A 115,615-nucleotide genomic window follows, 5' to 3' on the forward strand; every position below is an offset into this window, starting at 1 on the left:
AAGCCATAGAATAGGAGTAGCAAATATATCCAGAAAACATATGTACAGAATATATAAATAATTCATTTGAACTGATATTTTTTAAAGAAAGCAAACATGATAGAAAATGGGAAAAGTGTTGCATAAGCACTCATAAAGGAGGATATCCTCATGGACAATAAACATGAAAATTTCCAAACCATAAAGGGTGATAGAAAGCTATTATACTGCATAATGTTGAATATACTACTTATCCTGACTTGAGCATCACATATTGCACACAGGTATTGATATTCAACTCTATACCCCACAGATAAGCACAATCAACTATGTTTTGATTTTTTTTAAAGTTCCAAACCTTATTAATAATCAGGAAAATGCAAACTTAAAGTACAATGTGGTATCATTACATACCCATTAGAATTGGTAAAATTATAAAGGGTGCAAGCACTTTGGAATATTATCTTTGGCAGTAACTACTAAAGCTGAACATGTCCATACTGCAAGAATGTGCAGTTCCACTCTAGGATTATTGCAACAGAAAAGGATGTATGTTCACCAAAAGATTTGTACAAAAGTATGCGTAGCATCTTTATTTCACAATTGTCCCAAACTGGAAACAACCCAGATACATATCAACAGTAAAATGAATAAATAAAAGATAGTATACTCACACAAAGACATAGAAAATGGCAACAAGAATGAATTAAATGCACATGAAAACTTGGGTAAACCTCACAAATATAATATTCAGTAAAAGAAGATAGACCCAGAAAAATACATATCTTGTTACATATTTTTGTACTGGCTAAATAATTGATGATACTAGTAGCCTTAAAGTGGTTACTTCTGGGGGAGAATCAGGACTAGGAGGGAAATACAAGGGTCCATAAAATGTCCTAATAGTAGATCTGGGTGCTGGTTATGCAAGTGTTTACATTTTATAAAAACTTATTTGCTATACATTTATAATGCATGCATTTTTCTATTATGTATGTTATGTTTTTTAAAAGTGTATCTTTAAAAAACTCATATTTTCTGCTGTAAACTAAGTTAAGAAGTATAGAAGGAAAGAAAAACTCACTGTTATCAATACTACATTTTTTTATATACTAGCTCCACATATGGTAGCAAATACATCAACTATCATAAGTTCAAGTAATAACTTATTCTTTGCTAAGAGTTCTACACGAAGTGTCGCATTTAAAGCTTACAACTCTATGAGATGGATATTATGGTCATCTTCATAAGAAATTGAGACACAGGGCATAAAAGTCTCATTTTTTTAAGACCACACAAGTGAAGGAGTCACGATTTTAACCCAGTAAGTCCCCAAAGCAACACTGCATCATATATTTGTATAAATGTGCTCAAATGGCATATAAATAACAATGGGACACCATGGCAAAGGTCATATTTGCATTAACCTGGACCAAAATTACCTAGATAATTAAGGCAGGAGAGACTGAAGAAATGATTTTCTCTACAAACTCTAAACAACAAATTGAGATGAGTGGAAGATTGCTAGGTCAGTTACAACACAATTCACTCTTTTATCTGAAATATCAAGAACACCTGATATTTCAGCTGGCCTAGAGTCTAGAAATCCTTCATTGATAGAGAACTTGGCTACAGACTTTGTAATATGAATTTGTGGAAAGGCTGGCGATGTTTCTACTTATTTTTCTTACCCTTACATTATACAAAGCAAGAAACACATGCTCAGACCCTTTAACAGCCTCACCAGGTTACTATAGTTCCTCGAGCCTAAATATCCCATTGGTATTTTTTATAGAACAAAGTAAGAAATAACAGTAGTTCCAATCAATACAAATTCACGTCAAATGTAAATTCTGACTCTTTGAACTTTGGTGAATTTCTTTCAGGCAGTATAATCAATTTCAGAGATGTGAAGCCTGGCTCACATGATGGCCTTTCTGAGACTTATTTACCAAACATCAAGGCAGGTGCTTAACCACCAGGGCTTTGTTTAGCTCGGATCACTTCCCCATTCTGTTCTCACAGGAAGCTTGTCCACATCTTTCAAGGTCTGGCCAAAACACCACCGTTTCTGAAAAGCTTTTCCTCAACCTCATGCCCTAGAATTACTGCTCTCTTTACTTTTTGTTATGATCCAGGATTATCTTTTTGGAGAATTTTGTGTACATCTACCTCTCTAATAAATGTTAAGTAACTTAAGAACAGGAGCTATGTCTTTTTATCTTCTAATGTTTTAAAAAAACTTTAATTTTGAAATGATATAAATTCACAGGAAACTGCAAAAATAGTACAGAGTTCCCATGTACCCGTCACTCAGTTTCCCCCAAAGGTAATATCTTACATAACTATATTATACTCTCAAAACCAAGAAATCGACCTTGAACAACACACAGGCCTTATTCAGATTTCACCAGTTTTCATGCACTCATTTGTGTGTGTGTGTGTGTGTGTGTGTGTGTAGTTCAATGCAATTTCACCACATGTGTAGATTGTACAACTGCTGTCACAATTAAGTTATAGAACTGTCTATTACCATAAAATTTCCCTCATGCTATCCCTTTATAGTCAACAACCACCACCACCCCCAACTCTTCTTGAATCTGTCCCCTGACAACCACTAATCTGTTCTCCATCTCTGTAATGTCATATGAAAGGAATCGTGCAGTAACTATACTTTTGATACTGGCTTTCATCACTCAGCGTAATGTCCTTGAGATACATCCAAGTCGTTGAGCGTATCAAGTTTGTTCCTCTTCATTGCTGAATAGTATCCTATGGTATGGAAGCACCATGTTTGTGTAACCATTTACCCATTGATGGACATCTGGGCTGTTTTCAAGTTTTGGCTTTGTCCTTTGACTTGAAAATAGAAAACACTCAGTTTGAATTCATTAATTTGAATTAATTCCTATTCCCACCCAGAGCTGAATTTTCTGTGCTGACATTTCTCTGACATGTACACTGCCCCAAGGGAAAATGTCAGTTTCTCAAGTCAGAATTCCCAGTGACTTGACTACACAATCCTTTACTCATACCCTAACCTGATGTTTAGAGATTGCAAAACATTGATGTGGTTCTTATTACATTTTAGAGTTCTAATGTGATTTAGGTGCTTTGGGGTAGGGTGAGAACAGATTCATAACTTGATAGACTATGAAATACTTCCAGCCAGTGTCAAGGTGTGACAGGTCTTTAGCCCCATCGAAACCTCCATCAGCATCATCATATCTCCCACAGAGCCAACACAAATGAAAATAATAATAATAGTAATAATAATGATGTTGTGCAATCACTAAAAGTCTCATGTAACATATAAATAAAAGCACATGAAAATATTTTGACTGTCTTTATTATAGATACAAAAAGTAAATGCTATAAAAACTGTGTGCTCTAGGCGGAATGCAGCTTCAGGAAAGTCTCATAGTTCCCCTCCACTCCATTTCCAACCAGATTGTCCCTAAATTCCATCTATGGAGGAATTCTGGAGTCACACCTTTTTTTTTCTGTGTCTTGTTTGAAGTTTTAATTTGCGTGTGAATTGCTTTCCTATCCAAACCAGTTGACTGAGCTGAGAAAACTAATATATTTGGAATACTTTGTGCTCTTGATAAGTGTCACCATAATAGGCACTTTTTAAGAAATACCTTTCATAAAAAAAAAAAAAAAGAAAAGAAAAGAAATACCTTTCATGTCCTGCCACCCTACCCCCAACCTCAGATCCCTGGAAAGTATAGGTAATGAACACCTGGTCCCAGACTCTGCCAAAGCGTGACATCAACAGTGTGAAGAGAAAAAGCTCTGAACATCAAAAACAGAAGCCAACAAATCAGTATGGGGATGGAGCAAAGAAAGTCTACTGACCACATACTCAGTTAGACCTGTCATCTCTTTGCCGCATCTACTGTGAGAATGAGACCATTCTCAGCGATCAGACTGTCGACATTCCAGAAAATGTCAACCTCACTCTGAAGGGACGCACAGTTACAGTGAAGGGCCCCAGGGAACCCTGCAGAGGAACTTCAATCACATCAATGTAGAGCTCAGTCTCCTCGGAAGGAAAAAGAAGAGGCTCCAGGTTGACAAGTGGTGGGGAAATAGCAACTGGCTACTGTTCGCACTATCCGTGGTCACGTGCAGAACACGATCCAGGGCGTTATGCTGGGCTCCGGTTACAAGATGAGGTCTGTGTGTGCTCACTTCCCCATTAACGTCGTTATTCAGGAGAATGGGTCTCTTGTTGAAATCCAAAATTTCTTGGGTGAAAAACATCTGCAGGGTTCAAATGAGGCCAGTTGTTGCTTGCTCACTATCTCAAGCCCAGAAGGATGAGTAAATCCTTGAAGGAAAGGACATTGAACTTGTTTCAAATTCAGCTGCTTTGATCCAACAAGCCACAACAGTTAAAAACAAGGATATCAGAAAATTTCTGGATGGTGTCTATGTATCTGAAAAAAGAACAGTTTAGCAGGCTGACGAATAAGAGCTAATAGTTGTCCAGCTACAGAAACAAGCTACAAGATGATTCCCAAGACATGCTTGTAAATTTTAATGATAGAATAAAAGACCTATTTATTTGGGGGCGGGGGGGTAGACTTTTCACAAGTGTATGTGGAACCTGAGAATGTTTATATGTTATAATGAAATACTTATTCATATTATAAAAACACATGTGTATAATGAAAATGCATATATATAAGAATAATTTGGTATTCAGTAGTTTAAGTGGATTTTTTGGCATTGGTACAATACATATCTGTATTTACATAGTTACTTATAATTATCTAATTTATTTATTTATTAATTATTATTATTAGCATATTCATTATTACAAATTATGATTTTTCTTTATGCCCTTTACCCGACCTGTCCCTCCCCAAACCCCCTATTTATCTAATTTTAACTTCTCTTTCTACTTTTTTATATATCTCTTATGTTTCAAGTAGTTTTTTCAAGAAGGAAGATGTAGTGAATATTGTCTAAGCCTTTGTGTGTCTGAGAACATCTTTTTGTTGCCTAAACAAAAAGAGTTAAAATATCTTCCTACCACAAAGCACTGGAGACATTTTTCTATTGTCTTCTGGAGTTTAGCAGTACAACGAAGAGGCCTGAAGTCACCTTAGTTTTTATACATTTGCAGGTAACCTCTTGTGGTTTTTTTACAAATTATCACTTCTATGCTTAATTCTTATTACATATTATTGTGGTTTTGTTATGTTTCATCCCATAATTTAAAAAACTGAGCAAGCACATGTGTGCAAAGATACTCTCCCTTGATTTTAATTTTGCAGTGAGCCCTTTCAATCTACATTCATACATTTCTTTCAACTTAAATTTTCTTCTATCATGTATTTGAATACCGGTGTGTCTATTCCCTTGAATTAGTCCTATGTTTTAATCCAGCCAAAGAACCTTAATTATCAATATAATGTTTCCTCAATGTCTGTTATCTTCTCACATTGTTTTTTATGTTTGTCTTTTTCTCGGACTTACAGGGCTTGGTAATCAGGTTTTTTCTAAGGATTACTAATGTACTTCTATGCAATTCTGTTCTTTATAGCCTACAGTATTTTTAGCTATTTGTTTTTTTCTCTTTATTACAGTATTTCTTTATCTTGCCCATCTTTCTTTTTCCCCATGCCATTATATTTTTATTATTAAAATATCCAGGCCTACAAAACCATATATAAAATAACACAATGAACACCTGTATTTACCACCCAGGTTTGGAAATAAAACATGATAAATGAAATTTCTCTCTTTGCATCAATTTTGATATATTTTTCTGGGATATTGTTTATTTCATCTAAATTTATGTATTCTTCCTATGTATATATATAAAATCTAATTACACATATACATGCATATTATATACGTGGATGGATAAGTGTATATATATGTAAAATATTATGTATGAAAGCACCTTCCTTTTTACATTTTTCCTCTTTTTATTTCATACTGTATACTTTTTATTTCAGTACTTGTTTCCTGATATTTTCTTCTGGGTTTCACAAAAAATCTTTAAGCTCTATCACTATTTAGTTTATTTGATTTCAGGAAGTTTATTTTGTTTTACCTTGAGCAAGTTACTTTTTCTGGGCCTCATTTTCCTCATCTATAAAATGAAAGAGTTGGATTGTTTAATCTGATTTTTAACTCTAAATATTTATGAGTCTAGCTGTATACTGCTCTATCTAATACGTGGGTACATCAAAAAGTTCATGGAAAGATTTGTATTATCGTTTAATTCTATTTTTCCATGAAATTTTTAAGTACCCTCATACAGTAGCCACTAGCCACATGTGGGTATATAAATTGAAATTTTTTTATATACACTATATTGCTTTTATTAACAGAAAAAAAATACAGATAATTTTACTCAGACGTTTTATGTTAATTTTTTACACATGTATACATATATTTACAATTGACCTTTCTTTGTCAAGTGCATGTTTGCACAAAAATATATCCCATACACAATCAATCTTAGAGATCTCAGCCAAAATATTAATTATTTATGGTGACTTAAAAAAAATTTATTATTAGCATATTCATTTTTACAAATCATATTTCTTTATGCCCTTTGCCTGACCTATCACTTCCCAAACCCCCTCCCTCCCTCCCCCATCTCTAATATCCTTTGGTTTGTCTGCTCCTTCTGAAAGTTCAATGTACTGTTATGGTCTTTTCTTTCTTCCTTTCCTTCATTCCTTCCCTCTTCTCTCCCTCCCTCCCTCCTTCCTCCCCTCTGTTCCTTCCTTCCTAGCAGCCAGTTATGAGTGAGAACATGCAGTATTTCTATTTCTTTGTCTGGCTTATTTCATTTAACATAATTTTCTCCAGACTCATCCATGTTGCTGCAAATGGCAGAATTTCATTCTTTTTTATGACTGAGTAGTATTCCATTGTGTGTATATATACCACATTTTCTTTATCCAGTCATCCACTGATGGTCACTTAGGTTGGTTCCATATTTTGGCTATTGCAAATAGAGCTGCAATGAATATGGTAGTGCAGGTATCCCTTCAACATGATGATTTTCATTCCTTTGGATATAAACCCAGTAGTGGGATTGCTGGATCATATGGTAGCTCTATGTGTAGTTGTTTGAGAAACCTCCATATTGCTTTCCATAATGGCTGTGCTAATTTACAGTCCCATCAACAGTGTAGAAGAGTTCCCCTTTCCCTGCATCCTCACCAGCATTTGTTATTCTCAGTCTTTTTAATAATGACCAGTCTAACCGGGGTGAGATGGTATCTCAATGTGGTTTTGATGTGCATTTCTCTGATGGCTAGTGGTGCTGAGCATTTTTTCATGTACCTGTTGGCCATTTGTACGTCTTCCTTTTAATTAGTTCAAATCAAATCAAATAAAAAATTTAGCCCTCAGTCTAGCCACGTTTCAGGTGCTCAATAGCCACATGTGGCTAGTGGTTACTGCACACATATGAAATATTTGCATCATCACCAAAGTTCTATAGACAGCTCTGGATAAGCCCTAGGTAGGAGCTGCTGAGTGACAATTGGTAAACTCTAGCTGAAGAAGGATTTATTTAAAAAGAACTCAATTAGCTTAATTAGTTCCAATCTGGAAGATGAACTTTTTGGAAAAGAAAGTCTACTGAAATCAGCTTATTGCAGGGGAAGTTTACCAACGCTACAACCAGACATCACTTGAGGTGGTCTCAGGCAGGTAACTTAGCTTCTCTGAGACTCCATTTACACTTCTGTAAAAAAGGGAGTAAGAAAACCAGCCTCATAGCTTTAGCACTATTAGTATAAGAGCATACATGAAGTCCCAAGCATAGTTTCTGGCAAGTAGTTGATATTCAGGAAACCCTAATACTGAGGATGTCATCAGGGGGAAACCGAAAGCATTGGCAATGATGAGACTCCAAGAGGCTAAAAGCTTCTTGAGGAAGTTCCTGGTAAAGTCCCTGAAAAATTATCTTTGCCATGAAGAGTTCCTTGGTCCTCCCTGTTCTCAATCTGTTGCATCTTCTGCTTCAAGCTGAAAGGATCATCTCCCTGTCTGAACTCTGCAGCACTTGGTCATTCCTTTTCCTATGCATCTAGCCCTTTTCTACCTTGAATTGCCTTGATTTATGTTCTTCTGCCAGAGAGAAACCACACGAGTGCAGGGACTTGCCTTTACCTCTCAGCAAGCCTTGCAAGGAGATTTGCCCACAGCCGATTTCCAGTGAATGACTCCCAACAGATTTTCCACTGGAGATTTTCATTCCTGGTGAATGAGAAGGAAGGTATTTTTCCCTGTCCTGGTGATCCACAGTTTACTCATGTACCGAACCAACCAAAAGAGGCAGAAAGAAAACTGTGTCACATTCCTCAAGACAGGCCTTATGCAAAACTAAGTGAGGAGTTTTATTGTCTCAGGGTGTATATTTAAATCCTTAATCCATTTTGAGTTGATTTTAGTATACGGTGAGAGGTATGGATCTAGTTTCATTCTCCTGCATATCGATATCCAGTTATCCCAGCACCACTTGCTGAAGAGGCAGTCCCTTCCCCAGTGAATAGGCTTGGTGCCTTTGTCAAAGATCAGATGGCAGTAAGTGTGTGGGTTGATTTCTGGATTCTCTATTCTATTCCATTGGTCAGTGTGTCTGTTTTTATGCCAGTACCATACTGTTTTGGTTATTATAGCTTTGTAGTATAGCTTAAAGTCAGGTAGTGTTATGCCTCCAGCTTTATTTTTTTTGCTGAGCATTGCTTTGGCTATTCGTGGTCTTTTATTGTTCCATATAAATGTCTGAATAGTTTTTTCCATTTCTGAGAAAAATGTCTTTGGAATTTTGATGGGGATTGCATTGAATTTGTGTAAGAAAACATAGGAGAAACACTTCAGGAAATAGGACTGGGCACAGACTTCATGAATACGACCCCAAAAGCACGGGCAACCAAAGGAAAAATAAACAAATGGGATTATATCAAACTAAAAAGCTTCTGCACAGCAAAAGAAACAATTAAAAGAGTTAAAAGACAACCAACAGAGTGGGAGAAAATATTTGCAAAATATACATCTGACAAAGGATTAATATCCAGAATATATAAGGAACTCAAACAACTTTACAAGAAGAAAACAAGCAACCCAATTAAAAAATGGGCAAAAGAGCTAAGTAGGCATTTCTCTAAGGAAGATATACAAATGGCCAACAGACATATGAAAAAATGCTCAACATCACTCAGCATCCGGGAAATGCAAATCAAAACCACATTGAGATACCATCTAACCCCAGTTAGGATGGCTAAAATCCAAAAGACTATGAACGATAAATGCTGGCGAGGCTGCGGAGAAAAAGGAACTCTCATACATTGTTGGTGGGACTGCAAAATGGTGCAGCCTCTATGGAAAATGGTATGGAGGTTCCTCAAACAATTGCAAATAGATCTACCATACGACCCAGCCATCCCACTGTTGGGAATATACCCAGAGGAATGGAAATCATCAAGTCGAAGGTATACCTGTTCCCCAGTGTTCATCGCAGCACTCTTTACAATAGCCAAGAGTTGGAACCAGCCCAAATGCCCATCATCAGATGAGTGGATACGGAAAACGTGGTACATCTACACAATGGAATACTACTCAGCTATAAAAACGAATGAAATACTGCCATTTGCAACAACATGGATGGACCTTGAGAGAATTATATTAAGTGAAACAAGTCAGGCACAGAAAGAGAAATACCACATGTTCTCACTTATTGGAGGGAGCTAAAAATTAATATATAAATTCACACACACACATACACACACACACACACAAACCGGGGGGGGGGGGGGAAGAAGATATAACAACCACAATTATTTGAAGTTGATACAACAAGCAAACAGAAAGGACATTGTTGGGGGGAGGGGGGGAGGGAGAAGGGAGGGAGGTTTTGGTGATGGGGAGCAATAATCAGCTACAATGTATATCGACATAATAAAATTAAAAAAAAAAAAAGATATGTAAAAAAAAAAAAACAAAACTAAGTGAGGATCTTAATCATTCCTGAAGGATCTGATTCCTCCCTAATTTTAAGTAGGGCAGTATTCTCCTAAGGCGATATTTCCTGAACTTTAGTCATTCACATTCCTCATTCCCAATGTTTGCCATATCTGCATGCCACCTATAGTATTGTTTGTTCAAAAGTCTCAAAATCAATTCACCTATTTAACTTAAATACCTCTTTTAAACAAATTTTATTCAGCTCCTATAAATGGGGGAAAAAAGAAAGTATGTTTTGCCAAAACTTGAAGGTAACCATAACATAATAACAATGAAAAGCAGATAACTGATGATTAAGTATAGAGATGCCATGACTAGTCAGGGCACCTGAGCTTAAGAATAGGCTTCTTTTTGTTAAATGTGTGTGCATTCTATATGAAAGAGAGATTAGCAAGTGCGAGAAAGAGAAACAATGATATAAGCCAAAACTAGACTTTCTCCTGGATGCACTCAGAAGATTGAAAGAAATTTGATAGGGAGACTGTAGTAGGATGAATACTGGGCTCCTGATCATAGCCACATCCTCATCTCAGGAAGCTGTGACTGTTACATTCTAAGGCAAAAGGAGCTTTGCAGATGTGATTAAGTTGGGATCTTGAGGTGGGGAGATTATCCTCGATTATCTCAGTAGGCCCAATGCAATCACAAGGGTCTTTATAACAGACAGGCAAGAAGTTCAAAGTCCAATAAAGGAGATGTTAAAACAGAACCAGAGGATGGAGTGATGTGCTAGGAGCAAAGGAATGCAGGCAGTCTCCAGAAGCTGGAAAAGGCAAGGAAACAGATTCTCCCCTGAAGTCTCCAGAAGGAATACAGCCCTTCCAACACCTTGATCTTAGAATTACAACCTTCAGAATATAAGAGAACAAATGTATATGCTTCTAAGTGACGAAGTTTGTGGTAATTTGTTACAGCATCAGTAGAAAACTCCTACAGAGACTGTCACACCATGTGATTCCGTGTTATTTAATATCATGCCCATGTATCAGCTAAAACCTTCCATAACCCCAGTGGGGTTACACTGCCCAGTGAACTCCCCTAGGCAGACAGGGAAAATGGCGTCCACAGACTAAAGCAACTGCAGAAGAATTTAGGCCCCAGGCACTGAAGCTGGTTGCTAAGGTGATGGTTGATTACAGGGGAAGCTCAGCGTGGACAATGTCCTGTTTCCTCCACTACTTTTCCTCCTTTTATGCTGTAGCATCGGACCTGAGGAGACACCATTCCCGCATCAGCCCACCTTCAGCAAATGCTCTCCACATCGAGGTAGGTCATACCTATGGTTCTTTCTTCTAAATTTCACTACCTTTCTCAGACTAAAGTAGGCTGGGGAACATTTTCTTAAATTAAAAAAAAAAAAAAGAAAAAATGACTTCTTGTGTTTTTGCCTAACAGCAAAAATAAAATCTGTTTATTATAGACATTTTAGAAAATAGAAACTATAATAAAAATAAATAATGAATAACCAGTATTCTTACCACCCAGAGATGGTAAGTATTTTGACAGATTTCTCTCAGGTCCCATTTCTATTCATATCTGTGCATAACTTCAAAATTATTCAACAAATATCATTTAGTAGCCTTTATTTTTCCCATTAAAACATATTATGAACACTTTTGCATTACCTGCAATATACCTCTACAATATTTTTGTAATCACTAAATACTATTCTGTAGTAAGAATGAACTCAAATTTATGTAACCATTTTATACACATGGCTGTTTGTGCTACTTCTAATTTTTCATTTTTTTAATAAATATTTTTGTTCACCACAGATGGCTCCTAGAAATAAATTTCTGAATTAAGAATATTTAAATGTTTTAATATATTGCCAAATTTCCCATCAGAGAATTATAAAACTTTACATTGAAAAAATGAATATTTTTAAAGGGAATTAATTGCAAGTTTGAATGAATAAAAAAGTGGGAAATAAATGGTGACCTTTTTTGGAGGAAGAGAAAGACTTTTTATTTTGCATTTCAAATGATAAGCAAGAGAATGTGTTTGCTTTCCTCTTGACCATCTATTGAAGAAAGAGGGAAGAAAGAGATACTGTGGGAATAGAGTAATCTCTTAAAGGGAAAAAAAATAAGTGAGAAAATTTTTTTCTAGGGCCATTTAGATGAATTTGAAAACACTGCTAGTGTCAATGTTTTCAGGTTTCAGAAAGATGTAGTGAATGGACCATCCTCATGGCAAAATGTAGAAGGTCTTTTCAACATCTTTGCCTATTTCAAAAAAGTTTCATGGTACACAGTCAGCCAACAATAAATTTGATGATTTAATCAATACAGACAATCAAATTACATAGCCTTGAAGTAAATTTCTGCTTTGGCTGTGTATACAGATTGTTAGGTAGAGAACTTCCAAATCACTCAATTGCTAAGTATTGTCATGGCAAAACCCTCAGTGACCACAGCAGTCAAGGACTAGGCCAGGCAGCTTAAGCTAAGCCTTGCCTAGGAACTGTAACTACTACAGAGTGTGGTCTATTGTTGGGATCACCTGTCCAGGCCCCTTATATATTTTAGAAAAATGATATAGAAGATTTTCAAGTATCCAGCTTTATTTTCAATCTTTTTCACCCCAAGCCTTCAAATTGATATTCATCCTAATAATAATAATAATAAAATACTAATAACAACAATAAATAGCAACAACAAATTAAGTAGCTTTTATATGCCAGGTACTATGCTGTGCACCTCTCACAATTATTTTCTCAGGTTTTATAACACTGTCGCAAGGAAGATGTTGTTATTACCAACCTATGAGTAAGCAAACTGAAAAATCAGAAAATTGTCCAAGGGCCTATAGCTGGCAAGAGGCAGAGTTGGGATTTGAACCCAGGTCTGTTGGATTCCACTATTCTCTATTGTCTTTTCTAGGTGAGACTCTGCTAGGTGACCCTGGAGCTTTAGAATTCATTTAGTATTTCCAGGCCCCATAACCAAACCTATACATTCCTGTACTTATCCTTCTATTGGCCCTGGGAAAAATTTTTAAAGAAATCCAGTGATAGCTAGAGTCTTTTTGGATCCTGCCTTTATTAGGTATATTACAGGTTTGAAAGAGCAGAGGTGAGGAAACAACTTTTCTTCTATATCTTTAAGGGCATTGCTTTTAAAATTATTTATTTATGTATTTATGTATGTATGTATGTATGTATGTATGTATGTATGTATTTGGTGTGTATTAATGTGATTAAGAATAGGCTTCATTTTCTGTGTTAGAAAGACATGCCAGACAATCATATAAACACCCCCAGGCAGGAACCTTTGGGAAAAGGCTTCTTGGAATGATAAATGTCAACACAGTGACAGGGCAAGGTAGGCAACCTGCTGATACGTTCTGGAGACAGAGCTGAGAATGCCAAAACTTCAATCCAAAACCAGAATGCATAGAGAAAAGAGGCAATCTCTGAATACAGAGACACCTCCCACTTCATTCTTTCAAATGGTGAGAGCGGATGTTGCTAGGATGTCTCCTTGAAAGGTAGTGGAGTGAGAGAAAGGGCCTCACTTTCTCCTACTTCGCCTCTATTCTTTGTCTCTCTTCATTCCCTTCTGTCCCTTGCTTGCCTTAGCCTCCATCGTGCTGAAGCTAATTTTAAATATTTGGGCAAGTTGTTTCCCTCTTCTAGGTCTGAGCTTACTTATCTGTGAAATAAACTAGCTGATCTTCTAGGTCTTTGCCAGCCTCAACATGCAATAGTCCTATAATGTGATCACTTTATAAACAGGGCAGGTCTAAAGCAGAGCTGAGCAACCGTGCACGTCTGCCCCCACCAGCCAGGGAGATCACAGTGCCGGACGCTCAGAGTTTTGGGGTCTCTCCCATTGCCCAGTTCCCCTCTCTCTTCATAAGGATTTCTGGTGCTTCCTACTACTCTCTGATGACCCCAAACCCTAAATTTGGAAGCCACGCAAGCTTGACTCTCCTCCAGGTGCTCTTAGACAAAAATAATGCGCAGCCATTTCTCTACTGCCAACATCAAAATTTCCAAAATCACAAAGGGTGACAATATAAGTAGATATTTTCCAATGTTTTAAAAAGGACCTAGATATAATATCAGAAGAAAGTGGGGATTATAGATACCATCTCACCCAGTGATTTTGAAATGTTTTCAGAAGTAAAAAGTCTCCAAACAAAAAATATTACACAGGTTTCAGCATCCATAAAATAAATGAGTAGTAGATGACTGGTATATATCCATCCTACAAAATTCAAATTTATGACCACACATTATAAAGTAAAGTGATAACAATGAAGCCACTTTGGTGATTCCCAGAATTAGAAATGGGTCACAAACAACAGCACTCTGGTTGTATCCACCTCAGCTTCCACTTTAAAGCTCCACTTTAACTATATGATATGATAAAATCTGCACAGGTAAGTGATTGAAGTCATAATTGTTTTTAAACAAAAGTTTTAATCAACTTCAATTCTCTTCAATTCTACAAAATAGTAGTTTCACTCTAAGGTTCTATCAAAAGTTAATACACCTGTGGTGACTGATGTTTTGCAATTTGATGGATAATATATACACCTGAGTTTACACGTGAAGCAAAATGCCTCCATGGGGGGCTTTAAGTAATTTACAGCAGTGTCCAGGTGACATCCTGCAGACCAAATCCATGTGATCTTATTCTCTAGGTTTTACTATATATGTCTGTTAGATGCAAGCTGGTTTTGATACTTAATTAATACTTAAATCCACTTTGAGATGAAAGAAAACAGAACCAACATAAACTATCATTAGTGGTCATAGGAATGAGTAATCTGCATGTGTCTTCAAACCCTGTAGTTTTTCCTTGTCCATTTTAAAGCTTCAAAGAGATCATGGTTATTATGAATCATCATTTTACTACATTTCTGATGCTCATAAATACAGGAAAATATTTAACCCTCAAACAACCCAGTCTTATTTCACTTTCTGGGACCGAATTCCTCTCTTGGGAACACGCCAAGCTGGGAGAATTTGCCTTGCAGTGATTAAAGCATCCCTCCCCGCAGGCAGGATGCCTGTGAATGTGTCACAGCAGTGGCCCCTAAACCTGGCTCACCCTAAGACTCAATTGGTTCACTTGATAAAAATACAAAGTCCTGGGCCCCAAACCTGGATTCTCTGCTTTGGTAAGTCTGGAGTGGGGCCTGCAATCATTGTCATAAATTGGGTGATTCTGATTATTCTGTGTCTGATTTTCTTGAATTTGAGAGACAAAGTCAGGGCTGAAACGTCAGTCCCACCTGGCCTGAAAACCAGTACTTTGAAAAGAACACATAACAGATACAATCTAGATAGGACAAATAAGTTCTAGTGGTGTACAGCAGTGCTAGGCATCTATAATTAACAATGATTTATCGTATGTTTTCAGCTGGCTAGAAGAGAGGAGCTCAAATGTCCACATCACAAAGAAATGATAAATTTTTGCCGTGGTAAATATGCTAATTACCCTGATTTGATCATCACACATTGTTTGCATGTATTGAAATATATCTCTGTATTGCATAAAAATGTACAACCAATACGTATCAATTAATTAATTAATTAATTTTAAAAAGAACACTCAATTACTATACGTATTTGAGGTCTAGAGGATTAAACAATCTGTTCTAGAGTTGATGAGAATAAAACACTGCAGTGTCATGGAAAATAGGGAGATTCTCATAGAATAAACAAACATTGCTCCCAATACAGACAATGAGAAAAGTTCACATTTGTTTTCACCTGGAAAACAGACAGCTACTAAATCAACACGGCAAGGTCATATGCAAACAACTTTTGGAAGATTTATCTGCAGACACCAAAAATCAATAATTTTAAATACCAATTTTTAAAAAGTTTGTACACTTTTTAAAAGTAGGCTGTTGATTTTTACTCAGACCTATATCCTTATACCGTGATGACTCCAAGATTTCTCAGTCTCAGCACAATTTACATGTTGGCCCAGATAATTCTTTGCTATGTGTCACCTCTCCTATGGTGACAGAGACGCAAAGGATTACTCAAAGCCCATTTTTTCTGAGCAGTGAGAATTCCCGAAGGGGTTAATTTCCAGGAACCCTCAGGAGAGAGGCATTCCTCCTCGGAAAATTAGCACGGAACTCTGGTCTTCTCTCCATATTTATTCTTTAGGCAGGCAAGTTACAGAAAAGGAACATAGGTGGTTATAAAAGAACAGTAAGATAATTGTCATGGCAACAATCATTAGGTTTGGCTGCACCAAGGACATCTGCCTTTGGAGCCAGCAATTTTGCTGTGTTACAATTCTTTATCTACAACAGAGACTTTAGCCTGGAGAAAGTTTTTTGTCTTTCACAAGCTTAACATTTCTATGTGTAATTTTTTTTTTTAATTTATTTTTTTTTAAATTTTATTTTGTCGATATACATTGTGGCTGATTATTGCTTCTATGTGTAATTTTTAAAAGTTAGGCTATACCTGAAACCACAGGGCTTTGGAAGCTAGGCCCTGTGAAATACATCTGCTTTATTAATGTTAATACATTCCATACTATGGGTGTCTGTCCTGTGTGTTTTAGAATGTTTAGCAGCATCTCTGGCCTCTACCACTAGATGCCAGTAGCACTCCCCTAGTAATGACAACCAAAAGTTTCTCCAGACATTGCCAAATGTTCCTTGGAAGGCAAAATCACTCTTCGTTGAGGAGTGATTGCTCTAGGAATATCATGTAATCTCTTTGAGGTTTCAGATTTCTTAATATAAGATGAGGGGCTACAAGTGGCCTTCATCGCAGTGAAATCAGAAACAAAACTATGTAATAAGTGATACTGGTGAAATTAAATACCTATTTAGAAAAAAATAATTCAGATTCAATGCCAACCCATGCTGAGAAATAAATTTCAAATGGTCTAGAATTCTAAATGAAAAAAATTGTTAAAATATTGAAAAAATATAAAGAATACATTTTAATAACTTTGGGGTAAAGAAGGCCTACCTAAGAAAAACAGAAAACCTAGAAGCCAAAAATAAAAGCTCAAAAGACTTAATAACATTTTGATACTCCTCTATGATAAAATAATAAGGGCAACTCAAGCAAAATTTTAAAAACCAAAAGAGAGAATATATTTGCAACATGTATAACAAACTAAAGATCAATATCCATAATAAAGAAAAAGCCCAAGAAAACATTAACATTTTTTAAAAAGGAGGGGCTGGCTGAGTAACTCAGTTGGTTAGAAGGTGGTGCTGATAACTCCAGGGTTCAGGATTTGGTTCCTATACAGGTCAGCCACAAAAAAAAAAAAAAAACAAGATAAAGGAAAAAAAAAATCAAACAACAAAAACATAGAAAATAGAAAACACATTAATAATTTGAAAAGACAACTCATAAAGGAAAATTAAATGGCCATAACACATTAAAAAATTACAATCTCATAACTGAAGAAGATGTAAACTAAACTGCAATGAGATATCATCTGTATCCCATCAGACTGGCAAAATGTAAAAGATACATGAAATGTAGAATGTATTATATAATTTCTAAATAAAAAGTTAAAGTGAGGAGGTCGAATTAAATGAGTTTTAAAGACTATGATTTCAGCTCAAACATGCTATGACTTAAGCCTGGTTTAGAAATAAATTTGAAAATTTAAGCCACCCATGCTGCATTCATACCCCAGATTTCTTTAAGAAGAAAAAAAAAGTGAGAGACATTACAATTCTTTAAGCGTCTACTACATGTTTCATTCCACTTTGTATAGATTTTTGCGCTGATCCTCACAGCATCTTATGTTCACATTAGATTAACTGGTGCTGAGGTTCTGAGAGGCTGAGTAATTACTGGCCCAGGAAGGGATGGGTCAGGATTCACACTTGAATCAGTCTGTAGGGAATATGATTGCTGATCTCTACCACGGATGTTTTATAGTATCCCAAGTTGGCGGAGAGGCTCTGGTTTGTAAGCTTTGGGGCAGAGAACAAGAGACCATGGTGAAGGATGACCACAGGTCTAGCAGCATGACCCTAATAATCTGCAGGAAATAAAATTGCTGAGATGTGTTGGGTGCTTATTCTGCACCAAGCTGTGCGTTCATATCTAAGTTAACGTTCACAGCACCCCTAGGAGGGAGGTACCTTCACTGTTCACACGTAAATGAGGACACGGGCTCAGTGAAGGTAGGAAAGTTTCCCAAATTCACAAAGATAGCGAGTAATGGAGCTATCTGTGTGCCTCCACAGCCTACTTTCTTAGTAACTACGTATATCAAACAGTGTCAAAATTATCTACTGCTAGCTATACTCTGGAAAGGAAGAACTATAATTTTAGCTGTTCAAGCAATTCCTAGGCCAATGCTAGAAGTCAGAGGTGAAGGTGTCTGCTTACTGTAACGTGGAATGGTGTGCAATATTTCAGCACTGAAGTGCAGTAGATGAAGAACCATCACGTTGACTGGTGTAGTTGAGATACTGATTGGAGTTGAGGTGAGAAGTATGCATGTGCAGGTATGTCTGATGAACCAGGAGGGCAGATAAAGCAAACGCCCATTGCCTGAAGAGTTTAGGGTCTCCTGTGAGATAATCCATGTTAAGAGAAGGAGCGGGTGTGAGTCTGACTGAGTACAAAAGTTCTGGTCATTTGATCAGAGAATGGTTCTAAAAAGAGCATTGATTCTGACTTATGGATTGATTCCATGGCACAGCCCCCACTGGACTCAAGGCTGTGGTTCATAAAACCTGAAAGTATTGTCTTAACCTGAGAGCCCTCTAATGTGTAACACAAACAGAAAAGAGAAATTCTCCCCCGCATTGCAAAAGAGCTCCATGAAATTTTGACATCTCAGATGTTCCAATGATTGCTCAGTGGCAGGAAGGGCAGACACATAGGGCATTTCTATCTTGTGTCTACCTGGAGACTGCAGACTCCTGGGGAAGAACGGAAGTGAGCACTAATGTCCAGCAGGAGACGGCCACTGCCCAGCTGATCCAGAGTAAACAGTGTACACCCAGCAAAACAGCAGCAATGTCCACAGGACTGAGCCTGCTTGTGAACAATGTGAGACACCAGACAGGTCTCCTTGGGAGACATTTCAGAGCCTCTAAAAATCCTGATTCAATTGAGGACTTAGAGTCAGAATATTACTGTTAATGTGACCCAATTTGTGTCCATAGTTTGTGAGATCTCATTTACAAACAGCAAGAAATAACTCTCGTATTAGGAAATAAATGCATGCAAGAGCAGAAAGTTGCAGAAAGGCAACATACCTAACAGAGGGTCATCTGGGAGATCGTTAAGTAGAGGTGAAGTATAAAGCCTCACTTTGGAACTGAAACTTCGTAATTTGAATCAGGCTGATGAGGAAGTGTAACTTAACTGCCTGGATGAATAACAAGAACTCCTTCTTGAACAGAGCATTCTCAGATACAGACTCAGAAGGCTAAGTTCAGGTTTAAAACAGAAGGCAAGGCAGTAGTGTGGACCAGGCAGAGGGTGCCAAACCATTCAATGGGGCCAATGGTTGGCATCCTTCTAGTACCATCCCACCTCCACAATAATATGCACTAAATGACTGTTTCATTACACCCAAAGACAATCAGGATATTTTACCAAAGAAGCCAGCACAGCAATGGAATTATTTACAGGTGCAGCTATTCCTAACACAATGGCCAAAATGCTTTAAGTCCTTATTCCAAAATAGCTTATTTCTAGTTTCCCAAATTACCTGGAAAAACAAATTACCAAGTTCTTATAACCAGAAAAGTTGCTTGGTGAGTGTGGAAGTAAAGAAAGGGATGTGAAAGCCTGGTGGGTACTGTGCCAACTCGTGGGGCAGCCTGAGGATTCACCCTGCTTGGCAGGGAATCTCCTCTGGCAAAGGCACTGCTTGGGTTCCCCCGATTCAGTCCTGCAACTCTACTGTTCTAATTTCTACCCAATTTCTGTTATATCTAAAATATCTTTAACTGTCATTAATGGCCTCATAAAATTATGAAAACAAAATTGATTTTAATTTACTTTAGTTAAAAAGAAATATATGTGTACAATCAAGTGATCCCACTGCTGGGGTGTATATCCAAAGAAATGGAAATCATCATGTCGAAGGGATACCTGCATTCCCATGTTTATTGCAGTTCTATTTGCAGTAGCCAAGAGCTGGAACCAATCTAAATGTCTATCAAGGGATGACCGGATAAGGAAATATGGTATATGCGTACCATGGAATACTACTTTCTCCTAAAAAAGAATGAAATTCTGCCATTCACAGCAACATGGATGAACTTAGAAAAATTATGTTAAGTGACAGAAGCCAGGCCCAGAAAGAGAAATACTGCATGTCCTCCCTCATAAGTGGGAGCTAAAAAAATAAACAAATTTAAAAAAAGAAAGAAAGATACAGCAATTACAATAACTCATTGAATTTTCAAAAGGAGAGAACAGAACTGAGGCCACCAATACCCAGCAATATGGATGAATTTAGAGAAAATTACATTAAGTGAAATAAGCCAGGCACAGAAAGAGAAAAACCACATCTCCTCACTTGTAAGTGGGAGCTGAAATAAATAAATAAATAAATAAACAAATTTTAAAAAGAAATATACCACAATCACAATAATACGTTGAACTTTCAAAAGAAGAGAACAGAACCGAGTTTACCAGAGATGGGAAGGGGGAAGCAGAGGGAAAAGTGAAGAATTGGTAAAGGGCCATAAAAATTGATTACATTGTATAATGTTGAATATACTAATTATCCCAGTTTGAACATCACATATTGCACACAAGTATCAATATTCAATGCTGTACCGCACATATATATGTACAATCAACTATGTCCCAATAATAAATAAATAAATAAATTTATTAATTAATTTTTAAAAAAAGAACTGAGGCCACCAGATGTGGGAAGGGGGAAGGGGGGCTCATGTAATGTTAAATATACTAATTATCCTGATTTGAGCATCACATATAGCACACAGGCATTGATATTCAACACTGTACCCCACAGGTATGTACCATCAACTATGTTTCAATAAAAAATACTATATGTATGTACATTCCCTAGCATACTTTTTGAAGATAAGTTATGAAACTATACCAATAATATTAGAGTTCCAGACCCCACACTCATTGAGAATCACCAAGCTAAGGCAGGCCCAAACAACACAATTTAATGACTTAAATGGAATTAAAAGATTTAGTTGTCCATGAGATATATGTGGACGGTAAATTGGATTAACACTGTCTTTCACTCTACCGTCCTTTGTCTGAGTTCAAGGAGCCCAAAAGTTCTATAGAAGGGGTTCAAGGAGATCATGAGTTTCTTGAAAAGCTATGAAATTTTGTGTGGATATGCATATGTACATCTTCCTGAGGAATCTATAGTTTTCATCAGCTTCTCAAGAGATTATATAACTTAGAAGTGTTTAAGAACAGTTCTTAAGAAGTTTTTAAGTGTATGAACTTTGAACTTTAGTTTATACATTCTTAAATCAAATTAATGCAGGAAAAATATACACTTTCAGGCCATGTATACCACCAGGGTAATTTTTAAAAATATTTTTTTAATTTTCGAGAGGAATCATTTCTCATGTCCAAATAGAGTTATCTCAGATAGTTAGGCCTCATATCTAAAAAAGGAAGGCTAATTTTTTTTTTTTTTTTTTTTTTTCACGTCTTGGTTCAAGTAAAACGTAAAAGGGACTTACTAAGGCAATTTGATCTGATCTTTACAGGGTACCTTGTATAAGGGGTGGACGTTTCTTTTTGTTTTGTTTTGTTTTGTTTTGTTTTGGCAGCTGGCTGGTACAGGAACCAAAACAACATGGATGTTGGTGTTATCAGCACCACACTCTAACCAACTGAGCTAACTGGCCAGCCCTAGGGGGTGGACATTTCTGAGGTTCATCTTGACAAGTACTCTTTCCTCCTGCCTCTTTCCTCCAGGTTAGGTCATGTTTTGGTTCTTACAGTTTCAGGGTTTTTTTTGTTTTTTTTTTTCCTTACTCTTGTGTTACTGTTTTTGTTTTGCCCTGTTTTGTTTGGTTGGTTGGTTTTTTAACTGTTCCAGTTTTAACAGTTTTTATACAATAGTGTAAAATAGTGTTAATGTAGGTGAAGCTTCGTCCTTGATCAGGGAAGAGGACATTAAAATGTTACATTTTTTTTCCTGTGTGGTCATAATACTAACCAGTGAATTAAAATATGTGAATTTTAGTTCTGGCCTTGCCACCATGTAGCTAAGCAATGTTGGGCCAGTCATTTAATAATGTCTTCTTCACATTTCTGAAAAAGAAAGCTGAATGAGATTTTCTTTCTTTCTGGCTATATAAGATTTTAAAAGTCTAAACCGTCAACAGTGGGAGCCAAAGTTCTTTTCTGAAATCCCATTTTGCATGACATCAGAATGAGCTCCGTGGGGGCTGAGGGCATGGGGCTCTGCAGAGTGTTAGACAAGTACTCTCTCTGCTCTTCTGGTTGGGTCAAATCATTCCTTTCCAGCACTTATCAGGTCAGCAATGCTGGGGATGTTCAGATTGGTCCAGATAAGGACCACACACTCACCCCTTCACACTGAGCCAGCCAGCCTGGAGTGGATGAGTCTGAGTTGTGTGGGTAGATACATTCTCACAGACTAGTCTTTCCAGTTTCAGCTTTGGTTCCTTCACTCACCCCATCCCAGTATTATGAAACTCAGAGCGGCCGCTGTTAGCTCAGCTCTGAGGAGTTGATGTAGAAGTAAAGAAATATTGTACTAATTTTTTCTTCACTTCTAACACATTATTTACTTAATGTGACAGATAAATCTACCTTCCTGGACTGCTCAATTATTAGTAGGCTGAGGTCAATTGCTTCACATTCAGTTAAACTGGAACATTTATTTCCTGAAAGTAATGAGACGGCAATTCATTGTTTTAGTTATTTCAGGTGATTTTATTACTAAGACTCCATCTAATCCATCTCTCAGCAGTTAGCTAGTAATTACAACCCCAAATAAAAATTTTGTGTGTATCTAGCTAATGGAACTAGACAGAAATGGACCATACCTGGAAGATTAGTTTTCTCCCAATCAATATTCTCACTCATCACTAAAAATAGAAAATGTCCTTAAAAGTTTTAGTATTTTAAATAAAAGTATGTACCACTGCATTTAATCTTCAACCAAAGGACAATTATCATTGAAGCCCCAGAATGTGACTTAAAAATTAGCAACACTTTCGTAGATTCCATATCTTGCTACCTATCAAAGAAAGAGAAAAACTGCGGGTGGGGAAGGAAGCTTTCTATGACCCTTTTTACTTGTTGATGAAGAACATAGGTTTTATGGGCTGCAACACATGCACGAAATTCCAGGTTGCATCAAGGAAATTTCTACACACCTAGAAATTGGAGGATTGGCAACTACAAGTTGGGTAGGGAGGAGTGGGAGGAGTCAGGTGGCGTTGGGACATCCTAGGCAATGTTTCCAACCTACTTTATGTTCTTCCATTCCCATCAGCTAAGCTTGTTTAATTTGCTTCAGAATCTGGAAAAGAAATTACAGCTCTAAAATATATGAGGTTTTGAACTACAGATTTTTCTTCTGACTTTAGAATTAGCTGTCATATTGCCAAGAAAAAATAAATACAGATGTTGGACCATGTCAGAAATCTTGTCAAGAGAGTGGATTGTTTCACACAGAATGGAGATGTGGCTTCTGATTCTGGTGGTGTATTTGTTCCAAAGAAATGTGAATTCAGGACACATGCCAACTACAGCTGTGGACCCAGAAGCATTCATGAATATTGTAAGTTGGGATTTTCCATAATGTTTGGGGGGAAATGAAGTGCCTTACATGTTAACATTTGCAGCTGCATATTATCTGCCTTCTGTATTATATTTAAATATGGTGATGATTCTTGCTAGCAGAATGTAGTGAACAAAGTAGCATATTGTACTGGAAAGAATGCTAAACTGGGTGTCAGTAGACCTGGGGTCTCCTCAAACAAATTCAGTAAATTTAGGATAATGGCTTAATCCTTTGGGCTTCAAACACAATGTAACTTTCCTTTGAACTCTTAGGTTCATCCTGTGAGCAGAGAAATCATTGAAATATTTTGGGCCAAGCCCAGACACTTGATGATTTCTGTTTTGTATGGGCTTTTTCTTCTTTTTCAACTTTCTCCCATATTATAAAGGTATTGGCACGCACCTCTTGCTTTCAGGGCACCCACGTCTACTGGCATCCTGTACCATTCTTTTTTTTTTTTTTTTTTCTTTTTGTGACCGGCTGTACCGCGCTCAGCACTGGCCGTCCTTATGTAGGATCCGAACCCGCCGCGGGAGCGCTGGTGGGCTCCCAGCGCTGCACTCTCCCGAGTGCGCCACCGGTTCGGCCCCTGTACCATTCTTATCTGCTCTTTTTATCCTGTTTTAGACTGTTAACTCTGTTGAATGGTAATAAAAGGACCCTGAGTAAGTGCTAGAGAGAGCTTCCTATGAGAACATTCATGAATAGTTTTATGTCTCTTCAGGTCTCCCTGAGAATTTTTTTTTTTTTTTTTTTTTTTTTTGCCTTACTTTCAGATTCTAAGTTGGATTTTAATAATGGCCACCATATGGTAACACTCATCCTATAGCAGGCATTGTGATAAAAGATTCAGAGATCCATTTCACTTCGTCTTCATTCCCCATGCAGCAGATATGATCATACACATTTTTCAAATTAAGGAACTGAGATTAAAGAGGTTAAGCAAGTTAAACAGGGCCACACCCCTGGTACATGATAGAGCTACAATTTAAATTCAGGCCTGCCTAAACACAGAGCCTATAATTATAAACACTATGCAATTAACCCTCACAGGAAAGGAGGAGAGGCTTCCACCAGATGAATAAACTGATTGTGTGCAATGTCCATGCTTCATAGACTTTTCTAACACCTCACAGAAATATGAACTTTAACATGCGTACAGATTTAAGACCCTTTTTACAGAAGCCTCCTTGTATGGGTTCTAAAACTCTGACAGACCATAGAAATGTTCTGAATCTGCATGGTGCTAAATATCAGGTTTCTTTTGACCATTCCAGTGACTGTCTTTGATTATTTGTCCAGATAGTTAACACATTGGTGTAGACCCTTAGGAGCCATCTTTCTGGCCCTGAGAACGTCCCACGCAAATTCCTCTGGTTTAAGGGTGGAGAGAATTTCTCTAGCTGCAGATAGTCAATCTTCCTGGCCCCCACCCACTGGGCGTGCCCAGCACCTGTACGCTGTTGGAGTTTCAGGAGCCTGAAGACTAAAGCCCATTGAACTGGGTCCTGTAATTGAGCAGTTATACCTGGAAAGGCAAAGTAAAATAAGAAATTTAGGTGATTATTGGCACAAATTCAACAAAATAGAATAAAAGTAGCTGAGAGTCTAAATTGGCTTGATTCTGTTTATTGATGTTATGATCTATCCTACAACAGTCATGCACTGTATAATGATGTCACTCTAGATGGACCACATATACAATGGTGGTCCCATAAGATTATAATGGAGCTGAAAAAATTCCTATTGCCTAGTGACACGATAACCATGGTAAGGTCTTAGCTCAATACATTTCTCATGTGTTTGTGCTGATGCTGGTGCAAACAAACCTGCTTCACTGGCAGTCATATAAAATGATAGACTAGATATGTGGTAGACTACATCATCTAGGTTTGTGTAAATATGCTCTATGATGTTCACACAGCTACAAAGTCACCTAATAATGCATTTCTCAGAACATATCCCCATCATTAAGTGACATATGCCTGTAGTTTGGTATACCACAGGCTTTATTTACATATTTTTTAACAAGTGTTTATTGAGCACCTACTAGGCCCCTGATAGTGTGCTATGCACTAAGGACAGAGAGCGATGCAAGAATATCTGAAGCCCTGACTTCACGGAGCTTCCAATATAGCTGGAAAGACAGACACTCAGTTACTAATTACAAGAGTAATGACGTTTAAAAAAAAAAAAAAATGTAGGGGGAATCTAGGAACCTTTCCCAAACCAGGAAGCCTAGGAAACTTTTTCTGAAGAAAGGTTTCTTAGCCTGAGGCCTGAAAGATAAATAGGAGTGAGTTGAAAGGGTGGTGTCCAAGAGGTCAGCATGTGGGACAACTGGAGCAGCTAAGAACATGCCATATTCAAGGAGCTGAAAGTAGGCCATATTTAGTTTGCCCTTTAAACACTGATTTTTTTTTAAAAAGTATATATTCATTATAGAAAATTTGAAAAATGCAGAAAAGAACAGTAATTCCCAACATACCCTGCACCCAGAACTAACCACTAATAACTTTATCATCTGTCTCTATTTTTCTTCTAAATATATCTAAGAATTTTTCTGTTATCTAAAAACAAAGGGGGGATGTTGTGCATAACTTATTGTTTTCCTTTTTTTTTTTTTTTTAACTTAACAATATACAACATGAAGAATTTCCCAAGGTTTTAAATAACTGTCTACATCATCTCAACTTCCTGCATTACATTTCCTTTTGGGGGGTATATAATTGTTGCTTTGTCTCCCATGGATTTGTCACCCCTTTTCCCCTGGGTGACGGAGCTGCCAAAGATTATTCAAAGCCCATCTCTTCTGAGGAGTGAGAAGCCTCAAAAAGGGGTTAATCTCCCAGAACCCTCAAGAGAGAGGCATTTGGGAAATTAACCACAAATTGGGGTTATCTTCCTGCATTTATTCTCCAGCCCAGGAAGTTACAGGAAGAGACACAAGTGGGGTTACAGTTTCAACAATATAGGCGGGCAACTTTCAGTAAAAACAAGCCAGATGGCATTCCACAAGGCAATCAAGTGATCCACCAACAAAAGCTTGATCTTAGCAAGCATTCTCTTCTTACTACAGCAGCTTCCCAGTATCTTTACATATCAATCAGTAACATGTCTGTCTTTGAACCAGCAACGTTGCTGTGTTCCAACTCTTTATCTTACAACAGAGACTCAATAGCCTGGGGAAAATTTCCTGTTTTTTGTACGATCAATATTTGAAACTGCAAGGCTTTGGAAAACCAGGCCCTGTGAAGTACATATGCTTTATGCATACTCTATGTCTCCCCCCATTTTATTTATTTAAAAGAAAAAGCAAGAGCTATAGATCAGGTTTTCAGAGTTAAGACAAAAACATTTAAAGAAAAGTTGGTATCATTTAGCATGGCAAGTCCTTTTAATTTACTTCAGGTGAGGACTGATGATGTCATCATCTCAGAGTGGCTGCAGCAGCATCATTCCAGGTGCTGTGAATTGGGTATAATTACCAAGTGTTGAAACTCCAGAAAGGGATTCTGCTCCATATAATAGTTGATTCTAAGTCTCTATAAGAGAGTTTGTTAATGTTAAACTGTCCAGGACATTATTGCTTTCAGAGCATCTAGTCTTTTGTAAGTTTTTTGATCAATTACAAGTCTTTTGTTTAAGAACAGGATGTCTCATCCAAGTTACAAACACCCTCTTTAAGACCAGGAAAATTTAGAGAACTGCTTTTGTAGAGAAGACATTATTTCCCCCTTATGATCAAAGCATTCTTTATAAAAGCATTGATGATCAATATCTTGATTGAAAAGGTCTTACTTTTCTTTGTATAAATCCCACGCTGCTGGGAATTTCTTTCCCAGGTGGTGATTGAAAGAAGCATCTTGGCTCACTTTCTTTCAGTGATCTGTCCCATGTCGAGGGGAAAGATGAGCAGCAGGATGAAGCAGCAGTAAGGCCAAATTAAGGCAACATGAAAGACGGGTCAGCAACTTAGAAGTAAGACATGCTATCTTATATCCAAAGTTTTAAATTATATCCTGTTATAAAGAGAGTGAGTTAATTTTCATTGCATTTATAAAAATGGCCACATTGCCATAATAATCATAAGGATACTTAAAGTTATTAAATTTGGGGGGGAATCAAATAGGAAGAAAACAAATACTTTTATCTTTGTTTTAAATGATATTTTACCAAACTGCTGTTAGTTATAGATAGCTTAAGAGAGAGAGAGAGAGAGTTTTTTTACATTTGGAAAACAAAACATCAAGAGAACCAGTAGTGTTTCAAAATAAGGAAATTGTAAAAGCCCATAATTCTTTTTAATTAGTTCACTAATTAACTTTTGTTGTTTTGGCCTTTGTGAACAATTTCACAAACCCATCAATTTCTTCATTAGAATTTTGGAACTTTAGTTTAAAGCTATGAACTCAAAGTTTGTCAGGAAACTGTACTTATCAGAGTTCTTTCACGAAGTATTTGAAGACATACCATTTTAAAATTTTAATTAAACCAAGATTATGACTAGTAGCATTTATATCAAGACACAGATATTTAAGAACCTTATAAGATTTTGCAACACATATTCATAATGCCTTCAGTACTGACAATACTTTCCCATATAGTCTAATTTATTAAATAAGCCAATTAGTTTTGATACATTTTTTACATATCCTTTTAGAAGCTCCAGGGCCCTTGGAATTCCTCAAAGTTATTTAAAACCAAAAAGGTTGGGCTTTCAGTTTGGGAAAGCTTTGTCAAGTAACAAAATCTTAAAACACTTAGTTGAATAAAATCACAAACTATTACAAAAAGTAAAACCAAAGTGACAGAGGGATTCAAAGGCAGAGAGCACAAGAAATTATCATGAAATAAGTTTCTTAAACCAGTTATCTTAGGGATGAAGAAAACTTTTTACAATTTTGTATTAAGACCAGTTAAATGAAAAGACCTCTAGCAATCCTGTTTGATTAGTAAACCCAGGTAATGATGTGTGCTGATAAGAACATTTTTATACATTTAGATTAGTAAATAGGTGTCCATTTATCAGAGCACATTATACAAAGCCCAGTTTGAGTTTTAGCTATTTTTACCAAATACATATTTATGGTTTCCAGCCAAAAACTTGGTGTATTAGATCTATACCCTTATTAGTTAATGTTAATTAGGGCCTATGCGATATTGGGCATACATCTCTTTTAACTAGTCATTTTGGGTCCCAGGTTTCCATGTGGCATTTGGAGCCATGTGGAGCTAAAGACGGAGGGTAGTATTTACAAAGATAATGTCTAAAAGATATTGTTTCTCCCAGCATGGCAGGAGGCAGAGCTGAGATAACAAGGAGACATGTTGACCTACAAACAAATTTAGGTAAAAGGTTTAAGTCAAATTTTGAAAATATATTTATCAAAACTTTAGAAAATTTAAGTTACATGAACTTGAAAAGTATACTTATTTATTTAATGAGCATGCATTAATTATAAGCCAATTTGGTACCTTGCACATGACACAATTACACATATAGACATGAACATATAGACATAACATACAGCTTACACATGCATATATGCAGACATAAACAACAAGAACAAAAAAGGATCTTACAGGTTTTGTTCAATATGTAAAAAAGCTCACTAGTAAAAAGGACAGCCAGGTTTAGATTGTGTTTTTTTTGTTTTAAAGACTTATTGGCGAGGCCTCATCTAGCCTTTAAGAAAGCAAGATAACAAATTTACATTGTAAAGCAAAGTACGCAAGCCTTTTCAAGAAGATGCAGAGAAGATTTTCTTCCTTTTAAGAAAATAGCATAGAATTCTCCCATAGGATTTTGTGAAGAAATACATAGATGAGACTAGGAGAGAATTTAGAAGTCTGTTTAAGATGCCAGGAAATTTGAGACCATCTAGTTAAACAGGTAGATTTTAGGTTAGTTTTTGTTTCTCAAATGAGTTACTGAGCTTAAGGGCTGAGCTACTGAAAGCTATTTGACTGTTGAAGTTTTTTAATTTACCCCAGGTCAGTTTGTTGTCATTATTTTCATTACTGTTGGTCTGATTATTATTTTCATCCCTGGTGAGATGGATTGAGGTGTGATGGTGAAGTATTGAGATCTGGGGATCAGATTCAATTCCTCATCTGGTTTGGGGTTCCACATAAGGTTTAACAGCCTTAGCAGGAATCCATGGCAGGCCTGTGGGTGAGAGAACAGACACATACCCTCTCCCCCATGTTAACAATTTGGCAGATCTCAACCACTGTGGTCCTGTCAGCAGATGGCGGTATAAAAGCAAGGGTCTAGGTCTCTTTTTAGGAGGTATAAAGTGTCATTCTGTGGCCGTTAATTTTGGGGAGTTACAATTTTAAAAATTTAGTGTAAACAGAGCTTTAAAGACCTGTTCATGAGAAGCCAGTCCTATATCTATATTACCTCTCCTTTGTTTACTTATTTGAGATTTAGGAAGGCCATTAGCTCTTTCAACAATTGCCTGGCCAGTGGGGTTAAATGGGATTCCTGTGACATGTTCAATGTTCCAGTTGTCACAAAATACTTGAAAGACTTTGGAGGTGTATGCTCGTCCATTATCTGTCTTAATTTGATTTGGAATCCCCATGATGGCAAAGGCAGAAAGACAATGTTTTTTAACATGTTTAGCAGTTTCTCCTGTTTGGGAAGTGGCATGAATAAGACCAGAGTAAGTATCAACAGTAACATGTAAATATTTAAGAGTGACTTCCACTTGCCAAATTTCATTACCTGTTATTCCTCAAGGATTAACTCCTCCAGGGGAATTAGATTTAGAAAACCTCTGACAATCGGGAAAAGCACGAACAATATTTTGAGCTTGCCTGTAAGAGATCTGATGTATGTTAGCCAAAGCTTGGGCACCCTGATGAAAAAACTGATGAGAATCAATACCTTTCTGTAAAACATTATTATACATAACAAAGTGATCAGCCATATCATTTCCAATTGATAAAGGGCCATGAACACCAGAATGAGAATGTATGTGAGTTACATAGAAAGGGTGATGTCTTTTTTGAATAAGTTTTTGTAAATGTCCAAACATTTCAAATAAAAGAAAATCATTTCCCTCGTGGATAGATGCATCTTGAATTACCTGTAAGCCTCCCGCGATGTAGGCAGAGTCAGCTACTAAACTAAGTGGCTGATTGTAAAAATGTTGCAAAGCTGTAATGGCAGCTGCCAACCCAGCCCCCCAAGCAGACCCAGAATGGACAGCAACAAAATGCCTCCAGATTCCCTGTTCCTGCCATATTATAGATCCCCCTCCTGATCTGCCAGAACCACTGACAAACACAGCCAGTGCTTGAGGGAGGGGAATAGGGGATGATTATTCAAGGGCAGTGTAAAAATCAGTTTTAGAAAGACCAGGATTAATAACATCAGGATCACACCCAGCACACACTTGACAATGGTGCCCCCCCGCCCCCAGTAAGCAGCTGAATACATTGTTCCAATTCAGTATATAATACCCTTTTTTGTTGATGGAGTAAGAAAATCCATTCAATGACTCCTATTTGAGTAAGAAATTGGCAAAGCAAACCTGTGGGACTATGTGGGGTGTTTAAAATAATGAAATGAATGACTTGAGATTTAACAATACATGTTAATTATCTGGAATGTAAAAAGGATTCAATCTGTTTTAATTCTAATTCTGCTTCTTCAGATAAGTAAGGAGGGGAGGACAGATCAGGGTCTCCCTTTAGAGTATTAAACAAATGTTGTAACTGATAGGTAGGAATACCCATAGAAAGGTGGAGCAAGTTAATATGACCAAGTAATTTTTGTAAATCATTTAGTGTAAAAGGCTCCTGAATATGGAAAGATATATTTTATGGCCACGTATTTGTCTGAGTGATCAAAAACCCAAGATATTTCCAAGGCTCCTTTTTTAAAAAATTTTATCTGGAGCTATTTGTAAACCAGCATTTTTTTTTTTTTTTTTTTTGTCATTTTCATGACCAGCCGCCCAGTGAGCACACCAGCCTTCCCTATATAGGATCTGAACCCGCGGCGGGAGCGCTGCTGCACTCCCAGCACCACACTCTCCCGAGTGCGCCACTGGGTCGGCCCTAAACCAGCATTTTTAACTTGTTTAATTAAATGTAAATAAACTTGTGATATCAGTTCTGGATTGTCATGAGCATTGTCAATTTGTCTAGTTACAGCATCTTGAAGACAATTAATAAAATCTATATATAAGGCTCAGTGGGTGCCTGTAACAGTAGCAAAAGATTTAGTGGGAGCATTCCAGGGACTATGCAATGGCTCTAAATGTCCCATTTGTAGCTGTTGTTTAATAAATAAAGTAGCTTGATTTAATTTCTCCCCTTTAAGAGGCCACTGCTCCACCCAAACTGGAGGACCAGGGGTCCATTGTGATTTGACCAGTGGGAGTGTGGCTGTGGCCATCATGATCAATTTTGAAGGAGATGTCCCAATATAAATATCCCATTGAGCAGGGAGGTCTTGGCCCCATAGAGTTTGAGGGAGATCTGGAACATAAGGCATAATGGAGACAGTCTGTCCCTCGGGGCCAGTACACAACAAAGGATTTTTACTTTGATAAGGGACTTTGAACCCACCTAATCCAGTAAGTGTAACTGGTGAAGAAGTTACTTTCCATAATGGAGTCCAATCCTTTTTAGCAATTATGGTAACATCAGCCCCCGAATCTGTAATTAATTTTTATTCAACAGATAATGTCAACAGTGCCTGAGTCTTATCTAATCTTTGTATCCAAAATGCATCAGGGGAAGCAAGAGGGTGAAGTTTAGATTTGGCTTCAGGAATTTTGTCCCAAGCCTTTATGGCTGCTCTAGTTGTTTGATCAAGTAACATGTCCATGCTAATTTGAACCTCATTTCATAAGTTTTCAAGTGAAATAGCATGTAAGCCTTCCCAATATTCTTGTAGCTATACAGTATACTGAACAGGAGTTAAAACAGTTTTTCCAAGTATTTTCCAACGCCAAGGGGTCATATCATACCCATTAGCAATTGATTCTAAGTATCCCTTAGTAAAAGTACTATGTAAGCCATTTTCTGTTATGCTCTTTTTAAATCTTTCAAGCAAGGAGGATGGGAGGTTTTCAAGTCTCGACTGAGTCCCAGCTCTTACAACAGGAAAGACATGACAAGCATCAACTCCCATGTTATGTCCGTCCTTAAGACACGACTCCATCAAGGGAACAAATGAATTGTTTGCCTCCAAAGGTGGAGATGGGGGGAGAGGAGGAGGAGGAGGCAAGGATTGTTTTTCATCCTCTTTAATGGCATAAGCACATTTTTTCCTTTTGGTAAGGTTCTGAATAATTTTTACAGTAATTTGACAAAATTTCCAAACCACTATAATCAATAATAATTAGCTGGACGATGGTTAGTTACTTTATAACCTACTGCCTTAAGGAGACATAGAAGGACTGAACTATATTGAATTTTCCTCTTAGACAGTAAACTACCCATAATCACAAGAATAGATAGAGAGTTGAGAGAGTAAGAAAGCAAAACTTCTGGGCAAAGCCCTAGCTAGACACTACAGCAGGCATGCAATCACTTAATCAAAAGCCACCTCTGTGATCCCCTTTACCTGGGTGAGTCCCCCTTACCAGGATTTCCCTCTTCACGGGATGAGTAGAGGTCCTCTTCATTTTTTCAGGCGTCTTTTTTCTCTTCCCCCCTTTTGTTGGAGGCCCCCCTTTAGTTGGGGCCTCCCTTTTATTGGGATGTACTCTTTCCTTTCCTTGCCAAGACTTGGCAGGTCAGTCTCTGATCCATGGACCCAGAATTTCCTCACATGGGGCACCATTTGTTGCTTTGCCTCCCACAGTTTGTCACCCCTTTCCCCTGGGTGACAGAGCTGCCAAAGATTATTCAAAGCCCATCTCTTCTGAGGAGTGAGAAGCCTCAAAAAGGGGTTAATCTCCCAGAACCCTCAAGAGAGAGGCATTCCTTCCATTTGGGAAATTAACCATGAATTGGGGTTCTCTTCCTGCATTTATTCTCCAGCCCAGGAAGTTACAGGAAGAGACACAAGTGGGGTTACAGTTTCAACAATATAGGCGGGCAACTTTCAGTAGAAACAAGCCAGATGACATTCCACAAGGCAATCAAGTGATCCACCAACAAAAGCTTGATCTTAGCAAGCATTCTCTTCTTACTACAGCAGCTTTCCAGTATCTTTACATATCAATCAGTACCATGTCTGTCTTTGAGCCAGCAACCTTGCTGTGTTCCAACACTTTATCTTACAACAGAGACTCAATAGCCCAGGGAAAATTTCCTGTTTTTTTGTAAGATCAATATTTGAAACTGCAAGGCTTTGGAAAACCAGGCCCTGTGAAGTACATATGCTTTATGCATACTCTACATATACTGGTTTCAGGTTGGATTCTCTGGGGAGCAGACTTGGAGGCTGAATTCATGTGCAAGATGCTTATTAGGGAAAACCCCTGGGATCAACACCTGTGGAAAGGAAGGGCAAGAAGCAGTACTGGGCAAAGGGAGAAGCCACATTGTGATGCAGACTCCAAAACAGCCTCAGCCAACCTGTGGGGAGCTCAGGAGCTAGAGCAGCTCTTCAGAGTTGTCCCAAGTTTGGCTGAGATGATCAGGACTTTATACACCAAACAGGCACTGGATGTGGCAGGAAGGGCCATGATCTTGGAGGAAGTGGCTGTCTACAGCTGAGGCCATCCCTAAAGATGATGACAACCAAGGGCTGTCTGCTGACAGCACTCCCAACACATGGGACAAGTCCCTCATTGAAGAGAGATCTGGTGGAGCTTCTCAGTGTTCACTACAATATTCATTTAACCAGTGCCCCAGTATCTTACTTTACTGTTGTAGATAATAGTGGGACAAACATCCTTGTAGGTATGTTTTAAGGCAGATCTCTAATTTTTTCCTTAGTTTTCATTTTCAGGAACAGACAATGGGACTAAAAGTTAAATATTAAATACAATTATAGTTTGTCAAATTACAAAAAAAATTAAAAAGTTAGATACTAATGGTTTTAAAATACATATATTGATAAACTGCCTTCAAAATAGTTGTACAAATTTGCAAGCTCATAAGCCATACCTTACTTATCCTTTAGAATGCATTGGGCCTATATTTTTATGCCCACAGATTTATGTCCTACTACTATCTTGAGTAAACTCTCCTGCTGAGTATAATCTGGTGACCACCTGCCACCTGTACACAATGTTCACTGTGGTTGTAGCTCTTTCCCTTCTGGGATGTCCATGCCCCTATCCCTGCCTCGTTGGCTTTTTTGTGCAACTCATTTTCAATCCTCAAGTCCCAGTTCTCCTTCCTCTACAAGGCATTGCCAAACTAGCCCTGCTCTTGGTGCTGTACCTGCTCAGAATCCTTTGTTCCTTTCCTTACTCACATTCATTATCCTTCATTTGACATGTTACATATATACCCACATACGAAACAAAAACCCCAATTATCAGATGTCCTCCTTTCTCATATTTTATATACTTATCTTATTTCCCCAAATAGTCAACAACAGTGGTTCTTGAAGGATAGTCCCCAGACTAGCAGCAGCAGCCTCACCTGGGAACTTGTTAGACATGTCAGTTCTTTGGGGCCACCCCAGACTTGCTGAATCAGAGACTCTGAAAGTGGGGTTCAGGAATTTGCATTTTAACAAGCCTTCTATGTAATTCTGATGTGTGCTGAAGTTTGAGAACTACTAGTCTATAAATTTCTTAAGGTTAATTATACAATGGTACTACACACACACACATACACACACACACACACACACACACACACACACACACGCATACACACACAATCTGTCTATTCCATAAAATTTTCAGGGCTTTAATTACAGAAGAAGCGAATGCTCATTGAGTACCTACTATGTGTCAAGCATTATATTTGTATTATATGTGCATCATCTTTTACATTCCTTGCAACAATCCTATGGAATATGAACCACTGACATCCCTAATTTACAGATGAATAAACTGAGGAATAGGAACAGTTTAACTTAATTACCCAAAGTCATACAGCTAGTAAATGTATTAGTGTTAGAGCTTGGATTAAGTCTTGGGCTGGCCAGTTGGTTAGAGCTCAGTTGGTTACAGCATGGTGTTACAACACTAAGGTCAAGGGCTCGGATCCCCATGTGACCAGCCACCAAAAACAAAAACAACAACCAAAAAAAAAACCCCAAAAAGCTCAAGCATTGGGACCCCAGGAACTTTCTCTTAACAACTATGCTCCTTTGCCCTACATTCTGCACTGGGGATTTGGCACCTGGCATTCTGCTCTTGCTCTGTTTAGAGCAGTGCCTGATAGAAATAGCTTTCTCCTTCCCCAGGTGATGACGGAGGGTAAGAATAGGGAGGATGCTTAGAAGACCTTTGCACCTTCATGTTTTCCAAAGAGTTTCTACATGTAACAAGTGTACAGAGCAGGGATTCTTAACCAGGGGGTCCATATATAGGCAACAAAAAATCTGAAACGCCTGCAATTACATGCAAAAATGTGTTTGTGTGTCCGTGTGTATACCCATTTTTATATTTCTCCTCAAATTCACTGAGGGATCTTCAACCCAAAAATGTTAAGAATTACCACTCTGGAGTCTGCAGTTTTAGAACTGTAATTTAGAACTGGAAGAACCTTAGAGAATGCATGGCCCGGGATTCTCATAAGTTGTCCTGGAACAGGTGCCCCACTGGCTGCATTAGAGTCACCTGACCTCTGACCTGAAATGGGACCAAGAATCTGTATGTTGAAGTGCCCCGGATGATTCTGATGCACACACAGGTTTTGAAATCAGTGTCCTGGTCCAGTAGTTCTCAAACGTTTGAGTGCATCAGAGCTCCCTAAACAGCTTGTTGATACACAAATTGCTGGGCCCTGTCTTCAGAGTTCCTAATTCAGTGGGTTTGGTTGAAACCTGATAATTTGCATTCTAACTTTTGATGCTGATGCTTTTGGCCAGGGCCTATACTTTGAGAACCTTCATTCTAGCCCAGTCTACATATTAAAGAAAGTGAGAACTGGAAAGGGTTGGTTCATTTTTCTAAGGTAACATGATTAAGGAAAATCAAGGACTTTTTTGCATACATCTCACAACATTAAGAAATATACTCTTACTTATGGGTCATTGAGAATACAGTCATATTGAACTGAACAGAAAAGAAATTGTGTTTTTTCCATAGAGCGAAATCATTCGACATCAAGGCTATCCCTGTGAGGAGTACGAAGTCACAACCAAAGATGGGTATATCCTTACTGTTAACAGAATTCCTCAAGGCCTAATGCAACTTGAGAAGACAGGTATGGTTCACCCTATGTCACCCCGGCATGGCAGTCTCCCCTGTAGTCATGACTTTCTTGTGATTTGACTGTGTAGAAGAGAGTCTGGGTTCTTAGTACAGACTAGGGTCCATTGTTCAGGTCAAAGGATGGTGTCAGTTCCCCCATAAACTTCATCCCCACCACCCTACCCCATGCCACCATTGTCAGTTATCTCAAATAAACATACCATATTTGCTTTTCAAAAAGCATCCTCAAGAGAAGTCCATTTCTTGACCCCTTCTAGAATTTAACTCATTATTAAGCCTATATAGATATTCTAGAACATTCACTGATGATTCCTTGAACAGACCACACCAACCCCTGCTCTTGAAGAATGCAAACTCCAATATGGCACCCAATGCTCACCCCTGCACATGGTATTCCCCAACCAAAGAGCTCTTTAAATATTTAAGATGTTGCCTAGGTTTTCACTAGAAATTTTTTTTTTTTTTTTTTTTTTTTTTTTTTTGTCTTTTTCGTGACCAGCACTCAGCCAGTGAGCGCACTGGCCATTCCTATATGGGATCCGAACCCGCGGCCGGGAGCGTTGCTGCGCTCCCAGCGCAGCACTCTACCAAGTGCGCCACGGGCTCGGCCCTTCACTAGAAATTTTTAAGAACCAGGCTCTATATGCACATTTTTAATATTTGATATATATTTTGATAGCTTGTATTTCCATTTTTTGTGTAGGAGATTTTCAGCTATTTCTGTCTTTTAAAAAATTAATCTTCATTATTCAATAAAGTATGTCTATTGCCCACTTATATTTTGCTCTATCCCTTTTAATATTCTATGTCTATAGCAGCAACTACATTATCTGTCATGTATACAGATAATATAATTTCTTATGTTCTTTCTATATGCCAAGTACAATGCTAAGTGTTTTATTTGCATTACTCTCATTTAATTTCACAATAACCCTAAGAAACTACCACTCACAGAGGTTAAGTAACTCACCCAGAAAGTCTGTGTCAGTACCTGCTGGTGAGTTGCAAAACCTGCACTCAAATCAAGATAGGTCTGCCATTACAGCCTGTGTTTTAATTAGGACCAGAAAATATTGGGCAAATGCTATTGGGCTTTGGTTTACAAACGCGTTGGGGTTCTCTTTTATTTCAATTTGTGCTTCTGCAGCTTTCTAAAAACCAGCTTTTTTTTCTTTTTTTACACTAGCTTCCCAGCTGTGTCTTATCTTATATACATCCAGCATGCTCTCACTTCAGTGCCTGTGAACTTACAGCTCTCCTTCTGACCACGGTTTCATCAGATATCTATGCAGCTTGCCTTGACCCTTCTTTCAGGCCTAAGAGTCCTTCCATGACCACCCTGTTCTAAATAGCAACCCCCTGCTACCTATTGAGGGCTAGCCCCTTGCCCTGCTTGCTCTTCCTTGAAGCACTTACCACAACCTGATATGATAGATATTTGCTTCTCTATTGCCTGTCTTTCCCCAACCAGAGTGTAAGCTCAATGGGAACAGGAACTTCATCGATTTTGTTCAAGGCTATATCCAGTGGCTTAAAGAGTGCCAAGCACATTCTAAGAGCTAATAAATATTTGTAAAATGAATTAACAAATTTTTTATAAATAAATACTGGGGACACAGAAAGAACTTTCCACTAAGCTCCATGAATCCTGGGGGTAAGAAGGAGGCACTACTCTTCCAAGCAGTCGAGTGACTGCAGCAATCACTAAGCTGAAAGTTCACCTGCACCCTTTATTCACAGATAGAGTTTGTTTTCTCCCATCCTGTCTACTTAAGACTGTTCGCTCATTGCCCAGGCGTTTGGGGCTCAAACAATCAGCCTTTTGGTCCAGGCGGTGCAGAACACTCCCCTCTAGTGGCTTATGCTGTTCCTGCAGCCTCCATTCACCTCTTCAGGGAGGCGATCTCCCCCTGCAGAGGAAAAAAGATTTTCCATCTCTTCAAAAAGAGAGCCGACGAAATTCATACTGAAAACAACTGAAAAAGTTTACTGAAGCTTATAGCTTGTGATAAAATCCTTTTAATCTTCATTAAATAATTATAGTTGGCTTCAATATTTACATCGAGAGAGAAAACAGACCGGGCCATCCAATGTAACCCTCACACACTCTTGTGTCTGTAATTTAAATAGAAGCCCGTCATGTTTAATTGTGGTGTTTAATGGACATCCTTGCAGTTTAAGATGACACTTTTAAAATAAAATTCTCTCCTAATGACGGCTTGAGCCCTGCCACTCAATGGGAGAATCGGCAGAGCCTGTAGAATCTTATTTGGAATTGACATTCTCCACTGTAATTTAGTTCCTGTTTATTTTTAAATTTTCTTTCTGTTTCACTGGAAAGGAAAGGTGATGCTCAGTTTTAAACGTTAAAAGTGTACACAAGTTGATTTGTTACAATAAAACTAAATGTGTACACAAAGGGAAAATAAATAAATAAATAGAAAGCCCACGACTCTAGGGGACTTGTGAAATGATATAAGGAAGCCCGGCCTCTCACTAGGTCATCCACAAATACAAACTGTACTACTAAGTAGGGCCAAGCTGACCCCAGCCATGGGAAATGTCCTAAAGACTCCAAAGGAGAGTATCAATCACCTTGGTTTGATGACCCCGTGTTAACATAACTGAGGTCACCTCCCTGAGGGTTAAGAGGGTTGACTAAATGACCAGACATCACAGAAGACCTAAAATAACACTGAGGTCCTTTCTCCTGGCCCTGCACTGGCAGTCCTCAGTGACCTATGTGTTCTCTCCCCAGAGGGACAAAATGAGGAAAGTGAAAATCATGAAGACTGTGCAGATGCTGGGATGAGTTTGTTGTAGAAAGGCTTTTGCCATATAGGGAGACTGCGTACCGATTCCGTACCCCTTTATAACAATCATAACTAGAGCTATCCATCTGATAAGAGGTCAGGCAGCACACTGAATGCATAATGCACAGTGTCTCATTTAATCCCCCAAAACCCTGTGAGGTGGGAGATTGTATCCTCATTTTGCTAATGGGGACACTAAAGCTCAGAAAATCTCTTACCTCCGAGAGTCATAGCAATAACCACTACAGCAGCAGCAGTAAAGCTGCTCTTTACTAGGCTTCCTCTAAGCCGGGTACTGTGGTAATGGACATTGCATCCAGGAGCAGATTGAATTCTCACAAGTCCTATCAGGGGCATGGTGTTCTTCCTTCCTAGTAGTTCAGCATTTTATTAATCTTTCAGTAATATTTGCTAATGTCAAAAATGGTGTGTATACCTTAATTTATTTAACACATTAGAATTTATAAATCCCTTAATCTTTTTTTATCCCCTCATGGTATTTTGATAACTTTTTATTTTGATAAATTTCAAACTTACAGAAAAAGTTCTGGGAATAGTACAAGGAACTGCCATATGACTTCTACCCTGATTCACCTAGTGTTTATATTTTGTCTCCATTTATTTTATCACCGTCTCTCCATCTCTCCCACCCCGTACATGTATCATTATTTTTTCCAAAACCTCTGATAGCAGATTTGAGACATCCTGCCTATTTACCCTTAAATACTCCAGTGGGTATTTCCTAAGAACAAGGATAGTCTCTTCCATAACTACAATATATTTATCAAAAATAGGAAACTAACATAGTCCGTATTCAAATTTTCTCAATGATCCCAAAGTCCTTTATAGATGTTTTCCCTCCCCCTGGTCAATAATCAAATCCAGGATCATGTACCACATTTGGTTGTCAGGTCTGTCTCCTTTACAAACTGGACAGGTTTTCTGTCTTTTTTGACCTTGCCACTTCTGAAGAGTGTTGGAAAGGTAATTTAATTTGTTTTTTCTGATGTCTTCATGATTGCTTCTCAGCCTTTTGGCTAAGATCAAGTGTGAAGTTTCTTCCTGATGTGATTCAGGTTACACACTTCTGGCCGGAATAACACAGAAGTGAAGTTGTATCCTCGGTACATCATGTTATAAAGCACATGATGTTGGCTTGTTCTGATACTGGTGATGTTAACCTTGATGATTTTGTTAAGGGGGTCTCTGCCAGGTTTTTCTACTATAATGTTATCACTTTTTCCTTTGTAATGAATAAATAATTTGTGGGGAGGTACTTTCAGGATATATAAATATCCTGTTTGTCTTCCAACTTTCACCCACTAATTTTAGCATTCATTGATGATTTGAATCTATCTGTATCTATTAATTGGCATTATACTATAAACAAGAGATTATCCTTCTTCCTTAATTATTTGTTTTTTTATTTATTTATTGACATCTATATGGACTGTAGCATTCTTAATTTATTCAACGGGATAGAATTAATTCTATAATTATTTATTTTAGTGCTCAGATATTCCTGTATTTGAAAAGTGGGAGCTCCTTCAAGCTGGCTTGCCATTGTTTTTGACATGAAGGTCCATTACTCATTAGACCATTATACATATGCTACATATATCTTAGTCATTATACTATACTATTGCCTGGGCACTTCCAATATTTTCTGAGGAGCCCAGACAAGTCCAGTAGTAATAATTACACAAAACAAACAACAAAAGCCAAACTTCATAGATTCTTCCTTTGTGCCAGATATGCTGTCTTTTCCTTGTGCTCTATTTCATTTAATCATAACAAAAATCCCATTTTACTGATGAGGAAATCAAGACACAAAAAGATTAAATAATTGACTAAGATAATCAAGCTAGCAAGCAGCTGAATCAAGATTTGAATATAGATGTGTCTGACTTGGAAGCCCTTGCACTTAGTGGATAGCAGGAAAGGTAGAGAACATTTCACACAGTGGAAATTTTCTCCTTTTTGCAGGTTCCAGGCCTGTGGTGTTACTGCAGCATGGCCTGGTTGGAGATGCCAGCAACTGGATTTCCAACCTGCCCAACAATAGCCTGGGCTTCATTCTGGCAGATGCTGGTTTTGACGTGTGGATGGGAAACAGCAGGGGAAACACCTGGTCTCGGAAACACAAGAACCTCTCCATAGACCAAGATGAGTTCTGGGCTTTCAGGTATATGAAAATCTTGAGAATGGAGGTAGACGTGGATATCTTTCAGAGAACTGGGTAAAGGATTATGGCTTCTAATACTCGCTTAATTTTATTTTGGTTGGGTCTTCAATATCCTAACATAATATCCCCAAATTTTCTTAATTAACTAGTGATTCTTTGGGGGAAGTAGTGAGGAATATTGGATTCCTTAAGTAGAAGTTTGGGATGGGCTAATGGGGTAAGAATGGTGGTGGTGGCAGGTGACTGAGGTTGGAATGAGAGAAGTGTCAGTCCATTTCCTTAGAGGTGGGTGTCCTGGGACTAACTCTTCAGTGAGTGATGACAAGGGCTCGTACTCCAGAAGGAGACCAGGCAGCATTAGGGAAAAAAAAAAAATAAAGAGAGAGAGAGAGAAACTATCAAGCCTTAGGGACCATCAATTTGACTAACACATCTCTCATTCTCTTACAAAAGATTTTTAATGTTTTTATTTAAATTGCCTGTGAACTTTCAACCTGCTCTTTATACCCATCAAAAAAGGGTTCCTGCAGCCTCTTTAGTACTTTTCCTATAATGCATTTGCATGGCCTGTGCCATGCTGCTAACAGTGTAACAGGACACCTGCACTAGGAGGTGGATCACGTGTTCAGTGAATATTTGCTGAAGATGATTATCACTCGGTGATAACTCTATGCACAAAATGGTGGCTTGCTGACCGCCTGTGACCCAAGAGACACCGTACATCAGAGGCTTGAAACAAGTCTGTGCTGAGAGCTGTGAGGGACACAGTAACAATCTATTGGGGATGACAACTCAAGGGCTTGTTTGTCAACTCAGAGGGGAGGGGAGGGATTGTGTTTGTTTTCGATTGTAATTTTTCATATAACTTTGTCTTTTCCCCTTGTAGTTATGATGAGATGGCTAGGTTTGACCTTCCTGCAGTTATAAACTTTATTTTGCAGAAAACGGGCCAGGAAAAGATCTATTATGTCGGCTATTCACAGGGCACCACCATGGGTAGGTTCAAAGGAAAGCAGGTTTGTATACTCAGAAGAAACGTGAGCACATGGCACGAACTGTGCCTGGAATCGGTCACCTCGCAATTCTCTCAGATTTGACCTTATCTTCTTCAGTGACTCAAAGGGCCAAGGGAAAAAGGGACTGAATTGAAGGCGCCCTCTGGTATAGCAGAAACAGCGAGGACTTTGGAGTCAGTACTGTCTCTGCCACCCCTTAGATAAATATCCTTAAGAAAGTTATTTAACCCCCTGGTCTCAGTTTCTTCATCTATAAAATGGGAATAACTCCCTCTTAAAGGTGTTAGAGGTGTTTGTTTGGACTATTCAATATGATAAAGTATGCAAGTTCTGTGAAGACAGGGATTTAGTCTAACATACACCTATAAAAGCAGTTCCTGGCACACAGTACACACTCCATAAATGGGTTGAATGAATGGAGCCCTTAGTTCAGTGTCTGCCACATAGTAGGCAATGAATAAACAGTAAGCATTATCATCATACTATAAACAGATCTGATAGGGTTTTTACTCAAGTCTTTCTCTTTTCCTTCTAATGCCAGTGTTTGGAATTATGTGCTGGTGTCCTTTCACTTTTGATGAATTTGTGAGCCACCTTAACTCATGGCCCGCCCGTGCAGAGTACAGATCACTTACCTGTGGAGATGGGAGTGGAGACTGTGGCTGTCCTAGCCCAATATCAGAATAAAGCCAGTAGGAAAAGGGTGCTTGGCTTAGATTAGGAGAAAGGAAGATCATGAGAGGCACCATGTGTGCCATGAGGAGAGGCCCTCTGGGGCTGACAAGAGCTCTTTATTTTTGCCCTGAGGCCAAACCATAAGTTAAAGGCTAGTTAAGGGCAGTGTAGGAGACAAGTGATCAGTCACTTACCAGAAGAAATATTTATTCTTGGACCAGCACAGCTGTCTCTAGCTATCTCAACAGGATTTATACTCATTAGTATAGAAATATGAAGTTTTGTAAACAATTTAAAATTTTTTTGCCCCCTTTGGTGTCTGTGGTTTAATATCATTATTATATATCATCCCAGCCTTTATAATAGCGCTGATTGCCTCTTATGAACACCTAGTACCTACCAGCCTTTATACACAAGGGGTCTTCAGAAAGTTCATGGAAAGATTCGTATTATCTTTTAATTATGTTTTTCCATGAACTTTTGGAAGTCCTTTTATATACATCATTTTGCTTCATCCCTGCACAAGAATATGCAGTAAAGAATTGTATCGCTATTTGACAGATAAAAAAAAATTGTAGCTTAGTGAGAGAGCTTGACCACAGTTACATAGTAGGCCGCAAAGCCAGGACCTGTACCCATGTACTCACTGCACATGCCACATAACCACTAAACAATGAGTTCCGTAAATAGGAATTATACTCACACATTCCTCAGCTTCTAGAGTCTTATTGCCACCTCCAGAGTTATTGGGGATTCTTATGTCAAATCCTTCAAAAAACAGCCATAGATGATCTCTAAAACCTGTTGTCATCCTGAAAGCATTGTGAATTCAGGTCAACAGTAGGGAGACCTCAGCCAGCTTTTAGTTAACTCAAAAGATGCGTGTTGTTCCCTTGATTCCACAATACGCCACGGAGCCAGTCTTAAGCCATTTGGTTTCTGAGACCTCACTTCGGCCGTGGATACTGACTTGCCAGGTAATTTGATTCTGCAAAAGCTTACAGTGATGATGAAATGTTGCCGCCAAGCCATGAGTTCACCTTTTGCTAAACTCTTGATCTCCCAGACAGTAGCCAACTTAACTCTCCCTGAAATTCCTCTGGTGTAGGCTCTCTCTTCAAGATGTAAGGAAAATAAAGTACTTGCTCTGAGAAATTTCAAGGGAATAGAAGCAACTACTGGAAAGGGATGTCCAACATTTGTGTAGGTCCAACGTTTTCTAGGGAAGCCTGATATGTATTTAATTACTTAAATTTCTCCTGCAAATTACTCAGCCCTAGCAAACACACCTTAAGGAATGAGTCTGAGAGTCATGGCAAAGCAGATGGGTAGAGACTAAACTACATATGGCCCAGAGCCCCTGGTCACTGACTGGCACAGACTGATTTAACCAGGGTCTCATACCAAGTCCATGGCAGGAATGAGAATTAGAAACCAGATCACTAGACAACTTATCTACCAGTCTATGCTACAATTTGGCTTCCAGAAAAGTTAGGGATGAAGGAAAAGCAGCAAAACCCCTGCAATCCTTGATGCCCTTTGTTATAGAACATACTTATCAAACAAGGTGATTTCTCTCATTCTCAATTTCTACTCACAAGATTCTGGGAATTAAATGAGGTAAGAACCATAAAAGTCCCCAGTAAAATATCTAGCTTATAGTTTCCTCTCAATATATATTTTTTCTCAGTCAATATTATTGTATTTAATAGTTTAATTCAATGAGAACCTACTACTTGAAAGCAAATTCAAGGGTTGTTCAAAAAGTTAGTGAAAAAAATAGGATTAAAAGATAATACAAAGCTTTCCATAAGCTTTTTGCAGTGCCCTCGTATGCTAGGTGTCATAGGGAACACAGAGGAGAGGAGTTTTTGCTGTTCCCCCTTGACCCAGGGATCTTATAATTTTATGAGAGTTAAGACACAATCACACATAATTATTGAAATATCTTGATAAAAGTAAAATACACATTTTATGAGTTCTAGGATATTCATGATTCATGCTGACATATTTATTCTCTTGCAGGCTTTATTGCATTTTCTACCATGCCAGAGCTGGCTCAGAAAATCAAAATGTATTTTGCTTTAGCACCCATAGCCACTGTTAAATATGCAAAAAGCCCTGGGACCAAATTTTTGTTGCTGCCTGATATGATGATCAAGGTATGTGACTCCTCAGAAAATTCCATATGTACATAAAAGAGTCTTTCAACCCAGTTTCCTAAAATATATCCTTTTAAATTAGAGCCACTTCTTTTCTATCATGCAATGACTACTGTTTTTCTTACACGTTCACAGGGATTGTTTGGCAAAAAGGAATTTCTGTACCAGACCAGATTTCTCAGGCAATTTGTTATTTATCTTTGTGGCCAGGTGATTTTTGATCAGATTTGTAGCAATATCTTCTTACTTCTGGGAGGATTTAACACCAACAATATGAATATGGTAAGTGAGATGAGAGCCTCGTTATCTCCCAGTTCCCCAACACGAATCTGGGGGTTATAGTCTTACTCCTCAAGAGAGCACTAACCCAGTGAAGACTTAGAGAACGGATGCACTCCCAGGAATTCAGTCTCTCCAAATTGTAAGGAAGTGGGAGAAATATTTGAGCACGCAGCTGAGGCAAGGGCAGATATTAAATCACATTATTGCTAGATATTAAATCACATTTATAAATGGAAGAGGTCTGAAAGCAGCTTTACTACAGTGAATTAACATATGAAAAAAGTGATTAAAACCTGGTAGTCACCAGAGAGAACTGCCATGCGTCATCCACCTCTTCCCTCCACTTGAGTCCTTTTGGTTTGGAGGTTAAGTCCTCTGATAGAACATCTGGGAGTTTCAATCTGGCTTAGGCATACCTACCAGTTGGTGAATGCCACTGGGTAGGTTCCCCAAGAAGCATATTCTGAGATGGAAATTAATGTGCAGAGTGATTTGGGGTTCTGCTCTTGGAATAACAAGTGGAGAACAGAAGGAAACATGATTCAGTAGATGAAAAAGTCCAGCTGTGATGCAGTCCCAACAGGAGCCTCAGTTGATTCTACAGGGATTTGTGAAGATGGGATGACCTCTGAGAGTTGTCTCAAATTAGGAGAAGGGGGCTGGGTCTTTATACCCCCATATCAACCATTTATTTAATGCAGACAACACCAGTAACAGGGGAGACACTGGGCAAGGCCTCTGTCTGCAGCTGGGCAATCCTCAAAGCAGGCTGACACATAAAAAAGAATGAAATTCTGTCATTCACAGCAACATGGATGAGCTTGGAGAAAATTATGTTAAGTGAAATGTCAGGCACAGAAAGAACAACACTGCATGTTCTCACTCATATGTGGTAATTAAAAAAGAGAACAAAACAAACAAAAAAACAAATAAATAATAAGTTGAATCGTTAAAAGGAGAGAGAACTGTGCTTCTTAGAGGTAGGAAAGGGGAGAAGGGAGGATTGTGAGAGACTGGTAATGGACACAAAATTACAGCTAGATAGGAAAAATAAGTCTTATTTGTGTGCAGTCAACCCAGCAATCTATAATTAGCAATGATTTGCAGCATGTTACCAAATGACTAGAAGAGAGGAGACCAAATGTGTGCATCACAAAGAAATGATTAAGTTTTGCAGTGGTGACTATGCTAACTACCCTTAATAGATTGTCAAACGTTGTATACACGTATTGAAACATAACTCTGTACCCCATAATATGCACAATAAATGTGTTTCAATAAAATTTTTTTTTTTAAAAGAATTCTAAGGGACTACATTAGTCCTCCCTTATCCACAGTTCAACTTTCCTTGGTTTCAGTTACATGAGGTCAACCATGGTCTGAAAACATTAAATGGAAAATTCCAGAAATAAACAACTCATAAGTTTTAAATTGAAAAACTAACAAAGCAGGATGACAGTGGAGGACTGTCTGCCATCCGCACTCTCAGCAGCTGGGGGAATATGTCTTTAACTCCTGATAACTTCTTTTTTTAAAATCAATTCTTTGATCTATAGCTACCATTTGATAAGCACATATTATGTTCCAGGCTAATTTATTTCCTGAGATAAGCCTTTGAGACAAATGTTGTCAATATCTGCATTTTACAGATCAGTGTACTGCAATTTAGTGTATTAAACAACTTGCCCAAATTCACTTAAAAATTAAGCAGCAGAGGTAGGATTTGAAAACAGGCCCAATTCTAGAACTCTTATCCTAAATATCTCTGGAGTTATTTAAAAGAATAAATAAGAAATGGTCAATTCTCTAATAAGAACCTATACATAGGTACCTAGGAATACATTTAGTGACATTTTGTTTGTGTGCATGTATATATTACTGTTTCATAGATAATTGCTGATAATTGAACGATGCTCATGTTTCTTAGTCTGACACCCTGTAGATTTGGTCTTGACAAGATGCATATCTTATGAGTTTTTCCATGTTCCACAAACCACTCATGCTTTGTTACAGAGCCGAGCAAATGTATATGTTGCCCACAATCCTGCTGGAACATCTGTGCAAAATATTCTACACTGGAGCCAGGTAAGAATGTGAATTTATGGTCTTTCCTTAGGTTCCTTGCACATTTCGTCTAGAATAGTCAAAGGATGCCCTTTTGATACCACAGAAGTTATTTCACATTCATTCTGAGATAAAGTGAGAACTGGTCAATGCTGTTTCAACTGTGAATGTGATGTAGATCTTTAAACTTTTCAGGAGATGGGAAGGAAGAACTGGAGTGACCCAAGGACATCTTTAGTGGATTTTAAAAGTGTGCGTTAAGATGGCTTGAGAGAGACTGTTCTCTGTCTCTAGCCACCTCAACGATGTGGCTAGAGAAAATTATTTTTCCACATTCTCCTTTTAGGCTCCTTCGGCAGCATGGTCAAGTAGAAACAAAAAATGCTAAGGTGAGGGCCGAGCCCGTGGTGCACTTGGTAGAGTGCGGCGCTGGGAGCGCTGCGACGCTCCCGCCGCGGGTTCGGATCCTATATAGGACTGGCCGGTGCACTCACTCACTGGCTGAGTGCCGGTCACGAAAAAGGACAAAAAAAAAAAAAAAAAAAAAAAAATGATAAGGTGAGGCCTAATGGCCCAACCAAAGAGATCTTCACAGAAATTCTTTGTAGCTTAAACTTTACCTGTAATCATAGGAGGGAAAGTCATGTGTGTGTGTGTGTGTGTGAGAGAGAGAGAGAGAGAGATAGAGAGAGAGAATCATCAAAACCAAAGGAGAATTCTGAGTTTGATTAGATTTTGGTCACTATCTCCCAGGATCACTGCATTGCACAATTTTGGGGGTGCTTTCCCATTGCAGAGTACGGAGCTGTGCAGAACACCCATCCACACTAATTGCACTGGGAATATACTTCCTGGAGTTGATAATGTGGTAGCTAAACACTTCATAGTCCAACTTTCTCCCCAAAAGAGCCTCATTTTTGCTTTTCCACATTCCTGAGGATTACCCCAGAGCTGAAGGAGGAGCAGCTGAGCTTTTGTTCTCTGCTTCCCTCACAACTGCAGACTTGGTAGCATATTTCCACCACCCCACCTCCATCCCTGCACCCAGTGACACCTTTGAGTACCTAGTAAATTGCAAATTTTGATCTCCTTTTAGGCAGTGAATTCTGGGGAACTCCGGGCATTTGACTGGGGGAGCGAGACCAAAAATCTGGAGAAAGGCAATCAGGTAAGAAAATCAAATACCATCTGCTGAAAATATATACTTTGGAAATCTGTAAGAGGGAAGTTATATCAACACTCTATTCTAGAGATGGGAATAAAATATGAGAATTCAAGCAGAAAATAATAGTTTGAACTGTCTCTATGAACAAGGCACTGGGTTTCTCAGGGGCAAGATGGGGTAGACTTAGTGTGGGGAAGAGTGTAGTCTATGGTGGATACTACAAGGATGCTTTTAGGATTTAAAAAATAAATGTAGATGATAAAGGTCAGGTTGTTTCATGGCACAGTAGAAAGAACATTAATGGCACGTGTGGATTACTGCATAATTCTTGCCTCTGCACTGTAGACTTGTGTGATAGTGGGTAGGCTGCTTTGATCCTTCAAGGCCTCAATTTTTTATCTTTAAAATAAAAAGTATTGGACTAGATAATCCTCAAGAGTTCTCCCTAGTCACACTTTTAATAAATCTGTGATTTGCAAGTTAAAAATATGGGAAGAGAGGGGTGGCAATGTTATTACATTGCCCAAGATAATATGTAGCCAATTTTATGGAATAAAATTTTAAAAATAAAATTGTAAAGGATCAGAATTGGTTTGGTATGCTCTTTTGAGCATAAAATCTTCACTTAAGAATATTGGTTCATATGTGTGTGAATGTAAATATTTACCATACAAAGCTAGAGGGAGTGTATTAGACAGTCTTATCTTTCCTGAAGAGTTTCACATCACACTTAAAATCCACCACTGCACATCAATCTAGATATAAAATGCTAGGAAATTAAACAGACTGTGTAATGCCCCTGAATAGCAAACTCTCAATCACAGGTGTCAGCTACTTCTTTTTAGATCCTTCATTAAGTCCTAAAATATCTTTAAAGAAAGCATTGTTGCTTTGCCCCCCACGGATTTGTCACCCCTTGTCCCCTGGGTGACAGAGCCGCAAAGGATTACTCAAAGCCCATCTCTTCTGAGCAGTGAGAAGCCCTGAAGTGGTTAATCTCCCAGAACCCTCAAGAGAGAGGCATTCCTTCCATTTGGGAAATTAACCACGGATTAGGGTTCCCTTCCTGTATTTATTCTCCAGCCCAGGAAGTTACAGCAAGAGACATAGGTGGGTTTACAGTTTAACAACATAGGCTGGTAACTTTCAGTGAAACAAGCCAGATGACATTCCAGTAAGGCAATTAAGTGATCCACCAACAAAAGCTTGATCTCAGCAAACATTCTCTTCTTACAGCAATTTCCCAGTATCTTTACATATCAACCATTAACTTGTCTGTCTTTGACCCAGCAGCCTTGCTGTGTTACAACACTTTATCTTACAACAGAGACTTAATAGCCTGGGGAAAATTTCCTGTTTTTTGTAAGGTCAATATTTGAAACTGCAAGGCTTTGGAAAACCAGGCCCTGTGAAGTACATATGCTTTATACATCCTCTACAAGTATTCCAGTTCTAAGATAGTTTTAATTTATCAACATTTAATGGACTTAGTTGTACAGAAAGTGATGCATGCAGAGTAGGCACCAGAAAATGGTAACGGAAGGGAAAACAAACACAAAAAAGTGTCATAGAATCACAGCAACTTAGAGCTAGACATGCCATTTAGTTCAATCTGTTCACCTGCAAGATGAGAAAAAAAAAATTACTGGCACCATAAACTATTCTAACCTTTCATACCTAAATTAGGCTATAATTCCACATTCTTAGGGAGCCACAGAAATAAGGGCATTAAGGATTGGAGCCAAGGCATCATGGTGGGTTTTCTGAGTAAGAAATGAGCTTCATCATTCCTATGGAAAGTTCTGTGTACTGATTTATCTCAAGGACCCAGGCAGCAGGCTAATTAACCAGCGCTGCTTAAGTAAGAGAAGTTCCCAGGAATTAGGAATACTTCCATACCCTTTTCCGGGTGATTTGGATGAGAGGAGGCAGGCAATGAGGGTTGGAGCAGGTATTTAACTTTTGCCTCTCCTTGGTTCAAATCACCTGAGTGTCATAAGCCAATTCGTTTATTTCCTCATGTTTTTGGAGATACAGTCAAGCTAGGCCTGGCTCAAGGGCTGCCTGGGATGACATAAAGCCTCAATGAGGATCCAGAGCCTTCCAAGTAGGTTCCTCTGCCTTTGTAACATATTTCTAATTCTTGCCTCACGAAATGTTTGCAAAGTTATCTTTTCAAAGAACCGAGACATTCCTTTTTAAAGCAATTTATTTGCAAAATATTTAATAGGAAAGAAAAAATTATTTTACATCTAAAATACAAGGCAATTTATGTGTTTTCCCACTTGACCTAGTAAGTTACTACAGATATTATTCTCATTTCACAGATGAAGAAACCGAGGTTCATTAACGTGAAGTAATTTTACTTTAAAGTTGAGGCTGGAACAGAAACTCTTAATTCTGTATGGCTTAATGCTCATGCACCTTCCACCACAACACATGGCATTGCTCATTATGTTTATTTGAAATGTCAATTATGAGTTCGGAAGTCCAAATATTATCTAGAATTAAAAACTATTTCTTTTCTCCAGCCAACTCCTGTAAAGTACAATGTTAGAGACATGACAGTCCCTACAGCAATGTGGACAGGAGGTCAGGATTGGCTTTCAAATCCAGAAGACGTGAAAACCCTGCTCTCTGAAGTGACCAACCTCATCTACCATAAGAACATTCCTGAATGGGCTCATGTGGATTTCATCTGGGGTTTGGACGCCCCTCACCGTATGTACAATGAAATCATACATCTGATGAAGCAGGAAGAGACCAGCCTTTCCCAGGGAACGTGCAAGGTCACCTTGTGAAGCGTCTATGCTGACAAGTCTTAGGAACAACCTCATGGAAGGTGGGGCTTGGGTCTATGAGCAGGGGATTTAGGGAGGATTTCCAGAATAGGAAACCTACCATGTGGGTAGAAGGGAGCTGGAGAAGCAAGAACAGATATATGTTATACATTCCCCCAGATTTCCTGCATTTGGCACTAAAACTAACATATACATTTTTTTTTCAGTTAATTAAACTACACATTGGGTGAACACAGGTTTCACATGCTATTATATACTCTACCGTCTTGAAGTGTAGCTTTTACCCAACAGCCAGAAAGTATCTAGACATTCTCTAATCACTTAGGTAAACCTCCTTAAAGCATTTATTTTTTTTGTAAGCCGTATTTTCAGAATAAAGTAAAATGACAAATTAGGACAGATATTGAGATCTCAAATCTCTGGACTTTGACTTTCACAAAATAAGTGAGACATTTTCACCTTGTTGCCATAGAGACTAACACTACCTCAGGAAGCTGAGCTGCTTTAACAACAAAAATCAATGTACAGTGTGAATGAAATACATGCTAAACATTTTCAGGATAGGCCCGAGTTTTATGGCTGGATCTCAGAGAAGGCAATTTTGTAGGATATTTATGAGTTTTCTAATAAATGCATTATGCATTGCATAAAGCATGTACTATGTGTATTTTAGTATCTAGATTCTAGTCCAAGACTGTTTGAGAGTTTATAGCCTGTTGCTAGGAAACCTAATGGCTAGAAATTTCTGGCCCAGTTTTCTGTCTCTAAGAATTAAAAGCTAGGAAGAAAATTTTATAATGTCATGAGCATAATGAAACAAATTGTCACATATTTTATCCTTTGATATTGACAAAGTTATTGTGAGACAATCACTCCAACTCATTCACAAATCTAGATTTATTTCTTTAGAAAAGTATTCAATTTTCATAGTTTCAAAGATGACAGCTGTAAATTACATGACTACTATTTTGCAAAATTTACTCTGAAACCAAGTCAGTGGTATACTGGTGTGTGTCAAAGGTATATTGTTGAAGATACACAGCAATTTTTTTGGAGGGGGGGAGTTCCCTAAAGTCACCTGGTAACTCAGTTCAATGCTTAGACAATTTATTAAGAAATATTCGTCTATACCTACACACTACCACTTCACTCACAAAATATGTACCTTAAGGGCCTGTACATAGTTCAATAAATATCCCTGGATCTGGTTTTTATTAGACCTTAGTTCTGTTCAAGGATGGAGATCTTTCATTCTTAGACTGTATTTGTTACCACACATAGTCCACGTTTACAGCTATGCATGATTCAGTCTTGATTTGCAAAATTCAATCATTTAAGTGTATTTATTTCTACTCTCATTCACAAAGGAAGTGAGGTACATTTTTATATCAATAATCTCTCACTTAGAAATATAATCCAGATACTACTTCATCATATTTCTTGTGAAGAAGTCCTATATCATGGGCCAAGCCCGTGGCGCACTTGGTAGAGTGCTACGCTGACAGCGCGGCGACGCTCCCGCCGCGGGGCCGCGGGTTCGGATCCTATATAGGACTGACCGGTGCCGGTCACGAAAAAACGACAAAAAAAAAAAAAAAAAAAGAAGTCCTATATCAAAATAGGTTACAATATTTTTAATTGTATCAATAAAAATAAACAAAACTAACAACCTTAGTAGCCACCTTGTATTTACAGGAGGATCACAGAGATATTTTTGAACATTTTGATACATAGTTATATAATCTTCCTCAAAACCGAGAGGGCTTTTGTTTGTAAACTGACACCAAAACGTTTAGTGGCATGCTGGCATGCTGGTAAACTGATTCTCTGGCAAGGAATAAAAGCCCTGATTTACAGGATTTGCCCATTTCTGTGGTGTAAACACTCCTACCACTGACAACTGATAGATGTTTTCATCAAAAGAATATTTACATGTGAATATTTACATGTGAAACCCACATACCCCCTCACACCATTCTACATAAATGTACATACTGTGATTCCTCCTCTTAGTTCTCAAAGGGGCTGGAGAGGAACAGTTTGTTTCCTAGGGCATGACATATACGGGATACCCTCTTTATAAGAGTGACAGAATGGGGAAGAGAGAACACTATCTCAGGTAACTCTGATCCTCTTCCTCAGGGGAGAATGAATGTGAAGCATCACATTTTTTCCTAACTGAAGTGGAGATTCCAGCAACTTTAATGTTTCCCCTAGAAATACTATGCCCATGGTGAACTCCACTGAGTAAAAAATATTATAAATACAACGTGCTCTTTAAAACGTTAACCACAGCAATCACCCCAATAAAACAGTGACATCCAGACCGAGTGGCCCACAGAACAAGATGGAGATAGCATCCTGTCCTTTAACTTTGTCCATATCTCCATCTGCAAGGTCACAGGATTATGATGCTTTCCTTAGCATTAATTCAATCTGGAAAAATTTTAATCTCCGTGCGATATCCAGTGAGCTCTCACCACGCTGAGGAGAGAAAGAAATTACAGTTATTTATTTCCAATAGAGTCAATTATCAATGCAAAGGGTCTAGTAAATAGTTTAGATTGATTGATTCTCAAGTTTGGCAAGGAACTTAAATGTCATTCAGTCCTAACAGTAATAGAATAGTTTCATTCCTTAATGAGGACGGTTAGTTTTTACTGTTATTAACATCAGAGACAATTAATTTACTTCAAGCCTGAGTTATAAGATTATGCTGCTAGAAGGACCTCAGACCATGGTCCACAGAACCTTACCTTATTTTTTATTGTGGGGTCTGCATGGGCTTCCAAAAGCATAGGGATAAGAGACTGATTTTTCATTTCGCAGGCGTAATGTAATGCGGTGTAGCCATACTGAAACACAGAGAGTTAACATTGCAGCTTTCCAATGAGGCTCTCCACAGACCACAGCACACGGTTCATTTAGCAAGTACTTTTCACACTTTGTAACGGTACAACTGTACAAAACAGAAAGTCTGCAAACCAGCTATGGGCAACTATTTCTTGTACTTAGAAAGTTTTCTTCTTTGCTCCAATGTTTATATTAATATCCCATAAGCCATTAATATCTTCCTTTCTCATTCTCTGTTCCAAACTCAAAACTGAAACATGTAAAAAGCTGATGCCGAGTTATGCCAAGGCATTCATCTTTGTAAAATTCTGTATGCCTAGGCACTCATCACCTTGATCACGTTACCTTCTTTTCCCTTAAAGAGTCTCCATATGGATCTTTGTGCAAATATTATCCTTTGTGGTTTTTGATCAAAATCCCCACAGTCTGGAAAAAGCAGGTACCTCATGTAACTACAGTACACCTACAAGATCAGTGCAGTTCTACAAAGAAGTCTCCCATACTTAGTTTGTTATAGTTCAATTATAAAACAGTGAATCTACTTTTTTAGCACTAATTTAAAACATTAACTATGGGTCAAAAAACATTATAGCTGAAGCATTTGTGTCCAAAATTTTGTCTTTCAAAAAGTAGCCAAGCAACCACAGTTTTTTTTTTTTTTTTTTGTCTTTTTCGTGACCAGCACTCAGCCAGTGAGCGCACTGGCCGTTCCTATATGGGATCCGAACCCGCGGCGGGAGTGTTGCGGCGCTCCCAGCACAGCACTCTACCAAGTGCGCCACAGGCTTGGCCCAGCAACCACAGTTTTAATAAGTGAAGAAATAATATATATGACTATCAAAACTAACAAAATTAATTCTGGACCTTATTCACCAGGAACTCTTCTAAGATGACAGGAGACAATGCTGCAGTTACTTATTTTTATTAAGTGATGGCATGATAAATGGAAAATCTGGCTCTGAGTTTTTCCATGTGAAATAGAGTCTAGTTATCTAAATATATGAAACACTGCATTACTTAGAAAATGGATCATAATATTTAAGTGGTTTTTGAAAAATGTCTGGTGGAATAAATGGGTGTCTGTGTGTGTGTGTCCACAGGAATGTAATATCTTTATCTAGAGATATAGACTTAAATAGCTGAGAAAATATTCTAGAGAAATTTTGGTAACAGGTACAAATTTTAAATCTTTCGAATTTAAATGAAAAGACCAAAAACAAAAAAACAAACAAAAAACTTCAACAAACCTTTTACTTAATCTTTAATAACTTCATACTTAAAACATTTCAAAGGTATCTAAGGGAATAATGATGTACAGTAGTTGTCTATCCAAATGAATCTAAAAGTTCTATTTGAAATAAAAGGAAAATATACATTTCATAAACTGATTTTCTTGTGCTGTCTCTCTCTCTCTCTCTCAAACACACAGACACACACACACACAAATACCATCATTTAAACGTGACATCAATATAACCAAAACTAAAGTTATGTAAATAATAGAAACAGGGATGGGGACATTTTTTATATTATATAACAATGGTAATACACATAGACACAGATGTGCACAAATATAAAATAAGTTAGGCATCACAAACAGAATGTTAGTTTTTTGGAATCAAATGTCCACTTGCTTATTTTTTCAATAAGTAACTTGGGATCCAAAACTTTATTTAATTAACATAAGCAAATAAGACACCATACAAATAAATTTGACTCACTATGAGCTGAGCACTTACTGGAGAAAGATGAGCGCAAACGTGCAGGGGTAAAAGGTGAAAACAAAACTTAACACTTATAAACAAGAAGTAGTTAGCTGATGCTGCTTCTGTTGTTATAACTGCTCTAATCATCATTTGGATTTTGTCTTTGTCTATCTTTAGTTCATAGATGGGGCCTCTCTTATCAGTGGGTTGGGATCTTGGCTGCAGCAGCAGCAGGTTACATTCAGGGAGCATTTACAATGTGCTGAGCACTCACCTAAGTGCTTTGCATGAATCAACCCTATAAAGTAAATACAATCAATATCCCCATTTTACAGATGAGAAAACTGAGTCAGATAAATTTGTAACTTGATCAAACTCACATAAGTAAAAGCTCGCAAGCCCAGATTTACACGTGGGTGTTCTGATTTCAGCTTCTTAACTACAAAGGATAGAATTTTGTTATCAGAAGCTCTGTTTTCCTTAACTTCTCACCAACGCTAAAGCCAGTTCTCTTAAAAATGTTTTATAATCAATAAAGATTTTATTCTCATGAGTTTAGCAGAATATAAATTACCTCAAGTTCACCTGTCAGAAAATTTAAAAAAAGAGAAAGAGAAGAAAAAGAATATAAAGCTAAGTATAAAAGTATCTAGGAAAATAAAGCAAGCAACTTTATAGATGACAAATACACTACCTACAAATACCATTTTGAATATTTTTTTCAAAATGGCTAGAAATACAAACTTACACAGTCTGTAGCATTAACCTCCACGCCAGCCTCAAGTAGCATTCGTACGAGAACCTCATTCTGCTTTGTCTTTGATACCTATTAGAGAAGGCAAGTACAGGAGAGGTTTATTTACAAACATTTTCTCCAATCTATGTCTGAGACTATTTAATCAACTGCTTCATTTTAATCCTAATACCCCTATGCACTTATGCACCTTTCTTGAAATTTCCCCCAAGCTCCTCGCCCACCCCCACCTTCAATATCCATTAGTCAAAGCTGTGGTTCTCAGGGTGTGGTCCTGGAGTAGCAGCACCAGCACCTAGGAGATTGTCAGAAATGCACACTCTCAGGGCTTCACCCCACACCTACCAAATCCTACTGAGGTGGGGGGGTTCAGTACCTGTCTTTCCCCACCTGGCTTGGAACTTTGCAATAAGTTCTCATTGCTCTGAGGACAAAAGTAAACTCTTGAGCATGGCCTGCATATGTTTGGGCATCACGTATGGCTCTAGCCCTCTCACTCCACACCTACTAGCCTACCCTGGCCTTTGTTAAGTCTTTCATTTCCACCATGCTTCTTCCCACCAGAGAATCACTGCACAGGAAGTTCCTTCTGCCAAGAAGCATCCTCCCTTCCTTGGCTGGTAAACCTGTCTTTCATATCTCAGCCCAAGCCCCTCTTCCTCCAAGAGGCTTTCCTTGACCTACCTGGCCAGTAAAAATCCCTCTCTTCTAGGCTCTGAGAATACCAATCACCTCTCTGTATCACCTGCTTCATGTTAATTTTACATGTCTTTCTGTCTTCAAATTAATGACTGTCTCCCTATCATCTTCCAACTCTCACAAGGACAAGGACCATGCCCGTTTTGTTCATCACTGTGTCCCTAACACCTAGCACAGTGTCCAGCACATGGGAGGTCTACAATAAATATATGTCGAAGGACTGAACAAATGAATGACATGTACTAGGGCTCCTCAGAGATCCACTCTTCCCTTCTAGCCCCATGAGATTCTGACCCCGTGCCAGTTTACGTCTTCTCCCTACATCCCATCACCTGAGAAAGTGAAGACTTCCCCGCTCATGTGGCCATGGCCCTGGAGTTCAGCCCCTTCACATCTCGGAAGCTCCCTCCACTGTCTTCTTCCCTGTGCTTTCCTCCTGTGTCACTTCTAAACTGCCTTCCTCCCCCCTCCCCAGTAACTCAGTCCTCTCTGGCCCCTTCCCTTTAATTTTCTCTCCTGTCACGTATTCCTTAGACATCACAAATGTATCATTTCAGGCCGCATTAATGAATAGGGTATATGTGCAGTCAGAGCCGGGCTACTCATCACAGTTAGTATTTTTGCCTAGGCCTCTGGCTTCTGAACACTGGACCATCTTAGAAAGCAGAGTCGTATGTCAACAAATTCTGAATGAGCATTGCTAATCACAGCTGTGTTTGTTTGGTTTTTTCCTTCAGAATCTCTGCAAAGGCTTGTAAATGAATGACAGATTCTCCCTGCCCCCAAACTATATATATTCAAATACTGAGTGCTAAATACACAGGGAATTCTTCAAAACTCAAGGATATAAGCACGTTATGTTTATTAGTGAATTACAGTTTCTTCTCTGTCTCTCCCGAAAATGTAAACATCAAAATTAACATTATTGTACTTAATTATAGTCCATCTAATTCTGTAACATTTAAGTACCCAGGAAGATAGCATCTCTGACTGGCAGACTTTGTTGTTAATGGAGCTTATGTTAACAAGGATAACTAACGTCCATGGTCTATTAGCTACGATGAGGAGGGAGCTTGGTCACTCAGCTGGAGTAAATCATGCATCTGTTGAGTCATCTCTCAAAAGTGGACCTGGCCACAAGGGAAACCAGATAGAAAACAGTGAATGAGTCACTGCAGTCCTGTCACCCTATTTGAAACAAACAACCTCAAGCTTTGTCTTCCACACATAATGATATGACTGCATCCCTGTACCAGCAACATCTTCCCTTATTCAAGAAAATGACTGCCTGCCAAAGATTCATTCAAGCATGAATAAATCCATCAAGGTGAAAAATGGGCTTCCAATTCTCCATAAATTTCTTCTGAGTTTGTCAGCTTCGGGATGCAAATCTTTTGGAATCTGTTTTTTAACTCATCATGCGGAAGGGGTTCCTTAAAAATCAGAAACTCAGAAAGATCTGCAAAAAGTAAATTGCTGTTACAAAAAAAAAGAGAAAAAAAATAGTAGGAAGGGTTTTTTTTTTGTAATGTTCAGAATTTTTGTGCTTCCTTCTGATACTGTAATTTTTAGTTAAGATTAATTTATTTTTCTAAATAAACATTGCTTGGATGTTACCATTGTGTACTTTTGCTACCTTTCTTCTTGCTTTAATCATAGCATAGCATGTATGATGGAAATGTCATCTGTACAATATAAACAAAGAGTTTATTTTGTTGTTTCTTTACAACATCTCCCTGGCCTAGCAAAACTTAAGTCATGCCATCGATCTGATCACTGGCCCAGCAATACTTGATGAGTCACGCGTGCCATTGACCTCCTGCACACACTTGCCCCTTGCAGCAACAACTGTTGTACTCACCATGAGGAAATACCCGATAAGCAGGACAGGCATTAAGAGGATAATGAGTAGATAATCAAAGAAGGTAAATTTTTTCTTCACAGCATAATGCAAGCAGGTTCTCTCTTTCTAAAAATTAGGAAAAGGACTCTATAAATATTTTGTTCCAAATTTCACATTTTCAGATTGCCACATCAAAGTTTAGTTCATGCTTTACATTTTTATGGTACTCATGGCAGGTCTTTCTGTGGTGTATGCCTGATGAATAAACTCAGGTTTCCATTGACCAGAATATTGAACACAGTCCAGTCTGAAGAAAAAGCTGGGAAAGGGCCACTGAAAAGCAACAGAGGTGAAATGTACAATTTACAAATAGTTATTCCTTAATCATCTATGATCTGCAACTATCCATTTTGTGGTGCTAATTTTACATGTTTCTTCAAGCATATATGCAGTGCTAAAAGAATGCAATTTCATTTTCTTATAAATTACCCAGTTTCGAGTATTCTGTTATAAACGGAAAATGAATTAATACACATACTTACTTTTTTGTGGTGAAAACATTTAAAATCTACTCTTTTAGCTATTTTGAAATTACAATGATTATTTATTATAGTCACCATTTTGTGTAATGGATCATTAAAGATTATTCCTCCTACATGAAATGCTTCTCTCTTTTTTCAGATATCAAGATCATCTGATAAGTAATGAACCCAGTGAAGAGTAGATGAAAATAATACAATTTGTAAATGTTAGGTTTGGCTAATATTCTTGAAACTTCCTAGTTGTGTATGAATGGATAATAATGTCAAAGAAATTCCTGTTTTCTAGCTATTACCATAGCATAAAGTACTTATACATTACTTATACATTGGGTTTTGAAAGGCACAGCGTGCACATAAATTGTAAGATATCTGTCCCTGCTTAATTTAATAAGATCGAAATCCCTTTATGTTTCCAAGCATCATTATTCATCAGTGCTTGTTTATATGTAGTAGTTACAGTCTTTGCAGAAGTCACTACATCTTTTGGTAACTATAAAGCTTTTTCCAAAAATGCCTTCATCTTCTACTGAACATGTCAAACTACACCAATTGCTATACCTACTGACAGTGGTAGCCTTCTGTCTTTTGTCTTTCGTGTCAAACCCACATCAGTGCTTTGAGGAAATAAACTAGGTTTTAAAAAATCTGGCAAAAAAAAAAATTATTCTTCCTGTCTAACTGAAACTTTGTACCCTTTGATTGTCCCCTTTCCCCACATTTCAAGTTTTAACTTTTTATTTTTATAAATAATATTGCCTGAACATACTCGTCCATAGAGCTTTGTCAACATTTCTAAGTTTTTCTAAAAATAGAATTCCTGGCATAGAAGGTATTAATGCTTTTCACATTGTGCTGCCAAATTGTGCTCTAGTAAGATGATAATAATTGAAACTTCCTTCGTGATTAATAGTTGATTTTCTTTTTTAATCCTGGTCAATTTGACCAATCCAAAAAAAAGTATCTTTGTTTTAACATAATTTACTTTCAATAAAATCAATGTTTTCTACAAGCATGTGTTTCTGAATCACCAGCAAATGGTGATTTTTGCTTATTTGCTTTTAAGGACTTGATATTTAGTACTTCTGAAAATAATTTGTAAACAGATTTAAGAAATGAGAAAGCACTGATTCAAATTATTAAAGTACAAAGATTATTATTTGGGAAAGATAAAAAATATTAAACATTAAAACATTAGAAACATTTGAAAAGTAGAAAATGCAAACCAAAAACTTCTTCTGATAAAATGTCTATTGATCTAAAAAGATTTTAGTATTCACTAAAGTCTTTTCCATGATTTTTATGATACTGTAAAAGATCCCAGCAGGCTGGGTGAAATCCTCCTCTGCAAGGCAGAGATGAGGATGTTTCCTCAACCCTGCCCCTGCGCTATCAAACATCTCCCTTCCTAAGCGTCCTAATGAGCACATCGCTTGAAAGAGGACAGGACCCTACAGACAGCTGTCTTCAGGCACTACTGCTCACCAAAACTCTACAAACTGGTTCCTCAGCTGTGTACTAGGGAGACTCTGTCATACTCTACTAAGCTGCATATCCATTGGTTTCAACACAGACCTAACTTGCATGACCTGCTTAGTGGTGACAGTCAGCTTTGTACCCAATGAATATGCATAATCAATTTTAAAAAGAAAGAAGAATTATAGAGATTATTCTGTGAACACTTGACACATTATAGCTCTTTCTAGTGATTTATATCGATCAGTTTACCAGTCCCAAGGGCCCTGGTCTGTCTTGATGACCACTAAAAAAATAAATTAAATAAATAAATAAAAATAAACCCAATCAAACAAAAAATAGTAAGTACAACCAAGAAAGTCCAGTGTTAATCAATTTTCTGATTATGTATTGTTACTCCCAATGAGCTGGTCTTTAAATCATCTTGGAAGGGGCAAGGGGGGTCCTACAGGCTGTTTCTCTCACTGAATGAACATGAGTGGGTACAGGGCATTCATAGTTATTGCAAAAAATGACTTTTGATATTTCCTCAGTGCAATTTAAATGTTGGCTTTACCGCAATGCAGATGCTAGATGTTTAGAAGGGGTTCTCCAAGGATGTTCACAACAATACACACACATTCTGCTCTTCCTTGGTCCAAGACTCCAAGGCAGTTAATATTGCATCTTTAAATACATTCTTTATGCCTTTCTGTGCAAGTTTATGTAGCCTCTGGTTCATGAGCTTATTTGTCCTCGGCAAATTTCTCAAAGCATTCTTTCATTCCACAAGCACACTATAGGTTCTTCTGGATATCAGGACACTAACAAAGTAGATAAAAATGTAACTAGCAAAATAGCATCATGAAGACAATATTTCTTTTCCAAGAAATCTTTCCCATTATTGGTGTGATAGTGAGGACAAGGAGGGGAGACAGGGGAGCGGGATGGGGAGGAGTAAAAGAAAGGAAGAAGCTCTATCCAGCCAAATGAGTAAACCATTCACTTCCTCGTACAAAGATATACTTAATAACAAAATATGCCTGCTGATTGAACTGTTTTGTGTTTTTTGTGTGTTGGTTGGTTGGTTGGTTTTTTGCCTTCTAGCCTAACAAAATGTCCTTGATCTGTGTCCGTCTCTCTAAAGTAAGGCAAAAAAAAATTGTTATTAGGAGCTACAAGCAATTAAAAATAACCTTCACCACTTCCAGTGATTTTAGGAGAAAGGAATTATCATGGACAATTACACTCTCCACTAGTGTCATGGTCTCACCTGTTTTATGTGTGTGTGTGTGTGTGTTTTTAATTTTTATTTCTTTTTTTAAATTTATTTTTATTTTTTCTTTCTTTCTTTTCACTAGCCTACAGCACCTGGTATTCCCAGGTGGTCTCCCTTCTTAGTACTACCAGGCCCAAACACGATTAGCTTCTGAGATCAGATGAGGTCAGGCACATTCAGGGTGGTACGGCTGTAGACCTCACCTGGTTTTTGAGGTTGACATCAGCATTTCTTCTTAAAAGGAAGGAAACGATTCTCACATGTCCTCGCCTGCAAGCACAGATCAGGGGAGTGTCTCCGTTAAAGCCATCTTGAACATTGACATAGTTGTTGTCTTCTTTTGCCCACCGCCACACTTGACCAAAGTCATTCTGATAGGCTGCCTGGCAGATGGGCTGAGTAGAAAAAAACAAAAGCAGATTTTGAAATACAGTCATAACCCAGAGAAAGAAAAAATCATTACCCAATAACTTAAAATTTAAGTGTTTGCCAGTCACAATATACTGCTTTGCAGATTAGATTTTTGGTCTCAGTTATACCTTACCTTAAGTACAAAACAAGCATAAGCCCATGAAACCTCTTACATTTTCCTGAATTGCTTGATATACAGAAATGTTCATCGAATAGACGAATGAGTAAATAAATGAAATACTACAAACGACGTAGTAAGGAAACCACATTGTATTCACAGATAGATGGGTCTGTTAGAAAAGCAGGATGTTACTAAAGATAAAACAGGCACATAGGGAAGAGTTTAGGGCAGCACTAGCTGATGAAACAGGACCTGCACAGGCCCCCTGTACTCCAGGAACTCAGCACGGTGGAAAACACAGATTTTAGACCAATAATAAATCATATAATTAACTTCAGTTGATAGATGCAGTTAATAAGCAGCATGATAAAGAGCTTTGCAACACACAGGAGGAGTTTAATAGAAACACCTAAGCTAGGTGTTTCCCAGTGTCCCCCTCTGCTCCAGCCCTTCTAACTCTGTTCTTCAAATACCCCATGTTTCGTTCCTTCCATCTGGGCCTCTGCCCTGACTGCTGCCTTTGCATAGAACAAGCCCTCCATCCTTCGTCTGAATAACCTCTAACTCATCCTTCATGTCCTAACTTAATTTTCATTTTATCCGAGAAGTCTTTCCTGACTCCCAATATTTGGTATTTCTCCTTCACAGCAGCTGGTAGAACTGTAAGTCTTTCACTAATTATTTACAATCACGGGTTTCAGGCTAGCATGAATCAGGAGGGGTTTGAGCAGCTCTAAGATGGGGAAAGCACTGAAGTTCAGGCTATAGACTCCGTGACAGTGGAGGCTACATCCATTCGATTCACCACTGTATCCCCAGCATTCAACCCCTCACTGGGCACATGGTAGACAAACACTAGGTATATTTAGATTGATTTTAATTAGACAACGTGTTAAACAAACAAAAGAACATTTAAATGACACAAGAATGGTGCTCAATTTATGGGAGTTATTAGTATTGCTTATTAAGTCATTCCTTGATTTATTTTATTTTACTTTTTTTTTTTTGACCGGTAAGGGGATCGCAACCCTAGGCACGGTGTTGCCTGCACCACACTCAGCCAGTGAGTGCACTGGCCATCCCTATACAGGATCTGAACCCACAGCCTCGGCACTCCCGGTGCTGCACTCTCCCAAGTGAGCCACGGGGGCCGGCCCTCTTTGTCTCCTTTAAAAAAAAAAAAAAATTTCACCACAAACCAGTAAAAATTTAATCATGGAGCATTTGGGAATTGATGATCCACTGCAAAGAGCTTGAAAACAAGTGGCCTTAGAATTGTTTTTTTCTTTCTTCAAATTTTGAAATTACAACATTTAAAAAACTGCAATGTTACATGTGGTAATGTGGCTTTCCAGCTTCTCTATAAAAACTGAAATATTTGATAATACCAGGCCCTCATTCCCATAGGACACCAAATAACTGGTGCTTAGTGGCAGGTGGCTCCAATTCTCCACAGTCCCAACCACTCCCTATTACATTACACCTGACTCATTTCACTCATCTACGTTGCCTGCCTGAGTCCTGATCTCCAGGATAAAGACCCCTCTTGCTTGTGCTCTTTAAAATCTTTACTGGAAATTAACTAAAAAGAGGAAGAAGGCAGAGCGTCCTGAAAGACTCACATGGTGCTTTTGAGAGCGTTCTCAATCCCTCTTGATCAGTGTTACTTAAAATATTAACTTGATCTTATCTTTAGTCTTTCCTAGGCTTTCTATATTCTAAGCACAGGGTGTCTGTTTTTGAAAAGTAAAGAGTCTTCCCGGCTCAATTGAGATATACAAGTACTTTGGTGCAGGCACTGCACTAACAGCAGAAGATTCTATGCTGTTATGAACTCTGTTTCCACAAGGGGGCAGCTCAGCATTAGGAAAGCACTGACCGCAGGCAAGGGAAGCCAGCAGGAAAGTGCTGGTGGATAAGGCAGGAATAAAAAAGAGGAAGGGAGCTGTCCATGTGGGATGAGGAAAAGCTATTATGATTCCTTTTTAGCCTCTGAAGTTCCTAGAACTTGGAGGCACCCTCGGTGTAGAAGAAACACACTTGGGAAATTATCACGGCGACTCTGTCTCCTAATACTAATAACCTCAGTCCATCCTCAGTGCTGAAGTACTAGTTCAGATCACCATTCTCACCAGGACTACTGGAAAACTAGCCTTAACCGTCCTTTCTTCTCCCTGTGTCAACCTTCTGGCCTCCAATTCATCCTCCAAACACAACAGCTGGATGTCACTTCTCTGCTGAAAACCTTCCTTAGTGACCAGTTGGATTAGGATGCTGTCCTCAAGCTGACACACGTCATTCTTCAAATCTCACATATTCTGTCTTTCCAGCTTCATGTCTCACCACTCCCTTATCCACACCTTTGTTCCAAGTAAATAAAGGTATATGTGTTTGCTATGGTTTGAATGTGTCCCACCAAAGCTTATGTTTTGGAAACTTATCCCCAATGTAGCGTTGAGAGGTGGAGCCTAATGGGAGGTGTTTCAGTCACCAGGACACTGTTCTCGTGAATAGATTAATGCTGTTATTGCAGGAGTGGGTTTCTTATAAAAGGACAATGTCAGCCCCCTCTTGTTCTCTCTTGCCCTTTCTTTTCCTTTTGCCTTCCGCAATCGGATAATGCAGCAAGAAGGCCCTCACAGATGCCAGCCCCATCATCTTGGGCTTCGCAGCCTCTGAACTCTGAGCCAGTAAATTTCTGTTCATTATAAATGTCCCAGTCTGTGATACTCTGTTATAGCAGCACAAAGCAGACCAAGACAGTGTTGTTAACAGCCATCTCACCAACCAGACTATGAACTACATGAGGGCAGGTATTGTGTCTGTACTTCAGCGTTGTATCCCTAGCATCCAGCATAGTGCCTGGCACATGATATACATTTAATATGTATTTGGTGAGTATATAAGTGAACGAATGAATAAATTGTAAGATAAGCTAACATTTATTGAGTACCTCAGTTGTTTCACTTAACCCTCATAACAACCCTACATGGTAAGTAGTATTATTGTACCCATTTTGTGCAGATGAAACTAAGGGAGATTGTCTTCCTTGCCCAAAGTCACACAGCTCATAACTGGCAGGACTGGGAATCAAATTAAGTGGAATGACTGCAGAATGTATACATTCTGCCTCTAATTATTTCAGCCTAAAATATCAGCCTTCAAAGGATACCTGAACTCCCATGTTTATCGCAGGTCTATTTACAATAGCCAAGAGTTGGAACCAACCTGAATGTCCATCAGTGGATGACTGGATAAGGAAAATGTGGTATATATACACAACGGAATACTACTCTGCCATAAAAAATAATGAAATCCTGCCTTTTGCAGCAACATGAATGAATGTAGAGAAAATTATGTTAAGTGAAATAAACCAGGAACAGAAAAATACCACGTCTTCAATCATAAGTGGGAGCTAAATAAATAAATAATTTAAAAAGAAAGAAAGACACAACAATCACAATAATACATTGAACTTTCAAAAGGAAAGAACAGAACTGAGGTTACCAGAGGTGGGAAAGGGGGAGGAGGGGGATGCAGGAGGAATTCATTAAGGGCCAGAAAAAATGATAACACTGTATAATATTGAATATACTAATTTTCCTGATTTGAGCATCATAAATTGCAGCTCTGTACCTCACGGACATGTACAATCAATTATGTTTCAATTAAAAAATAAATATATCAGCCTTCAAAATGTCCTCTGGCCACCAGACTTTGCATTTGAGACTTGCACCTAACATTAAGCTACAGTCTACTACACTCAGGATTTTAATAAGTCCTCTTCTAGCACTGGCCTGCTGACACCTGGCTATACACCAGATTTTTTGAACAAACTGACCTAGAGTTGGCAATATCTGCCAAGAGGTAAGAAGTAGTGATTAGAGAGGCTGCAGAAACCAGAAAACGATATGACCCAAAAACAAGGAGGGAAAATTTCAAGAAGGAAAACAGGAAGATTGCTGGATTTGATAATTAATGACCATCCAGAAACCAATTTTCACGCAGTGATGGGGCAGAGGGCAGAATACAGGGAGCTGAGTACATTTCCTGGGATTTGTGGTAAGTTTGGCAGTGAAAGCTAGTGAGTACAGAGAAGGAAGCAGCGGGGTCCAGCCAATGCTCTGCACTTTCATAGGCAAAGCAGTGTTGCCAAGGGTTAGGAATACAGACTCCAAAGGCAGACTTGCTGTGTTCCAATCGCAACTCCACCACTTAACAGCTGTGTTGGACAACCTACCTAGACTCTATGCTGTTTTCTTCTCCATTTAATAATCACTCCTTTATTAGGTTACAAAAAGAATTAAATGTGATTGTGCAGATGAACACTTAGCTCACATTTGACTCATGAATTCTCAATGAATGTTAAAAACTCGTATAATTATTAAAACACAAGAAGCCAGTGGAGATGGACAGGGGTGGGTGGCTGATTTGGAGCAAAGACAAAAGTCAAGAAAGGAGAATAAAGGCTTGTGGATATCAAGGTCACTGAGGATGACTCCAAGGGACGGAAAGAAAGGCGAAAATGCTTCAGGATGGTGGAAATGCATCTTGGAGTATGAAGGACAGAAGGAAGAAGGCAGAGAAAGTCACAAGCAAAGATTTCAAGTGAGAAATTGAGCCACGGTCAAAAAGTGGCAATGGTGAGCAAGGAGTGGACTGAAGCAGCCACCACCATGAGAGGGACAAGGATGCCCGGCAAAGCCAGATTTCAGGGAAGACAGAGGAAGACTAGAGGAGACGAGGAGGTGGACAAGAAGGAATGTTTACCAACACTGTGTGTGAGCTCACATGGGCTAGCCTGTGAACAGTGCTCCCTGGAGCCGTGCTCCGTACAACCTAAGACCCAGGGATGACACAGCCCACAGATACACTTTTTTCTTCGACCTCATCTATCACTCTCCCCTTTGCTCACAACATGCCAGCTATTTCTGGAGCATTCCACATTCATTTCTGTCTTTGGGTCTTTGCAATTGCTTGTGAGCTACGTGGCTAGCTTTCTGCCAGGCCAGGTTAGGTATCAGCCCACTTGTCACCTCCTCAGGGAGGCCATTCCTGACCACTCAGTCTTCTGTGACCGTCTCCCAGCCCAGCACTCTCTATCAAATCATCTTGTTTTATCTTCTTCAATTGCACTTGCCATTATTGGAATTGGGTGTAGTGGTCCTCATTTCCTTGAGTGAGGTGTCCATGACTTTTGCTTGGTTCTCAAGCCCCTCTTTGTGAGCCAACTGTATATAAAGCACTGTTCTTCTGCATGCTGTGGCAACTCTGATCACACCATCTCCTCACTCCTACTTTTGGGCTACCTGCTTGCCATCCTTATGCCTTTCAGATGATGCTGTGTATCCTTCAAGGCCCAGCGCATAGTTCATCTCCAAGAAATCTCCTAATCTCTTCTACCTGCAGCAAGAAGTAGACAGTACCTCAAGTAGCTCACTGGTCTTTTTCCAGTGGGTTGAGCTAGTCTCCATAACTAGATTACAGCCCTCCTAAAGTTAGACCTCCATAGTAAGTACCTAGAACATCGATAAAGATCACTTGTTAATTGACAAGCTGATCCACTTGACCTGGCTGGGAAGTGTGGTTAGGAAAGGTTTAGAAGGCAATGTATCATGTGAGAAGCAGGTCAATATTTTAAATCAATGGTTCTCAACACAACTAAATATTAGGGCACTTTTAAAAACATGGCCCAGGCTCCACTACTGACCAATTAAATCAGAATCTGTAGGATTAGGTGGAGGCATTAGTGCTATTTAAAAGTTTCCCGGGTGACTCTGATTCACACTGAGGGTTGAGAATCTCTGCAAAGGTAAAAGAAATAAGCACCCATTATGGAAATGAGCTATAATGTAACATTGCAACTTTTAAACTCATATTAGGTAAGGAGCATTCAAAACTCTGGAAACTTGGAATATTGGGAAGAACCTTACATGCACTTTAGCCTTTTCACATGTCTGGCTTTAAAAATAGCCAAGAATTTAGTGCTAAAATCCCACCCTGTCCACTTTCCATCTTACTTTTCTAGGCACTAAATTTTAAGAAGTGTCTGTAGGTAGCAGATGACACACCCAGCATGTTGATGGTTAACTAAACTGTTCTGCATGTATTATTGAACAAGATCATGTCTTGCACTGCTCCAAGTGTATAAGAGCTATCACAGCTAGAAAAATACTTGGCATTATTTTGATAAAATAGAAATAGCCAAACCATCATGAATGTCTCTAAAGGCAAAGCTTCCCCAAACCACCCCCACTTTTCAGTGTTGTTTTCTCTCAAATGTAATGGGGTTTCCATAATTCCCAATCTAAGGAGAGATCATGTAGCACTTCTCCTGAGGTTCAGAGGAATTGATTTGTCACTTATTAGCCATCTCCACACTGAAGCTCCACTCATTTAAAATGTTCCATAGAAATGTCTGAGGAGGATTTGTGGTTTTTGAAGCAAAATGATCCAGGTAAAGAGCCTTGTGTATTCATGAAATGTTTTCTCAGAAAACAAAAGAAGATATTTGTTTTTCTCTTCAAATTAAGGAATCTCAGGGAACGATGAACATCTATTGGAATATATTTGATTTGCACAATTAATCCCAGACCTTTCTCTGTGATGGCTCACTCTTCATGTATTGTGATTTATAAATTTCTTAGTAAATTCCTTCTTTCAGACAAATAAAAAAGGAATAGGATTTTTTTTTTTAAGCTTATCTTATGCCCACTTAGCCTTTATGTGACATGAAGGACGTTCCCAGCAATGACTGGGTCAAGAGGGACAGTAGCAGTTCCTCATGAACAGCAGCAGAAGGTGAAACTGAGGCAGGGCACACATGTACCTGTGTTTTCTATTCTTTCTCCTATGTGGTCTGCTTGAGAGCACGATGTTCCCTTTACTGCCAGGAAGATAATGATGCCCAGTGGCTGCACGTCAGACTGTGGAACATCAGAAGTTCTGAGTTCACAGTGATGGAGACAGAAGAGAGCAGGAAAGCTGTCACCTCCAGTGATGTGGAGAAAGAGTGGGCTCTGGCTACTAGGAACTACCAAGTCAGAAACCCTGATATTCCGCTACTACCTCAGACCACTAAAAAGGCAAATGCAGAGAAAAGAGGAAGCTCTGATGTGCTCATTCACAGGTAACATCCACAAAAGGAGGGGAAATAAAGAAACAAAACCTTTGTGGTGTTCTCCAATTTCACTCATGTAACTACTCCCATCTGGCTACTTCAAGCTACCAAGGAGAGGTCACCGACTTAAGAGTTGGGCAACATCAGCTCTCACAAACCAGCGAGAACTGAGTCCAGCCGGCCCCAGCACACCTCCAGCAGGAACTGACACACATTCCCGTTAACGCAGATAAAAATGGAGACCAGGCTTGAAGAATCCTTGAGCAGACAAATCAGTGAAGCCTTACATGTGATTTTCACTTTGCTTGATTTGCAAACATAAGCAAAACTTAACTTGGGCTATTTCTTATAAATGTCTATATTAAAGAAAAATGAAAGAAGGCTAACCAGTCACAAGCCACCAACTAACTTCTGTAACTAGGGACTTGCCAGCAGGATAGACCAAACAAGGCAACTGATAACTGTAACCAATCAAATATTGTCTTTGCTTTGCCTGTGTGTTCACCCTGTAAAAAGCCTTTCCCTGCATTCCCTCCAAGGAGCCCCTGGTCCACTCCTGGTTTGGTGTTGCCCAATTCATGAATTGCTGTTTGGTCAAATAAACTCATTAAAATTTTATTGTGCCTCACTTTACCTTTTAATATCCCAAGACTTCCCTGCACTGTCTTCCCCAACCTAGTAGAAGGATGAGCTAGGGAAGGGCCCAGGACTCGAACTCTCAGAAGCCAATGTCTCCAAATATTCAGTAGACAAAAATATGTATTTTTGCATTAAATCTCTAAGTGTAAGTCTTCTTTGGGGAGAAACCAAAAATGACAGTAAGAAATTTAACAGTATTAATAGGTACTATATATTGAGCTGTTTATACATGCCAGCTGTAAAGCTAAGCACTTTAGCAATGTCTCATTTAACCCTGACAGCAACCTTGGAACAGGGATAGTATTACCCCATCTGGCAGATGAGAAAACTGAGGCTCAGAGTTCTTTTTAGCTAGTAAGTAACAGAACCAGAATTCACACTCTGGTCTGACTCCAGAACCAGTATTTTAACCCATTAAGCCTTATTCCACCCCTAGGCAACCCTATGTCATAGTAAACTCTACCTACAAAAGTTCCAAAATCTTCTATAGCCCTTGGTTGTTCTCTTCAATTCAATTCGACAGACTTTGAGTTCCCAATATTTGCTAGCTACTGTGCTAGGCTCTAGGGATACAGAAACGGAGTATATGATAGCACTTGTCATATTCTGCATCACATTACATAACAATCCCTCCCCAACATTTGGCAGACCTAACAAAATAACTAAAATCCCCTAAATGTCAAAGAATTTTGGTTAGAGGACCAGCATGTAAGTGAACCTATAAAAACAATAAATATTTTACATATTTAAAATAATGATATATGAGAAGAAAATACCGGTAATATTTTTACACATTATAAGGTAGTAATAATAGATACAGTGCTATGAACTTTCATTTACCAATCCTTGCTTACAAGAAGACGTATTATAGGTCTGTTCTGCTTTGTAGTTTCAATAATGTACTTGCAAATAGTTTGTACTGTTTGGGGCCACACACATACTGAGGAAAATTTTTTCCAGCTCTGGTCCTCATCCAAATGTATAATGACTTTCTCATTTTATGTCCCAGAAATTACCACTGCTTCCCAGGTGGAGGCTGGGCTTCAGGGGACTACAGCTCTGAGGCCACCGCTTCCTACCTTCAACTTCACCATCTTTTCCCAAGGCAGGCTTCTCTGTAAAACCTTCTGTTGCCTGCTATCCACTTTATCTCCTTCTCCTATAATCACCTCCTACCCTAATTTCTTGTTTTTTGAGCACTGTGTGTAGGAAAGAATTATTAATATATACAGAAATAGGAAGTCCTGAGGTTGCTAAACAGATGCCATCCCACCTTGTTTTAGGATATAATAGGATCCTGATGCCTGCAGACGGTCAACTGTTGGTGAAGCTGCAAAATCATTCCTTCATGGTGCTAAAACCGCCTTTAGATTCCTCATCACCCCTGATCTTAACCTTGCTGGAGAGAAACATTGCCTTTGCAGAAATGCTTGCTTGATTCTGAAGATTTGTGTGGTCTGATCATGCATCAAGGAAGTGAGAATGTTTTCCACTCTTCAAATATTTTATCTTAGTGGTACTAAGAAAAGGATATGGACATTGGTGACAGGATTAGTTAGATTATTTTGGTGTCACAAATAAGCTTTGCTTACTATTATGAAGTCTATTTAATCATTATGTCGAAAGGACACATGTACTCCGATGTTCATCGCAGCTCTATTTACAATAGCCAAAGTATGGAACCAACCTAAATGGATGACTGGATAAGGAAAATGTGTATATATACACTATGGAACACTACTCAGCCACAAAAAAGAATTAAACTCTGCCATTTGCAGCAACATGGATGAGCTTGGAGAAAATTATGGTAAGTGAAATAAGCCAGGCACAGAGGGAAAAATAATACATGTCCTCACTCATAAGTGGGAGCTAAGACAGAAAGAAGGAAGGAAAGAAAGACCACAGTGGTGTGTTGGACTTGCAAAGGGAGAGAACAGACCTAGGATTTCAGGGGGTGGGGATGGGGGGGGAGGGAGAAGAGAATTATGTATAATCAATAAAAATAAAATAAGATAATAAAAATAAACTTGACTGTAAAAGCAGGAAAGTTGAGCTGTTGTAAATTAGGAATCACCTATACTCAAGAATTTCCCACAAGGGTGTTTGTTTGGGAGAATTATTTGTGTCTGGTCAGGTAAATTCTCTGGAGAAAAACAAATATTCTATTTTGCACATTCTTGTTACTCTCACTGTTGGGAAAATAGAATAGTTTAATCAGGGCCCCTCACCTTGGGTCTGGTTGGGGGTGGTGCAGCGCATTCTTAGTAAATAAGTTTTGTGTGTGTGGAGTTAGTGCTCCTGCACAGTGCTGCCACCTTGGCTGGCATCTAGTGTCTTGGGTGTCTAGTGCCTTGGGCATCTGTCGCGAGTGGCCATACTTTCCAACCTATGGCTCCAAGGGCCTTTTGGCAAGTTACCTAGCTCACAGACCTGTGTGTGAAGGATCCAGTGACCCAGCCTGGCGTGTGAGGGGTTTGTGACCCTGTCTGGACAATGGGCTTGAGGGGTCTGTGAGCTTCAGAACCAGCCCTAGCTCAACAGCACAATTGGCCCAGTTGGCAGGATTATGGGCAGGTAGAAAAACACTACAATTGGCGATTTTGGCAGGATTCCAGCATTAGCCTAGCACGACACTCACATAACCTACTATATTATTTTCTACAAGGTAGATGCATGTTTATTAAAAAGACATTTAGGGCAGGAGAAGCCCTTCATCTGCAGCACCTAGCAAACTAGAAATCATAAAAATCATAATACCTATAACCCCCCAAATAAATCAAGGTTTATCTAACAAACTGGAATTTTTAAATGATTATTGTACTTCATAATACTATGAAGAAAAGTAAAGCACTGTAAGAGGATACATAGATAATGACAAGGCCATTCTTTTAGATCTCTTAAAGGTTAGACTGGAGCAGAGATCTGTCTTATACGATAAAGTGAGCCAGGTAACTTTCAGGAGGAAGAAACTTCCAGACAAGGGAACCCAAATGTCAAGACCTTGACATGTGAACTTGATTGATGTGTTCTAGGAATAGCAAGGAGGTCAGTGTGGCCAAATGAGCAAGAGAGTGGTAAGAAATGTGAGAAGTAACGGGGACCAAGGAACATTGGCTCAGTAGACCAGGGTAAGAACTCTGAATTTATTCTATGTCTGATGGGAAATTTTAGCAACGTTTTGACAAGATGTACCTTAAGTTTAAAAATTCAGTTTTATTCCTAGTTAGTTAATCTGCAAACCATTTTGCTGCGGTACCTCCTGGGTTCCTCAATAGTAAATTCATTCCAAAAAAGGCATTTCTCATGTTAATAGTTTTAAGATAAAGGGGAACTATGCATTAAGAGCTGTTTATATGACATAAACAAACAGTAAAAGCTTTTAATTAAAATAATTATTGCTTAGAGTCCATGAAATCCTTATGGTTAATAGCAAGAGATCTCTTCCATGCCTTCTTATCTCAAATAATCTAGCCTGTCCTTTAAAAAACCAAGTGGAATTTCTTATAGTTGATTGAAAGAAAACCCTTGATTTATTTAGCTGAAAATTATTTCTTATTGCAATACATATACGCAAACACACATGAAATAAAGTCTCAGTTTACTCTGTAAAATGCATATTCAAATAAAGTGTCTTATTTTCTTCCTCTTAGAAAACAAGTTTGTTGGGGAATTTTTGAACCCCAGCCTTTCTGATCCCAAAGGTTAACTTCTTAACCACTATACATTCCTGCTTTGGGCTCGCAGGGAAGCAGAACTTCTGGGTCACAAGCTATTTATTTTGTCCTCTCCAATCCTATCCTTTTATAGGACTTGAGAAACTCAATTTTCTCTTAAAATTGGTATGATTATCTAACTTTACATACAGAAATTGGAACTGCTTAAGTTTTTATTTCTAGAATAAGGAAGGATGTGTCCAAAGAAAATATTTCCTGTTTGATGAAAGATGTTTATATCTGAGTGTTACAAGCTCCAGAGATAGTCAAGGGAGGTTGTCCTGTAATATTTCCTTACTTCTCTGGCAAAACCACATCTTCCTGTGATGACCTGCTATCCTCTGTTCTCTCTGTATTCTCTCTCTACCTGAACTCATCTTTTCCCATGACTTTAAATACCATGTATATGCAGACAACTCCTAAATTATTACCTCTTGCCACAGCCTCTCCTCAGAGCTACATTCCTGTCTCCATATTACACCCCCACACAGGTGTCTCCAAGTGTCTCTAATGTAGCACGTCCAAATAGAACTCTGAATCACAGCGTGTCCATCCCCTGTCCCTGTCATCCCCTGTCCCTGTCTGACTCTTCCCACCTCATTAGGCACCACCATCCACTGGCTAGTCTAAGGCAGAGTCCTGGGTATCAACTTTAATTTATTACTTTCCTTCATCCCCCACCTCCAAACCATTTTTTTAGTTAAGATTTTATCTAAAATTCATCCACCAACCTAACATAACCATCATCACCACCCTCTGGACTACTGCAGCAGCTTCCTTCCAGGCTCCTGGCTTCTCCCCTTACATCTCTCAAATTTATTCTTCCCCTGCTATCAGAGTGAACTTTTTAAGCACTACTTGGGTCACGTTAGTCCTCTTCTTAAAATTCTTTAATTTCTTTCCATTGTGTTTAAAATAAAATCTAAATTCCTCATCCTGGCCTTCAAGACCCACATAACCTGGCCCCTGACAACCTCTCTAACTTCAGCTCTTATCACTGTCAGGGCCTCTGAGCACCAGAATGTTCTATTAAACAATGAGCACCCAAGGGTGGGGAGGATCATATTTAACTGATATTCTAAACTGACATTGTTTAGAATTACTGGAGCATGGTGACCATAAAAAGCAAATCAACTTTTAGTCAGTTTTATTAATTAACTTAATCAGTCTTTAAATTCCATATAGATAATATACCTTATTGCCTGCACCTAGAGGGATTAATGTCACCATCACATCCTTTGTGTATTGGTCAGTCCATTATCCCAACATGCCCAAGTTCCTTCGCTTCAGACTCTCCACATATACATTCTTCTATTTGGGACACTCTTTTCCCACGCTTCCCAAAACTAGATTCTTATTTCTCAAAGCTCAGCTCAAATGTCACTACCTATGTGGAGCCTTTCACGTAAAATCTAATTAAATGTATACACCCCTCCTCACCCCTTTTATATACTCACCTCATCTTGCTGCTCCCTTGATTCTTCTTTTCACTATGTATAATTAATTTACATATTCTTTACTTCTTTTTACATTACTAGCTCCAAGAGGTCAGAAACTACCAGTCCTTTTTTGTTTATCAATCTATAACCAGGAGCTAGCACCTGCCTGGAATATAGTATGTGCTCAATAAATACTGTTGATTAAATAAATAGATGGGTGAATGAATGTATAAATGTATACAAATTTTCAGTCCTGGTTTCTTTTCGTACATTAAAGTTATCATTTCCTTTCTGAAATGTGATTTAGCACAACACTGTAATTTGTTAAATTACTTACAACATACAGGGAAAGAATTAAGAAGCCAATCGGAATGAAAATACCTCGGTGTTCTTCTTGCATATAGAATGCCAAAAGCTTGGTAGAGGTTCAATATATAAACAAGGTAGATAGATTTCATAAGATTGTAAAGGAGTTGATTTTTCCTTTGTCTTTGACTTTTCTTTTCCCATATCACAGAATGACACAACATTAAATGCTGAGCCAGATATCCAGCTCTCTAGTTTTATAAAAACTGTGACCCAGATAGGTTAAATGACTTCCCTACAAATCCCACAGAGTTCCCAGCACAATCAGGACTAAATTCTAGGTTGTCCTGACTTGTAGCCCAGTGGCCTTCCCTTCAGCCACATCTCTCTACTCCTGTCTGCTCTGAGCTCCCCTCCTCGACTGCACCACCTTTCCCAATAAGCCCTGCTCAACCTAAACTGTTCTCTCTGGACACTGTATATTTCAAAACTACCCTTCTCCCCTTTGAACCATATTACCTTTTCCATAGTAACATCAGCTTCTCAGAAAAATAGGTCTATTCCCAAAGGATTAATAATAAGGTTGTGTGTGTTTGTGTTAGCTAATCTTATAATTAGATCTTCTGAGAGTTAAAAGGGATACATCATTATGATATGACTTTCAGGAAACTCCTTTTGGGGCCTGTATCCAACAGCTGAAAGGGTCAAGAGCCTACGAAAGATTCTGTAGGTCTCCTAAGCATGAATTCCTGAGCTCGTTAAGTTTTCAACATATTTCTTCTTTGCAATTTTTGTAATACTTCACAGTGTAACAGTTCTCTGCAATGTAGGAGTAGAATGTACCTCATTGGAACCTGGATTTAGTTTGCCCATTCCTTCATTAAGGGAAAATGTCAATATCTTAGTGAGAAAGAACACTGGCAGAATAGCAGAGTGGTTAAGACCAACTCCCTTGTGGAACATGATGTCTCGGTTGAGAAGGCAAGTAGTAAAATAACTTAGAAGTTCAGCAGTGACATAAGGATTTCTCTGAATGCACAAACACAGATCTCACTTAACTCTGGGCAAGTTACTATCTTTGCCTCAGTTTCTCCATTTGTAAAACAAGTGCTATGGGTTAAGTGTCTCCCCCCCCCCCAAAACTTCATGTATTGGAAAGTTGGCCCCCACTGTAACAGTGTTAAGAGGGTGAAAAAATCCAACTATGGTAACTGAAAGGTGGGTCCTTTAAGAGTGATTAGTTTGTGAGGACTGTGCCCTTGCAAATGGATTGATCCATTCATGGAGTAATGGGTGTGGTTGTGATGGCTTTAAAAGGAGAGCAAGTAAAAAAGTTAGCTCTCTCCTGCTCAGCCCATTCTCACCATGTGACACCCTACATTGCTATAGGGTCATCACCAGAAGAAGGCCCTCACCCTATATGTCCCCTGTTATCTCGGACTTCCCAGCCTCCAAAACTGTAAGAAATAAATTTTATTCCTTTATAAATGACCCAGTTTCAGGTATTCTGTTTTAAATAACAGAAAGACAATAAGGATTAATAGACTGATACAGTAAGGATAATAACAGTGACCCTCTTATAAGGTTGTTATGAGCATAAAATGAGTTAATACATATCAAATGCTTAGAATAGGGCCAGGTGTATAACAAGCCCTAAATAAATGTTATTACTGTAAACATTACGTACAAACACGCGATAAGGGCTTAAATGACTCAGCCTTGTTTAAACTCCAGCTTACATGGGGGAGTTGGATATTCCAAAGCTAGGAGCTCTTGCTGAGCACTAAGCTTACCCTCTAGTGCAGATTTTAGGACAAACTATGGGATGCTGTCTTACCCTTTCCTTCTTTCTTAAAAACATGCATTGCACGACTATCAGCAATACAAGGCTCTAAAGAAAAATGATAAACCTATGTCTCCAATCTAGAGGAACTTTCCACAATCAAAGAGGGTAGTAGAACTTTACTAAAAATTTTTTTAAAAATAGATGCATCAAGGCAGCATAAGACCAGGGACGGAGCAAGCTCTTTTCTTCTCCATAATCAGTAGCTCATAGTCTTTACACTTAGGAAACACAGAGCAACCGACACATAACAGATGAGTAGGTTATATTTACATATTTGAGAGATTACTTCAGAGCTTCTCAACCTCCTTAAAATTACAGACAGAAGGGTCCTTCCCCAGACTTCCTGTATCAGAATACCAGAGGATGAGACTAGGCTTCCCCACCTCTCACCCTTTACCCTTTAACATATGACTTCCACGTGCAACCAGAAAAACAACCAAAACTTTCTTCCAATCTAAAAGAATTCACTTCTCTTCAGGGATTTTTATCTAGAGTTCAAATCAGATTATTCTGACCCTGAACATTCCATAGCAGAAGTCAGATATCAAAAAATTGACATCAAGGGGAAATTCTACAGATTGACAAATCGTTTGACAAAGGGTCAACAACAACTATCTTCTCGCTGGAAGTGACTAAGACTTTCCAGGTGGTTCATGTGTTTCATTCTGTTGATACTAGAGCAAGTGAACAAGTGAGCAGAATCAAGCCAAAGGGTCTAGAATATGCTTCTACTTGTGATACTGAGTTTCACGTTATTTCAACAATACCTCAGACTATCCTTGATTCAATGTTAATTATGAACTTGGAAATAATGATCTACGAGCTTCTAGATAAGTTAGGGTTTTGTAATGGGGGGATGTTGTATTTGTTTTTAAATTTCATAGAAAATTCCAAGTTACTCTGTCCTCAATATATCTGAAAAATGAAACTTTTTTTTTTCTCTTCTGGGATTATTCTTATTGATAGTTAGAAGTAATTCAACATATCTTGCCTTGCCTCAACCACTTGCCAAATCAACGTCCATCCAACATGTCTCTGATCTTGGAGAGACTTTTTGTTTTAATGCAATTGTTCCCAGGGCCTAGACTAGAGCCTGGCTGCTCAGTGCGGTCCATGGACCAGCAGCCTAAGCATCAGAAGAGCTGAAATGCACAATCTCAGGCCTCACCCAGATTTACAGAATAAAAATCTGCATTTGAACAAGACTTTCTGATGATCTGAATGCACATTAAAATTTGAAAAGTACTAGTCTAGAGTAGTATTTCTATAAGATGGTGGTAAGCTGATCACCTACATTGGAATCACTTGGGATACTTCTCTTAAAGTAGGTTTCTGGATCCTACCACAAAGTGAAAGACTCTCTAGGGTGGGGACTCTTGAAACTACATTTTAAACAAGTTCCTCTCCCTGACAGGCAATCTGAAGTTTGAGAATTACCAGAGTAGAATTTTAGAACATTACATTTTTTTTTCATTTTCATATATAAGATCTCTTCATAATACTAAACTCAACTGCGTTAGAATTACAAATCAACCAGCCAGTACATTTACTATAGAAAGACAATCACACACACACACACATATACACACACGCATGGCATTAGAAATAACTGCAAATGAACTGCCTTTAATACTAGATCAAACCACCCAAGGAGGTTCCCTCGAACACCTGCGGTGGAATGCAGACTAACTAGTTCGTTGTGTCAGAGAGGAGAGGGAGAAAAATCATGAATAATAATCTCATTACGCCTCTTTAAACATTGCTCTCATTTAAACATTGCTTTCTGGTACTCCTTGGAAACATTATTAAAAATCTATTTGATTCTAACAGATTACTTTCAAAACAGGAAAAAAGTATTTTTGTACCTATAAGATGTGAAAAGAAAAAACAAGTCAAAAATGTATTTTTCTCCCTCTTCCATACAGTGATAGTCATTATTAAAAATTGCCAGAGCTGAATTTCTTTTCAAATACCAAGCTGAAAAGTGTTACTCTGTTTATGTGGTTCCTTAAAAAAAACAGTCAATCCTTTGGATATTTAGAAAATCCAATTCGGTCCAATTTTAACTTTTCCACTGGGAGTTTGGGAGGAGAAAAACGGGACTCAGATTCAATTTTGCAAGGTCCAAATTACTCCTGCCAACACCTGGACATCACAAAATATGTGTCATACTACTCTTGACTTAGATCTAGCTAACATTTTAGAATTACGAGATAATTTGCCTAAAAATATTAAAAATATCGAAAAGATTAACACACAGGGCTTTATTTTTTCTGACTTAAGCCCTACACACAAAACTAAGCAGAAGAAAGGCAGACATGTTAAAAGGGATAGAAAATTACATTTGAAAAGCATGAGCAATTTTTAACACCTTTGGTACCCTACTTCCAGAAAGGTGACCTACCTCAGAGTATAGGATTCCCATGCTGGTCCTTTACAGGCTTACTTCACCTCTACAGCTTCTTAAATCTTCTGGAGATATTTCTGATTAACATCAAAATCCTTCCCAGCTGAGACAAAGGTCCCTAGGAGCCCGAGCCGGTGGCAAGCGCTTTCTATCCACACCTGTGAGAGCTTTTTCAGCAACGCAAGTAGCAGCACACCTTCCAGGGAGCCAACCCAATAAAACAAAGGCATTGGTTTACCATGCAATGACCCAGGCGGTGTATCATCTAGTGTTACAACCCTGAGGAGCCGGTTTCTGAATCATATTTCCCCTGCCAGTGGTAGCATTCAGGGAAGAAGGAAGCAGGGCACGTGGGGGGGGGCAAGGAAAGTTCTCACATCGACAGGAAGGACTCAGGGTTCAAAACAGGGTACTGTGTTTAGGACATTTCCTAATTGAAATCTGGTTTTCAGCAGACCTTGAGAAAGGCTAAAGACCAACAGACTCGCTTGTGAGAGCCATACATGTCTGGCTTGACAAATAATCTTCAAAATTCTCAGCCTAACAAATAATACTTTCCCAGCTGTTTAAACAGTCTTGTAAACTAATAAATTAAACTTACTAATATAAGAAATCTCAAGTTGTCTTAAATATTCCAATATTGTTTACAAATTTAGCCAAATGATTTTATAACATTTAATTTAAAAATATCTCAAATCGATTACTCAATTACACATTTTAAATTGAATCACAAATGTATTTGGTCAAACGTGCTAATATGGCAAGTCTCCCAAACATTGTAAACGTTTTATAAATGACATGTAATACCAATTATTCACATTTTCTCTGAACTTAATGCAATCATATTAAAGCATTAAACTCTCCCAGGATAAGGGCTGGCCGGTTAGCTCAGTTGGTTAGGGTGCGGCCTTATAACACCAAGATCACTGGTTCAGAACCCCCTACTGGCGAATCATGGAAAAATAAATGTGTTCTTTCCAAGAATGAGTACACCCACCCCTACATCCACGAAAGAAACAGTTCAACCATCTCAATCACATTGGTGTGATTTTCTCATTCAGCCAAGGTTTTCTAGTGGCCAGAGATTAGGAGTTAAGATCCAATGAGGGACTAGGATCCAAGGCCTGTGCCTACACATTTTCAGAGAAATTCTTCCTACTCCACTAACTCACACACTGAATTGTTTTGATAACTGTTATAACAAGAATTGCATACTCTACTATGGAGTTGGTATTGAGGCCAACCTCCCAGGAGTTTAAGAATTAGCTAATTCTTCTATTGGAGGAGACGGAAGTCTGCAATACCTGCTAAGATTGCAGCTGACTTCCTCTTTGGCTTGGTTTTATTTTGCATTTCTTTAGTCTCTTAAGACATTTAAGTGTCTTCCCATTGAATTAGAAAAAACAATATTGTTTCTGTTGGATCCTTCACTATCTTATGCAAATCTTTTGTAACCTGTTCTAGCCTCTTTTGTAACCTCTTTTAACTAATTCATGTGGACCAAACTCTTCACTCTCACTTCCTGTCTGCTTGGGTTGCTGCTAGCTACCTTCTGCAAGCTCTTTTCTCCCTGACTGAATTCTAAAAGTTTTTTTTTTTTTTAATTTTCTATCAGAATCACAACTGATCTCATTAAATCTTGTGTCCTTCGTGATGGCATCTGGTTCTAAAGCCACAGCACTCATTATAATTGCAAAAGATGAACTGTTTCCATGTAGGGTTGACTCTAAAAACAAATAAAAAGGCAATTGACTCATTTGTAATTGGTAAAACATTTGCATTTAACTCTACACTAGTGGGTCTCAACCAGGGGCGATCTTGCCCCCAGGTGGGACTGCCAGATTTAGCAAATAAAAATACAGATGTTCAGTAATTTGAATTTCAGATAAATTTCTGAACTATTGCATGAGTTGGGACCAAGCAAAAGCTTCCCCTTTGCCCTCTAAAATTTCATTGAAAATGAACTGACAGTTGGTGGATTAATAGTAGAAAAAAGTACACAAATTTATTTGATGTGTACAAGCACTGGGGAATTTCAGGAGAAAGATTACTCAACAACTCAATGAGGTACAGATGCTTATATACCTTTCCCCATAGGGGAAGGGGAGATGAAATACATGAGGCAATTTTGAGGGGAAGAAAATTATTGACACAGAGTAAGGCTAGGCCTGTGATCCAAACTGATTCCATTTTCCCTGCAGAGGGCACTTTGTTACTTTTCCACTCCTCAGTCATCAGACCCCTAGGGCAAACAATTACCCCATGGGCTGCCTCGACAGAATAGACTGAGATAAGGGAGGAAACAGGTATTTACCAAGTTGCAAAACCCTTCCCCAAGGCTTGTTTTACCATAAAAATAAAAGTTATAGATTAACCTTAAGATCGATTTAGGAATTCCCACCTGCGCACAAAGCATCAAGGTGACTGCTACAATGACCCTCCTGGGGTGACAATGATGAACACTACTGCCATCTTGCACCTACTGAGCATGCGCCCATGACGCAGCCAGGAAGAACAGAAGGGACAATCTCCAGTGACGCTAGCCTATACCCCTTAACTCCTTTCCCTATAAAAGACCCTGAACAGCTCCCCTCTGGGGGCCAGCTTTACTGTTGCTACCCCCCTTAAGTCTATCTCCTCTTTTAATAAAGCATTGCTTGCTGTTGGGTATGTTGTTCGTTTCTATGACCTTGGAATCTGAGAGCCTGATTTAATCACTGGCAAAAATTGGAAGCTTTGGGCACCAGAGAAGACTCTTGCTGCAAGAGGTTAGTGGCCACTGGGACTATTTTGCTCCCATGTCTCTGCTGCTGGTAGATCTCTCCTGGAGTCCCTGGCCTAAATTTTGACAAGGCAATGCTTTATTCTCTTTACTTTTCTCTTGTTTTCTGAGCCCTCTTCTACTGTTTGGTTGGATTGTATCCACTACTATGTAGGTACACCCTGGAGGGCTCCCGGCTATGCTTTGTTTCTGATTTTCAGAGCCCTTTTCTGTTCTGTACAGGTGCACCCTGGAGTACTCTTGGCTATGCTTTGTTTCTCTGATTTAAATCTAGTCATACTTTTCTTTATGCTGATAACAGTGGGGAGACTGCTTTTGTCAATTATACTGTTAATGGAATAGGCTGGCCCCGCTGATTGGGACTAGGATGAACTGTACCCCACTGCTCCTCTTTTCTCTGTTTGCTTGCTTGGTTAGACATTTAGTTGAGTACAGGTAATCTGAATAAACCTTCCAATCCTTGCATCAACGTTTGTACTTTCAGGTCATTTGTTTAATGCAAGAGGGCAAGCCGAGCCCAGCCTGTCGGTAACATTATTCTTAGGGGGAACGAATGGGCCCAATGCTCACACAATGGTTAGTGAGTAAGTCTCTATGGAAATTGAATGAGACCTGAGAATAGATAATAGTCTGGACAAAGTTTGTCTGGGCTCTAAAGGTGTTGTTAAATTTTCAGTCTCTTCCTCTGTGACATGAGTTTTTCTGATGAATGAAATTTCAAGGAAGAAATCGAAGGCAATTGTGTTTCTCTTTTGTGGGTCCAGTTTCTATGTTACATAAGGGAGCTTCGGAGAACAGCCTCATACTGTGTGCTGCGAGAGAGAGGAATGAGAGAGACAGGTGAGGGGGGAAGGTCAGAGAGACCTTGAGCCTGCTTCTTTATTTAGTTCAGCTTGTCAGAGCTCTATATTTTGGAGTAACATTGTCTGAGCCCCAACACATGAGACAAACTTATACTAAAAAATTATGTGTTGTTTAAAATTGTTGTTTAACTGAACTAAAGATACTTGGCAATGTCTAGAGACATTTTGGTAGTCACAACTAGGAGTGGGAGCAGGGTCCTGCAATCTGGTGGGTAAAGGCCAGAGATGCTGCTAAATACCCTGACGTGCAAAGGACAGCCTCTGACAGCAAAGAATTACCTGGCCCAGAATAGTGCTAAGGTAGAGAAACCCTGGTCTAAGCCACCAGGAAAATCAAAGGTGAAGGAAGAGGACTTGATAAATTATAGTGTTAGAGGGAGTTTCAAGATGGCGGCGGCTGCAGCGGCTGGCCCGGAGTAGCTGAGGTGGAAAAGGCGGCCACTGGGCCTCAGGCAGCCGGGAAACTTGTGGACCTTCCTCTCACCATCTCTTAAGGGAGGACTACAGCTGCTGGCCGGTCGTGGGGGCTCAACGCCACTTTGCCCCCAGCAGGAGAGGCTGCCTCATTTACAGGCAACAGCTTTGAAGTGTGGAGCAGGAAAAGAACTGTTTCTTAGCTGCAAAAGCGAGTCTTGAAACAGGGAACACGGCGCCAGGGCTGCTGTGGATGCAGCCAGGATCCTGGAGGCTGGGGCCGCACTGAAGGTGGCCAGCGGCCCTATTCAGGATTCGAGGTTTCAGGCCGGCATTACAGAAGATTCCTGGGAGCGCCCGAGCGGCACCGCGACTGAACAGCCCGAGGCGGCAGCGCCGAGAACACGGAAGGCGACAAACCAGAGACAGAGAGTGAACACCCGACCTGGCACAGCTCTGTTCGGGGGGTGGATGCCCACGCGGCTCCCACCTGCACCCCCAGGCCACTCACCGCCCCGGTGCTGCCTCCATTTTCCCAGGTGCGGGCAGCTCCACCCTGCTCGGCCATCACTGAGCCCTCCCACTTGCTTGGCCTGGCGCGGGGCTCTCCGGAGCCTGCAGACCGGCCTCCTCTCCCACTCCCTCCGCGGTTCTCTGGCGGGGCTGGGGGCGTGGGGCGTCCCCGGCCAGTGTTGGGAGGGCAAGGAAGTACGGGCGGGCCGACTGTCACTCCACCACACCCTGGACTCCGGCCCCAGGTAAACTTCCTGTTACTGGGAGGCAGATACCATCTCTGTGGCCACCAGTTTGGAAAAAAGCCTAACGAATTTCTGGTTGGGAATAGTGTGGTAGGAGAGTTCCCAGGTCCGCTTGAACCTGCCAGAGAGCAGGCAGCAGGCGGGCGCTAGACTCGGTTTATACTGGGGGGATACAAAGGTGAACAAGACCCGAGAAAGATCTACACAGTGCTACAAAGGCACCCAGAGAGACCGGTCGTCTGTGCCTAGCAGAAACCTGGTAGACTTCCTGGACGAGGCGGTGCCGAGCAGGGTCTTGAAGGCCCAGCTGATAGACGAGGGGTGCAGAAGACACGCCCCAGCCCAGCACAGTGCGCACAGAGGGGGGAGACGTGCGGCCAGGGAGGCGGAGACTCGACAGAAACCACACACCCGGTGGGGTCGCCACTGCACGATCTAACAGCCTGGGCCAGAGCACACGGAACAGGGAGCAGTCCTGCACAGGAAGTGAAAGCTCAACAGAGATCACACACCCTGTGGTACGTGATCCACCAGCCCAGCAGAGTCCAAGCTGACCAGAAAGGTGGATCCCCGGAGAAGCCCAAGACCCGAGGCAACCACACACACAAGACACTAGAGGCCAACTGAGCAGTCACGGCGGGAGCCATACCAAATTGGCAACCACAGCAACATCCTAGTTAGTCATTGGTCTCAAACCGGTGGACTGTGAAACCCCTTGCCACAATGAATAAACACCAAAAAAAAGACACCAGAAATACAAAAAATCAAGAAAGTACACCACCAAAAGTTAATAAATCTCATACTCTAGATCCTATAGAACAAAAAGCCCTTGAAATAACTGACAAGGAATTTCGAGTGATAATTCTAAGGAAACTGAATGAGATACAAGAAAAATCAGCTAGACATCATGATGAAATGAGGAAAAGTATACAGGATCTGAAAGAGGAAATATACAAGGAAATCAATGTCCTGAAAAAAAATGTAGCAGAACTTGCTGAACTGAAGAAGTTATTCAGCGAAATAAAAAACACAACGGAGAGTTTAACCAGCAGGCTTGTCGAAGTTGAAGAGAGAACCTCTGAACTTGAAGATGGGCTGTTTGAAATAACACAAGCAGACAAAAAGAAAGAAAAAAGAATCAAGGACATGGAAGAAAATCTGAGAGAGATATCAGACAACCTCAAGCGCTCAAATATCCAAGTCATGGGTATTCCAGAAGGGGAGGAAAATGGAGATTCCATTGAAAACATATTCAACAAAATAGTGGCAGAAAACTTCCCAGGTATGGGAAAAATCACAGATCTTCAGATCCAGGAAGCTCAACGATCTCCAAACGTATTCAACCCAAAAAGGCCTTCTCCAAGACATGTCATAGTCAGATTGGCAAAACTCAGAGACAAAGAGAGAATCTTAAAAGCTGCAAGAGAGAAGCGTCAAATCACCTATAAGGGAGCCCCAATCAGGTTAACATTAGACTTTTCATCACAAACCCTAAAAGCTAGAAAGGAATGGGATGATATTTTCAAAATACTAAAAGACAAAGATTGCCAGCCAAGAATACTCTACCCTGCAAGGCTATCCTTCCGAAATGAGGGGCAAATAGTATATTTCTCAGACAAACAAAAACTGCGGGAGTTCACTACCACACGACCACCCTTACAAGAAATCCTCAAGGGAGTACTGGGTTTGGTTCCTGAAAAATAACTACCACTGCCATAAAAACCCAAGAAAAATCTAAACCCGCTAGTACAATAAAAATGGCATTCATGAAGAGAAAACAAGCTAACAAAAACACTATCTACAACCTAAGGAACCAACAAACACAGAAACCAAACAGTAAATCAGAAAGCAAGGAACAAAAGACACCTAAGACAACCAAACAACCAATAAAATGCTAGGAATAAATCAACACCTTTCAATAACAACTCTTAATGTAACAGGCTTAAATTCCCCAATTAAAAGACACACACTGGCTGACTGGATCAAAAAGGAGGACCCAACTATATGCTGCCTACAAGAGACCCACCTCACCCATAAAGATTCACACAGACTAAGAGTGAAAGGATGGAAAAAGATTTACCATGCAAACAGAAAAGAAAAACGAGCTGGAGTAGCTATTCTTATATCTGACAAAAATAGACTTTAAACTAAAAACCATAAAAAGAGACAATGAGGGACACTACTTAATGATAAAAGGACTGATCCATCAAGAAGACATAACAATCATAAATATGTACGCACCCAATGTTGGAGCAGCCAGATTTAGAAAACAAACTCTATTAGACCTAAAGAAGGAAATAGACACTAATACCATAACAGCAGGGGACTTGAACACTCCACTGTCAATATTAGACAGATCATCTAGGCAAAGAATCAGTAGAGAAACACAAGATCTAAACAAGACTCTAGACCAATTGGAATTGGCAGATATCTACAGAACATTCCACCCAACAACCTCAGAATATTCATTCTTCTCATCAGCACATGGATCATTCTCCAGGATAGATCACATATTAGGTCACAAATCAAGTCTCAATAAATTCAAAAAAATTGGAATTATCCCATGTATCTTCTCAGGCCACAATGGATTAAAACTAGAAATTAATAACAAACAAAACTCTGGAAACTATACAAACACATGGAAATTAAACAGTATTCTACTTAATGACATATGGGTCCAAGAAGAAATCAAGCAGGAAATCAAAAAGTTTATTGAAACTAATGAAAACAATGATACATCATACCAAAACCTGTGGGATACTGCAAAAGCAGTATTGAGGGGAAAATTTATTGCATTAAACGCTCACTTCAGAAGAATAGAAAGATGGCAAGTGAACAACCTAACACTTCACCTTAAAGAACTAGAAAAACAAGAACAATCCAAACCTAAAGTTAGCAGACGGAAAGAAATCATTAAGATCAGAGCAGAACTGAATGAAATTGAAAACCAAAAAACAATTCAAAAGATCAACGAATCAAAAAGTTGGTTTTTTGAAAAGATAAATAAAATTAACAAACCATTAGCATGGCTAACAAAAAAAAGAAGAGAGAAGACTCAAATAACAAAAATTAGAAATGAAAAAGGCGATATTACAACTGATTCATCTGAAATACAAGGAATCATTCGAGACTACTATAAACAACTACACGCCAACAAATTTGAAAATCTGGAGGAAATGGATAAATTTCTGGACACACACAAGCTCCCAAAACTGAACCGTGAAGACGTAGAAAATTTGAACAGACCAATAACAATAAAGGAGATTGAAGCTGTTATCAGAAGGCTCCCAACAAAGAAAAGCCCAGGACCAGATGGATTCACAGCAGAATTTTACCAAACATTCAAAGAGGAATTGACACCGATTCTTTACAAACTATTCCAAAAGATTGAAATGGACGCAAATCTCCCAAACTCATTCTATGAAGCAAACATCATCCTGATACCAAAACCAGGTAAAGATATAACCAAAAAAGAAAACTACAGGCCGATATCCTTGATGAATATAGATGCAAAAATCCTCACTAAAATACTAGCAAACAGAATACAGCAACACATACGAAAAATTATTCATCACGATCAAGTGGGATTCATCCCAGGGATGCAAGGTTGGTTCAACATACGCAAATCAATAAATGTGATACACCATATTAATAAACTCAAACACAAGGACCATATGATCATCTCTATAGATGCTGAAAAAGCATTTGATAAAGTTCAGCACTCATTCATGACAAAGACCCTTTATAAGTTAGGTATAGAGGGAAAGTATCTCAACATAATTAAAGCCATATATGCCAAACCCACTGCCAATATCATCCTGAATGGGGAAAAGCTGAAAGCTTTTCCTTTAAGAACAGGAACTAGACAAGGATGCCCACTCTCACCACTCCTATTCAACATAGTGTTGGAAGTACTAGCCAGAGCAACCAGAGAAGAGAAGGAAATAAAGGGCATCCAGATTGGAAAAGATGAAGTCAGGGCCGAGCCCGTGGCGCACTTGGTAGAGTGCTGCGCTGGGAGCGCGGCGACGCTCCCGCCGCGGGTTCGGATCCTATATAGGACTGACCGGTGCACTCACTGACTGAGTGCCGGTCACGAAAAAGAAAAAAAAAAGAAAAGATGAAGTCAAACTGTCCCTGTTTGCAGATGACATGATCCTATATATCGAACAGCCTAAAACCTCTACAAAAAAACTGTTGGAATTGATAAATGATTTCAGCACAGTAGCAGGATACAAAATCAACACACAAAAATCAGTAGCATTTCTTTTCTCCAATAGTGAACATGCAGAACGAGAAATCAAGAAAGCCTGCCCATTTACAATAGCCACCAAAAAAATAAAATACTTAGGAATTGAGTTAACCAAGGAGGTGAAAAATCTCTATAATGAGAACTACAAACCACTGCTGAGAGAAATTAGAGAGGATAGAAGAAGATGGAAAGATATTCCATGCTCTTGGATTGGAAGAATCAACATAGTGAAAATGTCCATACTACCCAAAGTGATATACAAATTCAATGCAATCCCCATCAAAATTCCAAAGACATTTTTCTCAGAAATGGAAAAAACTATTCAGACATTTATATGGAACAATAAAAGACCACGAATAGCCAAAGCAATGCTCAGCAAAAAAAATAAAGCTGGAGGCATAACACTACCTGACTTTAAGCTATACTACAAAGCTATAATAACCAAAACAGTATGGTACTGGCATAAAAACAGACACACTGACCAATGGAATAGAATAGAGAATCCAGGAATCAACCCACACACTTACTGCCATCTGATCTTTGACAAAGGCACCAAGCCTATTCACTGGGGAAGGGACTGCCTCTTCAGCAAGTGGTACTGGGATTACTGGATATCGATATGCAGGAGAATGAAACTAGATCCATTCCTCTCACCATATACTAAAATCAACTCAAAATGGATTAAGGATTTAAATATACACCCTGAGACAATAAAACTTCTTAAAGAAAACATAGGAGAAACACTTCAGGAAATAGGACTGGGCACAGACTTCATGAATACGACCCCAAAAGCACGGGCAACCAAAGGAAAAATAAACAAATGGGATTATATCAAACTAAAAAGCTTCTGCACAGCAAAAGAAACAATTAAAAGAGTTAAAAGACAACCAACAGAGTGGGAGAAAATATTTGCAAAATATACATCTGACAAAGGATTAATATCCAGAATATATAAGGAACTCAAACAACTTTACAAGAAGAAAACAAGCAACCCAATTAAAAAATGGGCAAAAGAGCTAAGTAGGCATTTCTCTAAGGAAGATATCCAAATGGCCAACAGACATATGAAAAAATGCTCAACATCACTCAGCATCCGGGAAATGCAAATCAAAACCACATTGAGATACCATCTAACCCCAGTTAGGATGGCTAAAATCCAAAAGACTCTGAACGATAAATGCTGGCGAGGCTGTGGAGAAAAAGGAACTCTCATACATTGTTGGTGGGACTGCAAAATGGTGCAGCCTCTATGGAAAATGGTATGGAGGTTCCTTAAACAATTGCAAATAGATCTACCATACAACCCAGCTATCCCACTGTTGGGAATATACCCAGAGGAGTGGAAATCATCAAGTCGAAGGTATACCTGTTCCCCAATGTTTATCGCAGCACTCTTTACAATAGCCAAGAGTTGGAACCAGCCCAAATGCCCATCATCAGATGAGTGGATATGGAAAATGTGGTACATCTACACAATGGAAGACTACTCAGCTATAAAAACGAATGAAATACTGCCATTTGCAACAACATGGATGGACCTTGAGAGAATTATATTAAGTGAAACAAGTCAGGCACAGAAAGAGAAATACCACATGTTCTCACTTATTGGAGGGAGCTAAAAATTAATATATAAATTCACACACACACACACACACACACACACACACACAAACTGGGGGGGGGGAGAAGATATAACAACCACAATTATTTGAAGTTGATACGACAAGCAAACAGAAAGGACATTGGTGGGGGGGAGGGGGGGAGGGAGAAGGGAGGGAGGTTTTGATGATGGGGAGCAATAATCAGCTACAATGTATATCGACAAAATAAAATTTTAAAAAAAATTATAGTGTTAGAATTGAATACGGTGAAATACTGTCAGAATGAGTTCTGATAAACAATTTTTTTTTTTGTCAGATAGTTGGTATGGGGACCTGAACTTTACCTCAGTGTTACCAACATTGTGCTCTAAACAGATGAGCTGTCCTGACCACCCCAATAAATAATATTTTAAAGAAGTGTTTAGGGTTCTCTTTCTGCCAAATTGAGCCTATAGTTAGAAAGACAGAAAAAGAAGTCCCAGGAAACATCTTTCACGTGTGAATGTCTTCTGTCAAGAAGTGATGTCTGAGTCAGACACTGAGGCCGTAAAATTAGAGGCAGCCATTTGATCCTGGTTGTAGATGTGGCTAACCTGGGATGACCAGCATCTGACTGCCTGTGAGGAAAGAGGCTCCTGTAAGGTTATCCCAAAGTCTTCTCCCCAAGAGGGGTTCCGTAGAGCCTGGCAAGGGAGTATACTCCACAGAACCTGTTTTACCCTGATATCTTGACCTTCCAACATTGTCTAATGGCTGTCATTGGAGGGATTTAAGTAAAGGAGTGTTGTGATCAGAACTTCATTTATATAATAAAGGTTACTCTGGCTGTTGTGTAGACAGTGGACTTGAGGCAGGCAAGAAGGGAAACAGTAAGACCAGTTAGGAGGCTACTGTAGTAGGTCAACCGAGAGAAAATGGTAAACTAAGGTAGGAGAACAGCAGCAGGGATAGGGAGAAAAGAATGAACGTTAGAGCTTAGGAGGCAGAAATAACAGAACTTGTTGCCTATAAGTTATTACACTATTATCGCCCAGCGTCAAACTCACCTTTCTATACATTGTTCTGTGATGCTGATGCTGGCACTCTGCAAGCTACATTTCTTCTTTCCCCCACTGGCCCCTCCTATAGGAAGCACTCGAGGGAGACTACAAGGCTAAGGAGGGTGGAAGAAGCCTGCTCGTTCCTCTGTGTTTGCTGATCCTATCAGCTCGTCCCAGCAATAGCCCTTCATACTACAAACAGCAAATGGCTCAGCTTTTCTCCCACGCTCCCAGAACCAGCCTACCCATCTCCTTCAGAGCACGCTCACCAGCTGTCTCCCAACCCAACTTCATGTAACTCCCCCTTGAGATTCTGAGGTACCAGCAGCAGCAAGGAAACAGCCCTTCCTCAAAGCTTGAGCTGCAGAATTTAAGGGCTCTTGTCCCAGGCTCCTAAATTCTAATAACCCCAATCTCCATCTTTGTTTCCCAGTCCAAGTGGTGGTGCTATTCCTACAGTTCTATCTCTGTGTTACCCTAGGAATCTCTCTTTGCTTTTCAGTCCTCCAATCCTACTTAACTACTTCCTTATATTAATTTCTTTCCATTTAAATAACTATTGTGGTTTTCTTTACTGGACCTTGACTGATATAGTACTCTGAAGATATTTAGAAGCTAGAAATAACAGGAATTTTCCACCTGATATAAGACACATGGGAAATGGCAGAACAAGGATGATATGTATGTGTCTGGCTTGGGGAATTTGGTAGATTTTGACACCTTTCATCAAAATGCAAAATACTGCAACAGCAAGATTAAGAAAGGGTTGGGGAGAGAAGATCAGGTCAGATTTGCACAAATTTTGTTTAAGGTACAAATCTGTAGCACATCTAAGTGGAAATTCCAATAGAAAGCTTGTTACGTGTTTCTAGATTTTTAGAGGAAGAGTTGCGGGCCGAGCCCGTGGCACACTCGGTAGCGTGCTGCGCTGGGAGCGCGGCGACGCTCCCGCCGTGGGTTCGGATCCTATATAGGAATGACCAGTGCACTCACTGGCTGAGTGCCGGTCACGAAAAAACGACAAAAAAAAAAAAAAAAAAAAAGGAAGAGTTGCACTAGAGATGAAGATTTTGAGAGTCATTAGCATATAAATTAATAATCCTCAATGTATAAAATGAAGAGTGTAGGTACCTTATTAAAGTCTTTGTTTTTCTCTACAACTTATATAAAGTCCTTGGTTGCATAGGGTTTTTCTTCTTTAAACAACAGAAGGACTTTTTATTTTTATTTTAACTCCTTTTAATGTCAACAGTTGCTTTCTAATCAAGTGAGTACTTATGCTAATCAGAATGTTTATGTTTCTGAGTTTTATGTGTTGGACCCCTGCCACCTCTTTCTATAATTCTCTTGCTTGTGAATACTTTTTATTATGTTAACTTAAAAATAAGTACAGGACTCAGGGGACAAATTGTAATAATAGTTATTGCTTTACACTAATATAGGGTCCTTAATGTTTTAAAAAGATAAACTGAGGCATGATAAAATTGAAAGAGAGTGAGCCAAAGCACCAAGGGCTGGCTGATACCATCAGGGAGGGGCATTATTATGCTAATGCCAAAGCTATGAGCCCAGGGTGAAGAATTGCTCACTTGCAGCAGCAAAAGGGTTTCTGTTTTGCCAAAGTCATGAGGCTTCTCGTAAAGGGAAGTGGGGAGAGGTTTGGTGCTGGAGTGGAAGACAGAGCTGCAGCTATTTTGTGCTTATTGTGTGCACAATGGCTCCGGTCGTGTCTAAGATCCATCAAAAATTTTGAAGAGTTTATTTAAGCAAACAGCAATTCGTGAACCAGGCAGCACCAAAGCAGAAGTAGATGGGGCTTTTTGGAGGGAGTGCAAGGGAAAGGCTTTTATAGAGGGTACACAGAGGTAAAGCAAAGAAAATATCTGATCCGTTATAGTCATAGAGTTGCCTTAATTGGTCTACTGGCTGGAAATCCCTCCTTGTATAAGTTAGTTGATGGCTTCTGATTTGTTAGCCAGCCTTAAATTTTATTTTTCTTTCATATAAACATTTATAAGAAATAGCCCAAGTTAAGTTTCGCTTATGTTTGCAGATCAAGCAAGATTAGGGTCACTTATGAGGTCTAGCTGGCTTTGTCTCTTCAGGGATTCTTCAGGTCTGAACTCCATTTTTATTTACTTTAACACCCCCAAGACTTAAAAAATCTTGTCAAATTTGAAATCAATTTAAAATTTTTCAGTAAATAATAAAATTTATGATAATGGAGGAGTAAATGGTGTCGCCCAGCCCTTAAAATAAAAATATCAGCATTTTCAGTTTAAATGTAAAATAGGTCATTTAATTGTTTAGCACTTATGCAATACTTAATTCCATGGTGTGTTCTATTTCTGTGTCATCCTCTACCGTGTACTTGCAGCATTAGTTATTATCATGTGCTTTAATGGAAACAGTACACGTCATGCTCAAGGTTCCTTAGTCATCGGAATGCTGTGATTTGTGTTTTCTACTTTTTGAGATGCCTTAACATATCTGAAACAAGGAGTTTATATATATATATATATTTTGGTAAAAACAGAAAAAGGAAACTAGGAAGTAACTCTATTCCTGGTAAATCCTTACAGCTAAATGCTGTTTCTTTGAATGACTCTTTCCAGGGACAGTCAGCCACCTCTGCAAACTGTCTACTCCTCCTCCAGTAACTCAGGAATCTGCTGGATGACTTAAATTGTAAGCCTCTTTATATTTTGAAGTAAAACCAGTTTCACAGCGTGAGGCAAGCTATACTCTTCAGGGTGTGGGTTTACTACTCTGACCTAGGATGGAGGGTGCTGCCTATTCAAACTTGGCAGTGTTTTTTTCTCTTACTCCTGTGCCTTTTATGGTTGAAAAAAAAGATGATGTTTCTCAGCTCACTTGAGGGGCCTTAACATCCATTGTGTCACATTCCACTCTGAGCCATGAAATACAGTCTTAAGTTTTGACAGGGTTTTGTCTGTTTTGTTCTATTTTATAATAAAAGGTTTTTGGGAGCAGGAGGGTTGTTGCTTGGTTTTTTTCTTTTTCTCTTTTAATTTTTTTTTTTCTTTTTTAATTAAGTGGTTGATAAGGTCATGACTGTCGGCTTTTAGTCGGCCAGACTCCTATCCTTCTTTTTTAGAAGCTGACCTACTTCTCCAGTTCTTGGTAATGCTGTCTTTTCAACCAACTATTTAAGTGTAAATGTGAGAGTCCGGAAGAGACAGTATATTGTACCACCCTATCAATTCAAAACATTCTCTCCTCTGTCAATCTCAAATCCACCAAAACAAGTGAACAGACTTTCGCCAACCTTAAATAAAACATTCTATCATGCTGACTTTAAAAATGCTTTGAAAATACTAAAAATTACAGCAGCTAAAAAGCTTAAAAACCATAAGCCAGTACTTCATTCATGGCCAACCATTTTACAGGGCACTTAGCATACTTGTAGAAATTTTTTTTCTTTCAATGTTCTTAGCCTCTCTTCCCCTCTCTTATTTTATATTTCTCACCTCCACAATTATGTTTGCAGCCAGGTGTGTGATGCAATGTTTAAAAAGACTAATAAAAAATAATAAAATAAAAAGACTAAAGAAACTGTGACAGATAGGAATTCTACATGACATTTAGAGTACAAGAAAGAAGTATTTTTTAAATCGAATTGGAAGTGGTTTGGACCTTACTTTTCAAGGCTTTGAAGAAATCCGGTATTGGTCAAATCCCCTAGGATTTCCCTTCCATGGATGTACGAGAACTCTTGGTGTGTGGCACACAGTAATCCCTCTGTGCATTTCCTCTATCATCCTCATCATTATTATGTGCTGCGCCTAAGAACAACTCAGGAGCTTGCTAAGATGGAAATTCCCCCCTACCCACATCAGAGGTAATGAATCAGAATCTTCAGGTAAGGACTTGAAAACCTGCATTTTAATAAGCATTCCAGATGATTCTGAATCTGGGGTCCAGGGCCACTTTGAGAAAAGGTGATTTTTGATCTTTCCAAGACAAAAGCCTGGAGAGGAAGTAGCACAATATACCATTTTATCAAACTTTAAATGCAGTTGTGCACTTATATTTAAGTGTGTTTGAACTTGAGATTCTGAAAATTTTTCACATAAAATTAATGAAGCTGTATAATGAATAATGTCCCTTACCTTAATATCACTGTTCTTTCAAAAGCTACACTCATTTCTCAATGAGTATTTTTTTTTGTGCCAGGGCTTCCTGCTCATTTCTATTCCAGGAATAAAGCCTAAAACAGCCCTTATGATAAATTATGCAGAAGTAAGAACAGGTTTGTGCATGTCTCTGAATTGCTGATACCAGGATTTTGACCTACTATATGTCCTAGACAGTACCTCTTTCTTCCTCGACCTTCAATATTTGGTTGTTTCTCTTATTTTAATGTGTGCATTCTCAATGGGGTGATATTGTTTCCCCAGGAAATAAAATTGGTTCTTAAGGGGAGAAATTATGATCTTTAGGAATATAGCACAGATAGAAATACATTATGTAGGGGAGGAAAAAAAATATTTTCTCTACCTTCTTATTTTCAGTCACCAGAGCCTGAGAATTAAACAAACACAAGACAAATTAACAGGAGGAAAAAAAAAAAAAAAACAGCACAGTTTATTTACAGAAGCAACTCAGTGATGCATAACTCAAAAGGCTGGTAGGGATCTGGGGTTTATGTACCATTTGAATAGGTCAAGGGAGACAGGCACTTATGGAAAAAAATGGCTTTTTGAAAAGATAAATGAGTTTTCAGGAGAACAAACAGGAGATAAGAAAGTTTGTGAACATGTTTGTCTACACAGATATGAATGGTCTTTCCATCTCCTTCAGGGCCATAAAACTCCCCTTGAGAAGAAGCTTGGGTAGGTCTTATTTGCTTCCTCTCTTCCATAAGTAAGATCTGCCCTGAAGAGATTTCATGGCAGTCTTATTTCCCAGAAGTTTCTGCTTTTAGTCAGAAAGGGGAAGCTCTGTGAAGGTTTTTTCTTTTTCTCCTTTACTAAATCTGTTGAGTCTCAAATGTTTTCAGCTTGAAATAATCTTTTTATCAGTGTGGCACATTTTGCAGTGCCATATTCTGACTCCCTTCAAATACATAAATGTGTATATAGTATATCTGTGATATTAAAATTCGCGGAGGAGGGACCAGTAAGGAAAACACTGTCTTTAAGGATTCCTCGAGGATGGCCAATTAAAAAAGCTGTAGAAATACTGATTCAACTGATTTCAGTTGATTTGCTAGTCTTTAATATAATTTAAATTAGGAAAATAGGAGAAAATTCCCAAGAATTCCGCCACACACACATAATACACGCACGTGTAACATCCTCAAATGTATCAATAGTGCTTATTGTGCCAGAAAATGGTCTAAGCCCTTCACCGGTATCAATACCTTTACTATGGTCAACAATACCGTGAGGTAGGTACGATTATCATCTCTTTTTAATAGATGAGGAAGCTGAGGCTCAGAGACATTAAGTGACTTGCCCAGGATCACAGAGCTAATGAATGGTAATGCAAGGATTAAAAACCAGACGATGTAGCTTCAGAAGCTTTTATTTTAACCATTTTAGGATATGGCCTCTCTTTGGTAATATCCTTCTAATCTCCTTCCTATGGATACGTGCACAATTAATTTATTTATTCACAAAAAAATGAGATCTGTGCACAATGTTTTGCAGCCTACATTTTCCTTTTAACAGTATATAGTGACACTCTTCCATGTTATAAAATAGTCTTCAGTATTGCTTTGAGTAACTACCTAGCATTTCCTTGATATTGATATAACAGCTCTCATTTATTTAGGACTTAGAATACGCCACGCCCTCTGCCATGTTCTTAACACCTATTATGTAGTTCAATCCTCTTAATAATTCCTTGAGATAATAATAAGAAATAATGGCTAGCACTTATTGAGTGCTCACTATTCACTGGACATATCTCAAGAACCTCATCCACATTATCTCATGTAATGCTTTTACCATAACCCAGTGAGATCAGCACTATTATTACTCCCAATTTACTGATAAGGAAACTAAGACTCTGAGAGGTATAATTATCTGCTCAAGCCCAACCAGCAAGTGGCAGAACCTAGACCCAATCCCAGATCTGCCTGCCTCGATGGCCATCCTCGATACTACTATACACTCCTGCTGTCTCTAAGAAACTGTGGTTTGTTGCATCTTAATGTTCTTTAGTCCTTAGGGGCAAGTAGACTTCTTGCCACCGTAATGGTTTCTTGGTTTCTAGACCTTGGCTCACTTCGGTCCCCTAAGCACCACTTGTTTGTGATCTTTGACTCTTTGACCTTTTTAAAATACAAATTGACCAGCTATTGTCCCGTTGCATTACAGCACTGGCGTTATTAACTCTGACCATGTAAATGGCACCAAAGATAGATCCATAATTCTTAGAATGTTTCTCTCTCAGAGCAAAGCCCACCTGACATTAGGTCAGAGGCAAACAGCAATAGGCAGCACCCTTTGCAGGTGGTCCAACAAGAAAAGACTGAATTAGCTATGAGCTGATGTCAGGTTTTCTGCACGTTTCCCAGCCCTACCTGAGGGCTCCTCTCCCCACTGTGGCTCCTGACCATGTAGGCCGGGTGGCAACCACTCATTCATTTTCCTCTGTCTCCTGAATGGTTGAGCACAACCAAGGGACCCAGCACAGGGCAGGTCATAACACTCAGCTGAGAGAATGGGGAAGCCCTGCAGGCACAGCCACGGATGCTGGATTGTTTGGGTGAGCTTGAGTGGCAAGTGTTTCTCTGGGGCTTCAGAACTCTAAGTCCAATGTAGAATCTTGGCTCAGACCACAGTATGACATTTAGAACACCAGATTTCATGTTCCTACTTTGATTTTCTGTGTGAATTTGAACCTACTTAGGCTTCCCATTCATCATCTGTGAGATAACAGGCCCTTGAGCTCAAAGTTGTTTAAGATGTCACCCAAATTGTGCCCTAGCCAAGTATTGCAAAAATAAGAAATGCTGTGGCATAATTAAAAAGAACACTGTTTTAGAAAACAGAGAGAAAGAGATTCTTTCCCTGGCTTGGTTATTACAAGATTAATGACCTTAGGCAATTGACCTGCAGATCTCTGAGTATCCATTTCTTCATTTGAAAAGTAGAAGAATAGTCAGTCGTCAAAATTAAATGAGCTACTGATTTGAAGTGCTTAGATGATGAGTGTGGGAAATTGTCTGCAAAGATAGCCACCAACAAGTCTTCCCATTCCTGTGCCTGCACACAGCTCTTCCCAACACTATGGGCTAGCTTTGTGATTTGCTTTCACCAGTAGGATGTGCCAGACGAGACAGTTCTGTCCCTAGGACTTAAGAGGCCTGCCAGCTTCTTTTCACCCTCTTTTGACATTGGGCCACCATGTAAAGAAACACAGACTACACGACCAAATGATGTGGGGTCACATGGAGAGAGAAACCCACTGGACCTCCAGTGGCTCCAGCTACCCCAGCTGGAGCATCAGACATGTGAGTGACACCTTCTTGAATCTTTCAGCCCCAGCCGAGCTCTCAGCTGAATGCACACACGTGAGTGATCCCAGAAAACACAATGTAGGACAAAAGTACTATATTAGTCTGTTTCTGTTGCTTATAACAAAATACCTGGAACTGGGTAACTTATAAGTCTTAGGAAAATAGAATAGTTTGGTCAGGGCCCTCACCTCAGGTCCGGTTGGGTGTGGTTCAGCATTCTTTGTAAGCAAATTGTGTGTGTGTGTGTGTGTGTGTGTGTGTGTGTGTGTGTGTGGAGTTAGTGCACATGCACACCAATGTATCTTTTTAGTTTTGTGGCTATTCTTGTGTGAAGGGGTCTGGTGATCCAGCCTGGTATATGAAGGGTTTGTGACCCAGTCTGTGAATGGGCTTGAGGGGTCTGGGAGCTCCAGACCCAGCCTTAGGTCAACAATCAGCCCAGTCAGCAGGATTACTGGCAGGTAAAAGAGCCCAACAACTAGTGTGGTTGCCTAGCTTTACAATCAGCCCAAGTGACAGGATTCCAGACATTAGCATTAGCTGCAGCCCCACAATTTGGCGATGTCGACAGGATTACAGGCATTAGCCAGTGGGTCCACAATAAGAAAATGAAATTTATTGCTTACAGTTTCAGAGGCTAGGAAGTCCAAAGTCCAGGGAACATGTCTGGTGAGGGTCTTCTTTGGTTGTAGCTTTACAGAAATATGGAGTCTCACATGGCAACAAATGGTGGAGCACAGAGAGAGAGATAGTTCCTCATTCACTCTCCTTTTAAAGCCCTCAGAACCATGCCTCTGACCACTGTTATTAATCCATTCACTGCAGCATTGTCCTATAATCTAATCACCTCTTCAAGGCCCTACCTTTCAATTACCATAATAGTATTTTCCACCCTCAACAGTTATAGGGGGATTAAGCCTCAATGAGTTTGGGGGGGGGGGGGCATCCAGTCTACAGCAAGTACCTCCTAGTAGAGCCTCATAAATCCTCAGAATCATGACATTAGTGTTTTTAAGTTACTAAATAAACTTTGGGGTACTTTTTACACAACAATAGTAATTGAGACAATGAGCGTTTAATAATTGGTAACTGATGTGAATATCAATTAACACATTTTGACTTCCAATCCCTTGCTATTAGCTTTTGACCCCTTTACTTACCACTGGAAATTCATGATTTCCAAGCTGACTGCTTCCCCTGACCAGCTTTCTCTGCCCTCCAACTTTTCCCCACATAATCTGACTATAAGAACATAAGGATATGATTGTGGAACATGTATTCAAAGTTTCTCCATACATACAACTTCCCCTGGAAACAGAAGGAAAAGCCAACATGATAAAATGCACTTAATATGATCTCTTTGGACTCAAGTGGAGGTCAAACTTGGCTTGATGAAGTAGAGACCAGCCTTAGATGTGGTAACTCACAGATCTTAAATGTTAAGATCCTAATTCTTTAATTCCTTAGACCCAGAGCTGGGCTATTTGTGTGGTGTAGTGAGGATATTGAATGCTGGATCAGATATGCTCAGTTAAATGACTGCCGATAATGCATTTGCATCCAACACATCGGATATCCGGGAAAACATCTGAACTCTCCTTCTGATGGATTTTATCTCCTTTGAACTTCCATGAATCTCTGGTCTCAACAGCTCTTTTTGCATCCTTTGTGGAACCTCCTCTGTGACATGCAGTTAGTGAAGGGACTGAATTGAGCACTTCACTTTTCAGTAGTACAGCATAGTGGTTAAGAGCACATGCTCTGGACTCAGAGTTGGGTCTACTTGCTGTAGAACTTGGGACACATTACTTTTATTCATTAATTCAATCAATAAATATGTATTGAGTATTTACTATGTGCAAGGCACTGTTTCAAATACTCAGAATACAGTAGTAAATAAGACTGACAATGTCTCTGGCCTCATAAAACTTATATACTATGCTTCTGTTACTGCACTACTACAATGAAGATTATTTTAATAGTGCATATCTCAGAGGGTTGTTCTAGAGTTAAATAAGATATTGTGTATATAAGTAACTGAGCATATTACAAGAACTCAACAAATACTAACTACTATGGATAATATTATTCAGCCTGGTTGACTCAGAAACATTTTTTTTTTTTTTTGTCTTATTGTGACCGGTAAGGGGATCGCAACCCTTGGCTTGGTGTCGCCCGCACCGCGCCCAGCCAGTGAGCGAACTGGCCATTCCTATATAGGATCCGAACCCGCGGCGGGAGCGCCAGTGTGCTCCCAAGCGCTGCACTCTCCCGTGTGCGCCATGGGGCCGGCCCGACTCAGAAACATATTAAGGGGGCCTATTTTTTAATCATCCTGCATGTCTTATTTTTCTTTGGATATATTTTGTAAAGAAAAAATTAAAAGTAATCATTTCAATAGAAAAATATTATTAAAGCTATGAAATTCAAATTTTTTTTGTATTTTATATTTAAAATATTAAATAGAAAACAGAAACAGTAGCAAAAAAAATTCCATATTTACCTGTGGGTATTTGATGTCTCTGAAGACAAGATAATAAAAAGTACTATTTTCTAACTGCTATTACCCATATTTCAATACATGTCTCAGAAGCTGTAAGGAAAGAAAAATATGCAAAGTGATTCCCTGGGAAAATTTATGGTAATAGGCCAAGTTTGAACCTGGTTTGAACCTAATTTTAACTCCTAGTTTATAATTCTGACTCTTACGGAACCACACTCTGGAATTTCAGATTCAGGAAGGAACAAAGGGTGGGAGAAGAAAAGAAGAGTCTGACAGGGCCGAGCCCGTGGCGCACTCGGTAGCGTGCTGCGCTAGGAGCGCAGCAACGCTCCCGCCGCGTGTTCGGATCCTATATAGGAATGACTGGTGCACTCACTGGCTGAGTGCCGGTCACAAAAAAAAAAAAAAAAAAAAAGAAGAGTCTGACAGATAAAGCGGTGACTTAGCAGATACTAAGACATGTGAGATCTTCCTATACCCACATTCAGCCCATATAAACTCAGTTAACCACATGAAGAATTTGATAATCCAAGATTAAGTATCCATAATCTTCAGAGGCTGATGCCCCTCAAAGTTTAACCCCAGTGCAGGTGGAAGCATAAATTGCTACAACTCCTCTGGAAAATTGTTTGGAAGTATCTAGACTCTTAGGTGTATCCTACAACCAAGAAATTCTACTCTTAGGTATATACCCAACCCAAAATGTAAATATGTGTGCACCAAGACTTGCAGTTCAAGTAGCTTTATTTGCAATAGACAAAAGTTGGACTCAACCCAAATTTCATCAACGGTGCAATGGATAAATAAAATTTGATATATTAATATAATAGAATACTACACAGCAATAAAAAAATATTGCTACATGAAAAAATATAGGTAAATTGCATAAACATAATGTTGAGCAAAGAAGCCAGACACAAAGGAGTATATTCTAATAATTCCATTCTTATAAATTTTAAAAGAGGCAGACTAATACATGATGTTATAGTCAGAGTAGTGGTTAGCTTTGGAAATTAAAGGGGGTAGTAATAGAAAGGAAACTTTAGGGGTTTTCTGGGGTATTACCAATGTTCTATTTCTTGAGCTGGGCTATAATTTCACAAGTGTATTCACTATAGGATAATTAATTGAGCTTATGGTCTGTATATGTTCCTGTATGTATGCTGCTCTTAAATTAGAAATAAAACAAACGCGCGCACAAACACACACACACAGAGGTCAAGCCTTTTACAGGACTGTAGTGGATTGAATTATGTCCTCCCAAAACTCAGTGAAGCTTGAATTGTGTCCCCCAAGTTTTATGTATTAGAAACTTGGCCCCCTCTGTGACTGTTAAGAGGGTGGGAAATCCTATTATGGTAAATGAAAGGTGGAGTCTTGAAGAGGTGATTAGACTGTAGGACCATGCCATAGTCAATGGATTAATCATGGTGGAAGGGGCATGGTTCTAGGGGCTTTAAAAGGAGAGTGAATGAGGATATTGGTCTCTTGCTCTCTCTGCTCTGCCACTTTCTGCAATGTGTTACTCTGCCATCACTGAAGTCACCACCAAAGAAAGCCTTCACCAGAGAGGTGTTCCCTGGACTTTGGACTTCCTAGCCTCAGAAACGGTAAGCAATAAATTTTGTTTCCTTAAAAATTACCCAGTTCCATGTATTTTATTATAAGCAACATACACAGACTAATGCAAGGATAAATGGATTTAAACGTGCAATTATTTTCCAACAAATATGATTTTCTAGGACCCTCTCCCCTGAGTGGTGCTTATCCATTCCCACTAACTCACCATCCTCTTAGAGAATTCCCATCCTCAGTCTTGCCCCTTTCTTATTGTCCCATGTGGCAATGACGGAATCCCACCTATAGGTATGGAAGAGCTTGGACACCCTTAGCACATGCCTCTTCCCAGCCCTCACTCATCTGTGGCACCAGATAAGATAGGTAGCCTTCTCATTTGAGAAGAATGACAGGAAAAACTAGGATCTGCCTTTATCCCTCTTCTTTTCCTGGAAGGATTCTGATGTGCACTGACTTGCCCTCATATCAACAGGCCATGAAAGAAACAAAACAAAAACCTTCATTCAATTCAGTTAGAAGAAAGCAGAAGTATAATTGCCACTTAGAGTGCCACCTGGTGTATTTTTTCCAAGTGGCACAAACAACTCTGCTAAGAGCCATGAAATTTAAAGCCTTTCCCTGAGGGATATTACAGACCTCCTTCTTTGAAACTAACCTTTGACTGAGTCCTATGAATTTCTATTATGCATCAATTTGAGAAATACAGAATGACTACTTGAGTGGTAGGCATTTGTCTATGATTTTGGCTGTGGTCCTGAACAAGCAATGTTTAGAGAATTTTCCTCTATAGAAATGATAAAAGAGAAAAATATATATTGGTCTTTTCAGGCTGCTTTTCACCTCAGATATTGGCATATGACCTAGGGCCCCCAAATTAGAAGCACCTGCCACCTGACCTTACAATTTGAAACTCAGAAGAGACTCTGCCTTTTCCAGTCAAGTGTCTGCATCCAGTTTTGAAAAGCAGTAATGGCAATGATTCTAGAAGAAAGGTGCAAGAACCATGAAGGGCTTGAGATTTTACACTACTTGCAGGCTAATAAGTAAACCTACCAGTTTCAGGAATGCTGGCAGAAGACATGAAACCCTTGGGTCAAAGATAAAGGACTCTACTACTCATGGCACATCAAGCCATATCAACATTAGCATGTACTCTGGTTCCCCTTGATCCCAGTTTTCATGGGGGTGATGTAAATGAGCCTGGATAGATGTCTGAACACAGTGGTTGTGTTACAAGATAGAAACCTGGATCTTTTATAATGGGCAATAAGCATGCTTGCCCTTTGCTCTGGAGGGAAATACTATCTCTACCTTCCATGGCTTTTGCTACACAAATAACCTTGAAAAGATCATCTGGACCAAAGATACCTAGTGCTTCTGCTTGCAAGATGTGAAGAAATGCAAAACACCAATGGAAAATTGTCTTTTAACACAAGGTTCAATGACCAGTGTAGGTAGGTTTGAAGGTGCTAATTGCAGTGACTAAACCCAGTAATGGTGCCATTGGTATTTTCACCAGACCAGTTCTGCAGCATGACATCCAGCATTGGCTCTGGCTGCACTGTCTTCAAGCCTGATTCTTGGACCCATCTGGAGTTTGTGAACTCCAGTCAGTATTTTCTGCTTGGTTTCTTTCACTCACAGCTATCAATCCTGACTAATATATTAGGAAGTGGTCACTTTTCACTGGAAAATTGCCTATACACACTCATTTCTAGTCCTTTATTTTGGTTGATTCATTTAGCCTCTTAGATGTTGTGTAAATCATCTACCTTCCCATCTGCTAAAGCCAGGTGTATAATCTCGCCAGGTGTAAAAAAAAAAAAAAAAAAAAAAAGAAAGTGGGTTTCTGTATCATCCAGAAAGCCTGGGCCTGGGGTAAAATCCCCAGATAACACAGTTTCTAAAGGTGGTGGATCCTTGGCCTGCAGGTTTCTAGAACCTTAAGTATTTTTTTTTAATCTGTATTAAAAAAACTTCATGAGGACCATCGATGACTTTAACCGTTTGTTGATTGCTTACTCTGCAACGATGCTTCCTAGAATAGTGTTTCTCAGTTCTTCAAGGATATAATTTTGGTTCATTGATTTGTGCAAATACATGACACACGATTGAATTAAAGGGCTTTTTTAGGTTTTGAGGGAATGGTAGGGGAAGAGTGTATGCAACTATGATAAAACGTAAAGTTAGATTTTGTGTCCAAACTGATGTAAGTGAAAGCTGGTCTGGTTATTCCCAGACCAACATAGTTGCTACAGTGCTCTGGAACTTTACGATGCTCTCAGAAGAGAAAAGAATATGGAAATTCCTGCTGGGGAATGGAATAGCCCTGCTGGGTCAGGATGACAGATCTCATCAAAGGGTATGGTCCAGAAAAGCTTAATAATGTTATTAATAATGCTAACAATGATATTTAACACTGGCTGGTGCTTACTATATGCTAGGAACCATGATCAGCTCCTTAACACATTGTCTTATTGAATCACCACACAAACATTGAAGTAGATGTTATTATCATTACTATTTTAGAGACCTGGAAATTGAGGCTTAGAGAGGCTCAGTAACTTCTCTAAGAGTGAAGAGCTTGTAACTGGCAGAACCAGGACTTTTGTAGCACCTCTCTCAGTGCTGGGCATTTAGCAGTTGGAAGAGCCTGGGGGCCCAGGAAGAGATCTGTCACAGGGGCAGAGTCACTGCATAGAGCCTAGTGAACTAGAGTGGAAATGTGGGGTCAGAGTTGCAGCAGAAAAAGCCCAGTACTGCCATGCTTACTGTGGCCATGAGTGTGGGACAACTGTGGAGACCCCAGACCTGTGGAGCTACCAGAGTGGAACCCCAGCCTGGGAGAGCTGAAGTGTAGCCTGAGAACAGGAAAGCCAATAGAAGCAGAGCTGCCTGAGGACTTGGGGACGCAACCCCCACACCAGTGTGCAGAGGACATCAAACATGGAGTCAAGGTACATGATTCACCAGCTTTGAGATTTAAGGCCTGTCCTGCTGGGTTTGGGGCTTGCTTAGGACCTGTTACCCCTTTATTTTGGCCTTTTTCTCCTTTTTTGGATGGGAATATGTATCATATGTTTGCCCCACCATTGTACCTTGGAAGTAGATAACTTATAGCGATTTCACCAATGGGATTTTGCACTTTGGACTTTTGAGTTGAAACAAGTTAAGACTATGGGGATGAAATGAATATATTATTTGCATGTGAGAAGACATGAGTTTTGGGGGGCCAGGGACAGAATGCCTTGGGTTGAATGTTCCCCCAAAACTTAATCCCCAATGTAACTGTTGACCCACTGTAACTGTTGAGGGTGGGAAATCCTATTATGGTAATCGAAAGGTGGGGCCTTGAAGAGGTTATTGGATTGCAGGACCCTGTTGTAGTGAATTGATTAATAATGGTGGTTAGGGGCATGGTTCTGAGGGCTTTAAAAGAAGAGCACACGAAAGGTTAGTCTCTCTGTGCTCCACCATTTCTGCCATATGAGACCCCTGGGTCACTGTTGCCACCACCAAGAACCTTACCAGATGTATGCCCTGGACTTTGGACTTCCCAGCCTCTGAAACTGTAAGCAATAAATCTTGTTTTCTTTATAAATCACCTAGTTCCAGGTATTTTGTTATAAGCAACAGAAATGGGCTAATATAGAAGTAGTACAGTGATGATTTGTGGAGCCAATGTAATTACGTTACTGAAACCCCAAAGGTCTGTTTGCTTGCCACCCAATAGCCAATAATTGAGAGACAAGTGTTGGTGTAAGGAAAGGTAGCCTTTAATCAGGAAGCCAGCAGCCCAGGGAAATGGTGGACTCATGTCGGAAGACCACTTCCACTTTTCCCAGACGTGCAAAAGGGTTTTATAGGGACATGTGGTAGGGGGGCTGATTCATGATGATCTAAGCTCGGACATGCAGGCATAATAATAAAATTGCAGATAAACATCAAAGAACTTCTCAGGTGGGAGCTGATTCATGGTGACCATCCTCCATGAAGTCAAGTCACGGATTCAGTTCCTGTTAACCTTAAAAAGATCTAGTTAGTAAGCTAGTAAAGAATGGCCATCTGGGTTAATAATTTCTTCTATAATTATTCTGTGTACAGTGTGAACAAAAGTCATTTGTTCTAACATCGTGTGAACAAGAATCATTTTATTGTAATGCCCAGCTGCAAGCTATGTAGTTCAGCTTACAAGAGTAAGAAAAAGAAAAAAAAAACTTTTTAATTTAGAAGTTTAACAAAATGGAGTCACTTCTGTTCAGCCTGTTACAATTAGATGTAAAAATTATTTTGTAAGAATATATTTAAAGTGTGGGAAAATGTTTACCATAAGTTAAGAGAAAAAAGAAGATTATTAAAGAGCATGTATATTCTAATACTAGTTTGGTAAAATAAACATATAGAGTGGTACATGAAGTTGTGTGTGTGTGTGTGTATATATATGTATAGATGTATCCAAGACTAAATATATGAAGGTGTTGGTTCTTTCTGGATCTAAAGATCACAGATGATTTTTATTTTCTTTGTTTTAGATCTCTATTTTAGAAACATTCTAGTTTTATAGTAAGAAGAAGTAAATGAGTGGCTGTTTGACTCTATGTTTGGTTTGGGTATTTAGTTAAATAGCATCCTACAAAGCTTGGGAATGAAAGAGGAGAAATGTTTGTCTCACGAGAAAAAGGGTAGACTGGGGAGCAGATGTGGATACCAACAGTGTTTGCAGAACTTCAGGGCCTCATTCTAGACCTACTCTGTAAGAACACCTTAGTTTAAGTCAGGGCCGAAGGAGTATATTCTAGATCCCCTCATTAGAAGACTCACTGGGGGTCGTTAGCTTGAATAAATGCTTTAGAGCTGGCAGATCCTTCTCCTGAAGCAAAGGCTTTCACCTAGCTCCATCAGCATCAAGTATCTCTATTTTTCAATAACAGAATTTTTCCCCCTATTTTGCAGTGAGCAGGAAGACCAAAATATATATGTATATACACATACACATATATTGGAGAAAGACCCAAGATTTTACCACCATAAGCCCAGGTGCTTGATTCAAAGCCCTCTCCTCTCCAGATCACCTTAAACACAGTGCCCTGATGCCCCTTTCAAAATGCCCTTTTACACCGATTTGTTAACAAGAGAGGAGACTTAATTCTTTTACGACTTTTTACATTTTTTATTATTATATAAGCAATAGACATTCTTTATAGAAAGCTTGAAAAAATAAAATAATAATATCATTAGAAAAATAAAGAAACTAAAGATCACACATAATTCCAACCCACATCATCCGAGAACTTCTCAAATTCATATCATTCTCCAGGCACTGAGATAATGCTAGAGCAAGTTACTTCTATTGCAACAGCTGCCTTAGACTAAGTCAATATAGATTTTAATGAAGCTGTTATGAGATCTTAATAAAATACATGCTGATAGATGCACTTTGTCTCCTTTGTCTAGCCCGCATTGCAAATGTCTCTTTTCCAGCTCTGACACCAAGGCTGAGATAGTAAACTGGTGCTTACAAGTGAAGTGCACCATTATCCAGGAAAGTAAGCTCGGATGTGTGGATATTTGCATGCTAAATGGCCTGTAAATACATAGATTTTGTCTCTCCCCCTCACACCCCACTGCCGCTCACAGACACAACTTATTATTGCGTGAGCTAATGAATCTACAGGACAGCTCAGGGATGTCTCTCATCTGTCTCAGCCTTTACTATTTCTTGCTAATTGGAAATTCTCTTTTCCTGCTAATACTGATGATGATTATTTATTGGATACCCGTGCTAAGCACTTTAGTATACAAGCTGTTAACTTAGAACAAAAAACACATTAAAGAAAAATGTCTCCAGATATGTTTATATGAGTTTATACAGGAATAGAAAATAGGATTGTAATCCAGAATGCATACCATGGCAAACCACAAATGCATTCAGTGAGGGAAGGATAAGAGAAAGCTTTTACTGGAAAAAAGGGAGAGGTTCACTTAAGATGCGTGGCAACAGATTTCATTGGTTTCGGAGGCTCAAAGTCAGTTTGTCATTGGCTCATGGGTTGAGATGCTGTTAATGGGCAAGGTGCTTTTCGGAGTATCTTATCTGAATTACTGCAGTGCTAACGAATGTCTAATGATGAACTTTGTTACAGAAACAAGTGCAAAGCAGGAGATGCATGAAAGATGTGAAAGGGATTTCTGATGGGGTTTTAGAAGGTCCTTGGAAACAGTTCTTATATCACACAAGCAAGAATGAGTCCCCATCCCCTGTGCCTTTCCCAGCTCTATTTTGTCTGGGTCCCACAGAAAACGATTTCATCACTTCTGCACAGCTTAGTGGATATTTACAAATTCCCTTTGAAGGAGTATCATTATCCCCGTTGTATAGATAAGAAAACAAAAATTCAGAGAAGTTAATTTACTGGCTCAAAGGCCACACACAGCAAAGTGGCAGAACTAAAATTCGAACCCAGGTCTGTCTGATTCCAAAGCCTCTTCTCTTAACTGTTGGATTAAATAGCCTCAGTTTCTGACAAAACGGCTAATGTTCATGGTTCCTAAGGATCCAAGTACAGAGGAATATTCTGGACCAAGTACAGAGGAATGTATTGTAAAGGGTTATCCACTCAAACTTAACTCTCTAAAGATCCCACCTGGAGACCTAAAATTCAACTTTCTTGGGGTTAATATTGAGACAAGATAGAGCTAAGCTTGTAAACCAAACTGACTCCATTTTCCCTGCAGAGGACATGGAGACCACTCCTCAGTCATGAGACCCCCATGGCATGTTGATTACCCCCATGGCCCTGGGGGTAACTGAAAGAGACAGGTTGGGCAGGCATAATTGCCTTGGTAACATAAACTGAGATAAAAGGGAAACATATTCACTGAGTTGCAAAACCCCTTCTCCAAGGCTTATTTCCCATAATTGTAAAAATTAAGTTATAGATTAACCTTAAGACCCCTTTAGGAGTTCCTGCATGTGCACAAAGCTTCAAGGTGACAGCTACAATAACCCTCCTGGGGCAATGATAATGAACACCACCACCATCTTGGACCTACTGAGCAGGTGCAAGGACCAAAGCTCTAACTGAGCATGATGCAACCAGGAAAAATAGAATGAACCAGAGGTGCAGAATGATGATGCTGACCTGCACCCCTTAACCTCTTTCCCTCTTAAGGACCCTGAACTGCTCCCCTCAGGAGCTAGCTTTCCTGTAGCTACCTCCCTTAGGCATAAGTCTATCTCCTCTTTTAAGAAAACATTGCTAGCTTTACTGCTGCGTGCATTGTTCATTTCTGTGACTTTGGTACTCAAGAGCCTCTTTCAGTGACATTATGGCTGCTTGGTTTAGTACAGATGTCTATTGGATATTTTATATGAGCAATTTGGTAACATTGCCTCTGTCTCCCAGAAGTGCCTTTATCTGATGGGATTTCAAATAAATGAACTTCGTTTTGGGATAAATACCACCTAAATATCTCTGACTCTGCACTTTTTTAGAAAATCCTTTCCTTCCGCCTCCTATGAATGATGTGTGGCAAAGATATGTGTTCTACGTGTTCACAGTTGCTCACTCTCTTCTTGGACTTGGAGGGTAGCCAGAGGCAGAGAGAGGCTTCTTGCTTGCCGAGTGCTGGATAAAAACAAACTTGTTTTTCCTCTGCTCTCACACCACGACAATCAACACATAAGACCTCTGAGACCAAATGTGTGAAGATTTCTACCCACCAGTAAGTAAGCAATTTATCAATTCTGCAGCAGATACCAGCTGGGTGTCCTCCAATTCAATTCCAATGTTATCTGCCTGGAGATAGTGCCACATCCCACAGGTTGAGGTCCCAGTCCCACTGACTGAGCCCACTTCAGGCACCAGTAGATGAAAGGTTAACCAGAAATGGGGAAGAAAAATAATGAGAATTCATTGCTTAATGGGTACAGAGTTTGTGTTTAGCATGATGAAAAAGTTTTGGAAGGAGATGGAAATAGAGATTACATAGTATTGTGAATGTAATTGATTCCATACAATTGGATGTTTAAAAATGCTTAAAAATGGCAATTCTTGTACATGTTTTACCACAATAAAAAAAAAAGAAAAGTGAGTGAAAGATTAAAATATATTCTTAGTCTTTATGGCTGGCTTTGGGGAAAAGGGATTCTGGTTTCTAAATCTGCCTTGGGGAAGAGGGATTGTAGTTTCTATGGCTTGCCTCAGTTAATAAAAGAAGTAGGCCAAAGGAGGGCAGGACAAGGTCAGAGAGAAAGACAGTTTTATGAGGCCTACAGCGCCCCAACACTATAACAAAAGAACAAGGTCTACAGTAGTTATGAGCCAGGAACTGTGGACGAAAACCCACACAGATATCATAATATCATACCAAGCTAATTCCCCGTCTCTCTTTCCTTGCACAGAATCTGGATAATGTGGGACCAGATAATTGAAAATAAGTCTAGGAGGTTACACTGATTTACATAATAAGGAGTTGAACCAGAGAAGGGTGGGGAAGACAGCCAAAAAACCTGCACAGGCTGTGTTTGAGAAATATTGGTAAAGCCTGCAGAAGGCGAGAAGCACAGTAAAAACTTTCGAGCAGCTGCCATCTATAAGATACTAACAGTAAGAAAAAAAATTAATATTATACAAAAACTTCCTTTAGCATCTTTGTGACACAGTAAAAATTTGTGTTGCTCACCAAAGTTTGGATGCTGAATGGACTTTTTTCTTAATGCATAAGGGTGCTAAGAAAGAGTTACAAAATAGCAGAATTAGCCTATTTCTGTTGCTTGTAACAGAAATACAAGGAACTGGGTTATTTGTAAAGAAACAGTATTTATTGCTTACAGTTTGAGAGGCTGGGAAGTCTGAAGTCCAGGGAACACAACTGGTAAGGGCCTTCTTTGATGGTGACTTCAGTGACCCAGGCTGTCACATTTTGAGAAAGGCAGAAGCAAGAAAGAAAGGGAGAGAGCTCCTCATGTACTCCCCTTTTAAAGCCCTCGGAACCATGCCCATGACCACCATTAAACTGTCAGCTTATTAATCCATTTACCAGGTCATGATCTTCACAATCTAATCACCTCTTCAAGGCCCCACCTTTCAATGACCGTCACAGGATTTCCCGCCCTCTTCACACTGTCACAGTGGAGGTTAAGCTTCCAATGCATGGACTTTGGGGGACACGATTAAATCCACAGCACAGAACATGACTCCAGTTTGTTCCTCTTCCTTTTGAAAATGCATCTTCCTGCCTGCATTCGTGATCCCATTCTGACCTGCATCCTTTAAGATCTCACTCTCTTCAGTCTCTGTCCATATTCCATGGTCTTCTTTCTCTTTCTACCAGCCCCTTCCCTCTGCTTCTCTCCTTGGAGGAAGAAGTTGCTAGGCCCTCATGACCCCCTGATTACCAATGTAGTCTTCACCTTCCTTTGGGATAACCAGCCTATAGCTGGTGTCCCTATTTCCTCCCCAACACAGCCTCTTCAATGTCCAGTCACCTGGCTTATGTGCCCCACCCCTCTTTCGAAAATGTAGTCTCCATGAGCAGTGAATTGTAAATGTCAAAATCAAGTTACTTTCTTTCAAGCTTTGTTCTTCTTGCCTTCTCTGTGGCATGTGGTCTCGTCCATCATTGCCTCCTCTGGAGATTCTGTCCTCCCATGGTTCAGAGCACCAGCTCTTGTCATGGTGGCACCACTCCATTTTCTCATCTAGAAACTGAGCAAGGTGATGATGTAGCCTCCTCACAGGGTTGTGCGGACTAAGTGAGATGATGCAAGCAAGCCACTCAGCACAGTGCCAGGCATAGATAAGGGTTGGGAGAGGTTGGCAGCTATAATTAATAATACCCACACTCATTTATGCCTGGCTTACTTCTAACATCATCCTTTCCTGGGCCCTCTTCCTTCCACTGTCCAGTACAGGTGGGCACGTGTTAAGGTTGTTAACATTTGTCAAGGCCTGGTGCTCGGGACTTCACTCACTGTTCTTGAGGCTACATTCATTATTTGGTTTTAGCTATCACCACTCAGCAGATGACCCCCAAATTTATACCATGAGGTTAATTTTTCAGGACTATTAGACATTTCCCTTTGTCTCTGCTGCATTCATCTCATGTACATAATCATCTCACTGTAGCTTACCCTATTGTTTGATTTTACTGTATTCTTTTCAATTTTGTGAATTTATGGGAAGCTAAATATGAGTTTATTTTTATTTTTACTTTTTTCATTTCTAGTAATGATAACACCATTCCTTTTGTAGTGCAGGTTCAAAAACCTCCTTGAACTCCTTCATCTCTTCAGCATATTGCTAGATGCTTTTATAGATGTGATTTCATTTAATCTACATAAGAATTCTATTGTATTTACTCAGCAAGAAACTAAAGCTTACAGGAAGCAGTCAGCTTGCCCTCAAACTACAATTCTTCCAACCAAAAGTACCCACATTTTGAGTTTAGCTACCCTGCCACTTCATATCCAACTTTCACTAGATTCCCTTTTCTTTTACAGTATGTTATACATGCCACTTGCTTCTACTTGACTTCTGAGTTCCAATTTAATTCTAACCCATATTGTCATGTGTTTTGCAGATCTGCAGACTTTTTCCCTTCCATTCCTTTCTGTGCACCACTTCTAGAAACACAATCTTTCATTCTTTGACCTATTATGTGTTCTTTCTATCTCACAAGGGAACCAATTGATATCATGCCTGGGAAACTAATGTTTGAGGGTACTTCAAAAAGTTCTTGGAAAAATTACTATTAACTTTTAATTCTATTTTTCCACAAAATTTTTGAAGTACTCTTGTACAATAAGTAAAGGTAAAATCTAATAAAACTAGCTAGTGGCTAGCTAATCAACTTTCCTCTTCAGAATGTAACCGACACAGACAATTCTGCAGTTCCATCTTTAGTGACCTGGACAAGTCACCACCGCTTTCAAGATTTCAGTTTCCTCTTCTCTAAAGTAAGAAAGTTGCATTCAACAATATCTCTGG

The 115,615-nt window shown here is 39.1% G+C and overlaps 2 protein-coding genes and 1 pseudogene across 3 annotated transcripts; 1 reads left to right on the top strand and 2 right to left on the bottom strand.

Moving 5' to 3' along the window:
* Positions 1 to 23,582: 23,582 nt before the first annotated feature.
* Positions 23,583 to 55,077, top strand: LIPM (lipase family member M). Of its 2 annotated transcripts, XM_063102858.1 has the most exons (10): positions 23,583 to 23,729; positions 36,923 to 37,040; positions 41,848 to 42,046; positions 42,933 to 43,042; positions 45,763 to 45,899; positions 46,035 to 46,181; positions 48,195 to 48,266; positions 49,342 to 49,413; positions 51,942 to 52,252; positions 55,041 to 55,077. In XM_063102858.1, exons 1-9 carry the CDS (start codon positions 23,583 to 23,585, stop codon positions 52,209 to 52,211), a joined length of 1,272 nt encoding a protein of 423 aa, XP_062958928.1. In that variant the 3' UTR covers positions 52,212 to 52,252; positions 55,041 to 55,077. The 2 variants fall into 2 exon arrangements, with proteins under 2 accessions (XP_062958928.1, XP_062958927.1); XM_063102857.1 differs by lacking the exon at positions 55,041 to 55,077 and having other exon boundaries at positions 51,942 to 52,510.
* ANKRD22 (ankyrin repeat domain 22) lies at positions 54,618 to 64,413 on the bottom strand. The gene is made up of 6 exons (XM_063101576.1): positions 64,345 to 64,413; positions 63,543 to 63,734; positions 60,085 to 60,192; positions 57,519 to 57,596; positions 54,968 to 55,066; positions 54,618 to 54,695 (listed from the first exon to the last, which is right to left on the bottom strand). Exons 1-6 carry the CDS (start codon positions 64,411 to 64,413, stop codon positions 54,618 to 54,620), a joined length of 624 nt encoding a protein of 207 aa, XP_062957646.1.
* Positions 63,420 to 63,537, bottom strand: LOC134382827 (5S ribosomal RNA; annotated as a pseudogene).
* Positions 64,414 to 115,615: the final 51,202 nt, after the last annotated feature.

Source organism: Cynocephalus volans, chromosome 7, assembly GCF_027409185.1.
Source record: "Cynocephalus volans isolate mCynVol1 chromosome 7, mCynVol1.pri, whole genome shotgun sequence".
NCBI lineage: Eukaryota > Metazoa > Chordata > Mammalia > Dermoptera > Cynocephalidae > Cynocephalus > Cynocephalus volans.

Bases quoted from the DNA above. Each gene is read 5' to 3' on its own strand.
- LIPM (XM_063102858.1), top strand. From the start codon at position 23,583: ATGTCAGAAATCTTGTCAAGAGAGTGGATTGTTTCACACAGAATGGAG. The intron at 43,043-45,762 runs GTAGGTTCAAAG...ATTCTCTTGCAG, and splicing joins TTCACAGGGCACCACCATGG to GCTTTATTGCATTTTCTACC. The intron at 49,414-51,941 runs GTAAGAAAATCA...TCTTTTCTCCAG, and splicing joins ATCTGGAGAAAGGCAATCAG to CCAACTCCTGTAAAGTACAA.
- ANKRD22 (XM_063101576.1), bottom strand. From the start codon at position 64,413: ATGGAGGGCTTGTTCTATGCAAAGGCAGCAGTCAGGGCAGAGGCCCAG. The intron at 63,735-64,344 runs GTATTTGAAGAA...TTTTCTACTCAG, and splicing joins TGGAAGGAACGAAACATGGG to CCCATCTGCCAGGCAGCCTA. The intron at 54,696-54,967 runs GTAAGGTTCTGT...TTCTCTCCTCAG, and splicing joins ACCCCACAATAAAAAATAAG to CGTGGTGAGAGCTCACTGGA.